The sequence below is a fragment of the Xiphias gladius genome, chromosome 5 (genome assembly GCF_016859285.1).
Source record: "Xiphias gladius isolate SHS-SW01 ecotype Sanya breed wild chromosome 5, ASM1685928v1, whole genome shotgun sequence".
Classification (NCBI taxonomy): Eukaryota; Metazoa; Chordata; class Actinopteri; order Istiophoriformes; family Xiphiidae; genus Xiphias; species Xiphias gladius.
In genome coordinates this window covers 12,499,305-12,618,216 of record NC_053404.1, presented here as the reverse complement: position 1 = coordinate 12,618,216, position 118,912 = coordinate 12,499,305, and the positions used below count along the sequence as shown (strand labels likewise).

Here is a 118,912-nt window from a genome sequence, read left to right as displayed (position 1 = left end):
TACCACACTCTGCTCTCAGGAAAGGCATCCTTTTAAATTACCCTTCCTTTTTTGCTGCTTTATAAGGTCAGTATTCTTCTGTTGTGGACAGACTCACTGGTTTGTAGTCAGGACTACTCCCCAAATTAGTTTACCCATTCAGAGGGGCTTGCAACTGGAAACTTTGCAACCCAGAGAGCAACTGATGCATATGAATAAGGCAAGCAGATAAGGACAGAAGGGTGGTGTAGTAATTGTGTTAAAAAGTGCAAGGGCCTCAAAATAAAGACCCCCAGTATAAGCCCCTTACTGTGCAGAGAATCTCAACAGATTGGGCCCCATGCTTATGCAAAAGTCCTCACCCCCTCTCCTCTAGACCCATCACCCTCAACCATACCATCACCTCCAAAAGCCTGATTGGTAGGCCAGGTCACGCAATGAGTGGACCTCTACACAGGTCCCTCCATGACAAAGGCTGGCTGAAAGTCCCTTTCCTAATAAATCATGAGGACATTAACAAATATGTGCCTTCCTAAGAAAAGAGCACAACAGCTCCTTTCCCAGTAGGGATCTTTAACACTGATAACACATAGCTTTGATTAGCAAGAGCAACCTGAGAATACTTTCCTGCTGAGGGGAGTGTTGGAAAAGATTTGACTGATTATTTTGTTACAATGCTGCTAATTTGTATAACAAGAAACTTTAAATAGTCATTAAACATTGTGCTCGAAAGTTAAAACACAGCAAACTGAAAATACTGCGTAGCATAAGCAAAAAAAATTACACATATTCCTGCGGAAAATTTACTGATTTAATTTAAATTTCTATTATATTAAACATAATATTGGCAGTCAGTTACACACATTTGAAATCTGACTTTAATTCAACACATATAATTAAACTAAATGTAAATGGGTCACTGGTGTGCATGTTAGTGGAGATTTTATTACGTAGAAATCTTATTTTCAGTCACATTATTACTGTAAGCTTTTTTGCAATCAATTTTGCAGTGAACATCAATGGTAGCTCACCATCATACAGTAGTTATCACACAGTAGTCAATAATCACAGGTACTTCTCAAGAACCAAATAACAATTTTAATAACAACTACGTCTCTTCTGTTCTTACAAATACACAATCTTGTATCAGACGCACAGATAGCAAGTGTCAGGGACTTTTAATGTGTCATAATTTGAACTAAAACTGCAATGCATGTAAGGAAATAATCTCAACACTTGCTGTTTAGTATCACATGATGGGTGAGGGTGGGGGACTGGGCTGCTGCTATGAGTTGGTAAAATCAGTGTAGCTGCATACTCAGCATGTCTGTCCTTCCAGAATCTCTGAAGAGACCCTGAGTTTACTGTAAACAGGGGGCTGTTTCAAGCCCACCTCAATTCCCCTAACACATATGGAAATGGGCCATACCTTTAGGGCTTTTTCCAACTCCAAAAACATCCACACAGCCCTCACAATGTTAAAGGAGGGACTGCAAAACATTTCATATGCATGGTACACAATTACCTCCATATGAATGGAATAATTGCTCTTTAAAAGCTTAAGCTACCAGGTGAAGTATGTGCGCATCTTTCAAGCCCTTGGGCTGAGATGATCACCATCAGCCACCACAGCAGAGGCTCTTGCTCTATCATCTGTTAGGGATGGAAGGTTTGAATCCTGTACCAGCATCTGCATAAGTGTGCAACATACAAAGGTCCAAGCATAATTTAGAGTATGTGTGTGTGTGTGTGTGTGTGTGTGTGTGTGTGTGTGTGTGTGTGTGTGTGTGTGTGTGTGTGTGTGTGTGTGTGTGTGTGTGTGTGTGTGTGTGTGTGAATGATTGCTGTACCTTTGCATATAATTGGTCAGCTTGCTTGTCAGCTGAAAATAAATGCTAAACTATAAACTCTTTTGTCTGTTTTTATTTTGAAAAGGAAGCAATGACTTCAGTAAAAGAATTTAATTTCCCTTACTGATTGATAATTAACAAGCCACAAATACTTCCAGGATCCAGATCTTTGAAAAAAGGGACACATCTGTCTACTGAACTAATGCATCTATGTTGTTTGGTTTCTCTTTTTAGAAAGAAAATATGTTTGTGGTACACTGCTGAGTGATTTATTTTTTAAATATAACAGCATCAAATCCTGACAACTTTACTTCACATCAGACACTAAATATAGATTTTTAGGGGCATGTAATGAAAATATGTGTTATTCATTGAAAATCATTAAGTTGTGGTGACAGTCCCTCTTGTCCTCTGAACAAGTTGGGTCCTGCACAGATAAATCTAAAGGGAAGTCCCCTTCCTATTGTTGTCATACCACCCTGACACACCTCAGCTCCCCTGGTCTTCAGAAGCCAGAGGTACTTGAGTGTCTGCTTTCTTAACCCCTGAAGAGGATCCTTCTGCCCAGCTCATCCCACTAATTACCTTCTAGCCATACTGTAGATGGGTTACTCCTGATAATCAGCCTAAGCTAGGAGGAGGGCTGGATAGAGAAACAGACAGAGGGAGACATGGATGGATATTGGATGAAAGGAATAGGGGCATTTCAATGAAACTGATTACCTGTGGCCAAAAGCCTTAGTTTGACAGCTTGTAAAGTTTTGATGACATCATCCCTGATGCATACAGGGACTTAAAATCAATCCCCAACTGGGCAGCTGATTGACTTCTAATCTTCAGTGTGTTTCTGCTTGCAGCGTTGGTAGACTCAGTAGGATCTGGTAGCAGTGCAGCAGCCATGTGTGTTTACATGCCTATCAGTTCTTTCCAAAGAGATGTGGTTTAAACTCCAGAGACTATTCTGCTAATGATATAAAGCAAAAGCAGGTTAGGGAGTTTTAACAGCAGTTGAGAGTATGAGGTCCTGTTATTTGCCAAAAATTTATATGCAACACATTTGTGGGTTTACATGTGAGCTGTGAAATTTAAAAAAAAAAAAAAAAAGCATTTGAAGGGACATGAAGTATGAGTACATATAGGCCTTTCCGTTATTGTGGTGTATGGTTTTGTAGGTGCCATAAGAGAGATTTGGTTTTGATTTCCTGCTTGGTAAAATGATGAAACTTTAATGTTTTAAGAGGATACAGCCATGCATTCTAAATAATATACATCTGATGATATTCTATATTTTTCTCATTGTCAAGAAATTCCATGTAAGACCCATCCCATAGAACTTTATTGTTATCCAAAAACTATTAAAACACATAAATGATCCACTCTGTTGCACTGGGTGACATGTTTTGTTTCATAGGGATGAACATGGGCACCATTGTTTCTTTTGAGTCAATCCCATATACAAAGTTTTGTTGCTGCATCAAATTAGCAGTGGAAAATAAGATGCAAAACAAAATTTACTCCTCTTTGAGTAATGTTTGCTAAAAACTCTGGAGCCCAGCTGTTTTATGAAATTCTTCTTTTTTTTTTAATGAAAGTATATATATATTCATTGCCTGTTTTTAAAGATGTATGTTTTTAGTAGAAATGAATGGGACAGGGGCTGAGTGTCACAGACAAGTGAATTATTACTAGTGGAAAGGGATTTCCTCAAGTAATAATAACAAAAAATAAAGGAAACGCAAAAGCTGCAGGTCTCTCTTCTGGACCCCCCCCCACACACACACACACACACACACACCCTCATCTGAGAAACAGCTGCCAATACACCAATGCCTTCTGCCCCCGATCCACACATCAGTACAAAAACACACGCATACACACAAAATGCAGCAGTGTTTGCGCTGTAATTACTGCAACGCTGTCTTTGTCTTGACTCTGATCCGGGGGAACCATTGTTGGTCATCCATGCTTGCTCCATCATTATTACCAACTCACCCTCCTCCTTGTCCCCCAAACCACCCTGAAACCCCTCTAAAAGACAGTCTCTCTTTCACCCCCCTCTGCGCCACACACAAGAGAAGTGTGCTGCGCCTCAAAGGGACTAAAAAGAGGCACAATTAGCCCTGTGACAGTAAGCTCTGCTGTGGACCAGGAAGCATGCCAAACAAAGGGACAAACTTTATACATCACTTTAATGCAAACATTGGAGTGTGCTTCTTCGTGCCACAGTATTTAGAGCATGGCCACTCTCATCTCTGGCCTTTGTAACTGAAAGACAAGTGGTCATTCATTTCATTTATTAGTTACCCATTAATTGGCCTCAGTGTTGCCACTGAGGCGTTGGGGGAGATGGTGTTACACCAGGTGGATGAAAAAAAGAAATAATCAGTGGGCTGAGTATTTAATTTAATCCCATCTAGTCATTCAGATATTGGTCTGTCAATGATTATATGGAGATCAATTTAGTGAGGGCAACTGCTATCTGAGATGGAATGAGCACCCAGTGAATTTCACTGTAAACTGCTTTGGGGAAACCCTTGAGAGCACATACAGCTCTGCCATTACATCTAATACAGTGAGAAAGACATTTGGTTTGCAAACTCCCATTCCTCTTGCAAAACCTCTTAGACCATCTTACCACACAAAATCACACAGGTTGTTCTGCCCTTGTTTGTGCTGCTAAGATGTCTCAGATCACTTCAACAGGACTCCACTGCTACTCTGTATCTGCACTGCAGGACCCACATTAATGATCGACAGGCTTAAATAAACCCCCTGTGGTTTTTCTCTATTGATCAGGTGATTTGACTATCAGATAAGCTAACAGATCTATGAAGGACTCGTGCTGTAATTGAGTTGCTCCCTGGGGGTGTGTATCTTTGCCAGTGTTCCTGTTTAAGCACATGTTTAGGATTATCAGCACTCCTTATACACATAGTGTTTCTTTTTTTAATATGTGTTTCACATTGATGACCCAAATGGGAGATGTGCTCCCTGTGCTAATTATGAGTTGTAATGCAGGTTGTGATTGCGGTTGTTGGTTTGAGTCCCAGTGGGGTATAGGTATTCAGTCTGTCCAATGCACTGTGTGATTAGAGAGACTGGAGAGGGGAGGAGGGTAAAGTTTAGATTGAGATGTTGAACCAATTAATGCAAAGACCAGGACATCAGCGAGTAGATCCCTACATATGTATGTGGTTCTGTCATTTTATTGTATTTGACTGGAATATACGCATCTTAAAAATCATCTTGTGTTCCTCAGCTGTCAGATTTATTAGTAAGATTTTCATTTTCAAGTTAAAAGTATTTTACTGAGATGCACAAAACAAAGCTTTTTTTGGACAATGCAACAATAAAAGACATAATGGGATATGCTATTCCTTGGAAATGCTTAGGAAACTATACCAAGACGACACAGATCCTTGATTAAATTTGCATGTAATCAGCAAAAAAACTATAACAAGAAAATGGTGTAAAGTTGACTGTCCTAAAAAAGAGTAATGACCTGTTTTTTTTTCTATAAATATACTAAATTAAAAAACTAACCAAATGTTTGAGAGTTAAGGAGATATTTTTACAAAAAATTGGGAGAAGTTAACCATTTGTATGAAAAAGGATGCTGAACATGTAACCTACTTGTTTAAAAATGGAATAACTGAAAATAAAAAAATGTACATATTGCACATGTCTGAGTACTACTGACTATTTTTCTTAAGCCAGATGTTATTTGTATTAAATCTGAAAACCCAATAAGGTCAAGTATCAAAAAAGAAATAAGGAAAAGAAAAGTATTACTGATGAATACGAATCATGAAGAGGGTTCTGGTCACAATCAGAGGGGATACTAAATAAGTTAAACAAGTAGTAATAGTGTCATAAACTGTATTAATGTGTGTGGGGGGGTATTCCCACTTGTTAATGTTTGTATGTTTCCTCTGTAGCCCTTCCATGCTTCCGTGGCCACTGGTGATGCTAATGTTACCTGTCAGGTCCCTCACCACAGAGGCCATACTGGCAACATACAATGACTAACTAACATACTCACTCACTCACAGACACACACACACACACACACACACACACACACACACACACACACACACACACGCACACACACACACACACACACACACACACACACACACACACACACACACACACACACACACACACACACACACACACACATACACCACAACCACCTCTCTGCTCAGAGCGTTGCATCCAGCAGGATACAGGTTACAGGACAATAGCAGTCACAATTAATGGACACTCAATCTGGGAGTTGCCTTCATTAAGTGTATGTTTTTTTCACAGGAGTTGAAGGGACAGTCTAATGGTCAGGTTTAAGGCTAATAGGGCACAGGGGAATAGGGGCACCCGAGTGAGACCCAATGCTTGCATATTATTATACACTCAATAAGATATAGCTTAAACACCTGGACTGCAGCAGGGATGACACACTAAAGAGAATAAAGAGGCGTTGCAGTGAGTGATACAGAAACAGACTTTTACTGTTGATAAGGTAAAGGGGCAGGGGACATAGAAAAAGGAGAGGAAATATAGATTTTTTATTGCACGAGTAAAAATATATTTATCCTACGACTAATTCAAATATTTCAAGTCTGTCTTAAAATAGTACTAACGGGCCCATATGTACATTAAACTTGTTTTTGGTCACTGTAATCATTTCTTCTTTCCATACTGTCTGAGACGTGATCTCTGATTTTGATGTTAATAGTTTGGGGAAAAAAATACACAAACCCCATTCTGTGGAAAAATGCATTCTTAACTTTGGCCAAAGTTAATATGGGGCTTAAGCAAAAATCAAGTCAGTATGTTTCAAAGTCACAGTCTTTCTTAATCTCAAATTAGGGACAATTTGATATTAATACATACCCATTTGATTTGGTTAACTCCGACTGTTGAAGCCTTATATTATCTTTATCTGAACTTAAGAGAGCATTTTTGCACAGAAAAGGGACTGTGATGGACTGTCTCAATTTTGTGAGACAGACTTGAAAAAAACCTGTGAATCTGTCCTTTAAAACACCCTCCAAGGCAGGATGCCTATCACGAGTGACCCTGCAGAGCAGCTCCAGTTTGCATAACTCACACATAGTTACCTTTTTGGCAACAACATGGATCCACATCTCAGCCTCTAAATCAGGGCCTGTAGCCCATTAGAGTTTCCCCAACCTTTCTCCTCCTCTGCTCCAGACAGGACTGATGGGTTTTGTTTGCAGAGGAGCAACATCACTTACAGCAGCTGTTGTAAATCTGGCTGGCCTCGGCCATCCGCCAAGAAAACCAAATGAGCTCATCCTTTTGGCCTCACGTGGCAGCTCAGTTTCAGTGGTGAAATATTGATGATGATGATGATGCCGATTATTGGTGATTTGCTCGGCTTTGCGTGTCATCAAGGGGAGGAGGGGGTTGTTGTTCTTTGTCCCTTGGCTTGCTCAAGGTGGGATGAATTGTCTGTCTTCAGGTCACTGTGTGGATCACCTGGCTGATTGCATTCCAGCTGTTGATTAACTAAGGCTAGATTAATGTGAGAGCTATATATGGCAAAAAAAGAAAGAGTGACGACTCAAATTGTGTTGTTCCTCAGCCACTTTATAAATTGGTGCTTTATAAGTGGAGCACTGAAGTTCTCTATCTATTTCCAAGGCAGACCCTATGGACCCCTGCTCCTCTTCATCTCTCCTCATCTCCATGTTCTCCATGTTCCCTCTTCCTTTAATTACTGTGTTCATGCTTGACAGGCACTGAGGACTTGATTAAGCCTGCTGTGTGCAGTTCCAGTCTCTACCCTGCTGATGAATGAGTCTAAAGCTTATTAACTTACTCATTCTGATCAATAAGGCGCTGGGCCTGAACACTGCAAGGACAGAGGGGAAACTGCTGTGCTGCTGCCCTCCATGTTGGCAGCTGGGGTTGAAATCAACACACAGGATTGGCGTGTGTAACCAATCCCGCTGCTCTGTGGAGAAAGAAGTACAGGTAAATTGATTTTCTGGATTACTTTCAGTTGCAGTGGCTTTCAGAGTTTTTCTTCCCCTGACTTTCAAAATAAATAGTGCTGCTTTGGCAAACTTATTCAATTTCTTTGGTTGGAACTGATCATAAGAAAACATTTTGAAATATTCAAATCAGGATATAAATTTAAAAAAGAACTCAACATGGAGGGAATTTTAAAGGAGGGTCAAAATGAGGACTGCCCTCAACTACATAACTGGCAAACTGTCCAAAAAAAGATGAAGTTTTGGGTATCTGTCAGCACTTTTTATTCTTGGCATCCTTCCTGACAAAATATCAGACAAGAAGTTGAGTTATCTATCAAGAATGTTATTTCTTATTGCAGAAAAAAACAGATTGTGGTCTCCTGATGAAAGCCATAGAGAAGATTTCAGCAAAACCTAAGCTGAAAACAGCAATCTTCATGAAAAGATTGGCATTACTTGCACACAGATGTTATATTTTTATCCCTATGTCTGTTCTTTATAAATAGTAATGAGTTAATGTTATAAAGATATTTAAAAAATACTATCAACTGTTTATTTTGCCAAATGACTTCACACACTACACAAATTGAACCAGCAACTTGCTTTGAAGCTCAAAACCAAAGGTCATTTGGTGGCTCAAACCATTAATCTTTATATCACCTGCAGAGAATAACATTCTTACATTAGTCAGTCCTCCCACAGTCTGTTTATAATCAGGAGGCCTTCTCACAGCATCCAGGAGGCCATGGTTGAAGAAGGGTCACATCTAAACCCTTTTCTCCTGTGGGGGTCTTTCAGGTCCACCAGGGCCTTTAGAAATAAGAGGCCCATAATTGAAGCTAATTTAACCTCCAATGGAAGCAGTCAGCATGCGTGTAGCCTATACAGTTGTGAAGAGATATCTTAATTGATAATCCTTTGAATAGGAGATTATGACTGAGAAAGGTGCCATGTGTCTGCACGCTGCAGCCACATGCTTTCCTCTTTTCACATTCTGATATTGATCTTTTTTTGTACTGCCAATTCAGTCTTTTTTGGTAAGAGGTGGCAATATTGATGTATTGTGGTCAGTGATACCGATAGCAAGCCCAAACAAACACACAAACACACACAAGAGGGCTGAAAGGTGTTTGATTCATTTTTCATGTCAAGAAAACAAATGCTTCCTGTTGCAGAGAAGATGCAGATCATACGATATCCCCCATACACCCTTGTTTCTGAGAACTATCTCTGGTTTTGTCAGGGCCCTTAATGAAAAGGACTTTGTAATGTAACACTTTAACTGTTAGCAGGCCCGGCTAGGCTAAACAAGACTAGGTGCAGGATAGCCTGTATTGACCTCTGTCTCCCCTTTGCTGACTGCTGCTGTGTTTGGAGCATGTGTGAGAGTGTGAGCAGGAAGGTCTTCTGGGAAGAGCCCTTTAAAATGATGTGCACACCATTAATATGACTGCAGCTCGGCTCCCTTTCAGGGACATTGATCTACTTCTGGAGTGTACAGAGCAGTTTGGCAGCAGAGCTGAGTTGGCACAACATGAGAGAAAGACCAGAGGTGGATGTAAAAATTTTGTCTTGAGGGATACAAATTTTGAATGTTTATCTATGTTCAGTGCCTCTGTACTATTGTCAGCTTATTTTAAAGAATAAAACTTGTTTGTTTGAAGTGTATCCTACAAAGTCAAAGGAAATCAACTTTCATCACAACCTTGTGTGTTTTTTCCTTTATTGGAAAGAACAAAATATGTATGTAAGAATATTTTATTGGTAAACTAACTCTATCATTTGCTTATGTCATAATTATCATTATCTGCCATTGACACCTATCCTATCCCAAAGCCTACACCACATAGCAAAATATAAAAATTATTTGGAAATTTACAATTATTTTACTGGAGAAATTCATTGTTTTTCATGTTCTTGTAGTAATGAAAAATGTACTAAAGATTTATTTCATTTTCCACTGGTACTGTTTTATAAAATTAACTATATAATTCTTGTGCAAAATCTATTTGGGTGAGTTATTTAAGTACATTAAACAAGCATTTGCTCTAAAAGCAATAGCATTTTTGTTGCACATATTTGGAAAAATCCCTTTTTGCATGTCAACCTGTATGGCCTGATAAAAGATTTGTTATTTAAAAGATTTACAGTTCTGAGAAACTGTTTGGTTCTTGGGTACAGAATAAACACCAGAAATTAATCAATTAAATTAATTAATTGGCGAAAAGAGCGTGGATGTTCATAAGAATTATGTGTTTATAGAAAAATGCGTTTTTAAAAAAATCAATAAAGAAGCTAGGGAGGAGTTTTATACCCGGAATCTAGACACTCAGCATGCGGCATATCCCCACTAGAAAATAAATCCTGAAGTAAAGAAAATTCTTGCAGAGCTATGCATTTTTCTTCTGATGAATGTACATTATCAGAAATATAGACTGACTCCACTGTATCCTGACTCTGAACAATCTTCTTTGACTTCTATCACCTCAATAAGAGCATTGTCAATAACATAGTCTGGGATGTAAAGTTTGTATGAAGTAAGGAGTTTTGTTTTTTTTAAGAACTGCATATTTTGTTGCAAACAACTGCAAACAAACTGATCTATTTTACCAAACAGTATTTATGGAGTTGCATTATTTCATAATTGAAATGAATAATGCTAATGCTTTGATAAGAATTTACTACAAAACCAGCAATGATTGCAGCCACTAATTAATTTGTCTGGTGTTACCAGATGAATCAATGACCATCACAAGATTGTCTTTGGCTGAGATGAATCTCATGTGTTGGCGATTATTAAAATAGCATAAACAGATCAATGGAGCTCCACTTTATAGGCTTGGATATGGCTTAGATATCCATTCTGCTTGATGCTGGAGTGTGTGTGGGGCCGATGGTCCGTCTGGTAACCAGAGCCGTAATACAAGCCCATTTAGCATATGGCAGTTTTACCACGGAGAGGTAAGCAAAGTGGGGATGCCAGGAGAACAGTAAAACACACTGCTCAGGCCAGATCTCCCTGTGGACACACTCAGGGTGGACACACACAGAGGACACAGTGTCAAGTCCCATTGACCAGCTGAGGTCATTTGGCTCAATACTGGAAGCTTTACTGTTTTCTTTGTGTCTTTAATTTGATTTGGTTTCTTTCCTCTGGCTTTTGTTGAAATGGTATATTATGCACCTGAAATCACTTTCTTCTACACACCTTTTCTCAAGTTCCTTCATCCACAGTCCTTTCCTCCCACTCTACACCCTGTTTGACCTCAATTTGGGGGGGGGGGTGTCACAGTGCATTTAAACCTGGCATAACAACACTAAAGGATGTTGATATCAACTGTCAAACCTTAAACCCTAATGGGGCTTTTTTAAAGTGACAATCTTAACAGATCAATGCATCCCCTATAGGAGTCAGATTACAAAAGACTGTCAATGACCACACGTGAATGAGAGGAGGAACAAGAATGGGAATAAAATGAAACTGGAAGCATATGACAAAGACAGACAGAACTAGCCCCAGAAGACATGGAGCAGAGACACATGCATACCAAAACAACCACATAACTGCAGCTGAGTTAGTGGATATCTTAGGGTACTTGTTCTGCAGCCGTCCTTTGTTGGCTCAGGAAGACTTATCAGGGTGAGGCTTCTCGAACAAACTGCTGAATGGGGGGTCCAAAAGACCAGTGGTGGCAGGGTGTTAAGAAGTTAGATGCCGGGAAGCAGCACTAAGGTGGTGCTAAGCTAGAGAGAAGCCATAAAGGCCTGTTAGGGTACATTAGGTGGAGGAGAGGGTCATAAGGCTTCATGAATGTTTCAGCAGGATGGGGGCATTTGTATTCAAGCTCTACTGTCAAAAAGCCATCACACTCAGAGTTGGGGGTGGAGTGGGTGGCTGCGGCTCCAGGACCAAGACACTCTATTTTCCTGTGTCAGAGTACGCATACACAATCACAGACATGGACAGACAGTGCAACACAGAACATACAGCATGACACACCTTACAGAAGTATTCATACTCTTAGCTGTGGTAGTGCACTCCGGCCTGCTTCATCCTTCACAGTTTTCACCTCCATCACTGTCAAAACACTTGCTGTTGAATCATTGCCTCTTGTCTCTTGGATGAGCAGGTTTAAGAACTTTCAGCTTCACACTCGCTAATGTTTGGCACCATCGCAGAGCATCGGGTGCTTAAAAAGTCATTCAAGCCTTGACGTAGTTGCTAAATATCCACACCCCTGGGCCTGTCAGGCTCTTCTCCCCTTTGACCCTGGAGACCTTTGGGAGCTGCCTGGGGTCACGGTCAATTGTCCCATGTACAATAGAAGTGTAGCTGTGATAGCAACATAGACTATATAACCCGGTTGGTAAACTGATTTTTAAAAGACTGTGGAAGGACAGAATAAACCCTGAGAGTGGAGGATATTGACCCTGACATCAGTGTTATATCCTCAAATGCATCTGGTTTTCCACATGAATCATTAAGTTGCAGGCCTGTTCCTGCTGGATTTAAGTGTATTTGTATTAATGTATATTAATGTGTAGTAATGTGTATTTGTTTAATATTTCACTCGAAAGACAAGGCTAAATTCTGTTTCAACACAGACACCATTGTGACCACTAAGTTGCCTCATCATGGTCCAGTTTAAAGCCACTTCTGCTAACTCTCAAGAAATCCAAAGAAATTTAGATATACACTTCTATGGGACAGTGTGTATGTCATCGTGCTCAGGGGATGCTGCATGAAAGTCACAAACAAACTCAGCAAAGCAAGATATATTTCAACTAACGATGACTTAAATAAAATGAAGATGCGGTGACTGAAAAAACATACAGGATGCTGCAAAGTGCAAAAATGTGTTTGATATTGGAACTAGGGCCTGAAAGCAGGGGTGTAGTGGTGTGTATATGGGGCGATTTACCGTATACTTGTCTGAAAATAGCTACAGATAGCTCTAAGTGCACATCTTTTAAATTGCAGGCAATCATGTTAGTCTTTCATGTACAGTAATCTGTGGTATTTGCTGCCAACAGGAGACTTTTGCTCCCTGACTTTAGTCTTAAGGGCAGTACGTCCCACAGGTAACGTAAGTACCCTGTTAAATCTGCACCAGGCTTAGGGAGAAGAGCTGCCTTAAGAACAAAGTCAGGGAAAAAATGACGTTCCATAACCTGCCAGTTATAACAATATGACCACACATATGTACTTAAAGTATCAAAAGGAAAAGTAGGTGTTTTTATTCAAAATGTTAATCTGTGAAATTAGTCATTAAAGTTGTCAAAAAAAAAACATAGTGCAGTAAAAAGTACTATATTCCCTTCTGAATTGTTGTGAAGCAGAGGTATGAAGTTGGCCAAACTGGAAATACACAAATTAAGTACAAAAACTTTTACTTTATGCTTAAGTACAGTACTTAAGTAAATGTTCATAGTTACATTCCATATTACATTACCCACCTACAGTGGTGTAGTGGTGTCTTGGTAATAGGGTATATTGGAGCTTTGCTGGACCAAACCCCCTACTTCCCACACTCCCTGGCCACCCATAACTACCTAACTTGTTTAATTTGAAGGTAATGTAATGTGTGACTATGTATATTGACTTTACTATCCATATTACTATGTATATTTACTGAAGTATTATAAGACACCACAGGTTATGTAGGAAGCAATATAGGACATAACATACATACATAGTATTTAGAAAAAGGTTGAAGACAACCAAAAAGTAAAACAAGCCATGACTTCAAGTTTGCACATGTTACGGGTTCAAAGCACCACCCAATCTTCATCCATCACTGCCTCACACACATGCATAAAATTCCTTCAACTGTGGTGTTGTTTCCCCAAATCAGACTACATGTTAATAGAGCATCAGTATTGCAATGATTAGACAGGGCGAGGTGGGGCAGAGGAGGTGATGAGACGAGGAGGGAACTAACTAGCTGATAAAGCAGTTGTCCTCCCTTGTCTCTGTGCTGTTAGCTTTGTTAAATGTGACTGACAGCTATTGATGAGTATGTAGCTGACCTGCCACCCTCTGTCCATGACTTCGTGTGTATGTATGTCTATATGGCATGTTGTGTATGTGCATGAACATGCATGGGGAGGATTTTTGTGCATTTGCTCAGTTGTGTGCGTACGATACAATCTGCCCGTGCATGTGAGAGTGTGGGCATGTATATGAGGGCTTGTTTTGTAGGGTTATAGTAACCTACATTGTATGGCTCACTCTTGCACTCTCATGATGGTCCAGAGGGAATCGATCATCAACTGGTACGAGGTAGGTGAGGAAAGGACAAGAGTGCTCATTAGCTAATCCACTTCAAGAGTTTTCAAATCTCCCACTTCCTTCACTTTCTTTTGCTGTTCATAACACACTTAAAAACATACAGTATATGGACTAAGATTTATTTCTGACTAATTTTGTCTTATACTATTAAACTGTTACTGTTAAACACACTCCATATTCCCCTTGCCTCCCCCTCTCTGACATTAACACAGAGAAGGCAAACATCTCTACTTTACAGGATGGTGCAGGGTCGATGAACGCCGAACATGAATGCTGCCCTCTAAGTGTTCATCTAAATGGACAGCTTAGTTAGGATTAGTTGGACTAACAGCAAACATCTTTAGAGGCAGGGAGGTCACCTCTTCTGTGCATGGATGCGCATGTGGCTGGAGTACAGTGTCCATATGTTGTAAATCCTTCCCTCAGGGACAACACACGCAGACTTTTCTTGCCAGTAGAAAGTACAAATTCTTGGGTGCTTTTTAACATTTAAATCCCCCTCTCATCTCTGAAGACCTAAACCATGAAATATCACTTGCACCTACAGCTGCTCGTATATTTCCTGGGGATAATGGCTGAACTTTTACATCAGTGGATTCATGCAGCAAGCACCAGTATGTGTCTTTCCTTTGGTCAATAGTGTCATAGCAGCCTGTGGTCCAAGTGTCCTAAAGTATCAGTTTAGGACATCCCTGGGCCTTTCAACACCACTACCCCACCGAGTGAAACATTTGCCTGAGAATAGACTCAGGCACAACAGGGGCAGTCAAACAACATGAGGCATCTGTCAAATGAGAATTGCATGGTAACAGTCTATCAGAGCCTTACACATGCAGCATTGGTTTGTGTTTTTGTTGTTAAGAGGGAACTAGGCCATGATTTCAGGCAATCTAGGAAGAAACGGACAGACACAAACACAACCAGAAAGGGAGCAAGACATGATGCAGAAACAGAAGTGTGTGTAAGAGAGAAAGGGAGGGGGGGAGGGAAGCCGGGAGCACTGTAACAGTAGCTCTTCTCTTTGCTACCCTGTAGCTAGCTTCATCACCCACAGGAATAACAGTTGGGTGCATACAATGGCCTTGCGCATAAAGACACACAAGTATCACGCAGAGAACTATTGTAAAGCGCGACACACGGGGAGAAGATCCATATAACACTTTCTAACTTTCCGAATGACAATGCCAGATGTCAGCCTACAAGCATTTTTACTCCTTTCAGCATAGTTGAATATGAATCGGCTTAAAAGAAGAGCCCTGCAGTCTCACAGGGACTAAATAGTTCAAACAGGAGCAAGGAAATAGTGTGTTTTAGTTCTGTTATAAACATAGATAGATAGATAGATAGATAGATAGATAGATAGATAGATAGATAGATAGACAGATAGATAGATAGATAGGTTAGTTTTAGGGGTTGATGGGGGTTATGGTGGACTGTGTGTGTTGTGTGTGTGTGTGTGTGTGTGTGTGTGTGTGTGTGTGTGTGTGTGTGTGTGTGTGTGTGTGTGTGTGTGTGTGTGTGCTGAGGGTCGGTAGGCCAAAATATGTTGCCCCATGGGACCACAGTGGAACACCAGCCCCCACAGAAAAGGATAAGGCCATCTGCCCCCCTCATACATCAGTCCAAGCTAGAACACACACACACACACACACACACACACACACACACACACACACACACACACACACACACACACACACACACACACACACACACACACACACACACACACACACACACTGTGCTGGGCAGCAATATGGAGAGGCTTTGCAGGCAGTGTTTGATCTGCCTTTCATCCTGGCAATAGCATGCAGGCCGCCGAGCCTCTCTGTGTGTCTCCTGGTATACTGTCCACTGTCCCAGTGGAAATCACTGGCTGATAGTAATAGATCCAATCTGAGGCATGAATGGCAGGACACAAGCTGATCTGCTTCATCTCTTGACTGATTGAACAGGACAGGGGCACAGTACAGAATTCACACTGATATCATGCTATTTGGACAGATGCAAAGTAAAGCTAAAAATTAGAATAAAGCCAGGTATTAAAAATGTTACAAAGCTGAACCGGATGAAAAATATAGATAACAGTAAAAGTCTGTTTCCAAAACCAACTGCATCTTTTGTCAGAGCAAACATGCTTACTAAAACTGCACATAAAATCTAAAATAAAACCTAAACGAAAAAAGACGGGGCAAATTTATTTGTATAGCACTTTCAAACACAGAGGCAATTGAAAGTATATTAATTAAGGTGAAAAATTAACCATAAAATAGTAGACTAGAAATGCAGTTACAGTGCAGTAATAAGATGATTGAGTACTTTAATAGTGTAGTACAGAAATTAATCAGTCAAAGGCAAAGAAGGAAGGGATAGCAGAGTTTTAAATTCTGATATGGAATTGGTTAACCTTGGGGTACATGTAAGATCACGTGTGGTAAGTATTATAACAAAAGAATGATAGAGAAAACTATGGTATCCCGCTCATTCAAGAATGGTACTTCAAAATTCTTCTTGAAAGGACTGTTCACCATGGTCTTGCATAGGGAGAAAAAGTATCACCGCTACTGGGCCCAGGAAATTCCTTCAAAACCCATGTAAAATGAATAATTTACATCGTACTCAGTGAATAAATTGTATAGTATTCTCTTTAAATTCAAAAGATTGAGAGCTGCTTCTTTGGATGGTTTCCAGTAAAACGAGACACAAACAGTGAGAAGAGAGTGGGTGTTGATCTAATCTCCGGGCATACTGTAAATCAACTAAGATAGAATGCCCCAAAAAGATTATATGTGTTTAAGGGTATAAGCAGACAAATTAAGAGACAGAGAGGGGAAAGACAGTCAAGCCTTATGCAGAGAAAAGGAATATCATTGAATAATACAGTGTCTTTATTTACAAAAGACAAAAAGTAATAAGTTTCAGAATTGTCCTTTATCTTCAGCATAACTGAGCTTTCATGTGGTTTGAGGCAGATGTAGGCAGACATTGACAAAGAGCTGGTGTGGTTAAGGTTTATGAGTCCACTTAGCTGAGAATCTGAGGCCTGTCTTGAACAGGGGGTAGGCTTAACATCAGCCAGACTACAGCGTGCTTGAACACACACACACACACACACACACACACACACACACACACACACACACACACACACACACACACACACACACACACACACACACACACAATCACACACACTACAACTCACTGACAGCTATTAGGCAATCAATAGAAGCTAATACATCAGAGCATTTCACTCACCTCCACTAGTTTAGTAGACTGAGAGGAAGAGAAGAGAAGAGAAGAGAAGAGAAGAGAAGAGAAGAGAAGAGAAGAGAAGAGAAGATCATACTGTAAAAAGAAATGCATTTTAGAAGCATGAAGCTCACAGCTGGCTTCAGGTGTAAGAGTATCCCTGCAACAGCAATCTCTTCTTTATATCAATAAACATTAAAATTAATCACAACATTGAATTCAGTTGTGGCCACATTTATGAGATGGATTTGAGCGTTCATCATACATTGTTTTGGAGAGAGTTATGGCCCCTTGCTTCAACCTCAGAGGGAATTAAGTTCAGCAAACCTAAGCCATAAAACTCCACTGCTCCTATCATTAATATCACATTAATATAGAGATTAATCTGATGGATAGTCCTCCAGAGGCCCTGTTAACTTGCCAGGAGGTTAAGTGTGAGATCAATCTGTATAAACAACCTAGATACACATTCTTCCATCCTAAATCAGCCAATCAGAGAGGTGCTAGTAAAACCAGTCTTTTAGCACTGCTCACTAACAATCTCAGTATTTCAGCTCTGGCAGCTCATTCTCTTTTTCTCCTTCTGTCTTTCTTTTTGTCTTCGTTTCTCGTTCCATCCTTCTCCTCCACCCCTCTGCTCATGGAAGACCACAATGGGGAGTATCCTCTCTTTTCACAGCAGGCTCCCTCATGGAGGCTCGGGGGTTGTATACATGGGAGGGGCAGGTCCAATGAAGGTTGATCTACACTTGTTCAAGCATCCATATTTTGGCTATTTGAAGGGAGAGGGAGGCGGTTAAACATTCATTGAGGAGGTGACCCCTGACCCTGAAGGCTGCTGTCCATCCCTTAAAGAAAATAAACAAAGAGGCTGCGCAGAGTGACTTTACTGCTCTTCTCCCTGTGGAAAGATTAGAAAGAAAAGCATGAAGTCTAAGCTTCAGCCCTTTATCACTATGATCTGTTGGCAAAACAACACAATGTCAGATGTACAGTGTGTCATGCAGCATCTTTCATGCATTATGGATGAAAACTTTCACTTTTTCAATCACTTTTTTTTTGTGCTTTATTTCTCTTCTTCCACAGCTTAAATCTGTGCTGTAGCACTGAACACAGCTGCAGCTTTGTTATGTCTCACTACATATCCTCGTTATGAAGTATGGTGACCAAGAGGTTAAAGGTTTCATAACAGAACACCAAAACAAAGGCTGAACACTGTGTCATCTGTCAGACTCCACACTGCTGCCACTGCCGCAGTACCAATTGGGGCTTTCCTCAAATGAACCCCAACACACTGACACACACACAAACTATCTATCTATCTATCTATCTATCTATCTATCTATCTATCTATCTATCTATCTATCTATCTATCTATCTATCTGATCTCAGAAGAACATGTGGGCCAGTTGGTGAGAGTGTGAGGGCAGATGTCAGTCATGGTGAGCTCCTTTGTGACTGGAGCAATAGACCACCTTACTGCTGCACTCTATTGTCATTCATTTGCTCCAGTGGGCTTTGTTCATTTTTATGGTGAGCATGCAGCCCCCAATTCATCACATGGCTAAAACACGCCAGGCAAGTAGGGGCACATGCACTGATGGGTGCAGAGGTGAAAAATGGACCACAGCCCATGCCAACAAAACACACAAACATGCATACACCACAGTGCAATTGTCCAAATGCACCAAATGTTAACCCAGATACCATCCATGGTGCATAATTTGAATAATTTAACAACTTTATACTCTCATTTTGATGTGACTGCAGGACATTATTATATCCATTGTGGAGAGAAGACATAACCTGCTAAACTGCTGTGGTAAATAAAATCAATGTCCCATTTTATTTCCCTTTTGCATTTAAAATTATGTTATAGTCATATTTCAGTCAAAAATCATTAGGTTTTCTCTCAAACATACAAGTACAAATAGATTTTTATTAAAAATGCACTCATGCTGCCTAAGCACAAGCAAAAGTTTGTGTTGTATTATTTAGATTTAAACCAATGTATTAGTTTTTCAACTGTGATTTGAGAGGTAAAACTTCATAAACCAAGTCCAGCAATCTTGGTTCCATGGTTTGATTTTTTTATTTGTTAATCATGAAAAAGCAAACACTGATAGAGAACAAAGAAAGACATTTTAGAATGCTTTTGCAGCCCTACATTACAGTAAAAAATATTATCATACATTATAAATTAAGAGGGGGTATAACATTTATTTTGTACACAAATAGGCTCAAATCTTCAATGATATAAATAACTTTGCTTTTCAAGCGTTCGTGGATGCAAGAAACCCCAACGTAGCCTATAACAATAATAATAAGTATGATGATGATGATGATGATGATTATTATTAACGTTATTATTATAATTATGTAATCACACTGAGTTCACAAAACCATTGCAGAGTGAAAGCTTCAAACCACAAAACAAAACACAACACATTTTAACATATTATAAATAGATTTAGACACATTTTTGCCAATAATTTAAATTATGATTAGCCTATTTAAATAGGCCTATTATAGAACATTTTTTTCGTGTTCAGCAGCATTTACTTAAAGAAAAACTAGGAGCCCCTACCTTATTGTAGGCCTTATTTATTTATCTTCTTGTGAAATTTATATCGTCTAAAATCCTCTAAAATATTACACACGATTAGAATGGTTTCTCTTTGTCAGGATTCACTGAGTATAGTTTAGCTCAAACAGACTAGTTCCAGGGCCGATATTCCTGATTTAAAACGGTTAACCTAGAGTAAGGAAAGTTTTGTCCGGCTTTTGTCCGTACTGTTGGATTGTCCTTCACCGGAATCACGGAGTCCTCCTGTAATCCACTCCCCGGAGAAAACGGCAGAACTGTATTGCCCAGGATTTGTCTTTCTGCGGAGACAGAAAATGGCACATTAGCTAAATAAACAGTTTTCAAAGCGGAATATTGCGGCCTATAATATTTTTTTTTTTCGAATTGATAGGCGAGAGACAAACAACTGCTTGTAGATTACGTACGAAGAAACCAACACCATAGCCTGTAACCAACTGAATTTTAAAAAGGTATTCATTTATATATACCGTATATCTGCCATTAAATGACACAATTCTCACATTTATGGCAAACATGCATGTGTCATGGATTTCGTTTATTATGGGATTATATTAATCTAAGACTTATTTAGCCTAACGTTTCGTTTAAATTGCTAGAATTGTTTTCTTGCATTATTTTTTGTATTTTTGTGTTTCTTATGTCGCCTTGGATAACCAACTTCGTATTCAATCCACAAAATCAAAAAGCGGTAAAAAGAGACTTGAGGTGAGTCTGCCTTTAGTGCTAAATTCAACAGGAGACACCCCCTGTTAGGCCTCTAACTCCCACTTAAAAATAATTTCTTACTTTTGTGACTTTTCGTGTGGTATTTAAGCTCCTGCTCCTCTTGGAAAGAAGCTCCGCACAGGTCGCAGGGGTATGGCTTGTCTCTGGCGTGGGTCCGCCGGACGTGGCTGTCATGGGCGGCGTGGGAAGCGAAGGCCTTCCCGCAGTGCTTGCACTTGAAGGGCCGCTCCCCGGAGTGCTGGCGGATGTGTGTGCGAAGAATACTGGAGGCAGTGAAGGCCTGGAAGAGAGGAATTTAAAACCCTTGGTGAGTATATTTTTTTCGCTTTTCCTTTTTTTTGTTAAATCCACTGCTTTAGTATCGATAATAATGGCAGGAAGGAGTTTTTTTTTCAGGGACCAGAAAGCAGGTAAGAGGGTTTACCCGCAGTATATAAAATGTGTAAGCTAGCTCCCGGAAGTTTTTTTCATGTAACGATTATTGGTTAAAAAAAAAAAAAAAAAAAAAAGGACATTTTTGAGGAATTTTTGTGACAGCCGCGCAATGCCTCTTAGCTAGCCCTCATAAAGTAACTGTAAACCTCTGGTCTCGTGGCTCAATGCTCTAAAGTGTCCGGATAAGGAGAACGGGGGTTAGGTTAAACAAAACCTTCCTCGGGTGCATAAAAAAGGGGAGGATATCGAGAACAAAGAACAAAAAAAACTTCTTCTCATTCTAGGGCCGTAAATTAAAATTATAATCTCGGCAGAAAAAAGGGTGGGTGTACATCTGGCGATGATTAACATGTAAGTGTCTCTGCGGAGCGTGCCCGTCCAGAGAGACAATAATGAGGGGTTTCGCGCCAAATGCGCCATGAAACGAGGCAGCACGAGATGGATCCGAAATGCTACAGCTTGAAAAAAGTGTGTCGAAGGAGAGAAGCGAGGAGGAGCAGAAGAAGACCTGCAGGTCCTGTACTTACAGAACCAGAGGGGGATAAAACCGGATAAAACCCATTAATACTTCTCGGCCAGAAACAAGGAGACTATTGCTGGAAATCTCTCTTCATTTTGTTTCCTAAATTAATTTGCCATACATTTTTGTTGTAGGTTCGCTATATGGTTAGGTGATTATATAAACAATGTAAAAAAAAAACTCAAATTCACATTTTACTTAATATCTGAAGACATTTTCGTTTAAAATGGAAGCTCAGTCACCAGTTAACTCATAGGCCAGCTTCTGATAATCGTGGTATTAAGGGCTACAGAACTTTTAAACATAGTGCATTCTGTAGGTTCAGTTTATGCTATTAAAAGATCAACTACGTGGAATTAGTATAGCTAGAGGTTAAAGAGCAACCTTGCTTTGAAAAAGGAAAAAAAACGCCTCTTACCTTATTACAGTAGACACATTTGTATGGCCTTTCTCCAGAGTGCACACGCATGTGCTTGTTGAGGCTGGACGACTGGGAGAAACTCTTTCCACACACCGAGCACTGCAGATCAGACGAGTTTGGTACACTATTACCATGAGTGTATGTTATTTATTCATTTAATAATTTGTCATATTTTTTCCTTAAAGAAATGTTCTAGAAGATAAACTAACCCTAAACTCATTTATATTTTAGTGGAGGAGTTTATCCACATTTAAGACCACATTTAATTTTGTTCTTTGGAAAGGTAAAAATAACAGTACTATGTGTAATAACTGGTTTATGGGGGGGAAACAATAATGAATGGGTGATTTTTTTAATAAGTATTTTTTTCTGTATTGTTGCGTTGTGGTTCTTTAGGCTATGTGACTACCATCAAATAGAGGTCTTACAGTAAGACCTCTGTAGGGAGCTGTTCTTTCAGCACCGCGTCAGCTGTAGCGTGCGGCCATCGACCCTACTGCCTGATGCAATGATGTAATGGTCTGCAGTGTGTTTACCCTACAGTGAATCCGACATACACACCTTGTGAGGCCTGTGTTTCTCATGAACGTGTAAGATGTGGATCCTTAATCTGTCTCTCTTCTCAAAAGACCTGTTGCAGAGGTGGCAGGGGAACTTTCTGTCGCCCTGGTCCACGCAGCGTGTGTACTTCAGATGTTTGTCTCTGTAGTATTTGTATGCGAACACCTTCCCACATCTGTCACACTTGAAGCCCTCTCCAGCATCTGGGGAAAATGTGGAAAACATAAAATATATTTTGTATGGTGATAAGACGAACGCCGATTAAAGCGAAAGCTTATAAACAACACAAGGTTAAAGTCTAACCTTCAGTGGGAGGAACCACATTGTTGTCCTCCCCGGGGTCTTTCAGGGTAAGTGGGATGCCGAGGAACTGCATGTAGCAGTCTCCATACCACACCAGCAGCTCCTGGCCGGGCCTGATCTCCTTGCAGGCCTCGTAGAAGATCTGACTGTGGACCTGCACAGCAATCAGGTTCTGCTCCTCTGGGAAACGAGCACACTTCACCAAGGACATCCAGTTCCCGGATCCTCCTCTGCCATCCACAAAATGACTCAACTGGCCATTCTCAAACACCTGGGGGAGGAAAGAGAGTGTTTAACCATAAGATGAGGGTGGAAACAGAATCATTTTTAGATAGGATCATTGCTTTGGGAACGAACTCAACACACACCTCCCACATCAAGGTGTTGTCGTCGTATGTCTTCATCTCGCTGGTGTTGACTAGTTTTCCTTGGAAAGGTCCGAAGCGCGTTCCTTTATAGATGCTGCTCTTGTCTGTGAAAACTCCACAATGGGACATGTTTCCCCAAGCTGCCTGGACAATGGTTAAACCTGGAACACGGTGTCATAACATGTCAAAATTCAGCAGTTCAACATACAATCAAACACACAGTTAAATGGGATCTATGCAGTTTTGCAGGCATACCCTCTGGAAGTTCAAGTGTTTCTTTGTCCATTGGGAGAATGTGAGAGCCAGAAACTAAAGAAAAAAAAACAAAACAATCACAATTGAAGAAAATGGGGAATTAAATTATAGGGGGAACTTAAGAAGTGACTGATAGGTAACTTAATATTATTAATTCCATGAAAGTGATAGTCTAAATTTGACCTATTGTTACCAAGAGGATGTTCATATGTTTTTGGACATTTCTAGAGATTTCCCTTAGAGGATACAAATGAAACCAAAGTGTAACTCAAGTATGCTGTTATATATTTGCATACTAAACTAAATGCAGATCCAGTGACTTCATTACTGTGTATGCAGAAGTCTCACCTGAGTTCTCGGGCAGGGCCACTCCTGATAGAGCATGACCCACGTTGCGCTCCTGGCCGCCAGAGTAACCATAGAGCGCCATGAACAAGTCGTCCTCGCTAAAATGATAAGATGTGCGTGTTTTTTCTGCTGACAGGTCCGCGCCCCGAAACAAACACTCCTTTGGTGGTGAGGTGGCGGAGATAGAGGCAGAGGATGACCTATCACTGGACGGGCTGCTGAAGTCTGAGGACAGCGGACCGGCGGCGTGCTCAGTCACCACAGCAGCCAGCTCCTCTGGTTTGGAGTACAGAGGGTTTCCGGGGAACATCTGGTTCAGATAGGGGATGCTGGAGGCACTCAACATGTGTTGGTGCAGGACCGAGGCGTGGTGCCCGCCCTGGCCGAGGAACGGAGTGGCTCCGCCGTGCAAGCTGAGCGACAGGGATGCCTGGGTGTCCGACACCAGACGACCGAGGGACTTAAGTGGATGGAGGAGGCTGTGCGTCTGCGGGAAGAAGTCCATGAAGTGATGGGGGCCGGGAAGAGGGACATGGTAGAAGCCCCGGGCGGGACTACCCTTCAGCAGGCTGGCTTGGTAGCTCTTGTCCTTCAGTACTATAGGGATGCTGGACACCGACATGACGGAGGTGAAACAGAGGTGCAATGAAGACGGTAGTGTATCCTATAGTGGATGAGAGAGAGATGAGGGGGGTGGGAAAGGAAGTGGGGGTGAGTTATAAAAGTTTAATGTAAGAGAACTAAAAAAGGAAACATGACATCAGAAGAGGGTGACCACACCTGAATCGATTATTTTAATTCCAGCAAGCGTTTACTTTAGTACTTCAACAAGTGTAATTCATCCCTTTTAAACAGAGCTCAGAATATGTAAACTTTAATTGGATCATCATAATTCAAACAGGCTACCACATGAAAACTATGAATCCCAATAGGAAATGGGGATATAAAATGCCACAAACAGAATAATAGGCTGCAAATTGACTGTTGGGTGTCAGACACACATTATTTGACCGGTTATGAAGATTACAGTATTTTTTTTCTTCTTACGAATGTGAAAATCTTCCGTTTTAAAACTAAAACCAAACCTACAAAAATACGAACCGCTGCAGATAAGAATAGTGGGCAAATATTGAACGAAACACAACCATCGCATAATAAGGAAAAGCAATCCACAGTGAAATTGGACTGCCGATTCTGCAATATTTCCAGCTGAGAGGACACACAACAGACACACATCAAATGCTCATCAGCGGCTTTAAACGAGCAGCTGGAACAAGGAGTGTGTTTTTTAGGAACCGTTTACCAATCAGGCAGTAAATAGAGAGACAAATCAGGGTCGTGACACTAATTAGAGAACGGCTGGCTCGAGCAGAGGACAACAATAATTAAGCTTTTAATGGACTTTACAATTACCGAATAACCTTTAAAAAAAAAAGAAGAAGAGAAATTAAAAAGAAATAGACTGTGGTAAACCATGCTTCGTTTGTTATTTCACACATGACAAACTGTACTATCTTAACCATATAGAAATTATAAAAGAATATACAAATATGCCTATTATATAGAAGACTGAGACAGTTAACTAAGTGATTTCCTATATAAATACGCTGCAGCGGGCTGTTGCAGTGATTTTTCAGTTGGAAAATCTGCTTACCTTTTTAAAGAAAGCCGAGATCATTCACAGTGAAATCGTCTCTGTCATGTCCATAGGCTTCAGTTTCAAAATCCTCCCGTGAGTGAGGTCGTAAACAAATCTCCCAGTTCTGCAAGTCTAAACTTCAGAATGCGTATGCGCTGCCGGAGCTTCTCTCTCTCTCTGTCTGTGGTCATCTGAGGGCATCTATAGCCTACTGTATACAGTCAGGTCTGCTGGAACTGCTTCCCAGCACCTTCTTCCTATTGGCCAGGGAATCAGTTCAACCGCATGCATCTCAATGCCCCACAGGAATACATTTTCTCAGGGACAACCCACCCCGTTAACTTCTCCCTACCAGTCGGTTTTTCTCGGCCACAATGAGCGTGATTGAGACGCTCCCCCTGACATTTCCATATGACGACCCGGCCCACACCATTACGAACACTTGATAAGATTTTATCTGTAGGACCCCCAGTGGAGTATAGATATTTGTTCTTATGACTTGGATGTGGTAAATTAAGATGAGTCCAAACAATGGTCGAAATAGACATTTATCGCCTACCTCGTTCTCTCTCTGCTCCAAATTCCATTGAGAAAATGGGTAAAACTATCAGTGCTTCAGTATGGATCAGACCGCAAATGAGGTGCATGTCATTGTGTTTTGTGAAAATGTAATTTTATATCATTGGTTGTCTTTTTTGCGTCTTGTTTTTTCTTATGGACTTTTGTGTTTTGTGTAAATTTTCTTGTAAAGGTTTTAATAGGCTATTTGTAATAAAGGCTCTTCTACGCACGGGTATTGCAAACTAGCTTTGGTTGCACTACATAGCTAAATTCTGGTATGTGCGAATCTGGTAAACATCGAAAAATAAATAGGCCTACACGCCTATTCATGTTCAGAAGGCTTCATTCTTTGTGTAATCGCATTAAATTGCTGTGAATTGTAGCATGTACCCAAAACTAAAGCTCGATGGAAATATTTAAGAAATTTGTAGGAACTGATTTTCCACTAAGATAATCATTTTATGCTATTTCTAATTCATTATTATTATTGTTTAAAAAAAACTATTATCAAAGTAAAATGTTTATCATTTGAATAGGGCTTTTCTCTTGAATTTACAGTTTGTCAATTGGTAAATTCATTTTCTAGTACTCAAAATTGTTTTTTAGTGGTTTCTAGCCATTTTAGCCAATAAAGCGAAACATATTGCTTCTTCGTGCATTTCTATATGTTGGAAAACCCAATGGAAGGTAAATGGCACCCTTGAATGGTTTTCGGAGCTCAAACCTCCCAGTCGCTTCACTTTCAGTCACGTGAAATGAGTCACTTGATTAAATATTGCAATAACAGAATTCTTTATTTACAAGGCAAATAGCATCAGCAAAGCCATATTAGTTCACAACTTGCATAACGGTGGTTTTAATTTCTCTCGATTACCTAATTTTGCATAAAACGCACACACACTAGGGGTGTGGATGCGGTGGATGCGAGTGTACAGTGTGATTCCTGTGAACAATGCAGGAAAAAACAAAACAAAAAACTAACCTTTCTTCAGGAAGTCCATACAGTATATTACATATTGCTTCAATACCCCTATGTATCATCTTTTCCCATACAAACAGTGAGGGGGAAATGAAATAACAGTCTTCAACTGTTCAACACAGAGCAGACAGCAATGATGAGGGCCAGTCCAACTGTGACCTAATCTCCAGTAATTTAGGAGAGTTGAACAATGATGCACCCATTCAATATTGTACACAAGTCATTATACAAATTTATACAGACAGCGGTGTAATGTACAAGAACGAGAATGGACGAAATCTAAGGCATTATGCTGGGGTTTTTAGCATTTCAAGGTTGCATCTTAGCTCTAAGAAATTGGCAGAAAATACAAAAGGGCATTTAATGTTTTTTAAAACCATAAATTAAAGAGAAAAATATATTTCGTTTAGTGGGTCCAAAGCCTGGATATTTGTAATGGGCAAAATAATTTCTTTGCACCTGTCCGCATTATAAATGCTAAAAAAAAAAAAAAAAAAAAAAAAAATGCAGTGCTACCACATGGCTTTACGTCTTCAAAATTCTTGACAATCTTTGGAAATTTGCAAAGGGCTCTGAATCATTCTTTAAAATGGCTCACAAAGGCTTGTTCTGCGCGGCTGTATTTTACAATCAAAACAGCAATTGTGATCTCCTGTAGGCCTACAGCAAAACAACTGCATGACATCTGCAATGATGACAACCAAAACATTAATGCAGACTTCCTTTGTCCTAAATTTGACTTGCTACAGCTTCAAATTTCACATAGAAATTAATTTTTAAAAAAAGAAGCATCAATGGGCAACTTTCTTCGTAAATGCTGAGAAATGCATGGTGTAACTGTACAACACCATGTTGTCGACATGTTGACAAGAAACACCATCAGTCACATCCTTATGCCTTTAATGACAATACATTCAGAATGATTCTGTTCCTGTTTTATGCTGCAACATCTACATTAGACCCTGTTAAGTGACATCATCATAGATTTCTTGTTTTCTGTGGGCCTCAAAGCGTGCTAACCAACAGGTTGTCACGCACTATGAAAATAAAAGCTGGTAGAATTCAGAAATCCAATTGAAAGGTGAGGATTATTTGGCTTTGCTCCAAGTCTGTCCTGGGTTAAATAGTTGATACAAAAGTTTTGTTTCTTTGAGGAAAATGTACTTCTGAGGTTAGAGAAGATGACTTGCTTTAGATCTTGTGAAGGTCAAACCAAACCCCTATTGGGGCACAAGAACTAACTGCCTGAGGTCATAAAATATGGCTAAGTGTCTGTCAGAGCAGGTCTCATGAACCATGCAGTCTTAACTCTGACCTCTGCTATAGAAGAATGGCTGGAGGCAGAGAGGGCATGTGTCAACAGGGGGATCGCAAACTACCTCCCACTCTAGGCCTCAGCCAATGCTGCATATTCTAATAGGAACACTGTGTGTGGATGCAGACTTTCTTGGTACAAACTGCAATTAAAAATGGTGTTTAATACTGCATCCAAACATGGAGCAAAAATGTGTCCTTTTTCTTCAGGAAACTGTACAAAAATTACAAAAACAGAAACACAAAAAAACCCCAAGAGATTCTCAAGTAATAGTTATTGCTTGTTTACATCACACCAGAACAGTTTGCACCTAGCAGCTTGAATGAAGCATTTTTCACTCCAGACAACATAGAAAGCACACCTGTTATTTTTTTTAGTTATTGTATGGCTGTGTTGAATTTGTCCTGTTTTTTTTTTTTGTGTTCTATGCTGAAGGCAGAGAAGCAAGCGATAATCTGTACACTGTATACACAGCACACCCCCTTACAACCCTTCCCTACTTCCCACCCCCACCCCTGTCTGCATCGTACCAGAACATCAGAACACGAAGGCTCCCACTCCACTTCCCAAAAACACAACAAAAAAAGGAAAAAAAAAAAAAAAAAAATGTAAAAATAAAATAGAATAAAAACAAAAAAACCTGCTCTGCTTCAAGAGGCAGTTTTGACCAGACAGGGGGAACCAAACCATAAGGAATAAAATAAATAGGAAAGAAAATGTTTTACTTATTGGTATTTACAATCTCTGTAATTCATCTTTAAACCATATTTGACTTTGACTTCTTCTTCTGAATCTACATGACCAAAGTATAATCCATTATCCAGGTTAATAGAAGAATCTTCTCAGAAGGAATACAACCATACAACCATCACTGTTAAAATTATAAAAAAAAGTGCATCTTTCACACTTTTAGAAATATTTTTTCTTGTTGCTTCTGTGATAAAGAATCATCTACATAATTAAAATGAATCTATACAGAAAAATAAAACTTAATTTAATACACTATAGAAACCTCTTGACTAAATTAGTCTAATCATACAAATCACCATTCCACTCAAACTATTCTTCTGCAGTGTTTTTCAAGATCAGTTTTTTCAACCACATCTTCAATCTACATCTTATTTCTGACAAGAAGAGAAAAAAAAACTAACATAATAATTATAAAATAAACAACAGCAAAAAAGGCAAAACTGGCTAAGTGATGGGTTCCATCCAAAATTCTGAACATAACTTAGAGTCTTTGCTGCCATTTTGGAACTATGTGGAAATGTCACAACTGTGTGAGAAAAGTAGGACATAAAAGAAAGAAAGAAAAAAATCAGTGTACATTGTTTTTGAGATGAGATTGTAAATGGCCGCTGTCCACTGAGAGGAGTACATTCATCAGCACGAGGGATCCCACCCACTGCTGCCCCCTTAAGTCAGTATCCCCCAACAGGAGGCCTACAGTAAGTCACACTACGGTGAATGCAGCTGGACAGGCAGACAGACTGGCTCATCAAGAGGCTCTCCTCCAGGAGGGTTAGGCATGTTGGACAGAGATCCACGATCCTTCCCCAGCCCTCTTCACACTCCTGTGTCTGTTCGTCGCCGGACTCTTCCAGGGCTGAAGAGGCCCAGCCGGGACAGACAGCAAATTTGGGCTAGAGAGACAGGGTCAGGGCATGGCCTGGCTGGTTCAAGGGCCGTCAGTTGGTTTACATGTTTGTACAATTTTTAAAGGGCCGACGTGCTCCTTGCACCAGCTGATCACTGAGGTTCAGGTTAAGAACTCCATTAGGGTCAACAGTACTTCTGCAGAGGGAAAACACATATTAAAGTCACAATTTGTGCAGAATTTAATAAATGCACAGTTCAACAACACAGATGATTGGCTAACTTGAACTTGCAGAACTTGAACTTATCTGGAGTAAATCACCCACTTGTGCAAAAGACTGTAAAGAATTAGAAACAATCCATCAAGCCTAAAACAAGTCAATAAATCACAAAAGCCTGCACTAATGGCCGAATGGTAAATAATTGAAATAATCTAAGTGCCAATATATTTCTATAATCCTGGAAGAGAGATAAATCGAGTGACAGATATACTGGTATGTTACAACTGTCTGAAGTGCAGACATTCAGCAGCACCTTGGTTAAATATTCATGGTCCTTTATTGAGCTTAAAAGCATCATGGACAACAACAGTGCCTTCCACATACTGAGCTAACAATACCAGGGAGACAAAGGAAGAAGTATCTCGGTGGACATTCAATGAATGATAAACACAAGAAATGGAGTGCTGACAAAGCGACAATATTTGTACATTTACCCAAGTTTCAGTAAGTGAGTAATGTCATTTGTCTATGTGCAATTTTAAGTCTGACTTGTCATCTTGCCAAATCAATTTTCTCTCTGCTTGTGTATTTGTGTGTATAGGTATAGGTATAGAGTATAGGTTTGACAGCAATAGGGAGTCAATTTTTCCATGTTAAGCAAATCCAGCTGATGAGTCCACATTCCAGACAGGCCAGTCTTTGAACATCATACAGTAACGTCTATCGGTCTAAACGGTCTGGCTCTAAAGTGCCTGCTGCTAATTACATGATTGTCATCTAAGTTCAAGACAAGTACCAGAAATTTGTCTAGTGGAGTTACGTAAACTACTGAGTAAATTATTCACTAGCATGGCTGTTCAATATGTGTACCCAAACACTTACGATAAGACAAACACATACATAAGCAACCTTGAGTGAGGAAAAAGAAAGATAAACCTTTTAGTTTTTCTTGGTCCCCTGATTACTGTGTAAAACTGTAAGGGGTCCATTTTGTTAACCTCTAAGGCTTAAACTCTGACAGTGTCTGACTTATATTACTAAAAAGACTAATGTAAAGGGCCACCCTCGGGATATCACTGGGCCACTTGAAAATCTCTAATTTGTTCTGGCCATGCTTAACGGTGCCCAGCTGAAAAATACATTTCTCTAAAATTAAGAATTTGTGTGTCAGGATTGGCTTGGTAGGATTTACCTGTTCTTGCCCCATGGAGGGCAAGCTTGGTGAGGGCCCAGAGGCCATGGACGTGACACTCATCTGTCCGGACATCTGGCCCATGCTGCTCATGCTGCTGGTTGCCATGTTGGTGGTCATGGAGACATTGTTGAGGTTCGTACCATTGCCATTGTACATGTTGCTGTTATGCTGCTGGGTGAACTGTGGTGATGCCTGCTGCTGTGAAAACATACTGGGGAGAAGGGAGGGAAAAAAAAAAAAAAAAAAAAAAGATGTGTAAGGTGACAGGAGAGCTCAAACATTTATGTAGTATGGAATATGATTAGTCTGTTAAGGAGCACACAGGAACGTAAAGCAGAAGAAGAAGAAAAGGAATTTTAAGCCATATTTACCTGTTGCCTCCCATGTTGCCCTGTGGCCAGCCGTTCATGTCAGGGGAGCCCTGGAAAGCAGAATTTCCTTGGCCCTGCTGCATCATTGGGGACTGTGTGTGGGCCATGCGGGGAGAAAGCAGGGGGCTCTGTGGTGTGCCAGGACCTCCAAAGCCTCCATCTGCCTGTTGGCTCATACCTGTGGTGGATGCATCAAAAAGACGTCAACCACACTGCACCTGCAGAGACTCAACTATAAATCAGTTTACTGAGTGTTGTTAATGTTAGCATTCCATGTAATTTACAGAAACATGCCACATAAGGACAAATATTTTGACAGACAATTGCAGAGGATGAGCAAGCCTGATGATTAGTGTGAATGGAGAGAGTCCATTCCAGTGTGCATTTGGGATTACTGACAGGCAGTTAATATTTCCTACATGCATGTAAGCAGTGAACAGGCAAGCAACTAGGAAGTAAGAGAATAAGGGGATGTCTTAGGAGAGAAGGGAAAGAGAGAAGTAATGTCTAGCTGAGGTTATCACTTTGTACAAACCCCTGGGCCAAAATCAGATTAAGGATTGAAAGAAAAAAATCAAACGTGTCATTAGACAAATGAGTATTATCCTAGATTACAAGATCAGACTGACAAGTACAAGCCTGGTAATTGCTCTGCCTGGTCATAATTTTAAGAGTCAGGTGTCAGTTTGTCTGCTAGATTAAGCCTTGATTATTGTGTCTTGGTGCCCTCTGGTGGAGACACAGTGTATAGCCAGGGCACCATTTTGGACAGTGCGCAGAGCAATGACTACAAGATAACACTGATAACTACTCATATGCTATAAAATTGAAGAGTAAAATATGCAGCATGATTTGGATTATTCAGTGGCAGCTTATTAATGTAGTCATCAGTGCATAACACTACAAATCAGATGATTGTCCCTATTAAAAAGCATGTGATGCTGTGCAACTATAGTCACATCAACGCAGACACACAATGGCACACACACACACACACACACACACACACACACACACACACACACACACACACACACACACACACACACACACACACACACACACACACACACACACACACACACACACACACACAGGTTGTGGGGCAAAGTGTGTGGTAGGCTGGGGCGTGAGAGCAGTACCTGAGTTGGGAAACTGAAAGGCACTGTGCTGCATTTGGGGGCTGAGTACGGCCCCGTACTGTCCGCCCATCATGTTTGTGTTTCCCATCATCATCTGTGAGGAAGAGGAGGAGGTGGAGGAAGAGGAGGAGGTGCCATGCAGGTGGAGCTGAGGGTTTGGGGGGAGAGAGGGCAGGCTGGGGGAGAGAGGGGAGGAGAAGGGGCTGGTAGGGGGAGGTGGCGAGGCCAGGCCTGTACTGGTACCGTAGCTGGGTGGGTAGGGGAACTGCTGGGGGTTGGCCTGGGGGATCCGGGGGTTACTCATGCCTCCGGCGGCCATGTTGGGAGGAAGATTGAGGCCCGGGCCCCTCATGGCCATGCTCCTTTGCTGCTGGACCTGCTGGGCCTGCTGGACCTGTTGCTGCTGCTGCTGCCTCTGTCTCAGGTGATTACTCAGCAGCTCACGCTGACGCTGTGCCAACATCTGAGCATTGATGGTCCCCTGGAAGTGAAAGGGGAATGATGTCCCAAAATAGAGGAACACAAAAGAAGAAATAATGTCATAGATATACATTAGGTATATCGACTCTATATTTGTATATCTATTATCTGCTTCTGCAACATAAAAAACACTGAAATTCAAAACTTAAATTTACTGCAAACCAATAACAAACTCAACACTACCCAAAGTCACAGCAACACGTCTGTGCAGACAGATTATGTGACGGCAGCGGTGATCTACCTGGTTTGGCGCATTGGCTCTAAGAGGTAGGTTCACATTTGACACACTACTCATCTGAGTCATCATTGGCTGACGGTTCTGCTGGGATATAGAAAAAGAGGTTAAGACCAACAGTCTTCTAAAGAATTGAAATTTTCTTTAAAATCTCTAATTCCTGAATTTTCATTTACTTTTTAAGATATATTGCATATTTACAGCTAATAAATAGTCAAAAAAAAAAAACAACAACAAAAAACTATCAATAAAACACGTATTCTACATGGGATGGGATTTGAATTATATTACAGATTAAATAACAATGATTACATTATTAAATCTAAATCATCTTTTCAGTGGCAGAATTTCACTGCAACGTGATGAATATTATTTGCAGTAAACGCATCGAAAGATCAACAGGAGGCAGGTAGACATAAATGTCCCAACTATTTCTTGTGTGCATAGAAGATCTGCCAAAATGTCAATCTCAAGGATATTTACACAACTCACACAGCTGCTGATCAAACAGTATGGTTACGTCATAAAGTGTCAACAATCAATAGACAGTATCACTTCCAGCAGTGTTGGGAAAGTCTAGAGACAAGTGTACCTGCTGTGACTGTAGTCGGTGCTGAAGCTGCAGCCGTAGTGTGTTGGGTTGGTTGGGGACGACGCCGGTGGGCCTGAGTCCGGGCCGCGCCTGCATCCTCATCATGGGGTAACCCAGCCGTGGACCTATCTGCCCAGACATAGGATGGAAACCTGGCTCTTGCATGGGAGCACCAGGGTAGCCCCTTTGTGCCAAATGGGATGGTGGGGGGCCGAATTGCTGCGTGTACATGGGGGGCTTCTGGTCTAACATCATCGAGGGGTCCTGGGGGAACTGGTCCGGCTCCAGGGAGTGGCTCTGAAACAGGCAGGCACAGAAACAGATCAAAACACAATGTCAAGCCATCAAAGATGATCAAGAAAAGTCACTTTAAACCAACAGAAGTCTGTGTGACAGTGTAGACTGTGAAGGATGGATCTCACCTGTTCTACCAGAGCAGGGATCCCGAGGGCACGATCAATCTCCTCCAAGCCATCAAAATCTTTTAGGGCGGTGTACAGTTGGGACATGAGTGCCCCCTCGTCCACTGCACTGCCATCACCAGAGCTGAGCCCTGTAATGCACAACAAGTCATCCTGGGGCGCTGAGTGCACCGGCCTGGGCAGAGAGGAGACAGAGAAGGTATTTTATTCATTTACTCAATGAGAAAACTTTCTGCAGAGTAAACCAGAGCAAACTCTTAGATCAGAAATCAGAGTACAATGACAATACTCTAAAAGAAGTTTGATAATGTGTAATGATAATTTGCAAGTAAGAAGCTTACCTATTCTGGTTTACAAATGCTGTCTGGTCGATGGGCATCATGCTGTCTGGCCATGGGGCTGTCTGGTTGGGAGGACATTGATGCTGCGAGAAATGGTGGCCAACCATACCAATATCCACGTCAGGTTGGGCTAAACAGGGAGAAAGAAGAAGAAGAAGAAGAAGAAGAAGAAGAAGAAGAAGAAGAAGAAAAAAAAAAAAAAAAAGATTTCAAAATAGTACACAATCAACTCAGTAATTTCAGTTATTATGAGGGAAAAAAACAAACAAACAAACAAAAAAAAAAAAACAGGCAATACGGAAATGGATACATCTTTAAAACCACGGAACAGGCAGGACACTGAGTGCTACATTATGGTAAACCACAAGGTGGCACCCTTTTAAATACAGAGAGGCAGTTATATGTTTGTGAGTCATGGTCTTTCCATCTGTGCTTCACCAGTCCCCCTTGCATCATAGGTTTTAGATGGACCACAGCTGCATTACCTCCGCCAAGGAGTTTATGTTTTCACCCTTATCTGTTTGTTGGCTTGCTCGTTTGTTTGTTTGTCGGCAGGATTATGCAAAAAGTACTGACCCGATTTGCACCAAACCTATCAGAGGGATGGGGCACGGGCCATGGAAGAAGCAATTAAATTTTGGTGTGGATCTGGTTAAAGGGGCAGATCTAGGAATTGTTTTGATCACTTCCCATAACATTGTGAGATAGGGCATTTTTCCACATTTTCATCAATTTCTCAGGAAATAATGTATGGATCTTGATACAAAAAAAGACATTTTATGGTGTTGACATGTATGAGTTTGCAAAATTTGGTGCAGACTCAGATAATAACCTGGATATGTTGGAAGAAAGCACTGAATCTGCATTACACACAGAGTTGTACTTACTATGTTTTATGAAAAATAAATAATTTAAGTTATCAGACTACTTGTGTTTTTCTCCTATTTTTGTATTATGAGAGCTAGACAGATGTGTAGAATTGTTTGGCCTTGGCAGAGGTATGAGCTCTACTGAGTGTAATTCTAGTTAAAGATGAATTCATAAAATCTAAGTGCTTACACCTGGTTTCCATATTAACATGCTTTAGAACCTGTTGTATTCTTAGGGAGACTAGCTCTATTGTGTCTGGTCAACCTAAAATCTACTGTGCATTGTCATACTGCCATCTAGTTTCTGCATTTAAAAAACTGTGTAACTTGTGTTTCTTGGCTAAACCATGCTCTCACCATTGGCCATCATTGGGGACTGGAGCATTTGCCGGGGCCCTGGCTGGCTGTTGGGCCTCATGGGAGCACTGTTTGGCCCCATCCTGCCCTGCATGGCACCTTGCTGCCCAGAGCCTGATGTTCCCAGAGGAGGGGCAGAGGCTGAACCCACCCAGCCCTCCTGCTGCTGCATGCCCGGCCGTGAACCACCTGGAGCCATGAGTCCTAGAGGAGCAAACACACACAGGGAGACAAGAAACAGTGAGAAATGCCTCAGGACAGAGCTCAGTGGAATGCAATAGTGCAATATCAAGGAAAAAGCCATCAATGTAGTGCTGGGGGATGTTTGAGGACTGCTAATATGTGGGAGTGACAGTGAAAGAAACTTTGTGCCAGTGCGGGTGACTGACTAGGAAATGAGTCACTGTATCATTACATCATATATCATAGGCTAAGACTGATATAGATGGGGGAAAGAGGTCTTTCCTCAGAATTTGGAAAGCAGCTAGAAAACTTGTTTTTCCCCAGGTCTTTTCTTAGTGTGTGTGATAACTCATATATAACATGCTTTACACCAAGCTTTGCATGAGGTTACTGTACGTTTTCTAACCTTGGTGTTTACACATTCCTATGTATATTTTGTGTAAGAAGTACACTCATTTTATACAAGCATGACTATGTCCAGGAAAACTGTATGATACGACAACTGTAAAGAAGTTAGTCGCTCCATGGCTTGGTCATTTTCTAGGTAAACAGCTAGATCAGAGCATGCATCACTGTTTGATCAGGAACTGGCTCAAGGTTGTTGTTTTTTTTTTTTGTTTTTTTTTTTAAATCACTCTGAGCAACAATGATAGCGACACACACATAATAACATAATAACAATAACATAATAACAAATAACATTATGAACCTCAATACAAAAGCATGACTGTCACATCTACCTGTGTTGACCATACCGGCCTGGTTAGCCATCATGCTGTGACTTCCCACCATGGTTTGCTGCTGTTGCTGCTGCATAAGAGTGTATGGGCTTGTGGCCCTTATCGGGTACTGTAATGAGGGCTGCTGAGGGGACACATTCATGTCCAGAGACAAGCTCCTCACAGGCAGGCCCCTAGCTGGCTGGCCTGGTCGGACACTCCCAAAGTCTGAAGAAAGGAATACATGGGTTATAATTAAATGCACACCGATGGATAAGTCAATAAATAAAACAGTTAAGTTTCACAGCTAGATATTTAGAACATCATGACCTTATGATCAGAGTATTTTCTAAAAGTTTTAATATAATGTAGTCTACTGTGAGGGGAAAACCATTGTGTGAAGTAAGTATGAGACTCACTAGTTGGGCCCATTCCAGTGCTGATGCCTCGGTGTTGCTGCTGTGCCATCATGGTGGGATTGGTCTCTGACATCTGCAGGATGTCATTGATGATGTTCTGTTTGTCCATGGGACTGGGCAGCGAAACAGGCCGAGGCTCACAGAAGAGCTGTGGCTGAGCATTCTGCAGGTCATTCAGGATGTCATCCAGCTCTGACGACTGGAGAAGACAGAGAGAAAAATAGGTAAAAGTGTGAAAATAAGAAACAGATCAACCACTTAGGCTTTCTATTTAGAAACCAATTTCTGCTTCACCTGCAGACACACACACAGAAATGTACATGTGACAGGCATACACACTTGAGAGCAAAATTGGTGTGCAAACACTACAACACTCGCATGAGGAGTCTTTATCTGGGAGATGAGAACTGCAGGCTTGGCCTTGTTTATAATAACAGCAGTAACCCCAGGATAAAATGGACCACTTTCCATCAAATCTAGGCCACATTTCACTTTAATTTAGCTTATCACACTCACATTCTCCTCCTTGCTTACTGGCTGATGTTGTCAGACAAAAAAAACACTACAGCTGCTCCTCGCTTTATTGTCCACAATTTCTAGGCATGTAATTAACAATACCATACTATTATAAATATCATCTTATACACAGTAAGTTGAGGAAAGAGTAAAAAAAGAAAACATGTGGCTACTGAAGCTACTCTCTATTGAATAACACTGGAGAGCAGTATGAAGCGGCAGAAGTTTGGTTAGTGCCAAAGTCTGAACTGCTCTCTGCCCCCCTACTCTAAACAGCTGGACTGAGCCAGCCCAATACAGCCCAAGGCTGCATTCATATACAGCTGGGCTTTGGACTATCTGGCCACTTTTTGTTTACTTTTTCAAACAACTATCTTAAACAAAGATGAAGCCATGGTGGGATCTGGTTTCACTTGCTGAACTGAAGAATTGCTAGGACTATGAAAGATGAATCTCCTGGAAATGGATTTTGTTTTAGGACTCTCGCAATGTCTCCTTTGTATTTCCCTTCCTTTCTATGACACATATGAGGTGGACAAAATAACAGGAACACCTAAATAATGCAGTCAAATACTACACAATGACAACCTAAGGCCTCAAAAAAAATATCAGTCAATAAACACCAATCTGACACAATTTCATCTAAAGCTAAACATTAAACTCTACAAAAGGCAACACATACTGCAGCATTTTTGTACTGAATTAAATTTTACTGACAGACAAAAAATGTAGCTTACGGTCAAAATAGAACTGAAAGAACAACATAGATAATCATAGTGCTTCCTAGAGGGGCCCGAGGGACGTTAGGTAAATAAGTTGCACTAGCTGCAAATGGCCACCAGGGCGCAGCACACTTGGAATCACTGACAACTCCTGAACGTGACACACTGTACAGCAGGAAAACAGCACACCAGCCACTCTAACAATGTTGTACTTCAATTTTCTAGACAATCACATGTACCCTAGGTATGTAAATGCTAACAAGATAACAAGGCTTCCACAAAATGCCTGACAAAACAGTTATCTGCTGTGGCCAGGGTCTAATCCGTTGGTCATACCTACAAACACCTTTTATTGTTAGCTTTTGCTCCTCCACCTTAGGACATCCTGTTTAAAAATGTCTCCATATACACAGGCGCAAACAAAACGCCACACAATGCTGTTCAAACTACACAGCAGACAAGCATACAGGATATGTGGGAGAGCTAGACAGTAGAAGAGTGAGGGGTGGGGGGTTGGAGTTGGGTGGGGGGTGGCAGTGGTGGGAGAGAGAAAAGCCCTAATGAGGTCAGGGATGATGTAATGCTCCTGTATGCTTTCAGTTTGCTCTCTTCCTCCTCCTCTCCAATCCTCTCTCCTCCCACTTTCTATTCTCTCGACTTCTCTAGTTGCTTCTACCCTTAATGGGTCCTATTTCTATCAATCCCTGTTACTCTCTGCTTTAAATTCATGGCTGTGCATGTAAAGCAATGTCCTTCTTCCCTGAATCTCAGGCCGGTATATTGTATTTGGTTAAAATGGCAAGGATTTGTAAGGCCAACTGACCATTTTTAAATATTTAGTTTCAAGCCATGTCCCATTTACAGATCACAATTTAACATCTTGATGGCAGAACTTTACTCACTCTGGAAGAGCAGCTAAAGACACATACATTACAAGATGCAGTTTGTTTGAGGGTTCACATGCATATTTAAAAATCCTGTAAGTTTTCGCTTCATGCTTGATCCGTTTATTATCTCTACACCCAACACACAAATAAGCATCACTACCTAGTTGAAAAACTGGGAGGGAGAAACTAAAACTTAATTTTAATCAATCCTTATTTCATTGTGGTTACTTAGTAAATCAAAAACCAAATAAAAAAAAAAAAATAAAAAAAAATAAAGACAGAACTCTCAGCGACACTCAGGTAATGGGTACACGCAGATTTCATGTACTTTCGAATGCAGAAATTAAGTATGCAGAGTGAATACTCTGATGATGTGCCTTATATTTCAAGCATGTTTGATGGAGAAGGGACAGTTGCATGCTTAGCAAAAGCAGAGGCCAACTCTCTCATAGCAGGGTGGCGATTAGGCCCTGCCAAATGTGTATTCTTTCAACTTAACTTGGGTCCATCTGGGACTCAACTTAAACTATTCACGTTTGTAAATGAGCAGGTTATAATCTAATCATTTATTTCAAATTTCTCCATTTCATGTACAGTATGTGTGCTAATGTCATTATAGACTTCAGCGCGATAGGACAATTGTGTCTTTCTGACCTAGTCCATGTCGTTTTAAAAAGCAGAAGCAGAAGCGCCACTGTCAAGGGAGGCAAAAGGAAAAGTCGTTTCACCCCAGAATTGTGTTGGCCTTTTGTCAGCGAAAAAAAAGCAAAAAGAAAGCAAAAAACCAAACATAAAGGAATTTAACAAAAAAAACTTTCCAAAAATCCATTCACTGTCTGAAAGAGCTGAAACTGATTTACTGCAATATTTGAAGGTTACCTGCCATGTTGGGAGTGTTAGTAGTGAGTACCTTTTGATCATTTTTTGCTGCTGATATTTATTGTGAGATAAATGCCATTATATAATTTGAAATAATTTGCAATGACCGATTTGTTCTCTTTGTAATATCTTAGGGGTTTAAACTGGGAAAAAAGTGTGACCAAAAAAGCGAAAAAGACACCCACAAAGCATCTGGTAATGTAGGTGAAGTATATCTGCTTTCGAGTGAGCACCCAGAGAAATGACATGTTTTGGCATGTAGTTTGACATTATATTCTTTCTTACACTGAAAGAAGGAAGGAAAACTGAAGTACTGGGGGCAGTAGAAACTACTGGTGGAGCAACTAAAACATAATATCAGACTGAGGTGGGTCTTATGAATTCATTCATTTATTTATTTATTTTTCTTTTCTCGCTCACTCACATCTAGAGTCAGTGAGGGGCTATGGCTATTTTGACATTCATCATATTTGAAAAAACAAAAAACAAAAAAAACAACAACACTGAGCTGAAGTGATTTCACATGCCAAAGCAATGAACAACTCACGCTAACACAGTGCAATTTAGGTTATTTTCTACAATATTTCTGATAATTATTTGCTTAATTTGACATCTTTGATTGATGTGATACTGAAGAACTTATATTTTGGTATCAAAATATGGTGTAGAATAAAGGGAAATTGAATCATTAACTAAATTAATTACATGCAAACATGGATATCGCTGCAGTGGGAGCTTGGAAGACAATATGTTTACATGACACTTTAATAGCCATGGGGGCGCACGCACGCACGCACGCACACAAAGAAAATCTTCTCTCCCATACGCTCATGGGACTAGTCAACCATACCTATAATTCCTGCAGCCGTCAGCTAAGCCACTACTACTGCTCTCTGCTCTGATATTTCATTAAGCTCTGCTCCAGCCATCAATAATTCAGCCCTCAAACAATCATGAGGAGGAAAGAGGCAGAGAAAGAGTCAGCAAGAAAACAATGGGTGAGGTTATTGGAGACAAGGATGAGTTGACTTTTTGACTAGTACAGTCAGCTTTCATACATGACGGAGTGGCAATTCACCAGAAAGGAAGGGAAACCCACTCACACACATAATGGTTGTAATGAAGCCATGGTTTAGTTCATGTATCATATCTATCTCTAATGCTTCTAGTTAGTGGCATCCATTAAACTGGAATGAACCATCACCATCATTGTATAAAGCTATGAGCACTTATCACTGTGTGAATGTGAAACCCAGAATTCACCAGTTATATTTGTACTGTCAACACAAGGCAGAAACTAATCAATTTATGTACACGTGTAGTAAACTGACCACTTATAGAGAATGAAACCCTCAACATCAAGACATACATACTAAACCTCAATTTTTCTCAATTTCTATTTCCTTCTATTATTTTTAGTATGTTGCTTGCTCTACAAACACACCACTCCCTCTCCCCTCTATCTCCATGGTAGCAGAGAGGACATGCAGGAGCATATGGCTCATCATTTTCCCTCTGCCTTCTGAGGCTGAGCTCTCCTGGGGGTATGTACACCTCTCCCATCTCTCCTTCTTTGTTCAGTTCAACAGCAGCTCTTATTATCCATCCAGTCAACTTTTCTTCTTCTTCATATATACCCAAGTGGCCAAGCACATACTGTACATACACAGCCAGCAGGCCTAGCTAGCTGACATTCTGTACCAATGCCCCTCTGAATGGGAAAACAACAGTTTTTCTATAGAATGCGCCACAAAGAAGGAGCGAGATAATAGGAAAGCAACAAACTGATAACCCCCCCCAGCACAACTTACACTCATGCACATTTCGTATGGGTCAATCAATACTCGGTATCCAATGTGTTTCCACCCCCTTCTCCAGACCAGGATCAAGATCTGCTTTGCTGTTTTTTAAAAGGGTTAAACATGCATTTTCTAAAAAACTGTTGTTCAATGTTAGTGACATTTAAACAGCAACTATGCCTAACCTAGATTATCCAACTGGTCTAAGAAGAGGAAGGTAATGAGAGAAATAGAGACGGCAAAGAGTGGAAGGGCATTCATGTAATTTTGCGTAAATCTATGCAATTCTGTGGTTTAACAGTGATGTGTGTGATAGAACTACATTTGCAAACTCGTGGCTTGAATGTGTGTTAAGTAGAGCGCATCATGCACAGGTTTCCTGTATGAAAGCTTATGAGTCTCATCAAATACCGGTTTTCTTTCCTGCATTAGAGAATCAGAAAGGTGAAGCCTCCGCTTCACAGATATGTTGAGTTTTACCAGCATTACTCTCTCTGCTCACTCCCTTTTACTCTTTTCTCCTCTCCGCGCTTTCAGTGCCAGGTCTGACCTGAGCTCAGTGCCAAATCTGAGGATTCTGGCCAAACACAAACAGGATCAAATGGCTGGAGAACCACAGGGGCTCCTTCCAAATGTCACAGTTGTTTGAAGCTGGCAGACAGCTTCCCTCAGCTTGTGTTGCCAACACATAGGCAGTGAAAGGACCAGATGTGCTTATATATGTGAATAAAAAAAACATGCATAATGTCTTAAGTGTACATGACAAGACTGTATATCTGAATGAGATGTAGACAGACCACAAATGCTGTTTGACCTCTACACTGCCAGACCAGTTGTGTGATTAGCAGTAACATCCTGTGTGGACATGGAACTTGCAGGAGCCAACATCTGCTACCTAACCCAGATTAATGCTCAGACAGAGAGGGGAGGTGAGCGGAGCAGTACAGGACAAAAAAATTTGGTTTTTGCAATGGGCTAAAGAGAGGGTGGTTACAAAATCACTTTTAGGGCAGCTCTAGTAAATTTCATCATTTCAAAGATGGAAATGATGCGGTATACAAGCTATTTTTCAATCAGGAAGACAAAATGCGTCTAAATCTTAATAGCTCTCTTTTAACATGCACACAGTGAAGAGTAAGGTATGTTAACATCTGACCTGCTCAGCCCGGTCGTATCCTGAGTCTTGTTTCTCTGCCTTAACATGGGTGTTTTTGCTCCCTTCGACTTTCACCTCCCCAGGCTCCATCTTAGGGACCTTGTCCTTCAATACAGTGTCATCCTTATCCAGTAGGTAGCGTAGCAAGGCATTGTCCTTCTTCTTGGGGCTCAAGGGTTCCTGTTTAAGAGCAATTTCTGCCCCAGAAGCTGTGCTACCAGCACCCTGGGTTTGGTCTTGGCCCAGCTCTTTGCCTGTGGCTTCTGCAGTTAGTTTGGCCAGGTCTACAGGAGATGTACTGTTCTGAAGCAGTTGGTGAAGGATCTTGTGTTTTTCTTTGAGGGATGTGGCATGAGTGTTCCCTCCCGTGTGACCGCCGCGGACCCCTGTCCCAGTCTGGTCCTTGCCCTCACCTCCTGTGCCAGGGGACAGCGGTGTCTCTAGAGGCTCTGGCTTGGTGGTGAGCAATTGTAGTAGCTTGGTGTGGCCCTTGTTGTCATGAAGATGGTTATGAGTGTCGTGGCCCTCAGGGGGGCCTTCCCTCTCCTCCTTGGGCTCAGCTAGGTTGCTCTCTGTCGTGCCCTGGGTGTGCCCCTGACCCACCTCTGTGTGAGGGCCAAATGAGTCTCCTGTACCACCAGCAGCACCACTGCCTCCTCCAATTTTTGACATCAGATGAGAGTTTACCCCTGACCCTGGTGTGACCCCTGCTGTGGAGCCTATTTTCCGGTCTGGAGACCCCAGTGTATGTGCATGAGGGGGCCCATGTCCGTGTCCTACACCATGGCACTCACTTAGGGCCTGCAGAGCTGACAGGGAACTGCTAGTGTAGCTGTTAGCATGGGCATTAGTCGTGCTACTACTGCCTGCTCCTCCAGGTCCTCCACCACACATCCCCACTGGGGATGGTGAGTGCAGGCCTCCTGCTACACGAGGGCTGCCTGCCCCCCCAGGACTACCTCGGTGCCTGGGTGACAGCATGGAGTTCTGTTGAGGTGGATAGGGCCCTCCGGCCGGACTGGGGCTAGCACGAGAGGGGCTGTTCATCCTCCAGTTTGGGCCCTGCTGTGGTGGTTGCATGCCCCCAGTGTGGGTATGTGGTGGGGGACAGCCAAAACGGTAGCCCTGCATATGGCCCATGGCTGCTGGTTCTCTGGGGCCAGCAGGAACTGGAGGGGAAAAAGGCGTGCTGTTGCTGCTGATGGTAGTGTCTTGGCCCTGAGGCCCTGAACCTGGTAAACTGCCTGGGGTTGGAGGAGTCATGGAGGGAGTGGAGGAGTTTATCGGTTTTGGAGCCATGCCTGTGGCCTGATTTCCAGGACCCATATCCTGGCCCATTCCACATACTGTCTGTTCCCTGGAAGTAAGTAAAAAAAAAAACAAAAACAAAAAAAACACAAAAAAACAAAAACAAAAACAAAACACCAAACACACTGATAATACAGCTGAATAATTCAACAAATGTTTTTTATTGAAGCTGGAAAAAAAAGAGATATTAAAAAAAAAGAAAGATTGAGAAAACTGGCCACTGCAAGGTGTTGGGGTTTATCCTGGGTAAGTGCGACAATGTTTTTGGTAAGGGACCTTGCTGCTGATTTTTTTGAATGTAATTTTTCTGTTCTTTGAGCACATCAAAGTAATTCAGGTTGTTTAGAATCTACATTGTATTAGTGGCAGAAGCTTCAGTACCAACTGTGTAAATATAGCCACAAATATCTGTATATACCACAGGGAAAAGGTTGGAAAATATGTTTTATTTTGCTTTTTGGATGAACTCACCATTATGTCTGATTTCATTGTGAAATTATCCCGAGACCCAGACCACTGGCGAGCATGAATTTAGATATTATCCCATTCTCACAGAATACATGAAGCCATCAGGGTGTGCAGGGCATTAAAAGGCTAAAACATGAAAGCAAGTTCATCCCGCAGATTTGTCTCTCTGGTTCTGACACAGGTGTAGAAAGTGAGACATACCTCTGTACAATGTGCAGGGACTTGTAAAGCTGTGGTTCGTTGGTGGCGGGCGAGCGCACCAGTTTGCTCTTGGTGTGGGCTGACACGATGGTTCCATCAGAGAGGGAGAACCGGTAGATGGGACTGAACGCTTGGCCATGGCGGAGCACTGTGGACACACATTTACTTATGTCAGTAGATGCACACACAAAACATTTTTACTTTGATGAGTAATTTGTATACATATAACAAACTGTTTCCATTTTCTTTTCATTACTGCAGTAAAAAGTGATTGGATTGAGGATTTCAAAGCAGAAGCCTACAATTTATTTAGTTTTGGTTAGAAGAGACCCATGGTTTGACCGATGATCAAATCCCTACTATATGCTCGTGCAGTTGTCAGATAAAGCATCTAAAAAACTGAAGGGAGTAACTAACAGGAGCCAAGAATAAAACAGGATAGTCCTTTCAGTTAACAGTATTACCTTCCTGCTGATGTCTCTTAGCAAAAGACATCTCTCCATCATTCTGTAGGTGGAACCTCTGGATGCAGCGCCTCACCAGATCCTCCCAGCCTGGTCTCATGGATGCCCGCAGGAGACTGGTATCCAGGGATGTTATTTTACCTAAACAGAGAGGACCAGATTAGGTAGGCCTTAGTCAGACATGGAACCAGGGATTACTATACACATGGCTAGACCCACACCAAGTGAGCTGATGAGGATTTAATGTCTCTCTCAAACATAAATATGAAGAACGGTTTTGTGACCAGAAGATGCAGCACAACAGCTTTGTGGTTGGATATTGTTTGAAGGAATACTGAGGATATCTTCTTTATACATTTTAATTACAACTTGTCAAAAGCTTTTGCTAGAAATCCCTACTGTGGAAGTAAGAAAATCTTGGCTACAAAATATTAGACAGGCAAACGTAAGTACAAGTACTGTCAGTGCGGATTAAGTAAGAATGCCATTTAGACACTTGATACAACTGGTAGAAAGATTACTACTGACTAAAAGTCAGCAGAGCAGCTTAGGCTCACAGCCTTTAGGACTCAACAAAAACACACAGACATAAACACAAACAGTTATGCATTTAAAGAGCTGACAAATAGACTGCATGAATGACAGCCATAGGGACTGAGTAAAGACTTGTCACACAAACAATCACTACAGGAGCTTTTTATATCTTTACACTATATTCAACAAGCTCAGGCAGAAGAAGATTGCGGAAATAATTGTTTTTTTATGAAAAATGTTTTCCAAATAACCATGAGAGAAACATGATACTTACAATCCCGAATAAAAAAATTACTACTATCTAGAATTGCACTAACAGACAGGCAAATGAACACAGTCATGCACACATGCAGAATTCTGGGCATGGAACTACAGTAAATTACCATATGTTAGCGAGTTACTGTGTGTGTGTGTGTGTGTGTGTGTGTGTGTTTGTGTGTTGCGTCTGTGTGAACGCATGCCACACACAAATAGTAAGATCACATCAAAGACCACGTATAACACAGACTACTGTCTGCATCTCTGCGCCAGTGTTCAGACAGGTACTTTACCTCCCACAGCGTAGACAGAGGTGGGAAGTGGGTTCCTAAGGACCTTTACCAAGGATATAATAATCTTTAAATACCTAAACTGCAGTGTGAGGTGATTTATGGGCTGGTGACATGGGATGAAGTGGTGCGGGAGGCGGTGCCTCACTTGGGGCACTATATTATTTTTGCAAAGCGGGGCAAAGCTTTATTCAAACTGTTGTATCTAGGAAAATGATCTATCAAACTGGTAGTTGGGGAGTCATAATCTTAAATGGTCACTATCATTGGCATAACTTATTGGCTTTCCATGAGAAAAATGGTTTAGCCAGTTGGCTATGTTTTGTTTATATTAGTTTGCAGCTCCTGTCTGTTTGACTACTTTGTGTACCTTGCAGGTCCTGGTGCGTGGTGAAGCTCTCTTGCGTGGGAAGCATTGGTCTTTCCTTCATGGGTACCCTGCGAGCCACACAGATCAGGCATGACTGAAAGTCTAAAAAACGACAGAGAGGAAGAGAGGGAGAAGAGAGGAGCAGACAGAAGGAATGTGCAGAGGAAAGAAAAGAGGATGTAGAGAATGTAACAAAGAGGACAGACACATTAGAATGAAGGGGGTGGGGGAAGAGAGGGGAGGATGGGGGCGTAAATGATAGAGACAGAGGGAGGGAAAAGAAAATGAAATGCATGTTATATCCAGGCAGCATAATTAATACAGTTATTAATGAGCATGGGGATCAGAGCTCCGCTCCTTTCATGAGGAGGAGCAGCTATTGCTGGCAAGGGAAATGATGAAGTGTGACCTTTGAGGGTGCGTGCGTATTTATGTGAGCGCATGCGTGCCTATGTGTGTGTCTCCGGCTGGTCTTACCTACGGTGTCATCTCGCACTGATGACACCTCCCCTGGCCCAACATGAAAGATTGCCACTGCCCAATCATGACAGTTGCCTCTAACACACACACACACACACACACACACACACACACACACACACACACGATCCCAAGTCCAGGACTACTGTAACCCCAAAAAGTCTGCCACACGTTTCAGGCTAAAAAAAAATTTATGCCAGGGCTAACACACACACACACGCATGCCTCATTTTCACTTGTAAACAATGCCTCTTGGGTGGTCCGGCTGATAGATTTGCGAATCTATTCTTTTGCTTTCTCTCTCTCCTTCCTGCCTACCTACGTCTCTGTCAATCGCTGGACAAATTCCTCTAACTGTAACCACTGATCCTGCCTTGCCAGTCTCTCTCTCACACACACACACACACACACACACACACACACACACACACACACACACACACACACACACACACACACACACACACACACACACACACACACACACACACACACACCTCTGGCCTGGGTCCTAGTTAGCCTATTTACCAAAGTATGGCTGGCAAGCAGCTGTTGCACAAAGAAAGCCAGAGAGGGGAAAAGACAGGTTGAGACTAGACCTAGAGTGAAACATTTGCATTCTCACTTATTGTTTTAATTAACCCGAGTTATAGTTTGGCAGTGGGGAATTATGGTCGCTCATCAACGCCAGGGGGCAAACAGGATTTAGGTAGTTAAGATGTAGAATATTGCATTTGTTTTGAGAGCATTATGTATCTACAAAGTGCTAAAAATTTTTGGACCAAGGACAGTAACTTGTGATGGAAATTTACTAAAACTACAAGATTCTCAAGTTCCTGTCTAAACACCACTGGAAAAGCCCACTGACCTCTCAGTGACTGAATACTGAATGGATATTAGAGAAACATACAATTTAAATAATTTCCTAGGAAAGGCAAGCAGATGTTTATACTAGACGCTTCTACAAATGCAGCTTCTTTCCTCCTTCCTTCGATATTCCTCCTTGGTCATATGCTGTTGTATTGGAAACCTATTTGAAGGTTATCAGAAGACTAGTTCTCTGATGCAGTATGCATGATTAAAACACATCTCTCCCTTGGAGTCATAAACTCTGATTAGTGAGGAATGTAAATGAATTATAAATGTATTTTAATGACAGCTGCCCAGCCTCTCGTCTCCCTTGTGTCACTTAAGTTTTCTTGGTTGTAAGCTGAGTGGCACCAGCACTGCTTTTCATCAGTTGCTTATACCCCTTTTCAAATACAATGCCACATATAAGGCTAAATCTTAATGACCTACTCATTATAAATGTAAATGACTGCAACTTGAATTAATATTTAAAACCGTTTTCCATTCTGCAGCAGTCACGCTCAGATGTTACTTTGACCAAACTAAGCCTCTCAACTCTCTTTTGTCCTGACCAAGGTTTAAGAATTCTTTTGTTCCGCTGTACATCGAAGATGGCAACAATCAGTCAGATTTTATATAAGATAGAGACGCTTATGAATTTGTCTTCTGATTTTGTCATTGATCTTGGTCCGCAAGACTACTATGCTTTAAGTTTTTCACATTTTCTATAAGCCTGCTTATTATATACTCCAGTATTCAAAGATAATTTTAGGCTCCCTAAAGCAATCTTTCATTCTTCAGTAATAAAAGTTTGCCTTTTGCCTGCTGACTTTTGCCTCCCACAGTGACTACTGAGTGTTTAAGAAATGATTCCATGAATGACTTAGACTTTTGTATTTCAGGATATATTCATTTGCAAGCTCTGATATCTTAATCAAACTCCAAAGTTTCTAACATTTCTCAATTCACTTTTTACAATTCCATTCTTAAATTTCCTAGCCACAAAGGTATTTAGAACTTTAGGTCTTTAGAACTGCTCTAGATTTAATCGAAACATTAAAATACGAGATAGTTACAGTACCAGTCAAAATCCTGACTGGTATCAGAAATGGAAGCAATTCAAGGAGTTTCAACAGATCCCAAAACTAATCTTGTTCAAGGTTGTTCTGTAGGGTCACTACTTTAGTGTCAAACTATCCTCAATCTCTATCCACTCTCTTGTCCCACACTATCTCCCTCTCTCCTTCCGTACCATCTCCTTCCTCCTTGATGGACTTGGGCTCTGAAACGGCGAAGCACTGCATGGTCTCGTATTTCTGCTGCTGAGGCTCGTCCTGGCTCTCGCTGTGGGGATTGACGAGCATTCGGCAGTTGAATGTGTGACTGTTCCTCCTCGGGCCCTCGCTGGACCATGGGACGCCATTCACTACAGTGGAGCAAAAAGGGGAAAGGGAGATCTTCATTGAAGCCTCCTAGGGAATTTTATTTGACAAATTTCACTGCAGCCAAAACTGAATAACAAAACAGGGAAATCTGGAGCTGCAACGAGTAAGCCAAGAGAGGCAACCACATTGCAAGTGAAAGACATAATGAGAGCAAGACAGAGAGAATGAAGTTGGAAAAACTATAAAAAGGAGAGAGCAGTTGCTGGGTAGAGATCAGTCATAATGAGCAGTTAGAACCCTGAGCCATGTGCCATCTATCCACAGCAATGCCACTCTTCTATATGAATGTCCTCTAAAACACAATTGCCAATCTTTTTTCTTCTTTCCAACACTTAAAAAAGCGCGAGCAAACACGCATGTTCACAAATGTGCAAGCAGACACGCACACACATACACAAACACAAAAAAAGAAAAAGAATAAGAGACATGTACAGTCACACACACACACAACTCATTTCACTCTAGCAAAACTCCCACCACACTCCATCTGGTTCGTGATCTCATTCAGTGCATTGATAATCTCCCAGTATCTGGGACACAGCCCACTGATCGTTTCCAGGGTACTCTGCTCTGTTCCGCTCTCCCATCCTGATGGCTGGGCACTCAGACCTCAATCTGAAGCACCAGGAGAGGAAGCGAAGAAGGGACTTAGAAAGAGCTCCTAAAGGGGTGCACTGATATACATTACAATCACCTCTTGAGCGGAGATGTAGAGGTAGGAGGTTAAATGGATGTAGGCATGAGAGAAGGGAAAGGAGGGAACTTGGTGAGGGTGTGTGGCAGAGAGAGAGAACAACACATGAAGAGGAGGGGGAGGGAAAGGCATGAGATGAGAATATAGGGATTGATGCTGCTGACAGGGGAGAGAAGCCAAAAAAGGAAGTTAATTGCGAGAATATAGTGGGATGAAGAAGAGAAGAGGAAGAGCAAATGTCTGTGCTGAGCGTTGGCAAAGAGAATAAAAAACCTATAGGTTTTTTGCACAGTGCCAACCCTGTATATAAAGCTTACGTAACACGTTTTATTAGGCCAGCTTTCCCCACCTCCTCTCCAAAGCTTTTTTAACCATGAACGTTTTAGTGTTTTAATTAAACTGACACTTCTATCAAACAGCCACCTACAACATACCTGTCTGAATGGGGAGAAGAAGAGAGGTGAGGTTGTTGAGAGACAGAGGAAGCACACTATATATAAAAAAAAAAAAACGAGATGAGGCCAGGGTGTAAATGAGAGCAGAGAGTGATGCAACATAGAGGACATACGTGCGGAGTCAGGAAGAGAGAGAGAGAGCAAAGTGAATGCTGGTTGGGAAAATAAACTTGAGGCTAACCTAGGGATTTGGGCAGCAGGTTCTTGATGAACTCAGCATGATCACCGACGTGCAGCACACTGTAGACACTGGTGTTCATCAGCTCCTCCTGGTTGTAACGTAGGTACTGGGTCACATTCTCAGACACGAACACAATGTTACCTTCCATGTTCACCACGAAGAAGAAGCCGTCCAGGGCCTGGAGGGGAGAAAGAGTTCACAGCAGACAAGTTTGTTTACTGAATTTTTCACATTGATACAGAACAAATCTCTGATAGTGAAATGGAAGCAAAAGTAGGAGAGCAAATATGTTTGAACACCTTTACATCCCACCAGTACTCGCTGCTAATACAAATACTGCAGCTGAGAGGGTTATTAAATGCCTAGTCCTACCATGATGTGCTTTTCCCGACACATAAATTATTGGGGTCATTTTACCTTTTTTCTGTTGATTTTACAGTATTTGAAACTCATATTCAACACCACAATCTAAATTGGGTTCATGAACAGGTTTTCCAGGGCTTTGTACAGAGCCAAAAAGTTATAGATGCAGACGAAACTGTAAGCTCTGCAAAATTTTATTTTATGTGTATGTCAGGAGTAGGAGGAGCACTTAATTGAAAGAATGCAGCCCCAGGTCAGCCATTACACACAAGATGGTGTCAATTAGGCCATCAAATCACCCAGAGCCCTTAAAAAGGAATTCTGGTGGTTGTAAAGCTGTAAAAGCTGGCGTCAAGATAAGACACAAGAGACTCCTGCCAAAGTGTCTGCTCCTCATCTCTGCTTAAATAATCATTAGCTATACACACAGTCCCCTTTTACCTTTGTTATGAATACATTTATTTATTTATATCAAATGATATGCTTTTTTGATAAATAAACTTTCTATGAACATACAGCCTTATATATTATCATGATGTAAGGCATATTGACAATTACAAATTTGGTTGTCTCACCCTTCCCCTGATACAGCACCCTGTGTGCACCTGTAATCAACTGCTTGTTTCTGTAACTACACTGCATACCTTAAATCAACCAGCAGGCTAACTTTTAGGGTGATGCAAACTCATCAATGATCTCAAATTATCTTATGGGGGTAGACATTTTCCCTAGCCTGCATTAACACAGCATGAGCTGAAAATAGACTTAAAGAGATCTCATCTATCACGGCATGAAGTGTAATGGTTCCAAAATGCAACATGGTTGTGTAAGTCCGCTCTGTGTGAAGAAAGGCCATGTACTGGACAAATAGGGCAAACAGACACAGAGAAAACACTCTCTATTGCCAACTCTTGCCTTCTTGCAGACACTCTTGCATAATGCTGTTAGCCAGTAGCTTAATTTACAATACCCCGATTAAATATACACTGTAGAGTTGTCTAAAGCCTTTATAAATGAATACAGCATACTCTAAATAAATATCCTCTGAGCCACCACACTGTGTGTGTACCTGTTCCATTTTGCACCTAGCCTATTGTCTTGATATATGACTGAACTGTTCAACCTCCCAGTGCACGATACAGCAGGTAGTCAATTGTTGTAGTCAAGGGAGTAAGGGTCTCCCTCTCTTTTCTTTGCTTTGTTGTTATTTATGATATGACTCTGGTGCTTTGAAAACAGGATCTTTCTTCACATACATTCTTGCCAAACATGATATATTTTCAGCAGATAAAGCATTACTGTCTTGCTAAAAACAATTCAACTGGTCTCTAGCAGGGCCTGGCATACAAGCTAAAACTTTTTTGGTACTGACCTAAATGTGTGTAAAGCATTGAGTATCAAAAACTGGTGGGTACCAGAATCTGGCACTGAAAATCTGGTTGGACACATATTCTTGACCCACAGTTTTTTCCAATTTTAGGTTGTAGTTTTAGGCAAACTTCATGTGTGGCTGGTCATGTATTGACAATGCTAAGAAGTTTGGCTTCTATTTGTTAAAAAAAAAGAAAAAACAAAAATCATGTTTATACTTTTCAAAGTAAGATGTCGAAAAAGGTATAATTCAGGAATTTGTGCCAAAACTCTGGTATTGTAGCTTTATAAATTCAAAACATAATCAGCCCTCTAATGATGTCATCATACCACACAACAGCAACCATACTGGGCAGTCTAACAAGAATGCAAACTATATGTCACAACAGTCATGTGACAGAACAAGACTTGCTCCAAGAAGGTTAAAACAGCAGCACACTAATGTTTTTTCATGGCCTTCTTCATCTCTCTGTACTTGCATGAGAGTGGGCAGCGAAGAGCCTTGGAGGAGGGTCATGGGGCGCGTGGGTGCATTTCCTGCCAACAGCCAGTCTCCTCAGAGCATCCTGGAATAAGTGCGGGCTGGCGGACAGGGACATGCCTAGAACTGAGTGGGGTGTGAATGGCCCTTGCTGTGTTTTGGGGCTGCTGATAGACGAGAAAGCATGCAGGCTGCGCTGGGCTATATTTAGCCGCGAGTAAGCATGTTGATTCAGTGACGCTGGACCAGGAGAGCTATAAATATTCCATGACAGGACAGATCTAGAGGCGAATGAAGAGGAGATGATGAGGGAGGGAGAGAAAAGAGAACTGAACAAGTAAGACAGAGAATGGGGAGGGAGGAAGTGAGTGAGAGGACAGTCTCAATGGACTGATTCATTCGTCAGGCTGTTGCTTTCTTTCCCATTATACGTAAGCACTTCAGCAGCCCTCCGCGGGACAACAAGGCCATTGCTTCACTCAGTGATTTACAGCCATCCGGGGGCAGATACAAGATGCTGGCAGCTTTTACTCCACACAGCCACACTCACATACAACCACTAATAGCCTATTTGTGATTGTTCTCTATAGATAGCACTCCTCATTATATACCAATCATGATTTAGAGAGGAGTGTATATCCCATGTGAGTGTTAGTATGAATGTTCAGATGGGGTACTTCACAGTTTGAGTGTTCAGTGTGTGGTATTTCTTAACATTTTCTTTCGAGATATGACACTATGAATAAACAAGAGAAGGTCCTCTACCCACCTCCAGCATCATTGGTCCCAAGGCATCTTTGTCAATCACACTTTGGCCTGTTGATGAGACATCGGCCTTCTGTACCTCCTCCTCATTTGCTGCTGCAGCTTTTTCTGTTGATGAGAAAGCCAGTGGCCAAGGTTTAGAGGCAAACAAACAAACAAAACAAATAGATTCAACTGATTCAAGACAACTTGGATCTTGACTTTATGAATTTGATGCCAACGTCGATTGATGTAACTAAAATAAGTAAGATATTCTGTTGTTATGGGAAACAAACTGCATCACAAAACATGGAAGTTAAAGGAGAAAAAAAAATTAGAAATTTTGTTTTTCACATGTAAATGACCCACATACTTTAAAGAGGTCACTTGTTGAGAAGACTTTTAACAAACATCTTTCCCATTACAAAGCAAACACATTTTGTGCCTTTGTCAAAACATGTTGCCATGGCTCAAACCCAAGCACAGAGCAGCAAGCTGAGTGAAAGGTTATTGTAAATGAGTGAGTCAGGGCACGCAGCTGCCACGCTGGTGGCAGCCACTGGATGGATTGCATTGTCATGTGGAAAAAAAAAAAGGCTATTATGGAAACACAGTGACAGTGTGTAAACAACTCTTGTTCCTAAATAGAGTAGCAAGTTGTTACTATGTGGTCAAGCAGCAAGGGCAGACCTTAGAACTTTTTATCCAAAGAAGTGACCATAAACCTCTCTCTCATTTTAATTAAGTTATTATCATTAAAAATAATGATAATTATTATAATAATTAAAATGATAAGAGTCTTCATTTTTAGCTATTTGTACAGAACCACCTTTTTACTTTGGAGGCTACTCCTTTGCCAGGGCTGTCTTTCTTTTCATATGGACTGCCTTTCTCAAATAACTTGCTGCAGTGTTGATTTGTTAGCTCATATGCCTATTGGATTTCCAAGTATGGATACAGAGGGTATGACTTATTTCACATACAGATATTCATGTTCTGTAGTATTACTAAACTGGAAATATGCAGAACAAAAATCAAAGCAATTTGACGGGTACATACTGATATTTAAAAATGAAAAATGTAACACCTTTGAATCCACAGCCTAATAAACTGCCACAGATCTTTAAATGTAAGGGTTATGTGATTGGTTTAATTGGAAGTGAAAATTTTAGAGTATCCTGTAAGCTCCTGTACCTGCCTATGGTGCTTTGCATTTGTTCATGTGAGTGACTGAGTTAGTAACCATGCAGAGAAGCCTTATGTTCAGAGTGCAGGCTGCCCTACTTTTGGAGATGATGATGAGAGGCGGAATATGAGTGGGCTGTTGGGGGGGGACAAATTTAACTGTCACACCACGCCAAGAAGAGGGCTGACCATATGGTGAGAAAAATGTTGTGGTGAAAACCAAACAAAAATCACATCCTTCGTTTTTTTTTTTTTGGATGTAGATGTATAAAAGCCGACACAAATGCAGGTTTCCCCCTGTTCTGTGGGCTCGTGCAACAGCACACAGATTCACATTCATCTCTTTCAGCATTAATGATGTGCGCATCAGCAGGACTTCTCCAGGCCCAGCGGGGCACAGTATACCAGCACAGCTGCCCTGGGTACAGACCCATCACTCAATGTCAGTGCAGCCCTCACTGGCTTTTTGCCCATCTGCAGAACTGTGCCACAGATAGAGGGAGGAATTGATAACTTATAAGGGTTGTATCTGGTAATAAATGTATTAATAACTACGTAATATGTAACTGGCAAGACATTTGCCATTTAGTCCTCTCGCTCGTATTTAAAATTTTAATGATGTAGTTAAAATGTAGTGCATTTTTACATTTTCTATATATGTAGTGAATTAAAATAATGTAATAAACACTGGCTGCAGCTCACCAGATACTGTATATGCCAGCCTCAAGCCAATGAGAGCTGGGCTTTTACTGTTTGGCAAGAGTGAGCAGAAGAATGTAAAGAAGGCCGTAAAACCATTGGCTATGCCATTATTTTATAGGCTCTATAAAGATGTCATTACTCAACATATTGTCTGTTGACATGCGACAAAATGGAAGCAGAAAAAATGCCAAGCATATGCTAAGCACACAACTCCACCGTGATTTAAATTCGGAAAATGTATGCAGACAACAAGAGAGGAACAAACAGGGTTAAATTAACACCTTTTGGTAGGAGGCCACTTTTTTAAAAGGTCATCATCACTGCATTGCACTTCTCTGTAGGGATGTGACACCAATCAGTAAGAGTTATTAAGTCACATGAGTGTAATTTAGTATATTCAGTAATGTCATGATAAACTGATAATATCTTTTGCACAGTAATGATACTGTCAGAGGGAAAATAATCCAAGGGCTATAGAAAAAGAGATGCACTACAGACACTCCTATACAGCCCCGGAATGTAACACTATACATATGACAGATGAGGTGCAATGACAAGAATAAATGGTGGTGATAAAATGTAACATCTACTTTCAGCATAAAGACATGTAAATGAGATTTCACTGCATCCCTAGTTCAACAAGAAGTACATTAAGAAAAATGAAATTGCTGCCCCATTCAACTATGCAAGATGAGGTGCAGTAGCTTTCTATGTTAAGTATAAAAAGGAAGGGCCTGTTTAGCTTTGTCCTCATTGGTAGCTGTACAAACACAACTATGCCTTCAGAGGCAGGCAGAGGATGTCACGCTAGCCTAGTGTAAAAAAAATGAGAATGAGAAGAGGAAGAGTCGGAGGGAGGGAGGGGAGTATGGAATAAGACAGCAGAGTGGGGGAGGGACGGACAGACGGTAGCCAGGGTTTGTGTGTGATTTTCGCATCACATTGCTCATCATTACATAACGCGTGGGTCTGTGAGTCACAAAAAACAAGATGACATCATCAGCTGGTCTGATTCACGTATACCTCAAGTGGGCAACTCTTTGTCTACCAGTCACACAGCTGCTTTTCATGTATGCACAATCCAAGCTTATTCATAATTTAGTATTTGCCTTGATGTTTACCTTTTAGCTATGTTTGGACCTGTAAGAGGAAACAAAAACTTGGATTTCGTTGATCTTGGTCTGGTAAATCCAACATGAAAAAAGTAAAAAGACAGACCTCAAGTAATTGCTAAAGACTACTAAAAAGGAAAAGCTGGCAAGTACAACTAAGCACACTGATCCATTTGCCTGATGTTTTGGCTCAGAATGGAAAGTGGGAAAGACTGGGAGCCAACAAAAAACTGCTCTGGTTCATGCACATAATATGATGAAGTGATGGAGGGAACATTAAATCAATTTTGCTGCCCTTTAATAACAACATCAATTACTGTGTGTTTAGCAAATCTTAAACCATAATGTTTATACCGTCAAATCTGTGGTTTCTGCGATCATACTGCCACCTGTGGCACTGGTGGTTTTATCAGAGCCTTAAAACCATAAGACCATCCAGAGCTTATTCATGATATTGTAGCATCTTATTCACAGCATAAATAGCTACAAACCAAACCACTGTTAAAAACATGTGCAGATATTCACTTAGCTTGGTATAAATTCTAAGGCTGCATGTCATAAAAAAAAGTAAGGGAAAGCCTGCAGATGAATAGATATTGTGAATTATGTTATTCAGAAAAAGCAGCCAGCTGAAAGGGAACTCAGTATTCTTTTCACTTATTACTATGGGACTGATTACCTTTAACGTTTCTTCAACAGACATAGATAAAGTGTCAAAAACATAACAGGTTGCCACTTGTACCTTGCTCCTTTATTTGTCTGATTTGTTTCACAGTTTCCTTCAGGATTGCACATTTGTCAGGCTTGACATTGAAGTTGTCGATGTCGTTGAAGTTGGCAAAGATCAGCTCGGCGAGCTCTTCGATGTACTTGTTCTCATGCTCACGGTTGCGCTTCTCATTGCTCCGCTTTGGACTACAGAGATAAAGACAACACCGGGGTGAGAAAATGCAATGAAGAAGACAGTAACAGAAGGGGGGATACAAAGATGTATGGTAAAAAGGTTTAAGTGTGTGTAAATGTATGTCTGGAAAATTTCAATTCTACCACAATAAGAGAACAGATAGGCAGTCAGACAGCACCCAGAGGAGGGAAGCAACACAAATGAATCTACAAAACGACACCAGGCTTCAGTCATCTCTGGACATGACTGAAGAGCCCTCTCATTTTCATAGGTGCCAAATGACAATGCGCAACATTTATTGCAAACCTTGGCATGGAGGAGAGTCTGCAGAGGAATAAGGCTAGGGTCTATTATGCTCCATATGGCTTGAAATATATCTCTAGGCCTCTTCATTATGCCAACATGGAGGGCTACATCAATAAAGAAAACCTACATTCTTGGCTGCTTGTCTACAGATGAATTATGCAGATTTTTTGTGCAGATTTCAAAAGTGCTCTAGGGTTAGCTGCCACAATAGCACACTGCTATTGTTGGTAACTACTGAGTTGCTATTGTACATACAGTAGCAGGTTGGCGCTTGATTTTACAATCTTGCAATTGGTAAGAAGTGGTGCAGGAGGTTTTCAACCCAACATCTGGGCAAAGCAGTGGCCAAAGTTGCTGACAACTTACTTGTGATCGAGCAGAAATCTGAAGATTACCCTCCTGAAGAAGATTAGTTTTAGGAAATCTGTCCTTCTTTAAGTGGCTATGTGTAAAAATCGTACCTGGGTCCTAGAAGCTCGGCAGGACATTCTTTGCGTTTACGTGACTCTGCCCTGGCAGGGTCAGAGGAGTTTTCACCGACTCCACTCATCTTCAATGCATATCAGCGTCTGAAAAACATGCATAGAGGCAAAGAAAATTTTACATATGAAACAATGCATGCAATGTCTGATGGATCGACTACAAACTTCGATAACAAGATAAGATAACACACACACACACACACACACACACACACACACACACACACACACACACACACACTTCTTTGCTGGGGGCACAGGTTGATCCACTCAACCTGGAGAAATGAGTGAAAATGGAGTGGAGAAAGAGATTCAATCGTTTCTCTCTGATGGTGCAGCTCCCCCAAGAGAGACTGAAATGAGAGCACGGCACTTCGCCCACAGCACCAGACTGCATGCTCAGCCATGTACCAAGAAAAACCCATTCGCTACACGAAACCAAGCAAAGCCAGATCACAGTAAGCAAGAATGGTTTTACAATCACAACATGTGTCTGAGATATTGAGTGCTTCTGAGAATGCTTTACCTGTATCAGCTTGTGACACTCATTCAAAAATTAAATGCAAGAATGATATCTTTGTTGCTCTTTTTGAAGTCAAGTTTCTGACTGTAAGATCTTAGTACGTAAAAATTCATGTTCTGAATGTTTTGTGCTATCCAAAGCGACAAGCTGGCTGAGTGCTGTTTCCCTTACTAACTCCCCAAATACTGCTATCTTTGGTTTCGCTGCAATTTAAGATAAAATGCCATTAGGTTAGGATATGAATTTGTATTGAGTCCTTCATTTAAACAGCTTGGAGTATTTTGTGACAAGTCGAGAGCCTTTAGAGACTAGGGAGAGACTGCCTCTCTGCAGATGTTGAGCGTCCTCCACACCAACATATATTTTATTCTGCTCTTCCTCTAACCCTGCACATCAGCAAAGGCTGAACTTCATACCGCTAAATGAAAGACAATTAATTATTGATCAAAGTACTATCTTATGAATTACCACCATCATCTGCACCAAAATCTGATGGTGGCTAATGGACTTGGATTTCAGGAGGATTTCTGCTGCATAGACAATGTGAACATTTGTCTTCTTCCAAAACAAACGGTGACATTTAAAAATGTATGCATGAAAATCATTTCTTCTTGGTTCATGCAAGATGGGTTATCTGCAGTTCTTTGCTTTGAGAGGGTTATGGAGGCAGGGAAAGAGAGATAATCAGAACTGAAGGAGAGACCCAAAGACCGAAAAAAAATCTCCCCAGCACAGTGCACAAGGTTGGGGCATGCTGTGTTGCGATACACTCTCAGCCACTGAAAACATGGAAACAGCTATGACACACACCACTCACTGCTCAGCCATTACATAAGGCAGAACAGAGTACAGCACCGTACAATGTAGAGCATAGTGGTAGAGCATTGCTTAGCAGAAGCAGGCTAAACTAAAAAGGGAGCTAGTGACCATGCAAACTTGAGTCTGGCTCCCTCCTGGCCTGGCGTGACCTACTTTAAGCTAATGCTAGGGTCTGTGCTCAAATGGATGAAGTCAAAGCAGTGGTGACTGGCCAGAGAGGCAGAGGAGACTCTGAAGGGTAAAACACGTTTCCACCATTCTGTTGACAAGTGACTTGAGCACTGCTGTACACTGCTGCTCCTGTACAATGTATGGACATATAACAATAGACAAATATCATCATCAGGCACATGTCCTTGCATTATGCTTTTCTGAATGCCATCAGGCTGTGTTTATGCTGTGGCACTGCGCTGTCCACTGAAATTATAACAGTCTCTATAGCTGGGGCTATGTGCTTTTATTAATGACAACAGAAACAGCCCATTAAACTCTCACAGCTAAGTGTCACTCTCCATTCCTATTGGTTGCGTCTGAGCTTTCCAGCACAAGTTACCATGGGGATTCCAGACCTGATTGGTTGTGCCTGTCCCGCTGGGCCAGATATGATTGGTTGCTTTCGTCTCCTTGACATGGCAGTAATGGTGGGTCATTGTACGTTGAGACAAGTCAGAGCGACTGGAAGTACCAGGCACGTTTCAATGACACAAACACAGACAGCCAGACAGCACAGCCAGCAGGCTGGCAGGCCGTTTTTGTTGCTGGGGGGTCCGATTCTCACATGGGCAGACTAGCAAGGGATTTCTAATCCTACAAAATGTCCTGAATCCTTGGGCAGCTATAAACAGCTGGGCACTGGTGTTAGCACTTCCTGTATGGAGCTGTGTCACTGAGTAAACTATCAACATTGGCCACTAGGGGAGCGTTCCTGCATGAACAAATTTCAAACCTTTTTGCCAAGACTCTCAGGCCATAGTAAGTCTGGAAGCAAGTGAATGGTAGCATGTTGCTTCAAATTTCTTTTGTGTTTCGGATATAAACTCATCTCCTTTCACACCCATATACTCTATAACACATTTATTTTAACTCTTTCCCCCCTCTAAAAATACCATATTTTGTTGTTCTAAATAGATAATAATGAAAGGAATATGTCCTATAAAACTGCGGTTCTGATGGGAAAGAAGACTATGTCTAACACACACATTTTTTTTTAATGATGAAAAAAATCTGTACAGTACATTATACTATGCAGCTGTCTGACACTTTCAAAGACAACACACACAGACTTGTCAGATGTTGAGGCAGTGATGTTTAGGAAAATGATAATGGAGTTGTCTATGATAAAACAGACAATCACGTTTATGGCTCTGAATGCAGGTTGGGCTCTGAAATTAGTCCCTGATGATGCCTTCCAATCTATGTTAAGTATGACACATGAATATAAATTATTCACTCACACTTTAGTCACTGAACAAGGAAAAAGAAAAGCATAATTTTACTTCTTTAATCTGAGTAATTTAAAAGGGAAAACAGAAGCAACAAAAGGCAATATTCTAACACAACTAAGAAGCTGTGAAGACAACAGGACAACACAGCTCAGAGTTGTTGTGTCCTAAAAATGAATTAAAAGGGCAAACTGTTTTCAAACAAACAGGGAGAATCTAAAGTGATTTTCAATATTAAGATTATTAAACTGTTTGAAAAAAGTATGGTATATATTTAAGAAGGGAAAAAAATTCTTAGTCTAGTGTTTACTTCATTTTATTTACTGCAATCTAGAAAGTATGAAGGAAGGGGTGTTAAGGGGGGAAAAAAAAAAACTTACCAATCAAAAAGCATTTAAAGAGAATAAATTGTATTTTATAACATTAACTCAAGACTAAGCTAGAATTAGCTTTAGCTAACATGTAGATGATGTAATTACCTCAAAGCCACGTTAAAAGCTGTGGTAACATGGCTGAGCATAGATTCATGAATGCATAAGAGAATGCCATCCATTGGTACACCAGTGCTGTGTGCAGCTATCATTGATTCAGAGGAATATAGGGGGGCGGGGTGAAATACCTCTTTACGTATAGGACTAACTGGCATATTCTGGAAGGCATCTACCAAATTTACAGTTCATCAAGCTGTCGGCTCATTTAGTTCATTAGCATTGCAAGTTGAGACATATGATCCATCAGTTACTGCAAGCTACCTTACATTGGTCATGGATGGTGTGAAATCAGTGTAAGGCCAACTGAGGATTGCTAAGATTCCCACAGACAAGTTGAATTAAACCAATGCAGCTTTCATATAGATATTTTACAGAACTTATACTCAGGGGACTGAAGGGTGGTACCTCAGCTAGTCATAGCATATTTCCATTATGGTGGGAAACAGTTAAGGGAAAAAAGTGGCACCTGGTTGTACTTAAACTTCCTCCCATGAACATAGACAATGCTTACCTGTTGTAAAATATCAAAGGAAGAGAAAAGATGACCTTATCCTACTGACAAAGATTAGTCCAATACGCTTTTGTGGAAAAGGTCATCTATAAATGGATGTCACAGAAAAAAAGGAAGCATTTCACACTTAAAGTGAGTTTGGCCACCTGTTTGCTGTTGTTGGGAAAGCATTGGCATGCTGTTGGTGCTAGGAAAGTACAAAGTCAAGATCTGACTGGAAATGGTGCTGGGGTAACAAGGTTTAGAGGAAAACATACCCATCCATGCAGTTCTTTTGCTACTTTGAAGTTGTGATGAACTTAGGGTTCCACTTACACAAGTGTAGTAAATACCTCTACCCGGGCTCTCCCCTCTTCCCATCTCTCTCTCATAAATACACACCTATAAAGACAGCAAACATAATTGTATATTTGTGTGCAGACAGGTCAGCCCTGCCAGACACTTCTCACTTCATGACAGGTTTTCATCTTCATCATAGCCTATCTGTGTGTCTGACTCACAAGGCTAAATGAAAGGTCAGATTACTAAACCACTGTAACAGTCATAACACTGCCTCAGCAAGACAACATTGATCATTTTCCAATAACCAAACCGGTTTATTAAACACCACAAATGAGATTTTAAATTAGTTTTTAATATCAGGACTACATAATATGCTAAGATATTTGAAATACAAAATAATTTTTACTTTTAACTGTAAATAACAACACAGTAATGAAGTAACAAAGAGGTAATTTGACCAAACAATACACACAGATAAAGTCACAAATAAAAGTTTTAAAAATCAATTGACTTTGAAAGCACTACGCACACTTGAGGGAGGTGATCATAGGTGTGTGTCATCGCTTATATCTTAGGTGTCACTAGAGCAGACTCTCTAGGACTGAGCTGGAGCCAAGCAGTCTGGCCAGGGAGGAACGCAGAGACAACAAGGGGCTGCTGCTGCCTATAGTGCTGGGGACGACAACATTTCCTCTCGTTAAAGTCAGCTGGTACAACCTGAACATGACATGGTGTATCACACTAAAATAAACACCTCAAAAGCTCAACAAATTTAACCTTTTTCTGGACCTGTGAGGCTGTCCGAATGAAATGATGGGTTCAGACCCAGAGATAATAAAATAATTGCGTTGACACTGAAAAGCTGTGTAGGCCTACTTCCCATACTGATATTTTGGGCTACGTAGCAATACTTCTTGGGTAACAAATAGATATGAGGCAAAGTGGTGATATTATAGGTCTCTTATTGGTGATAATTAATAATTCAAATCCATGTCTCTGCCTTTCAGGAAATTCATACAATAAAGATTTGATTGTTTAATTATATCATTGTACAAAACTCTGTGGTCCAAATTAATGATTTCAAACAGGCTGTAATCAAAACCTAACTAAATCAGCTGTTAAAAACCAGCTATAGGCCGTTGTTAGTAGTGCTGTTGTACTAGACTGCATTATATTAAAATATATTCTTCCTCCCTGTAGCCATTGCAAACAGGGTGGGCAAAACAATAGAAAACACCTCTCAATATAATGTAGTCTACTTCAACAACACTGCAAACCACAATCTCAATAACAAAAATATTTTTAAATTAATACCTCTCAGACAGTGTCAGTCAAAACTGAATATCATGTTTCTAGAAGTAGAATTTATGGCTGAGCTGTTGTATTGGATTGCATTAGATTTTACAGGTCTAACTAATAAAGTACGGACTGAGTGAATATTGGAGCTTGTAAATATCTTTATTAATATTGTAACAATGACTGTAGCCGCATAACCCAACCCAAGACAACGCAAATGTTTCTTCCACATTAGATGCATCTGTATATCTGTATGCATAACTTTAATGTTCTTCTCAGAAAAACACACAAACAAGGTTGACAACCGCCTTCTAACAATCACATTGAACTACTATTACTGGACAATTTTTTTTTTGAAAACAAAATTCAGCTGCCATACCCACACAAAGCGAGCTGGGCTATAGGCACATCACCGGGGGGGGCTTCAAAAAACACTGAATCACCCATTCCAGTCATAGTATAATGGAGGGAAAACGGATGCAAGAAAAAAAAAAAAAAATCACTGCCTGATTGCCAGGGGGAGAGGGCATGTGCCAGTGTGCCATTCCTGTAATCGTGGGTTAGCAGGGCTTTGATTATAGAGACACACCCAGTGCTTCTGGAGCTCAGAGAGTGCTGGGCATGACTGTGTATTAAACTGCATCAAAAGCTATTGGGAAAGTGTTTGAAGTCTCCTGCGCTGCAATAATGAGAGCCCTTCTGGAAAGTGCAAAACCACTGTGGGGCACTGAACAATGACTTGCTGGTGTGTAATCTGTCCTCACATGGCTTCTTGGCACAAGAGGCCCCAAAAGAGAAAAGGAGAACAAGAGCACACCAATAAAGACTGCTTCTGAAGGGGCAGCAACATGGGCTATTTACTTCCCCCAAACTGAAGAGGAAATAATGACAGGGGAGAGGCCCAGAGGACTCATGCCTTCTCATTTTACGTCTCAATATTTGCAAGGGTGAGAAGAAGTGTTGAGATAGCCAAAACACACAGACACATGTTGGAACCATGTCAGATGGTATTAAAGACAAACATGTATTTAAAAACAATATCGATTTCAACAGACAGAAACTTGGGTGGGGGTCTGAAATGAACTTTGGCCCTGCTGACAGCTGCTGTTACCTTGAACCAGATGTTATGATATTAGGTTTGGGTCAAGGGAGAGGCATAGGGAGATGGAGGGAGAAATGTGATGATAGAATGAAAGAGATTAAGAGCAGTTGAAACCTTGAATCTTGGGTGACTTTAACAACACGAGTGATGGGCATGCCACTCTGAACCTACAGAGGAATCAGATCAATGATTCAGAGGGAGCTTGGGAGAAAATGAGAAATCAGAGTGTAGAGACAGAAAAGGAAGATGAGGAAACAAAGTGAAAAAAAATAGGTCATGGGCCTTTTTCACAGAAAAGGCTCACTGAGTGTATGAGGCATGTTCAGCAGATCCTGGGTGTCACTGTTCAGAGACTCCAATGTGTAACTAGAGATCCATAGAATAAGATCATTTAAGGCATAAAGTTAACTCTCAGTTCTCTCCTCAAGGTCACTCTCTAATACTTGCCCACTTGTGTGTGCTGTCCAGTTTTCAGTCAGTGAAATGACATTAAACCCCCCTAGTTATCTGGGTTACTTGGTAAGAAAAGCAAATCTACTTAATTCAAATGTGTCCAAAAAATCTCACACAAACACAAATAAACAGAACGCTGCTGTTTAGCAGACAGAGAGGTATGCACCTTGCCTGCTACTAAGTCTCACTCAAGAGCTTGTCTACTCTTGAATCACTGCAAGGTATTGGCTCTGCAACCAAGTGCAACCAAGAGCCAGGCCTCCCATTTACTGAAAGCTGATCATGCTCATGAATCTTTAACATAGGCAGTCACTTCAGGATGTTGCAGGATGGGAAGGGGAGGGCTTTCTGTATAACAAACGCAGAAACGGAGTCATGCGGCCAATTTTGCAAATCCGCACCTGCAAAGCTTTGGTATTGGAACCGTCCTGTTACCCACAAGTATCTCTAAGTCAAATCCGAATCTTCCCTACCGTTAATTAAACACACAGGCTACCACAGTCAATTACTTTAAAACTCATCCAGATTTTATTTAAGCAGGGCTTGTATGATGGCTGGTCTGAGATTATCTGCCGTTTTTTGTGATGTACTGTCCCATTCAGATGTGTAAAGCATTCGCTCAGTCAGCTTCCACTTGTTCATGTAATAAGTGACAAAATGACACAATCATAACCAATTTTGCAGTAATCATCTGTCCACATATCTAAAGCAACTCCCCTGTTGCTATCAGTCCGTGTAATGATGATGAGAGGCTGTGTCATAGGCATTCACAATAAAAAAATATAAAATCACGGCAGCTAATCAGGGTGATAAAATTACGTTTGTTAAGATGTTTAAAAAAAAAAAAAAAAAAAATCGAACCTTTATTTTCATTTGTTTTTTTCCCCCATTCAAATGTTTATTTCATCGGCTGACTGCCCTTATTAAGTTCATTTTTACCTGTTTACGTACCTGCGAATCAATATAATTGTATTTTTTTACCTATTACTCATACTTTTTGTGGGTTACCGGTGCAGGACTCTGGTACAGAATGCTGGGCTCTGGCTGTCAGATAAAAAAAACACACTTAGAGGAGAAGGGAGCTGGAATCAAGAGCAGGAAGAGAGATAAAGACTCATAAGATGGCAAAATTGATTAAGCAGTATAAATGAGCACCTCTCCACAACAATTTAGTCAACAGTTCACCTGTGGCCGAGAGCATTTCCAGAGAGGAGATTCAGATGTCACTACGGAAAACAGATTATTGTATAAGGTGAAACATAGGGACATCCTGAGCTGATATCTCAGGGTTATTTGTTTTAATTGATCAGGATTGCGATATATATATATCTGTGATCCTTTGTTTATTGTAACCCATTGTGCAAACACCCCGTTGTGCTCTGTTTAAACACTGGACATTATTCCTAAATTCCTGTACCACTGTGGAGCGGCACAAACAACGAGCTAGCAGTTTCAATTTATGATACTGACTTACTCACAGAGTATAGCTGCTTAAGCAAATACATTTGCATTTTTCAGTTGCACTATAAAGTGCTTCCACTGGCAGAGAAATGCATTTAAGTGTCTGTATTTTGTTCATGACACTCACCTATCAACAGAAAACAAAACACTGCAGGACACTAAAGGAAACTAAATTAGCTTTACCATTTTTACTGCTGGTCAACTTTAAGCAATGTACTCACTGCATCAGCTATACTACATAGGAAATAGTAAAATCTGGATGGAGACTCTGAACACATACTCTTAGATGACTCATTGAGGGCAAGAAAAAAAAAAAAAGTATTTTGCAGTTGACCACAAAAAAGATACACATATTCTGATACAGAAGTAACTAACAGCAACCAAACTCATGTCAGCCAATGCAAACCATTATCATTAGCTCATCTGATGGCAGTGGAAAAATGCCTGGAGGTTTTCATATCAAAACCACCATCAACGGTATTCCCTTATAACTAGAGAAATCATCTAAGAAACAGCTTATAATACAAAGCATGTACTGGCAGCACCTATCTCATTAAATAGCATAGATGGGGACATGCCAATAAAACAAATTGCAGCAGGGGACACGTGAGACTGTTTTTACTGACACTCAAGGCCAAGTGTGATCCAGCTGACAGTTTAGATGTTTGCATCATCTGTCCAATTGGTCATTTTCTGTTTGGACAGAAGTATCCAGTTACCACACTACACAGTAGAGTGGAGTAAGAAGTAAGAAGAGTTGGCTCTGGCTATACTTCTCACCTTGGTTTCAGTCCAGAGAGTCCCTCAGGCCATTGCTGCAAGACGGTAATGCTAGGAAAGCTTTAAGCATCATCCACTTCTCCCAGCTGAAAGAAATAACAGCAAAATTGGTGTGAACAGAACATAGTGTGAATCAGCACAAAGGTAGAACCGCATATAGTGAGGGAGTGCTCTCAAATTGTAGCCGCAATGTACTGTGCTATTTTTGTACTGCAATAGTTGCATTATTTGCAGCTCTAAATAATATATTTAGTGCTGCAACTAACAATTACTTTGATTATTAATTAATCTACTGATTATTTCCTCATTTAATCGATTGATTTTTTGGTCCGGAAAATGTCCAAAAAGTGATAAACGCCTAATATAATTTCTTTAAGTTCAAAGATGGAAAAATGCAGATAATCCTCATAATTGACATGCTAGAACCAGATAAATTTTTTACAATTTTTCGTGAAACATTACGATAAACATGATTTATCACTTATCAAAATACTGGCTGACTAATCCTGGATCCTTGATTAATTGTTTCAACTCTAACTATAAGACAATATTCAAGTTTTTTTTGTATAGCTTTTATTCTCTATTATGGTTTAACAATGCTTTGAAAGATCCACTTTTTGAAAACAATAACACCAAAACCTTGAAAGAACTACTTAGAGAGTGATACAAGGATGTTTAGGTGTGTTGTGGTGTCCTGATGGGGTAAAAAAATTCAAACTCGTGCTGTCCATGTTTTATCATTAATAAAAAGTGAAAACTGCATGATGCAAGATCTACATAGAAAAATTAAAAAAAACAAAGTAATGCTCTACTACAGCATGCATATTACAAATCATACTGAGAGCTCTCAGAGCCAAACCCCACTGAGTAATGTTTACTGACTCATCAGTTTCAATACAAAGTTGAAGGGGGTAATTTGAAAGAAAAACAGGTATTTTAACACAAAATGTTGTACTTTTTTATTATAAGTGTATTATGATTGTTTGTGTAATCAGTCAACAGAAAGCCTGAGTACAAACGCTAAATGTCAAACTAAATTTAGCAACTTTATTCAGTTAACTGTTAAAATGCTTCAAACTCACAAAAGTCATCTTATCTAGTGCTAACTATTTGCATTAAGTTGCCATGGAGCTGCAAGTGAAGTGTCTACACGGTCTTTTCATCTCCTTGGGGACATCAAAGCCAATTACATTGTGGAACAAAGTGTGCCTTTTTAATCATGACACACAATAAATTAGAAAGGAGAAAAGTTTCAATTTTAAATCATATTCCCATTTGGATAATTAGAAAATGCAACTTAACTAAAAAAAAAAAATTAAAAAAAAAAAAAAAAAAAAAAAAAAAGGACTGTTACGATATTTGGTCATGCTGAAAAAAGCTCCCAATGAAATGTTTTCTCTGGAACTGCTTATCTTGTACTACATGTAGCCTGATGCAGGGAGAGCCAGCCAGCCCCTCTTGGCCTGGGTGATTTCTCCCAAATACCTGCCAAGTGAGCCAGCTGGGGAATGCACTCACGTGATGTCATGTGCTGACATAACTGAGTGTAAACCGATTCCCCTTTTGAACCTTGCAAGTCCATAGCTGGAAGCCATATAGAAAGGTGATATTCAGTTTTCTAAACTGCTGCACACCACACACAAACAGCTGAAATCTGATGAGTCAGGGTTTAAACAGGTGACGAAATGTACAGTTTAAACATGAAATCATCTTCTGTATACAAATACACAACAAATATAATAAAACCATAAATAGCCTGATTGTCTTGAATGCTACAGTCAATCTGATCTTTTTAATGTAATTTCATAACTATTTCTCAACTCCACCTTCCTCTTTTCCTTTTCCCTTTCCTGCAGGGCTCTTAGTTCTCATCCTCTGGAGGAATTTCCTCTGGGCTTTAATGCTGTCACATGCTAAGTCTCAGTCCAGGCCTTGATCTGTGGACTGAATGACAGAAAAAGCAGAGTGTGAAAACACTCTATTGAACTAGTTTAACAGTAATCATTTTTAAATGGCCAAACTGGATCAAAAAACTCCCGAGATCTATCACTGAGTGTTAGATTTTTACAGTGAGATGAGTTTGTTCTGTGTTTATAAATTTAAGTCAGTTGCTAAGAAGATCCACTTAAATCTGAAAATCAATCAGCAGATAAAACAGGAAGTAATTAATCAAAGAGAGTAAAAACAGAAAAATATAGTTTAACAAGCAATACTGAACGGAGCATCTGTAGTAACATTACTTTAACTAACTGCTAGCATCCCCGAACCCTGTTGTGGTAGCCTGTGGCATCCATTCACATTTATATACTTTTATATGTGATTTTAATGCCCGATGTGAGCCACTATGGGTAATACAGTATTCACTGTTTAAGACTATACCAAACCACCTCTTATATATTAGATCAGCTGAGCCATGCCACTGCTTCGCTTGATATTAGACAGCATAGAATATCAGACAGGATAGACAGAAGCTGTCTATCCTTGAAGGGCTATACTACTTGGTTGAATGAAACATTGTGTTGAATGACACATGGTGTAACCTAAACAAAAACAAACCACCCTGCCAAACCTGTCACTGAACTTTAGCAGCAACATTCATTGAGTTTCACGTTACCCTTAAATATTTGCATAACACAATCAGGGAAGCTACTTGTAGGTTAAAAATGAGGCCGGTTTCAAAAAATAAAAACTCAATACAAATATGCAAAGTCACAAAGATATATGAAGCCAGAGAAATAAACACCAACCAAAGCTCACACATGATACTGGATAATGGGAGTGTCTCATTTGCCCAATACAGTCCAACCATCTGTTGGCATTTAAAGGGAGGTCAAAGATCATCAGGTTAAAAGTTCACGCTTGCCTTAAACATACTGCAGCCAGTTAAACCGCAACTGCTAATAGACAATTTCATTACAGCGTGCAAAACACATATCCTAAAGTTGGTGACAAAACAAAATTAACCCAGTCAAATCAAGTGAAATATCAATTGAAATGGAAATTGAAATGGAAAAAAAAAAAAAAAAAACACGATAAACAGATTTCACATCCCAGGTCATACAATTTTGAATCTGATACATGCTCATCAAGACAATAAGGCATTTCTCACACAGGCAGAGTGAACATGGGAGATGATCAGAAATGTTGCCTAAAACCAAACCTTGGGAATAGTTGTAATCCCTTCTTTCTCTCAGAGTTGGCAGTGGGCTCCTTCTGAGTGAACGGCTTTGTCACCCAAGCTGAGCTAACAATGCTAATGAGCTGGCTAATCAGGTTCAGATAGGACAATGGGTAGATAGTTCGTGTGCTAGGAATTGACCATAATGGCCAGGTCATGGGAGGGTTAAACACGAATGGAGCCCCTACTGGGTGCCTTTTGAGTGGCCCACTGATGGCCTTCAATTCGATAAGAATCAAGGCCGATGCCTAACCTGATCAACACACCGGGCCTTTTAGCTCTACTCATACCAAGCTTTGGTCAAGATTGCCTTCCTAACCAATAACAAATAACATATTTTTTGGTCACGAGTGGGTGGTAAATAACACAATTAGATTATGCAGCCAAATAGAGATTTCCTCATATGTATAATCTGAAACAAGGTGACAAAATTATACATTTCAGCACTAATGGAGCTTGTGACAGCATAAATGTTAAGGTGTTGTTTTATAATCAAGTAGCAGCAGGTATAAACCCATGGACAGTCCATGGAATTTTCTCTAAAAATCTAAAATGTTGCTTCCTCGGTTATGTTTTGGGATGCCCCAGAACAAGGCACCTGATACTCATTTACTTCAGTGGAGATTTTCATTAGCAAACATTACAAGAATGTGGTTGTATTGAGTTTCTCTAGGGAGATGTTTTACTGTACAGCTTTAAAGGACAACATATCGAGAAAGCACCAGTGGTCAGGAAAACCTCAGTAGATATTAAGAGTTAGACAGGATCTATAGACAGGTTCTGGTCTACAATTTTTGTCTGAAAATATCAGATATTTAAAAAATAAATACAACCACAAGTTTGGCCTATAATGCCTGAATTTTTCCGTGGCCTTGACAATTTCTTGTAACTGAAAAAATTAAAGTACAATTACTGCTTAAGGGACGCACTTTGTTTCACAAACAAAATTAATTCCTGAACTCAATCTACGAGATTTCTGCGTGCAATAAGTTTTACAAATGGATTATTAAAAAGGGGCACGTGAAATATTCACATTTGGTTTAAGGGTATGTGCGATGCATGCCAAACAAATCATACAAAATCAAATAATGACCAACCTTAACACAGTGCTCTTACTTGTGTTACTATAAGCATAAATATAGTCAAAAATATATAGGGTATCCATCTACATAAACAATACCACATTCACGATTCAAGTGGTACATAATCAATACAATTTAAAGAGTGCAACTACAACTCATGCTATTTTCCAGGGAAGCAAACAATGAACTAAAGCAGGCAGTCTCAGTCTATAATATATTGTGTTATAGTCTATATGACTATAAAAAAATTAAAAAAAAAAAAAAAATGAAATTTCAGTTTCAATTTCAGGGTTTCCCCTACCATTATTAGACTTAGGCTCAGTGCCAATTTATTTGATATGGCGCATGGTGTGATCACTCACAAAAACGTGAAGGATTACTTCCGAACACAGTGCTCACTTCATCAGTGAGCATATTTGTTTCGCTTTTCTTCTTGCTAATGTCTGAGTATACTGTGAACAAGAAAAGGTCAAACCGTAGTATACGGCTGGACCGCCATTTATCCGTTTCTCTCCTATTGTCTGTGCTTACATATACAGTATTTAAAGAGAGCCGAATTCCTGATAAAGTTGTTATCATTTTTTCTGTTTCTGTTGACAGACAATGGAAAAAGTTTGAAATGGTGACTGAAGAGTGGCATGTTAACCAGCAGTCACTCCCAAGCTAAGCTGTGATTTTGGCTATATTTATGTGTAAAATGATCAGTCAGAAAGAACGTTAGAAGCTCATTCACATCTACGTTAACTGTTGTGCAGCCAATTGAATGAGATGCATAGAGAGCTGTGCCTGTGGAGGGAAAGCCTGGCCTCTGTTTGCGGGGCAATACTGGCGACTCATCAACAGAAAGTAGCTAAGGTTTGTCCAAAATGTTGATAAATTTGTTGCTAGGTGCTTTTGTGAAAAAAGTCGTTAAAGGGGTGTGAAATGTTGGTAAATCCTGCAAAATAGTTGGTAAATTGGAAACACTGCCTGTAAACACCCCCCAATGACATAATTGAAACTGTTCGTGCCAATAAATTTTGAAAGCGAATAGCCAATGGGGAAACTCCAACACACAGCCAGCTGACCAATGGTGTAACGTCAGCACTCAGTCATGCAGCAATATGCTGACCAATGGTGTAACTTAATCACTCACTAAGCCCTCCAGAAATCTTGGGAAAACCCTGAATTTGAATTTAATGTAAAAAGATGGAGGAAGAAGCAGGCTTTTGATTTTTTTTAAACTATTCTGACTAAACATTCCTGAGTCTTGGTGAGATCTGCGTATACAGAGATCCTCACATAAAACACTATTATTTATGACACTTTGGAACTATGCCAGTACATTTAAAAGGGTTTCTGTGATGCAGACGCAACCCTGTGCCAGGTGCCCTTACATCCGTTGCTCCAATAGCAACAGCCAACTCCTTCAGCTGTGACCTCAGGGATGGTAAAGACACGTGTAAGAAACCAGAATGAGACTGATGTGTTGTAAGAGATGAGTCATAATGACAAGAGAAAGCAAATGAGTGTGTAGCTGAAAAAGCCACGTAAATGCAGAGTTAAAGTGTGAGAAAGGGTGTGCGCAGAACGAACAATTTGTATGTACAGCTGATTGTATCATGCTTTTGAAACAATCTGAAGCTCATTTTATGAATGGTCTGCATGTCAGCTGCATATCTATTGTGCCTGTGTGTGTACGTGTGTGTCCACCATCTTTTATTGCCTGTCACAGTTTGTAAGGAATTAGTTCTCATGGAGGGCTGAGGCTATACAGTGGAAGCAGACTAAGGACAGGGAGGTACCATGTTAGCAACGAGGGGAGAGGAAGAGGAGATCAGCTCCCAGAACTATGTCACTTTATCAGCCAAGGAGTGACACAATGTGACAGGCCAACGCTCAGTCTCACAGCAAACACACACACACAAACGTCTGACAAATCTGCAAGACATTACTAAACAAAAGTAGTTCAATTGAGATTTAAATTAGGTAGAGGAAAGTAGATAGGACAGAGAAAGCGGTTCTTAGTGTTTTTTCTGCTCCACTGAACCAAAGTGTGAGCAGGGTAATAATCTGTGGAGCACGTTTAGGGGGATGACTTTAAACCCCAGCATTATCTGATTAAGAGTGCTGCTGCTCTGACAGTGGAACATGTAATTGGACCAGACAGAGCAAAGAAAAAAGTGAAGCAGCCTTCTCTCCTTCTCTCTCTGTCATTCTCCCCATTTACACAGTCCCCTGCTGAAACACTCGCTGACAGGTCAGGTTGACCCTACGACTAAGGCTATATAGCAAAGCGGGTCACTGACAGAGTCACTAGTAGGAGCTAAACGGATGTTTTTCAGGTTGAGCTTTCTGTGAAATAACTGATTATATCACCACATTTGAATTTAATCTGGTGGGATGTGGCTCTTGTCTAAAATGTGGTATAAAATGAAATATGTGTTTGTCACGCACCTTCCCTTGCCAATCGAAAATATGGACACTAAACAATCTTTTCAGAATTACCAACATGTTATTAATCTGCAAATAACATACGATGTAAATGATGATTTTGCACTAACAACAAATAACCTCCTCCATTTGCACCCAAATCAGGCACTGACCGCTGATGACAACCTGCCAGGTCAAATAGAACTCTGATCTTTATTTCAGGCACAGGTGGACTCCATCTGGCTGGTTTTCCTGCTTGCCATTAATGTAAGTAATAGATAAATACTGAAAACACTGGTGATTCATTATCTAAATATTTTTGTTTTTTAAGGATGACCATGTGATGATGGGGAGATGAAGAACAGGGTGACATCTTCTGAGATGTTTTAATTCTTCATCAACTGCCCTCAAATCTATTTAGGGCCAAAGACCTCCACCCCACAATGTCTTTTCAAATTGATCTATCGTCAGTAAGCTTCTGTACCAAGAGCATCAATGTAACATCATGGCTCTGCCTCTTCCATGTTTTCCTCTCCAATGACTGCCTTTGTTTTGTACTCCACTGCCAGATGAGATGGGATGCGGTTTTGTTTTGACGGCCCACATCTTCAGGTGCCAAAACCACAAATCTCTGGAGTAAATGCACGAAGAGAAGCACTTTCAGATGCAAACAAACACATGCATGCACACTCACATAGTCCATGAGGGACAAATATAGGTTATTTGGCAGTTCTGTGAAGGGGAACATGTAGTTAAATTATGTATCATTTCAGTGCTTGCATAAATAAACTACAAACATAGTTATTAATGTTTTGAGTTTAGTTTATTCATTAGTAGCATAAAAATATAAACACCAAAATGAAAGGATTTCTAAAATCATCTACCTAAAAGCTCAGAAACTTAAGCAGCAGATATGCATTTTTCACTCTGTTATTAGAGAGTGGAATTAGAAAAAAAAAAGTTCAAAGTGCCACATTCTTGCATTTGGGTGACATATTCCCTCATTACAATCAACACAGCAGGTGCAGTTCATTTCTCTCAGTTTTCCAACCAAAAATAGAGCAAAGCACTGAACCTTCATGTTTACATTAGGTGAACGTATTAAACATGAAATCTATAAAAATATAACTGGATTCTGTACAAAAGGATCTGAACTCCTGGCAATCTAACTGTATCTCACACATTGGATGACGGAAAACTCTTGAATGGGTATATTTTCCTTGCATAACTTTCGCTTTACTGTGGTCCTTGTATGTTCAGCGAGTATATACGTATTTGTTTGATAATGTTTTGATGCTTTCTATTGTCACTCCAAAACTGCCTGGTCATCACCAAACAATAACCCATCTAGTGTGAACCCCTAATCACCACTATTCCACACGCAATTTCAGAAAATCTCAGGATTTTAATTTTTATAGAGAGTCATTTATCATATAATATCAGATAATTTGCTGATTATATCTTCTCAAACTAGAAAGACACTCAGAGTGCAGACCTCATCCAAGGCCAATGTCAAACAACATACACCAGACTTCAGAGAAAAAAATTCAAATTCTTATAACAGAAAAATTAAGGTAAAACTGCTGCGTGTCTATCAGGTAACTTAATGAGGAGCTCATTTATATGCACACAATATCCACCTAGTCACACTGCTCGTTTCATTCACCATTTACAGTTCATTTTGGGAGTTAATGGGGTGTGATACAAGCGCATGAATCTGTACAATGTTTTATGTTCTCTGTGATTAATAAAAGTAAAATAAGTACTTCAGCTGATGGGTTTATGCTTAATTTAGTCATAATATTAACCTACTGTATACCTCATTGTACAGTATAGATGGAAAACACAGTTGAGCTAAGGAGATTCCCTACCCGCTAAAAACAGTAAAGATGAAGCAAGCAAAACCATATTATAGGTGACTGAAAGAACACTGCTGAGTCAGCAGAGTGAGAGACAGAGACATAGAGAAAGAGAAACAGAGATAGAAAGGGGAAGAGGAATCACGGTGGGCAGAATTTGACCCTCACAATTACAGAAATGAAATGCCTGAAACTGAATCCCCACATTCCTCTGGCTTTATGACAAGTGAGTGAGAAACGCTGCTGCTCTGCACGTCATTCCATACTACTTTTGCCCAGCCTGTGATCGTGATGAACGGCTGTTTTATACCACCACTTCACCATAAGACTGTAAACTAGATTTTCTCGGGACCAATTCACATCGCATATTTTTGGACCACCCAGCCAACTCCAGCAGGCAGCCTGCTCAATCCAAGTTTTCTCTCCCTCCCTCGGTGCCAAGGATTCCACCCTGGGCAGTAGGAAAGGTGCCAACCACATGCATGCAACCGATGCCACAAACACATTGTGGCAACAGCAATTCACCCACTCACTCAAATTAAGACTTCAAAGCACACTCCCGAAACCTTTATCTACAACTTCATCATGTCATGCATCAATTTTGAAATCACCATCTCATATCGTTATGATCAACCTTTGTTATTCTTGAGGCTTGCCCTTCCATTAAGCTTTATATCCCCTAGCTGTTCATAATAAAATGAGCTACTTACATGTTCAAAATAGTAACAGTTATTAGATATACCATATTGTACAGCTAAGCAATACCAGTCTAACAACACAAGCAAAAACAGCTGCAGAAGCATTGTCACACAGTCATGTGACCTCTCTTGTCTCCTCTATTCAAGCCAAACTGGATAAGGGCACCTTCTTAGCAACGAGCAGTAGACACCACAATATCATTTGCTGTGGCTGACCTACATAAGTAGAGGAGCGTGGACTGTCGAAATTATTGGACTGCCTGTGAGCCTCTAGATCCTTGGAGCCCTGGTGGAGTCTCCATGGGAGTAGAGGGTGTGATGTTACCAATCTCATTTTTAAAAACATTACAGATTCAAATAACTAGTCATATCATTCTAACGTGAACTGACTGCCGTGGCAGTTACCTCACCTGGAAAATGATCACAGACATGTCAAGGAAACTTCGACAGTGCATTTGTTTACCAATTTACAGTAGCTCTTAAATGTTCTTACATTTTGCTTTTGAGAGGTGTATTCTAGAATGGCTATTCATCACAGATTAGTCCTCTTGATGGCCGAACACTGGGCATGCAAATTAAAGGTGAATGTTATCAAAGAGCAAATTTGCACTCAATATTATCAAACAACTGTAATATCATGGAAATCTCTCCCATCAATCGTAAAGCAAACCCTGTAATTTTGCTTATATCTGACAGTACTTCTCTACATTGTTAAATCTTCAACTGTTTCATGTCAGGCACTGGGTAAACTGTGTATAACACATAGAATCAGTTAAACCAAAAACGATCCTGTAGAGGCTGCTGTTAACAAAACAGGATCTACTCTCAGCACAGATAGATGGGATGGCTGATCACAGGTCAAATAAACAAGACAATGACAACGTGCCTTGAAGCAAAGAGGGAGCAAATAGTCCCTGGTCCTCCTATTCCATGTCAAGCCCTCTCAGCTTTCCATCAAACATCTGTGCCTCAATTTAGATGTCTCTTCTCTGCCATTTCCCCCTCCTCTCTCCCTCTGCTGTAAAAACCTGGCCATTACCCCACAGCTCATCCTTCATGCCCACCCAGGATCTGTCACACTGCTGTTTCCATGACAACACAAACGCAGGAACAGCAGGGTGAGATGCCCAGTGAGAGAAGGCAAACAAACACGATGTCAAGAATATGCTGTCGACTTTATACAGCATGTGATAGAAAGATAACGCAATGTTGCCCGATTTGTTACAACTAAACTTGAGTGAAAGCCACATGGTTTCTTTGTGTGTCTTATCGTGCAGCCAAAGTCTACTGTATCCTCCTGTTTGGGCTATTTAATGTAATTATTAAATTTGAAATAAATATTAGATAATCAAAGACAGGGAAATGTTAATAATTCCAAGGCTCAACAAACTGTCTTTAACTGGTCTGGACAGAGTAGACTTTGCCGAAAGCAAAGCAATAACTCCTTGAATGGAATGTGCAGATTTGAGCAAGGGCAGTAATACTTTGCAACATCCTTATGAAAGCCCAGATTCCTACCAGCCTCTCAGCACTAGATGTTGTCATTTGACACCGCTTTTAAAAAAGATCTCGGCAGTACACATTTAGGAGCGTGTGTGAGACTGAGAGGTATGGTGTTGTTCAGGAGGTGGCCATACTACGCGGTGGAGACAGGGATGTCATTTTCCAGCCTGGTTCAAATGAGTCAACTTAATGCTGTTAGCAAGGAAAGGTGTGTGGAAACAAGAGAAGCAATGTAGTTCACTGGTAAAATGTGACATGTTTAAAAAAGGATTTGTGTCATAATTTAAAGAGATGTGTGTCTTACATTGCTTAGGTGTAATAGATCATCTTAAGCTTTAAAAAGATATAGAATTTGGCACTTCTAAAAGTGAAGGTTTGAGCTCTAAGTTAGTATTTGGCTAAAAAAAAAAAAAAAAAGTCCAGTAAGGAGTCTAAGGCATAGAGGTGAGTATGTGAGGTGAATGTGTTCATTCTTCTAAAACTGATTATGATTTGAATGGGGCTTTGGTTACATGAAAATAAGTACTGAAAAAAGTTCAGTTGCTTAAATAAACCTTAATGCCCTGACAAAAATGGGCCACAATTACCTCTGGAACTCATGCGATTGGGAATTCACCTCCAAATTGTGATCCATCTAATGCATTCACTTGGAATAAACTCCAAATTTCACTTTAATTTGTTCTCAAAATGCTATCAAAGTATGAATCCTAAGTATATATTTAAGTGCAGACTTAAAAAAAGAAAGAAGAAAAAGGGAGAAAAAATTAGATGCCAGTTCACAGAATTGAGAACACAGACAATCTCAACACATTAATAATTTCCGGAAGCCCCAGTATATGGCTCAAGCTCTTCAAATATTGTATTGTTACACCAACAGTCAAAAAACCCAAAGATATTCAGTTTACAATTATAGAAGACTAAGGAAACCAGCAAATATTCACATTGGAGAAGCTGGAGCCAAATAAATTTGGCATTTTGACTCAAAATATCTGTGCTGATTTGTGAAGATTTTCTCATACAACTGCTTGCATGAATTACAAAGCATAAAAATGTTATTCAAATTTACATTATAGGGGGGCTGAAATACAAAAAAAGAATTACTGGAGTAACATATTAGTCCAATAGTGACAGGCAAAAACAAAAGAACTGGAATTGTATGCAGCAGGACAAGGGTCAAAAGATTACAGTATCACTCAGGTACTGCAACAAAGAAACCTATCACAGGGCAAAAGTCAGTGATTACAAGACGATAGGTTTGTCTCCAGGTGCACTGGAACGTACTGCTTTGTTTTATGGAATTATAAGCCCACACTGAACACAGAGTAGGGAGCCAAAAAGAGCCAAACAGCAGTATAGAAAGATGGGGTTGTGTGAAGGAAATTACAGGGATTACTGGAGCCCAGAGTGAGAGAAGACAACTACCCAGCAAGAGAGCAAGAGGAGGATGTAGAGATTGTTTCCGAATGATGTGACAAGCTGGGCATTACTCTTTCACACACCTGTTGCTATAGCTGTAGAGGCAGAGAAGTATTTCTAGGTAATACCCATTACATGAACTTTGCCAAGTTGATGTGAGAAAATCTCCAGTCAGTTATCCTCCACATACAGGAACTTTCATACATCCTCGCATGAATTCCTGGACTACCCCGATCCCAACAAGGTCATTCTTTGTACTGTTATTTTAAAATGGCATAATACTAACTTTCAAAGGTAATGCAGAGGTAAAAGCCCTGTTATATGATTCTTAATACAGTCTAGTATGTTTCTACTTTAAAAACAAAAAACAAACAACAAAACCTTGGGCATCCAAAAACACTACATACTGTAGGAACACTCCCTTGCATTTGGACCAAACTGCATTCTTTGTAACTAGGAGAGGGTTATCACAGGCATCAAAAGCCTGCTCCATGTCCTCATCTAGCACAATCTCTAAATTAAAAACAGATCAGTTTAAGAAGAAATTTTACTTCTAATTTTACTTCAGGACTTGTCCTGTCCTCCCGACGTCAAACAGTTTGATCTCTCACAAAAAAAATTCTCGTATTGAGTATGTTTTGTTATACTGCAAATTAAAAAGCCAATAACTTCAGGCACTATGCCTTGGAGTTAAAACACTTTTCAGGCTGGGAGGAGAAGTATTTTTTAAAGTGGTTAACAGACAACACATGCACACATTTCAAAGGAATAAGCACATATCTTTAAACTCATCATATGCTCTGGCCTTTTTCAGTATGCGGTTAATGAAAAATATGAACCACATGCGACAATTTTTTCTTTTAAACTTCTTGAGAGTTTACTTTGCATATGCCTACCGGCAGATCTGACCGAAATCCATCACATCTTCACAGAAGCCCTGAGGTCGCAGCCAAGTCACAGCATGTCATGTTAAATCTCAAATCACTGATGTGACACCAATACTGTGCACCATCAAGTGGGCAGAGTGATGCAACAGAAACTGCTCAACTGGATCCAGGGATGCATTCATATAGCACTACTGAAAGGAGCGTTGACAGTCACTGAAATGGCCCAAGCCGTCTGCCTGTACAGTCCTGAATCAGTCCAGCAGAAGCAATGCCCTAGACTCTCAACACAGGCACAACAATGCAGCACACAAGTCAACCCTCTAAGCTGCATTCCTTCATACTGCATTAGTGCCTTACATTTTCACAGAGAATCTTCTATATTCAGTTAAAGGTGCTGCCTCTATATCTCCACGATGAAGCCTACGTGAGCCTCTCATAACTGTATTGCCAACTAATTATTTTAGAGTCTCATTTATGCAAAGCAATGCCACAGCAAGCTGCAAGCACCCTGCAGACTTTTCCTCCTCCAACCTTGAGCATAGCACCACAGTCTGCGTTTCTTGTGTGGAGCGAGCCCAGGGACAATTTTCTGAATACTTTTTCAAACGTTTGAAACTGCTGGTTTAAGTGTCAAAGTGCTGACATTATGGCTTGGCTGCTAACTAGCCTATTAGTAGAGCAGTTCGACAATGCATAGTAACGCCAGCCAAACACAAGAGAAAAATTAGTTCAGCAAAAAAAAAAAAAAAAAAAGATTGCTCCCCGCATCCTGAACAAATGCAGGAATTTCGTCAACTTACCTAACGTAGCACGTCGTGAGGAGGCATGATTAACACCACAACAACCAAGGTTAACAGCCCGCTCAAACACATGGTGGTGAGAACTGTCCTGACTCACTCATATATTCTGACAACGACGCTCAACCAGCCAGATTAGCCTGCAGCTAAACAGTTAGCATGCTAACTACGTTCCTGCTACACTGACGAACTTCACCCGGTGTTGCATGCACGGTCACTCGCTCACTCAGCAAAAAAACAACACAATGACATATGAAAGTACTGTGCACACTACATTTTACTTTACGTTAGATTTACATGTGACCATACCGCCACCAAATAAAAACCGGGCATAAACATTGCAATAACTCGCTTGCAAGCTCGCTGTCCGATCCGTCCAATTGAGTTTGCTGCAGAAAACACTATTGACACAGACAGCGAGCTTAGCCAAGAAGCTAACGCTTGCTAATAAGCTAACGCAAAAGCGAGAGCCTGTGCCAAACAGACACACAACCGAGATTGAAGACCTTGCATTGGATCATGGATTTCACAACCAAAACACCACGTCCCGTCTTTACAAGGAGCACAGACGCGGGTGGCTACTTACGATTTAATACTTTCGGCTGTGTCTTCGCTGTTATATTCTGTTAATTAGAAGCAGCCCTGACCTTCGCGGTAGTGAAACAACATTTCTGCTGGCTAACTGTGCCGCCATGTTACTCCTGCTCTGCAAACCAATACTGAGTGTTTATCTGGCTGGTGCTATCCTCCCCCACACCAAACCACATCACGGGGCTCCAGCCGTATCAACTCTACCGGCGGTGTTCGTGAGCAACCCTACGGCGATTTGACTGTTAGTATGACACACTACTTGCAGTTTGATTCAACAGCATCAGTTTGTCTACATTTAATTTGACAACTCATAACGGTTACTTAAATACATCACTGTGTCAAGAGTGTCAGTTATGTGTAAATGTGTGTTGTGGTCGTGGTTTAAAATGTGGTCAAACTCTGACACCCCCCACCCATCCCAATTTATACTAAAAAAACTAAACTAAACTTATAAAGTGTGTGCATGTTACACTAATAGATCTAAGATGGTGTCAATACTGTTTACCAAGATGTGTGTAAATTTAAGGTCATAAAGATTTATGTCAGTCTATAAAATAATGGGTGTGCGCGCTGTGCCGCAAATAAAAACGCTGGTAAAAGGAGGTTACAGTTGCCATAACACCTATCACTTGCAGTAACCAATGATGAGAAAAAATTGCAATGGGGGGGCAAGATTTTTTAACAAACAGAATGTAATATTGGTTGCTTTTTTAAGAAGTGAAAAAACTGTGTTAAAACACAAACGGCAAGCAAACATTACAAGCTTTAGAAAAAAGAACTGCGTCCTACTTATGCTACCTTGATTTATGTCTGGTCAACTATCCGTGGATCAAACCAGAGCAGGCGTTTTCTTTCCAACAAAACCCTGTGCAACACCGCCACCATGTGGCGGATAATAAAGTGTCCACACGGTGGTTTCGACATGTCTTCATGTACCAGAGTAGAATGTGGACTGTAGAGAAAAGAACCCCCATGTAGACACATTCAACCACTCACTACCGTTTGTTTACGTTTTTCTCGCAGTTACTGCCGTTCTCTCACATTTTTCCTCACAAAACAGTGACTTGTTTAATATTTTTCATGGGGCTTCTTTGTTTTTTTTTTAGCCACCTGGGGGGAGTTTACAATTTACAATATAATGCACACAATGTGGGTATTTTACAAGCTAATTTGAGTATTTTTAGACTTTTTTTTTAGACTTTTAGACTCGAAGACAACAACATAATAAGTAACTATAATCTTTCAATTTCTCCCCCAGAATTGTATTCCTGGCAACTTGAAATCTTTGAAACACAATTTCGACCCTCATGTTTTGATATAGAATTTACAGAATAATTGATTATTTTTAAAACCTAGTTTGAAAAAAAAAAAAAAAAAAAAGACAGACATTTGACTTTTTTTTCTGTTAAATTTTTTCTTGAGAGCAGCTAGGGAACTAAAGACCTCCGTATTTATAAAAATCCTCCACCTTCTAAGATCCCTATGGCCCTGCGTCTGGTGCATTATAGCAACATTTAATTCTTCTTTTTGCTTTTTGTTTTTTTTAGCAACCTTGTTTTGGAGCAACTGCACTGACAAGTCAAATAATCGCCAGACCTCCTCTTTCATGACTGCTACAAATTAAATTACCATCTTTAGTGTCCTTTATTTGAGCCATGTTTCTCAAGATAGAATAAGAGATGTGTGAAGAACATGCGACTACGAATACAACCAAATAAGAATTATGATAGCTCTTCTTTCAATAACAGATTTTATTCCTTTGCAGGATAACCCCAGGACAAGTTGAGAAAACCACAACCGCTTCTGATGTGCAGCCAGAGGCAACCATTACTCACTGCTGTGTACCTAAAGTTAGTCCATTGGTTTATTCTTTAGAATAAGCCATAACCTAAGTGATTGAATATTACAGTACAGCTGACTGCAATCCATAGCTTTGTAAATTCATTTTATGGCATGTAAGTAAAAAGGCATATATAAACAGTCAATCAGGATCATTTGGCAAATACAGCAGTGGGTTAAGGTTAGAGCCAAACAAAATATGGTTTTCTCATTCCCAGTCCATGCTTAATAACAAATCATTCTTGTGGACATTTTAAGGTAAGTATTAAAATGCAAGGTCAAACAAATACAATAAACCATTTCACTTAAACTACAAATGAAGAGGGACATACAATGTTCAATGAAACTGACTAAAGGGATGCTTTGCCAGATTTTGACCTTTCCATCTTTAATAAAATGATCCTATATCACTCAAAACTAAAACTTTAGGTGTGTTTATTGATTAACAGTATTATAGGCAGAACTGCAATAGATTCAGTATATTTTCATTGCGAGGAACATGTTCTGTGCTGATTACAAAGCTGTTCTGAACGATAATTAAATACTTTGTATTTGTTGTAAGTTTTGCACAATACTGTGAACTGTGAACCTACTTGGAATATTACACGGAGATGTGTCCTGTTTTCCTTTGTTGCTTTTATAAACTCTATCTTATTCTATCCATAAGTGGATATCGAAAACCACTTCCATATTCTACATTGCTTTCCATTTAAGATGTGTTGGTGAGTGACATGGTGAAAATACTGTAACAATGTCTTGCTGTGTGGGTTTGAACAGACTGTGGTGTGAACCCTGTCATATCCTAAAGATGGAGATTATAAAAAGACTGTATGCAACCTCGAGTCATCAAAAACCAACGGATATTACAAAGAAATTCCTAAACTCCATACAATGTCTGCAAAAAGAGGGACAGGAGTTGGCGGAAAAGAAGAGGAGCTAAGCTAGCAGATATAAATACAAGAAAAAAAAGAAATAAAATACAAGCTGCAATACACAATATTTAGGGAAAGCAAGAAATGGCCTGACTTGGGAGAAACATTAAACACTGAATTCATCTTTCCTGAAATTTAAAAAATTACACACCCTGTACAAAACAATCTGTTTCAATAGGCACTTCTTAAATAAGGTCTTTTTTCATAGTTTATTTCTGGATTTGTTTTCTTTTCATTGGAAATGGCACAGCAGAGCAATGATTCTCAAATCAAGGCGTGCTGGATGACAAGCAAAGCTAAATGCATTCTGGCCCTTCAAGTCCAGCTGGGAGGTCAGTCCTGTGTGGGAGCTAAAAATTGATATCAGGGTGGCAAACTGGAGGATCTGTTGGTTGGGCACAGCCATGGATGCTCGGCGAGAGATGCTTGTTTGAGAAGGGGTTGATAGGATGGGCTGAGGGGAATGTATTTATGATGACTTCTCTTTTCTTGCTCTTGGTGAATCAGCTCCATGGGAGTTCACTCCATTTACTCCATTGGCTGAAAACAAAGAACACATCTGAGTTATTCCTATGTAAAGAATAGGTAAGCATGATATTATGCATTTAATATAGTGTTTCATGAGAATAAATTAAAGTATGGATTGAAACATATGCCTCCTTAAGTTTATTATGGCATATTTTCTCCTTTTTTCAGATTTGGTTTTTGTCTGTTTCATTTAAGCAGTGTGTGTTTTGTTCTTCGTTTTATTGCATAGGATAATGTGTGGTACTTCGCAGAAGAATTCTCCATACAAAAGTGAACAAACTCATCAACATCCAATGCCTTTATTCCCTCACCTTTGTCTTTCTTTGATTTGCTCTTAGAAGGAACTTGTTTCTTTTTCAAGGTCTGAGCTTGGGCATGCTCCCTCCACCTGCGCAGCTGAAAGTTGATAAATTTCCACATCATGAAGGCCTGAGTGAGGCAGATAGCGGCCAGGACAGTTATTCTAGAGGAGAGAGGAAACAGTAATTCAAAAGTCCTTTTCAAAGTATGTATGTTACACAATGACAAGTCCGACTCTCAAATATTGGTCAAAAGGGAGAACCACCCTCATATACTCAATATTCAAAGCATTATGGATTGATAAAGTTAAGTAATGTATTTTTTAGTGCATTTTTGTTGATTTCTTACAATCTTACTATGTTTCAACAGTGAAACAGACATGAGGGTTTGTGTGCAGAAATGAGAAAAATAATTCTCTCTCTTGCCTTTGAAGCTGCTTGGCACAAGATGTATTGTGGTTGCATTTCATTCTAATTTATTGAAGCTGGTGTTGGTGAACAACTCTCTTCCTCTTCTACAGCGGATTCTTTAACTTCAGGGCTGCATAGTGAGTCTAGAAAGAAGCTCTTGTTCCTTTATTCTACAGTAAGTGGCTAACCTGATGTTGACAGATACATAATGGCCTTAAATGTACATTTAAGCTCTCTGCATAATAATGCTATAGATATATTTTAGAGTGGATATTTTTTGTGGGATGATGAACTATACATTCAAAAAGGCGGATGCTTACAGATTTTTGGACCAGAATAAGCCCACTTCAATTCTGCAACTGTTTTCAAAAAATGATTTTAGGATAAGTTGGTCCCATTTCTCTTCTCAGACACGCTTACCGGACAAAAAGAACATTAAAGTTTCCTGCAGCCAAATCAAAGCCTTGATTCTCAGCTGTGGCAAGACCAAAGCCCACGGTGAGGACAGACAAGGACAGAGTGAGCAACCGCCCAAGGACAAACACTACGGCCCATATGGTGAAACTGGAAGACAAGAGGATGAGCATGGTGATGCATTGAAGACTTCTCACCATCAGTAATTTTTAAACAGGTAAAAATTTAATGGACTTATTTTTACAAAAGGGAGTACAAATGATTGGCACACACCATACAAAATCTGAAATCTTTAAAAGGAGGAAATGAGAACTCACCCAGTTTGTCTGGTCTCGTTGCTGAAGTAGATGAGGCGGGAAATGTGGAAGAGTAGCTCCACAAAGTAGTGCAACACAAGCAGGACCAGACACAGACGGTTCAGACTGAAAGACATAAAGAAACATGATTCTCCTTTATTACAACTGACAGGAACAACACAGGGGGACACCACTATAGAGCCTTCAGCTTCTGTTCAGATTGCAAACAATGTTCCTTTGCTTCTAACTTTCTCCTGAAGGGCAGCGTACAAACACAAGACAAATGTCATGTTCCATACAGTCACACACATAATTTCAGGCTTTCTGAAATAGTAGCTCTTACTTCAGAATGTAGGAGCCGGCAATGTGGACCAGATACAGGAAGATGTACACAAGTTGGCGTGGAATATCCTCCTGAACAGTAAACACAAAGGATGAGAGGCCAAAAATGGTCAAAATATTTACGCCAGTGTGACTCTGCACATAGAATTAAGCAAAACGAGTATGATTCTTTGAAACAATGAAACATAACCAAGGAAATCAAACAGGAAATAGCCTCAGGGTCCTAACAGAAGCTACGGCACGTCATACTATTCCAAAATGATGGGCCCGCCACACACATGCACACAATTACCTTCTTTGTCTTTTGGAAGTACAATTCTGGGAGAGCGTGTAACCAGTAGCCCAGCTGACAAATATAGTAGAATTTCATCTGGAATCTGAATGAAAACAGGAATTACCAAATTAAAAATAATAAATCACAGCCACACTTGAAGCTCTTGTATAATATTCAACAAAATAACAAGCTCCAAAATGCATATAACCTCCACACAAAATTGCAGTTTACAAAAAAATATGCCTACTTACGGCATTAGTGTATGGGGATATCCCTCCCACAGGGTGACTGGAATGGATAGGAAATTCTCCTAAGAACAAAGAGGCATTTAAATTGCAATCATGGACAGTTTTGGGGTTTATAACATTTGTAAACAAAAACAATGCCAACTTAGCTACTGTACATACAGAGAGCAGGATGCTTGTGCCCCAGCCAAAGGAGAAAAAGTAGAATGCACTGAGTTGGCCTGACTCGTTGAACTTGCTGTGCTTGGTTTTAGAGAAGTGCTTCTTCCTGTTGATTTTCTGCAAAGATGAACCACAATAAACAGTGCAGAACTGTTCATGGAGATTAAAGTCTGTGTATTAAAGTGTGTGCGTGTTTGTCTAGCTTACATCCAGCACATATTCCTGGATAATGGCGTGCATGATGATGGCCACCAGCATGTAGAAAAAGATAGTGGCCAAGTCCTTGATGCCATGGTGAAAGTGGTTCACAGCTGTCTCCTCTGGGCCTTCTGTAGCACACATACAAGTCATGTAAAGTCATCATGATGTCCACGATATTTTGGTAAGGTGTTTCATTTGCATCATGAAGGTGAGTGTACCCAGTTCATTCAGGTTTCTGATCCATAACATGAACTGTTGAGTCATTTTAATTCAGTTAGGTCAAGTGATTCACAAGTTTAATAACCTTAAGTTCTCAGGTGAGGTGTTTGGATTAGTGAGTCTCGACTGTGCAGTATTACACCACAGTGAAAGTGCCAGAGTCACAAACTGTGTCAGCACAGTAAGTGTCACACACAGGGCATCTTCTGACTTTCCAAAGTTACATATTATCTATACAGCCTGGAGAAACACTGAATAATGTGATGAGTAGTAGCACGGAGACAAATGATTACATGAACATAGCAGCAAATAGTTTGAGAAAGCTTGTGGCTCAAGGTTTATGCAAAGAAATCAATCCAATAAATTGTAAGAGTCAGCACAGATAAAGAAAAAACACATCCTTACTGAATTTGTTTCACTGCAGAGAGATTTAGGTGCTGCATGTTATTTGCTTTACTAGATATAGGCTGTAAATAAGTTACTGAGACAGGTAAGTGGTAAGGTCTCTCAGATAAGAACTGAATCACCAGCTTGCAGCTTGCAAACCTCCAGCCTGTACAAGTATAAATAAGCTCTGAGGTTCTGCATTCTTTCAACAGTATCAGAAGTAGGCAAAGAAATTGCTAACCTTAAAGTGAGGAGCACTTGACTTGAGAGGCCTATATTACACCTTAGCCCAAATTCGTCTGACACAACCTTGCCACAAGAGAACTTTATATATCAGGCAGACTAAATTTAGCTCTAAAGGGAAAAAAAGCGCTCTTAAATGGGTTTTTGCACGGCCACGTAAGTACCGCTCTAGAATCCAAATGAGAGGCTTCCAGCGAGAAAACGCTAAGAAAAAAAGCTGCATCATATGTTAAAGCCCAACCTTGCACTATAACTACTCTTAACACATTCACACATCATCTGAAAACATCTATTCTCATTACACGTCTTATTTCATCAATTTCATCATTAACTTACCATTTGTTGATATGGTGACATTGTACTGGACAGTTATGAATAACACTGCAAACTTTGAGGTGACCTGTAGATGTAAAAAAACATTAGTAATAAGAGCATGCACACATGTGACAGTCATTTAAACAAGGACTGCACCAAATTGCAAATATCAAACTGTTTAAACGGTTTACTTTTGTTTACATGCACTGAAACATGGAGCATTGTGTTTATATTTTAAGGATTTACTGCAAGACCCATAAGGGGGTGACTGTAACTATGATTTAATGTAACACATTTGTTTTAAACTTTAATACCAATTAACTGGTTTTTAAAATCACAGAATGTCTTATTTTAGCAATATATTATAGCAATTTTGGGGCTGGTGATACACAAAGATCACCCCAGACTAAGAGACCACATGGGAATTATGCAATATTATTGTAACAACAGCAAAAAAGATGATAAAACAGTGCCAACTCCATTTTTAGGGGTTTTGGGGAAAAGGAAAAGTTATTGGAATTGATATAGGAATACATTATTTGCTTTTCATAGGAAATTATCTTTGTTGATTATAAGTAATCAGTATAATTATACAGGAGTAACATAATTGATGCAATAATTGACATGATCCAGATCCTGATCAAGATAGCCAAGTGAAAGGGTTAAAAATGGAAGTTGCGCAGACCTCCTTCACAACAAATGAGCTACGTGCGCAGCAGATTGATAATAAATTCACATGATTGTACACTGTGCAACTAAATTGCAATTTGAAATGCTGCCATTTTGGTACTCACACACGTTGCAACAGCTCTTAGTAAACAAGAATTTTAATTTGGAAATCGAAAACAGGAAGCACTTTTAACTACGGTCAGCTTGACGCAAATGGCGCTGCTTTTCAGTGAGGATGCAACATACTTAAAACACAAATATAAGCGAAAGTCGACCAGCATAGAGCATAGAGAGGGTTTGTGTATGGAGAGGTCCCGGCTGTCAGCCCGCAGGATCGAGTTATATATAAGACGTTCTTTTGCTCCAAGGGCAACTTTCAGTTTTGGTGCAGTCTTGGTTTCTGTGATAACAGCCCTCTGAGTCGTTGTATGATTGCCACGTAACACATCTACGCATAAACTAACCAAGTCCAGAGTATTGCACAATATAGAGACAAGATCCATACAATGTTTAAAGAAACCTGCAACATATTTAGATAGATCAACTAATATTGTTTCAAAAACTGTAAAGTAACTTTTTTTTTTTTTTATGACCAAACCGCAGGCCTGTGGACGAGTGCTTTAAAATATCGATTTCAACACGGGAAGCAGCCAGATTGAAGGTGGACACTAGTTCCCACATGCTTCAGATTAAAAAAAAACAACAACAAAAAAAACCTGATTGAATATGCCAGGCTAAACGTAAGAGTTGATCATCTCGGGGGGGGGGGCAACGTTCACAGAAAACTTTCGATCATGGGAGGAAGTAGTGTGAAGATTAGATCAGACAGCCATGTCAGTTTGTAGGAGAACAGATGGTGAGTACTCTGCATCCTGTCTACCACAAGTGCCAGCCGAGCACACCCCGCATGATCCGCAATTAAAACCCATTCAACATGTGGACGGGACTTACCTCAAACATCAGCCCGAGGAGGAACACCATAGCAACACAGGAAACAATATCTGCATGATTCTGGATGACAAACTCATGGCTCAGCACCGGCGGATTCTTGTTACTCTTTTTTCTGATCCCCATGTCGACACGGTTCGGCTCAACTTACGCTTCACGCAACGCCGATGTATTCGGTTTCTATCAGATAATATTATTGCCCTTCTGCACGAGAAGGCTCCCTCCTGCTTCCTACAAGCACAGGGCCAGGCAGCAATTGAATGGCGTGTCACTCTCCTTAGTGGGAGGATCCACGGAGAGAGAGCTGCTGCGCCTGACCAGCCAGACTCTTTACGCACGGGAGAGAAACAGCTGGGGCTCTCTATCGCTACCTAGAGGTTTGGAGTATAATATAGTGGTGAATTGTATTTTCTGCCTACTGTGGAGAAGGTTTTCAACATGTAACAAATAATAGTAGATTGAACAAAGCTGCATTACCAACCGTCCCCAGTTGCCACTGTGTTGCAATTAGTTTGTGGTAGTTTGACTGATTGCAGATGGGTAATGGAGTTATGGCAGCAACGCTAAAGCACAATATAAACTGAAATAATAACAGCCTCAAGGTGTTTCCTGCACTATCACTCAAGTTTTGTCTTGTATGGCCCTGTGTCAAAATCTAGTTATACTTTTATTATTTTTTCTGTTGATTATATACTTACATGATGCATGCTCTTAAATAAATTTGATTTTAAAGGAATAGTTTGACAGTTTGGAAAATACAAGTTTCTTGTTGATCTCATTACCTTCAGCTGCATAAAGGGCTGCCTTGACTTATTTAAATACACATTAAGAAATTCAGCATATTCAAACTTAAAAGCGAGACTGTGGAACTTCTGCTGAACTGGGGTCATACAGTAAATGGTAGTCAGAGGCTAATGGTAAGAAAATGGTGGTAGTATACTGACCCAGAAATGTCAGTTACAGCAATAACTATCTAAACTTGGGAACAGTAGTTAAAATTAGGTACTACAAGCTACTGCTTATAGTAGACCACATTAGGCTGTAGCAGGAAATGAGTAATGAAACTAGCAATTATGGGTTTTATTTCTCATGAGTTAGTTTCACTATGAAATTGTTTGCCAATGGTATCATATTCATGTATTTATTTATTAGTTATTCAAGTTTACAATGTTTGTCTTTCGAAAATAATGAAGTGCATTACATGGTTCCTGGTCTTATATGAAGCTGAGTACATCAGTTACAGGAAAACAACTTTGCAAGGTGTTGTGTGACCATTCCCATCCTCTGTGTTAGCAGCAATTAAAAGATACACTTGTCTTCGTGTTTCATTTGTAAAGTGAAGCAACATGTCTGGGGATACCCAGGCATTTCATCATAGTCTAACTGACGTTTAAGCCATCCATTCCCAAGCCCCCAACCCACCCAAAAAAAAAAAAATCTATGACAGGAATTTAAAGTGTGAACTGCCATCCAGTCACACACTGTATGTACACACACACACACCTACTGTATATGCACACATGAACAAGTTCAGTTATGTAATTACATTTTTCCGGCCTGACTATATGAGTTCAGAGAGTCACCAAGGTGGAGCTTGTTATCAAGAACAGAGAAAGAGAACTGCCATATGCAGACGTGTTTGGTCCTGTGTCTGTTGTCTACCGCTGTTTACCATGGCCAAAATATCCTGGTAGGTTCATTAACCGTTTTTGTGTGTGTATTTCACTGTAGCTGTGATCTTTGTAGGATGGCATGCCCTGATTTTGTGTGTAATTCAAGGCTGAATGTTATCAAATTGTGATTTCTAAATTAAAATATTTTCTAATGAAACTTTATGAAAATACAACAAATGAACACAACTATGACGTATGTTATTAAAATGAAGAGAATATGGATGTAATTTTGATAGTGTGATATCTTGAATTTGTCCTCAAGGTTGCCTTTTGTCACTTATCTTTATCACAAATGGCATCTCATGAAAAGTTGAAAATTATATTGACGCTAGAGGAAGTAAAGACAATTTAAATGTAGGTATTCTGTGATTCAGTAAGTTGGTCTAAAAATGTGATTCTGTGAGAAGTGGGTTGAAAAATACAGTATATTTTATGTAAGAGTTCTGAATGAGCAAAGCAAGATTTTGATCATTTTATTATTCTCGCTCATAAGTATGCCATTTACCAGGACTCCATATAATGACGTGTTTATGACAGAGGTCAAAGGGCAAGAGAATATCACGCAGCAGCTGAGTACAGTCACACTGCATTTCAAAACTTCAACTGTTTACGTAAAGATTTGCTTTACATTGTGTTAAATCTGCACAAGATGTTTGTGCATGATACTTGTGGGCTTTGTCACATTGTATTGCTTTTACAGATTGACCAAAATGGCACCTGAACTGCTGGATTCCAACATGAAATTGTCCACAGCAGCTTTTCTCCAGAAACTTCAAAACAAAACAACCACATTTCTACCCTCATCACGGTGTGAAATCTCTGGTTGAACTTTTCAACTGACAACAAAATGCGTCACTCAGACATTCAGTACACTAAGCTGCGATGGTTATTAACCATTGCTGGGCTTGTCTTGTATGTGGTAGATATTTGGACAGACATTGGACTGGCCTTGAAATATTTTCAACAGAAACAGTATGTCTGGACTGGACTGACTCTAGTGTTTGTTCTGGCTGGACTTCTGGTGACCCAGATCTTCAGCTATGCCTGGTATTGGGATGACATGAATGATGTTCTGAGAAACCCAGAGGGAAAAACAACCATATCAGGCATGTCAAAAGGTGGACTTGTTGTCCTGCACCTATTTGGCATGGGTAACTTCACCAGGTATGGAGTAAACATTGATGATGCCATTGATTGACTTTAATAAGAATGCTGCAGCTTAAGAAGGCAGTGGCCCCTGCTATTATATCTGCAAAATAACATGAGCTGCTCTTGTACCCTACAAAAAGGAGTGCCTGCATGTAGTGACTCAGAATGTTCAGCATGCTAACCATGCACAATGGCATGGTATTATGAAATGTGCAAACTGGAATAACCGTACATAACCTGTAATGTATGACGTCAGGAAAATGCCTTGTAAATATATTATCATCTGTGCAGCAGCAAATGATGAATAAGTAACAAATACAACGCATGGTGGCAACAACCTGTTTGACATTGTTTTCATTGTCTGTGACCTCTTGCTAGGTATTATCGCCTGCTGAAAAAGGGGTTTAAAGTGGTTTGGTCAACAACAAATTCCTATACAGTGGAAGAGAGGAGGGATGTGCACCACAATCTGTTTTGCCTGGCTACTGATCTGAGCATGCTCAAATTGTTAGAGGCTTTCCTGGAGAGTGTTCCCCAACTCCTTCTACAACTATACATTGTGCTGGGCCACGATGAGTGCTCAGTTGTGCAGTGTAAGTAAATGCAGAAAGTGAGATAGAATGAAATGTTCTGCATATTTGTTAATTCACAGTATCATTATTTATACCATTTGTCAATTTCTTTCAGATCTATCTATTGCTTTTTCTTTCTTTAATATTGCCTGGGCCCTGGTGGACTATCGTCGCTGCTTGCGCAGATCCCTCCCTCATACCAGGGAGATGCCCTCTGGCCTCCCCACAGTGATCTACCTCCTATACAAGCTCTTTACCATTACTAGCCACATCCTCAGCTACAGCTTACTCCTCATACTGAGCACTTACAGCACAATAGCCCTCACCATCCTCTGGCTGTTGGGGATAACCTGGACACACTCGCTTCAAACCAACTTCTGCTCAACCAAAGGCCTTGAGCTTTTCTACCAGGCAGTCATAGGAGTCATCCTCACATTCACCTTTTTCAATGTCAAAGGACAGGACACAAAAAAAGCCATGATCATCTATTACTTTTTCCACTCTCTTATAAACATTATGGCTCCATTATTGCTGGCTTTGTTGAAGCCAGAGTTGCGGACAGCCACGTTGTTGCTGACAGTCAGTGGTTTAATCCTTGGAGGTTCAGTGCTGGGGCTGCTGAGTCTCGTGCTGTACTACCGCCTCCTGCATCCCAGGGGGAAATGGCATGAGCCAGATGAGGTGGATGGCCTGGAAAAGGAAACAGAGAGAATGAAGAGAATAAGAAACTTTTTACAACCTTCATAAAAGTGCTTTCATTCAGAGAGCAACCAGAATATCATCTCCATATTGTCCTCACTATTCATTATATATTCATATTGCTATCAGTTATCCTCGTCTATTCTGACATTAAGTTTACTTTTTTATCACTGATATAAATAGGTAGCTAAACATTTATGTGCAATATAGTTTATTGTTTTAATTAATATGACAGTTTTATTTATTCTAGCTTTAATAAAAAATGGATGTCAATGAAATATTTATTTTTATCATATCTAATAATTTAATTTATGATGGACAGCTGGAATTGTCTCCTTACAATGCTTGCAGATATTATACAACACTGTGACATAAACATTCAATTGATATTACATTGTAAGTAAATATAAAAATTCGTTACAACTAGCTTCTTTCATTTTTTGTGTTAAATATACACAAGTATGCAAAGACAATAAGATTAACTGTTATTTTGTATTTTTGCATGCTATCTTGTCAGTTTGTCATATTTTCTATCCTTCTTGTCGACAAAGCTTTTCCAACTCAGTCAAGCTTAATTGTAGTCCAGTAATTTCACCCTGTGTGCCTCAGCTGAAAACCATTTTGCGGGTATGGATAGATATTTTCTTTAGCCTGTAACACAGCGTTAGACACAGGGTGGCGTTATTGTCTAGGTTGACTTCGGTGAGGTCCTATATTGCTCCAGGCTCACATTAACAAAATGTAAAGAGTACACTTTCAGTTAGAAAACATGCAATACTATTTCAGGACCAGGACAAGCCTTTCTGAATAACTCATGTGTTCTCCAGTAATTGATATAATCACACAATTATTAAGCACTTTTATTTTTAATCTATAAAGCCTAAACTGTAACTGTATGATTTATGTGATTCCTTAATTAGACTTTTCAGTCCTTTGTTTTGAAGTTGAGAAGCATGTTAATTGTTTTTGACCTCAAGCAACTTATATTCTTGTTACTTTTCTCCCTCATCTCCCCAGGTAGAATTAGCTTAATGATGATGAAAAATTATAACAAAATGCTTACTTGATCCCCACAGATAAATGAAAGTTCAGGATTAGGTACACTTCAACAAGGATTCAAGCTCTAGCTCAGTGACAATCCAGCAGGATGCTCACCAACATAGGCCTGAATATAGTATCTGCTGTTCAAAGTGGATGTCTTACTACCACCATTTGATCCTGAATTAAACTATAAATATCAGCTACTACACTAATCTTACTAATCTCTAGAAACCCCAAGGTTTCAAATAAATGTTTCCCTCTCCTCAGAAATGATGAAGACGGGCGCCACGGATGAGTTAACTAGAAACAACAAACCAGTGCTAATTTTGTTTTGACTACCAGCAAAATATTGTGTGAGTCAAGCCGGAGAGCTGAGGAGGCTATTTTTTCATTTTTTCTTCCTGGCTGGGACATTTAGGGGGTGTAGATGGAGGGTGGTGGTGGCCGTGATCGACTGGCCCTTTGTGAGCTCACCTGGGAGGAATGCTGACAAACTGCAGGGTCCAGAGAGCACAATGCTTGTTGGCTCTCAAATAAGCTGACCCCCCCCCCTTCCTTTAATTCAGCCAAACTCAGAGCTTTTTGGTTTGTTTACTCCAAGGGGCCACTTTAACCTTCATCTGTCAGTTGTGCTCTGTCAGAAGCACTCCATAAAATGACAAATTTAACTGAAGAACTTGTGCTGGATAGGAAATTAATCAATGCCAGGTAGTTACCACACAGAATATAGTTTTACTATGGAGCTGCAGTGGACTTTGACTCTTTGTATTTAGAGTAGGCAAAGGCAGTTGCTCCTTATAAATAGCTATAAATAGACACACAATGTTAATGAAGAGTTTGAGATGGATATTGCACCTGTAGGTGGGACTCATCATCAGGGATAAGATAAAATGACTTCATCCTCCCCTCTCTCTGCTCTACTGTATACTTCATTGGGTTCAGTGGACTAATGCAATGTAAACCTGCCAAAGGGACTTTTATTGGGAGAAGATGCATGTGTCCTGGGCTGGAGTCCTATGCAGTCTCCCCCTCTCTGTCTTCCTTTGCTTTTGTTGAGCTACACATACTTTTGGCTTTGACTCACCACTGATAGAGCTGCCAGGGACCAGTCACAAGCCACTGGGATGCAACATTTTGAGTAAACCATTACTTTGCTCTCTCTAGGTGAAAACAAGCAGAGAGAGAACCCTGGCATTGACAAGCTCTCTGTAATTTCCACTTCTGGCACTGAGAGCTTAATATCCAGTAATCTCTCTTTCTGATCTCAAAGTAATGTACCTTCAGAAGGGCTGGAGAGCATGGTGCAAATCTGAGAAACGAATAGTAAATCAAAGATGATGATATGTGACACTGAAATATGAATCTCCAGAGCACTAGAGGCCAAGGACAGAAAATCTTGTGCTACACATTGACCACTGAGTGCATCTTATCATAAACACAAGAGGACAAATGTGCAAATACAAAGCCATGTAAACTCACACTGCTGTAAGTGTCAGCCACTCAGTTTTGTCTGATTGATTGGCGCTCAGCGTGTACATAAACAACCTTGACCACTGACCTCTCCATAACCAGCACTAGACCACCAAATCTTATCTTTTTGTTTTCCATCACCACATCCAGTAACACCCGGTCAGGAGGGGGGCAGTCCTGGCCTACGCCATCCCCACAATTTGTACAGACACAATAAACCCAGAGAGGCTGGCTGTTTTTCATTAGGGCCTCAAAGTCCATATAAACCATGATTAATGAAGCCCTGAGATGCTGTATGTCTTTAATTATTATGACTTTACTGCTGCACCAGCGCCTCAGATGCATTAGCAATGTTGGCGATCTGTACATGTCTGCCTGGCTCATTCTGACATGGCAGCTTTGCCTCATTCTTGGAGAATTCCCCGAATTTGGAGGAGGGCGGGAGGGGAGTGATAAAAACCCCCTTTTTTGCAATGGCACACAAGTTTCTTTAATCACTGTATATGCACACTTACAAATTAGTTTGGGCAGTGACAGATTGGAGAGCAGGCTGAGGATAATTATGTGTGGGCTGGTTTGTGTGATCAGAGTGTGGCATTGCGTTACCCAGAGGGTTCTTTAAATAAAGTCCTCATACAATGAATGAGGATATTGTAAAGTGCATTACACTGGGTACAATAGCCCTACCATTGTTACTGCATTTCTGCTCCAGGGTAGCTGTCGGAGGCATATGATAAGAAGTGCAACAGGGAAGTCAGTCTAGGCCAAAGAAGAAAATACTGTAGATGAGGTTGGTTGTTACCATAAATCTAAATGAGGCACCAATTACCTACAGTAACTAGTCATATACGATAGAGAATTAGCTTAAAAATAGGCTACATTCTCTGGAGCTTTAAAGGGACGTTATCATAGAAATTTATTTTTTCTTGTATTTAGATCTGTATCATGTCAAAAATCCTTGGTCGTAGTATGCACAAATGAGCCTAAACCACCATCAAATTATATATGAATTTTGAAACGTTGATTTGTAGCAAAAGATAGATAATAACAAGATGAGTCTACAACAACACTAGCAGCTCTTTGAGGCTGAAATAAAGTGGCACTTTCACCTAAATGCTAACGTAAGAAGGTTAACATGCTTACAATGACAATGCTAACATGCTGATAGTTACCAGGTATAATGTTTACCATTTTCACCATCTCAGTTTTCTAACGTGTTAGTATGCTAACATTTACTAATTAGCACCTAACACAAATTACAGCTGAGGCTGATGGGAATGTCATTAGTTTTGCATTTAATTGGTCATAAACCAATTTATTGGACACAATAAAATTGTAACCTGATGGTGTTAAGAATCACCAAAGTTATTACAATTCACCCTGAGGGTGACATCTATGTTTGTGCCACATTTTACTGCAATCCATCCAGTAGTTGAGATATTCCACTCAAAACCACAAATGTCAACTTAATGATGGTGCTAAAGGAAAAGGGAGTTGATCACAAAAGTCCAGTTAAGATTCATCCTTTGGGAACCATGGATATCTGCAGCAAATTTCATGGCTATTCATTCAGTAGTTGTTGAGACATATCAGTCTGGAATAAAGTGGTGGACTGATCGACCAACAGAGAGATTGTCATCCCTAGAGCAATTTAGAGTAGTTTAAAAGTGCTAAATACATACTTTACATACTGTGCTGTTAGTTGAGAACATGTATTGACTGGACCAACCACTGCAGCAAAGATGCTCCATATATACACAGGTTTTTGTGATATGAATTATTATTACCCTTGGACCAAGTTGACCGAGAACCTTAATATAAAGGAGCAGCCTGGAACAACCACACGTCTTATACTGTTGTCCTCAGAGCAGCTCCATTGGGGCAGTCAGTGTTTAGTGCTATTTGGAACTTTAATGATACTTGTTGAGGAAAGAAAGTGTGGTAGTTGATCACCTCCTGCTTCCAGATTTTCCCAGCCAGACCAGGAGGTTAGTCTATTTCTATAAATGCATGCTTGTCTGACACACTGTAAAATTTTAGCAAATTGTAAGCCAGTTTATTACCAAAATACCATCTAAACATATCATTAGCCCTTGTCAAACTCAGATGAGAGTCATCTTAAAAGGACTTGAAAAAATTGTGGGTGTAATGAACCAACGTATTCTCTCTACTTTGTGTCTTGTCCAGGCAGTGGGCCACACAGACAAAGAGCATAGAGGAAGCTCATTTGTATAATCCTCATTTAGTGCAGGCGGTTTATGTTTCACAGTCATGGACAATCAGTGAGCACGAACATAATAGTGCTACCCATCCTAGCCCTCAAACACAGTCTCTTTCACACAGATAGAAAACAGAAGCCATGTTTGTGTTGGGCACGCTCCCACAGCACACAGGATGATGGATTATAGAGTGTTCCTGTTTATTTATGCTGTGCTGGGTAGGGGAATATGGGCAAAGACCTCATGCATACAGCCTACGTATGGCAAATACAATCAGCCGTAAAATAAGATTGCATATTATAAATGAACAGTGGGTTCACACATATACCCACACACACACACACACACACACACACACACACACACACACACACACACACACACACACACACACAAAGTACTCGGCTGCAATCAAGCACACACACATACACACGCTTCTTTTTGCAGGGGAAGCTTGTCTTGATTAACCTGGCCGGGGGAACCCGACATGTTTTTCCTTTTACATCATGGCCTGTTCCCTGAGTGGCTCAGTGGAAGCCATCAATTCTAGTTTGTCTGCAGTTTGTCTGTTTGAATTTTTTGCTAATCTGTATTATTCATTGATGTCCTGTTGGCCTTGTACAGGAAGTGCTGAGTGAAGACTGTTGTGGTATTTTTTTTCCTCAGACATCATCCATCATGCTTTCTTTTTCTTTTACGAAAAATTGCATCACTCAGTTGGACCACCTTCCTCTGCCCTCTGCCTTTAAGAATAAAAGTTTCTGGTATTTTGAAGTTGTAGTTTTATTTGGCCATAGATTCTCTGCTGAACAATCTTTCCATAAGAGCTGGAGAAGGAGAGCATTATCAGCATGATTCACGGTATGGAAAACAGTGAGGAGGCGCACAAAGGATCTGAGACTGTGACTATGTGACAATGAGGGACAAATTTTTTTCTTTCATACTGCTACTCTGTGAGCTGCGTACACTACAGTTGATCACCCCCTTGACAATTTTCTGTTTCTCTCAGTATCAGAAGGCCCATAGATCTTGAGCGGAGGAAAAGATACTATGCCTGATTATAGAAAGAGGTAAGATCTTTGATGTTGGTATGCTGAAATTTGTTATACGTTAAGCTAGTGCTAATGTGATTATGGACATTGATCCATTAAATCTACTGTAAAAATGCAACCCGCACTAGTTTTGAACTCGATACTGAGGAGAAATGTGAGAGGAACTGTGAAACATTAAAGACTCTTTGATGTAATATTTAACCCATCTGCAGCGAACAGGGTGGAGGGAATGTCCATAAAACAAGAGGGACAGGCCGATGTGAGAAATGAGATGTGTGATTTTCTCTCTAGTCTCTTGCAGTGCCGTTGCAGTATGGGCATGAAAAGGGGCAACTGCCTGTCACCATTACCCTAGGAGATGTTTTATTGGGGCAATAAAATCAGGCTCTGTGTGGCTGGAATACACTGTGGAAGTCCCCCGCCTACCAGGATCAGCCTGATCAGCCCTCCTCTTCTGCTATGGACAATAAGGGCAAAGACTTACCTCTCGTTTGGCCTGCAAATGTAAAGAGCAGTGGAGCAATGAAGCTGAGAAGACAGTGTTTAAAGTTTTTAGGCTGATCAGCAAACTGCATAAAAGATTGACAGGGTATAATGCCCTTATTTTATGCCTCTTTAAGCTGATTATTATATCCACAAAACACTGCTGGGGGAAAATGCAGTATCTAAAACAACAGTAAACATTATACAATAAAACAAATGTCGAAAAGTCAGATTCTTGTCTTAACTCAATTTTGAGCTAATATATATTGTGTTTTGCTGCTGCTTTTAGCCTCTAAATGACAGCACAATGAGTGTGCACAAAGGTCATCACTTCATACTGTATGTTGAGTATGGAGAGTGTACCTGAGGACTTCAACTTCCATCTCTTTACCAGACCACCAGGAAATTACTTCATTTAATTGTGGGTCAGCAACAATTTTCTAAGAGATTACCCCACTTTTTTCAAAGTGTGTCTTTCGCATTTTGTAATCATAATTGGTCCAGCTCATTTGGACTGTTAACATATACTTAACATATACATAGACAACCAAAAATGTCCTGTATGAAGCAGACTTTAGCTTTATCTGAATAAATGAGTCTGCCTTGAACAGCCAATGCTGTGTAACTGACTATAATGTTGCACTAACAACGCCATATTGTCTGTGATCAAACATTTAATGATTTTATTGAGACTTAACCTGGTTAACTAAGTCATCGGCTTTTTTTTTTTTCTTATTTACTGGGATAGAAACCGATTATCTTCCACCCTAGAAGACAGGAATACAGACCTGGGCTCAGATGAATGATGATGTCTGTCTATTTTCATTTGGGTGTCAAAAAGCTGTCAGTATTCTGTCTCAATGAGATGTCCACAGTGCATGGCCTTTCAGTCAGGCCCATAATGCAACAAGTAGTAATCTCCTTAAACAGGCTCCTTGGCAAAGCCACAGGTTCACTCCTGGGCCCCAGAGTCTCTACCAGAAGAAACTACACCACCCTCAGATCCCAACTCAGATAAAGCACACTGATGACATCACCTTCTCCCCCATTTTTGAAAAAACATCCGAGTGGTCCCCCCTTATTAGAATGTGCAGTGTAGCGGGCAGCGGGAATAATAATGTGTTCTCCCTCTCACATCGACTGAACTATTCGGGTTGAAACCACAAAGCCCCAGGCAGCAGCCAAGCTAAATAAAAGTCAGAGGGAAGATGGTCAAAGCATTACAATTAGAGGCACTTTATTTTGTATTCTGCCAATGCCAGAGGGACTGCAGACTATAATTTGCGCCAAAGATGTATGAGAATTTTATGTTGTTGGAGAAATCTGTGGAAAGTTTTTGAAGGCTTGAGATAGAGGAGTGCAGTCAGAATCAATGCTGGGTGAATGTTGACCAGTAAAGTGGAAATGATACAAGTGCTGTTTTACAGAAAAAATCTACTAGAGTTGGACAAAATTCAAGTGAGTTTATGTGAAGTTCAGGGAACATATAAGAGAGAAAAGAAGCAGGAATGAATGAAATGCCTTGTTCTTAAAAGGGCAATGGGGAATTTTAACAAAGACTCCCCTGCGCCCCAATATTAACAAATTATTCTGTGATAGGAGTTCTAACTTTGACTTATGATTATTATTGATCATTTTATGAACTGTGTGAAGAAAATGTATAGTTTATACCACCCAAGGGTCCTGTCCAGGCTGGGCTCAACCATATAAACCTAGGGAAGGCTCTGAGTTCAGGCAGGCACATGTGGGATTTCCCCCCACAAACACACACAGTTTCAGCCTTCTTATAAAGATCTGTTTGGGATTTTTGGCCTGTGTACAGTGTGTTGATTGTAAGGCCCTTTGCTGCTTTCTTGATCTACACAGGGTGAAGTTGGGCTTTTGGTGCAGATTACAAATGCAGACGTAAAGGTTTAGTTTCTGATATTACGATCCACCAGACAGTTCCAAATGGACCCCCCAGATTCATTGTGACAAGGTGAAAGATTATCTACCTCTGTAACTGCTGTGTATTTTCCTGTTGGGTCAGAAACAGAATGCAGATTTATTCATCACACTCTTCACTCTTTTGTTTGTCAGAGCAATGCATGAAGATTAATTTAGAGAGGTACTCTATTATATTCATTTGCACTTCATCCTCTTATCGAAAAATACATACGTGCAGGAGGCCAATATTTCATTAGTATGTGAGAATACCCTGTCTTAACGATTTTAATGTTCAAATTTCAAAATTATTCACTGGCTAGACAATGCTAGATGTGTACACTTGTTTAAAGAGTAAGACAAAATAATGGAAACACCTTAAAGTAGAATGCAGCCCAAAAGGAAAACATCTAAAATGTTTAAAAAAAACTCACAGTCTGTCACAAATAGTGATCTGTATACATTACATTAAGTTTTAGAAAAGGGGTATTTTAGTCTTTTCTCCCCATTTACCAAAACAGTAGGAAAAAGTGAAAAAAGCTTTGAGAGTTAGAGGTGCTGGCAACTGCAAGATGAACACCTAGAAAGAAAGAATAAACATGTTTGTGTTAGTGACCACACACTCAGCCCACAAGAAATATATACTATGATCATGGATATTTTATTTTGACAGGAGTAACTTTTTGCTCAGTACTTCATTGGACTCATGTCATCATCACCAAGCCCACCAAGCATCATTATCAGTGTTAATAAAAGATACTTTACCATATAATAATATTTATTGATTAAAACCTCATTGTGTAATTTCGAATCAGTGTCCTCTACATGTATAAATACAGACATTCCGAGCATATTCCGAAGTACAGTATGAGTCATTTTATAAAGTAAGAGACTGCTGTCCACTGTATGTTACTGACCAGTATTTTTCCCAGTAGATGGCGGTATATGTACACGGAAGTGCTCTCCATCCACGATAAGTTCCCCGGCCTTCCAAGGCCCCTGGTCGCTGGCTGCCCCTGTCTGAGAAGAGGCCGACGGATCAGAGAGACACCTGATCCGGCCTCATTACCCTCTTCGCCACTTTAATTAGCCGAGTGGCCAACGCTTCCGTTGGTCTCAAGCAAACTGTCCTTTGCCTAATTAAGTTTTGAATGACTACCTTTTACTGCACGCCCCGCTTTAGGACAATAAACCTCGAACTCATGTTACTTCGATGGACAGCTATTCTTATAATCGCATTTTTGTTTTAAGGTGATGAGAGACAAAAGTTGATAACTGATTATTTAAATATCACACATTGAATATTGATATTATGAATAAAAACTAAAATCGTAATTTGAAAAACTGGATGTAAAATAGAAATAGAAACAGTAAAAAAATCACAACTAAAATAAAAAATGTAGAATGAATATTGTTTCGGCAGGAATGTTATAATCATTACTTGTCCTTGTTAAAGCCGCATATTAAATCAGTATCAGCACGATTAATACGGAACAGAATAACTGTAGTTTCTTGCCAATATAATAACCTGCAAGCCATAAAATGAAATTGAAAAAAGCGTTTTATTTTTGTTAGCATGCGAGTGTATAATACACTGTTTTTGAATAGAGCAATCGACTTTAGTTAATATAATTCTAACAATATGCTCATATTGCTATCAAATTATAAAGTAGATTACAGATCAAGGCAACATATGTAACACGCAGCCTATTATTATTACGATTATGACTATTATTACTATTATTATCATCATCGTTATTATTATGATTATGATTATGATTATGATTATTATTATTAAAACATTACATCGTCGGCATTTCGAAGTGGTTGAATAATTTACATACAATTTTATGTATCGATTGACTGTACAGAAACGAAGTGATCCGTGTGCAGCAATATGGGCTACAGTAAATGTCTCACTCAAAACGGCGAGTGATCAATAATCTTGGCGGTTTGGGACAGTGGGGGCAAGTCACATGACGGCGGATTCCATGGGAGAGGCAGCAGGACAGGGCCAACCTTGACACTAAAAGGACTATTGAGTTTCAAGACAGCGAGAAGTTCAGGTTTCATACCTAAAATGAAGTGCCCACACTTAATGAAACCGGAAAATCACAGTTGGTAGATGTATATTTAATTTGCCTATATAGATTTTAAAACTCTAATTTCTTTTTACAAAATCAGTGGAGAATTTGCCAAATTAAAAGTCTTTGATGTAGCACATTTTACATATTATTTGCGTTAATGATTATCCACTCTTTTTTTCTTGGCAAAAAGGTCAGTGTCTAAAAATTATTATTATAATATATTTAAATTCAAACTGAAAGCTATACACAGCTTAAAACAAATACAAAACTATTTAGGGCTGAAAATGACTTTTCACTTTTGATTCACTTCTGACACCAATCCTGCCCTGCCTTCAATAATGTTCCCACCTGTCCTGGAAAGTGATAAAGCTCTTCATCTCATTCGTGTGCTTTGCCAGGAAGTGACGGCCTAGTGCTCCTACTTAATGATTTCCCCAGGATAGGCTGCGCATGACAGACGCCAGAGAATCAGCCCTCATCACACATGCACACACACACTCACACAAACACACACACACACACACACACACACACACACACACACACACACACGCACACACCAACCAATACTATCTATCAGACGGATACTACACTTGGTCCAGTGCGTCTCAGTCTTGCCTGTGTTTGTATAAGCTTGATTTTCACAACTGGAAAGTAATAGCCATCTGCCCAAGCAGGCAGCAGGGGTATCATATGTTAGCAGGTAACTGATGGCTATTAAAATCACACACACTTGGTCCTGGGCTCCTTTCACTCTCTTCCTCTCTTTCACACACTCAAATACACATGACAAGTTGCTGCAAGAGACTAAAGAGAAGTGGAGAGAGAGGAAGAGAGACAGATGAAATATAGTTCAGGCCCCAGTCTGTGAGAAACTCTAACACTGGCAGGACATACCAGGCAGAGGAACATGGAATTGATGATGATGATGATGATTTGTAGGTGTAATACTTGATAAACCTACAGTACAAGAAGTTTTTTTCTGCTGTTCAGAGGCAGACATGAAGGCGAAAGTGTAGCCAATATAAAAAGTATTCAGGAAAAGTGAAATGTTTCCTTGTATAGAAATGTATAACTTTGTTTAAGCAGTTTCTTTTAGAGACTGTAATAATACAGACAGATCCTCATGTAGATGGGCAGAACCAGCCAGACTGGCCAACATAAATCCAGGACATGCTCATGACCAGAATGACGGGCGAAGGGAGCCAGCCAGGTCCAGGTTAACTGCATTTCCAGGCCTTGTCTCTTCAGGTAGTGTGGGAAGGCAACCCCCCCCCCCCCCTGCTCATAGGGCGTGTGCGACCCCATGATGACATATGACCTCTTCAATGGCCCTCTCGAGCCACATCTGTCATTTCCCACAATCCCAGTCCCATTTTCTTTTCAGGGTAAGCTGGAAATTACAGGAAAGAACAGCTGAAGCTTCCCTTTGTCACCAGACTATAGCACAATCTGAGTCAAGTCAGGTTCAACACCGTGGATCTTTTATAGAAACAGGTATGTCAGACAGTGAATATGCACTTTGTTAATGTTTTGCAGAATATAAAGTAAACAAAAATGTTAAATGACATTGAATTTTTTTTTGTAGGTTATTGTCAGGTTTTACATATAAGGTGTTAAGGATTATTACAAATAAACACATGTTTTGGCTTCATTTTTTAGTCAGCATATTGTGTATTCGTGCAAAATTGTACTATTTTTGACAAGAAAGGGGAACATTCCCTAATGCATTACTAATTGAAAAAAGTAGCTTCACATTTTAACATCTCATTTATTAGGAGGACATAGGGAGTGCTCAATTATTCCATCGGCTATCTGTAATGGTCTAATTACCCACTAAAAGCTTCTCCATTGGCGTCTGTGTAATGAGGCCCCTGTAGACTACAGGTTGACATAAGACTGCCTTCAGCTCACCCCCACTGCACCTTAAGCCCCCCCCCCCCTCGCTCTTGCCCCACCTCCACCATCCAGCCTCAAGGGCCTGTATCAGACAGACCAGCAGCGGTCCATCTGCACAGGACAGGCTTAGCACAGACGGAAACCATTGAGGTGGAACATACAGGAGAGGTCCTGACATGATAAAGATATCAGGAGCAGACAAGGGCAAAGGAACATATTGATGGAGAGGACCTTTCTCAGGGCATGCTGACACCAGATACCTGCTATTTAAAACAGTGGTTTCGCTTGCTCATGGATTTGTCAATGCTGCAGTGCCATAACCTAACTGGGAGGGCCACAAACTTTCTCTTTCTCTGTCTTCCTTTTCTCTATCCTCTCCTCCCTTTTCATATCTTCATACTCTACACCTTAACCCTCTTTTACACAGTGTCAGGCAGACAAACACAGTCACCCTTATAACTGCTAATGCCCCCAACATAAGGCTCCAACTTAGGCCCCTAATGAAATTGGAATATGTTTTATGGAGTTCCAAACTGGATCATATTAAAATGTTCCTCCTCTCTCTCCCTCAGACTCTTCCGCACAGCTTGATTCAGAGTTAACCATTAGTGTTGCTCTAGTCTTTCAGTGCGACTGGGGCCCCAGCTCAGGCTTCTCTGGCTGAGGGCCAATGCCCCTCTGAGGACGGATGCTGCGATCTAGTCTACCCATTGGCCATGCATTTTGTGTGTGGAGCCCAGTGACAGTGAGTCTTGGGCAACAGCTGAAAGACACTGGCAGTATGAGTCTATATGGGGGGAGGGTTCAGTCTGGTTTGAGCTCTGTCTAAATCCCACTAAAGTGGAAACAGTGTAACAGAAAAATGTGGTTGTCTATAGCAGAAGTTGGGTTTTTAGTTTGACTATCCAGGTTACACTTTGGATCTTTGATTTTGGTTCCTCATCAGCAAATACCTGGATTCATTAAGCTTCAAGTTTAACAAATCTTTTGTCAAATCTTTTATCTTCTCCCAGTTTAGAAAGCAGCAGTGCACAAAAATAGCAAATAATTACTCTGCTTGGCAAAATTTGATGTATACACTAGTCCGGAATCACCCAGAAATGTTAATGTTTTTAATAGAAATGTATTATTTTTTTCATCAAGGCACCATTAAATTGAATAAAATATATAGCTAAATACATTACTGATGTCTCAAAATTAATCATTTATGATAAATTATTCCCATAAAACTGCCCTATTTTCAGCAGCCATTACTTTCTGATGATTAACTCTTTTAGCTCATCCGTAATTAGTCTTGTTTTCATGATCAAATCTGAACAGTTTAATTGCTCCAGTGATCATGTCCTATCAAGAACAGAAACATTTCTAAGTGATCCCAAACTCATTTTTAGCAATATTTGTTAAAGCAAAACCTATGTAGATTCAATAAGGAATTCAAAAGGATTTGGATTTGATGAGTTGATTTAATTCTGGAAGGAATTTCATTTTAATCATTCTTCAATTACTTTTTTGTATTACACACACATACACACCTATTTCATTGTTTCATCCACAAACCAGACACCCCTGCCTCTCCCCCAGCCCATCAACCCTCTCCATCCTTCTACAGTACACCGGTCTCTCCGTTCCTTGTCGCCCCCAGTGACTGTGACTGGCCCCTCCCATGTCCCAAAGCCCATTATAGCCCCTCAGCTCCTTTCCCACATCGCCAGCCCTAGTCTCCACTCCTGACCCCTCCTGTCACATACCCCTGCCCCTGCCTTGTCACAGCCCTGCTCTGATGGATGGTCTGGGTCAGTGTTTCAGCTGTGGAGTTCAAGCCTTCGTGCTCCACAGACTCCCCTCCCCACCTCAATCCTTCTGCCTGCCTCCCCCTACCTTTTACTACTCCTACTCTCCCCTCCCTCTCAGATGAAAACGATTTCAGAAACCCAAAGCTGGGCGCTCAGCTGAGACAACTCATAACTCTCCCCTCAGCGCCCACCTTCCCCAACACCCACTGTTAACACTTTCATTCCTCACTGGGCATTCAAATAGACCCGGCTTACTGGGGCCAAATAAATCAGTGGGAGGGTCGGGCTGGGCCTAGACTCAGGCCTCACCTCATGTTGAATGGGTAGAAGCTGGTCACTCACTGTCACTGCATGTTGAGTTATCTCTTTATAATGATGACCTTTGGCTGTCTATGAATGCGTTTGAGCGTTTGTGTGTGTCTGTCTGTGAAAAATGTTAATACTTCCTCAAATTTTTATAAGAACTCCTCAACTTTAACTTGGCGATTGAATCAAATCAGCACAACTGTTTTAGCTACTTTTGGCTGAGAGTTTCATTAGCTCACCATGCTCTTTGTGGTACTGTTTACTGTATGATTGCTTGGTCAAACATCTGTGGAGCTCAGGCTATGTAGTGCCTGATCAACCCTCTTCATTACAGGGCTGTCTGGAGAGTCTCAGATCCTAGACCTGAATCTATACTGACACACACTCTGCTCTTATGCTAATGATAATGTTTAGGAACATTGAACCGACAAAGGGGTCGGAACAGGGCCGGACAGAGTTTGGTGGGAGGCCCGACGGATTCCAGTAGTTTTGAAACGTGGCAATTATCAGTATTAGCCTGCACTCCCGACCCAAACCGCCAAAGTGAGGGGAAATGGCAGCAATCAGGCCCGATTTCCCTCAGAGATGCTGAATGGGCTGGACACACACATCCCAGAGACATGGACCCTCATTCAGGAAGGGAGAGCAGCACCAGGGCCCTTCAAGCCCTTGACAGATGAGAGCTGAGTGGGGCAAGTCCTGGGGCTGACAGCAATGTTGCCAAAATTGCTCTTGGATTGGCTAACAATTAAGATATCAAAAGAGATCACGGCAGCTCACTGACAGCTGCTTCAATTGTTTGCACCTGTCTTCTGGTGTTCTGCACATGTCTGGCATGGATTAGGCCGACTCGTGCTGGCCACATTTCACCTTTCCACAAGTGATTTACTCCAGAATCATCCTCCTGACTCACTAGCTTGTTGAACACACCCTGAAGCTGCTCTCCCATTGGGAAGAGGGTGGGAAGGAGGGAGGGCGGACAGGGTAATGACACCATTATTATTCTCATTGTCATTAGCAGCAGTGTTATGTATCTGTCATCTCTTCTTTTACTTCTGTTTAACTGCTTTAGTAGTGTTTATGCCTATACGTATGTTAACTTCCAGCCTGAACTATACATGATACAAACAAATAAACTTGATGTAAAACCTCTGTTTGCCAGTCTGTTTTCTGTCTGTTGTGTACACATATAGTCTACCTCATATGTAATATAAGTGTGGAATTGGTTTGAGAGTTTTTTTCATCGCATGAGCGGCTTTTCAGCACACTTACAGAAGATCTTGATAAGCTTGTGAAAAAACTCTGGAAGGCCTGTTGTGATAAAGAAAGTCTTTGTGTTTGGCACTCCTGCCTGATGGTACACTATCCTTTTATCTCTCTGTTAGGGAAAGATGAATGGACGGATGACTAGACTGAAGGGTAGATGGAAACAGGTAAATTCATGTAGAACCTGTCCAGCTCACTAGACCTGTTCTTGTTGTCCCTTGCAAGTGAACAGAGCATGGCACACATGTAGCACATATTTGGGTGGAGTTAGCTCAGGTGCTGTTTTGACTGGTGGAGGAGAGATATATGTTATACTGTCTCTTCCCTTGGTGAGCACCCCTGCCTTTTGTCCTCAGACATCTGTTTGCAGAGAGAAGCAGCTGAAGGATAAACAGCGAGGAGCACCTGGGAGGAATGGCCCTGTCCACTGAATTTACACTCACACACAGACAAGGATCCACGTACACGCAGCTGTGTGTTTGTATTTGTGTGTGGATATCTGATAATAATACATGCAGTTCAAACATGGTAACTCTCTCCTATTATCCCTCCATCAGCTTTAGGTACCATTAAAACTGCCCCCTCAGTGTACAATGACAACAGCATTCTCTTATCTGTGTGCTGTCACTGTCCAGCCGCATAAGGCGTGGGTGCCATTTTTTTTTTAACCTGACGGAAAGCTTCCCCTTTATGCGCCTGCATGTGTCTGTGCCAGTGTGTACCAACACTATTGCTTATGGACCTGAAGCCAATTATCAAAGTATGTCCCAAAAAAACAAGAACAGGAAGGAAGGATGTAGAGGTGGCAGCTGGTATACCCCTCCCACCACCACCTTACAGCAATCACATACACACACCCATCCCCCTCCTCCCCTTGTTTTTGAGGGGGAGACAAGGCTAGTTGTACCCAGTGCCAACCCCTCTGGAGCCAGGCCAGTCCCGCTGGACCCTCTGGATCGTATTCTGGTCTGGGCCGTTGTGGCTGGTCGGTCCCACTGTGTAACTCTAGCTTGGTCTCTGACACAGTACAGGTATGTCCCCTGTGGCCCAGATTACCAGGGGACTGTGTAAACAGCCCTGCTAATCTGAGGAAGTATCCTGTTGGCATATTTCTGAAGCCTGCCTCAGCAACAGGTTTGGTATTTCATTTATAAAGTGACTGAGAGCATCATGAGACTGACAATTGAGGAGGGATTCAACAAATACATAATAATTTTTAAATTTCCTGTTATAGTGTCACTTCAGAAATATAAAACCTTACATAAATGTCACATGAGAAAACTTGCTCTTTGTTGGACAAATGTCAGTGTGTCATGTTCTAAAAATTCCCCATTTCTATTCCACATATGAATTATCTCTTTGCATATGAACCTAACTGTACAGTTAAAATTGGTCATAATCACAGGTGAAAACATTATAAAAGATAAAAAAAATAACCTTTCATCAAACTAAAATGTTCATATTTGGACTGAAATCAATAAAACTAATGAAGAAACATCCAAAATGGGTTTGGAATTCAGTTTTTCACATATTATGGTATTGTTTGGGCATGCATTGCAACAAAGTCAGTGCATAAACACCATAGATGGAAAGTATTATCAACAGTGTTTGCATTATATCTGTTATCTGTGGCTTAAAATAGAGACAACCCTTCAAATGAAGTTAACAATATCTCTGTATCACCTGCTTTACCTTTGTCATGGAGAATTCGGGTCCCTGTTTCTATAAATCACTTTAATCTGCTAACAGCTTGGGCTTGGGCCACTCGGTCATTTCTTTGGCCCTCTTTCCATTGTCCTCTACGTCATCTCCAGGCAGACACTGTTTAGATATTAATGGCTGCATGATGAGATGGCCTCCTTACAAGTCTGCCCTTACTGGATAATTGATAACGTAGTGAATGACATGATGTGGTTCAGGTTTAGGTCTAGCTGCTCCACCAAGGACACCATGATCAACTTTTTTCTAATGAATTAATAGTGTCAGATGGACAAATTAATGTCTATAAAAAGTTACACTGATATTGCAAGATTTCATAAAAACTTAGGGGAAATCTTATTCACACCCAATATACAAAACAGAAGACAAGAGAACAGTCTAGCCAAAAATGGAAAAAAAAAAAAAAACAGAACTCACTGGAAAAATCCTGAGACATAAATCACACATTTAAATAATAATTCTTACTGTGTAATAAAAACAAGTTAAAGAATCTCAGTGTGGTTTCTTTGATGACTTTCGTGTTGCAGTAACTAATCCCAGGGCAAAATGAGAGAAGTAATGAGCATTCTTTTCTGACATGAGTGTGTTTATAAGTGCGCAACTATAGCATGTAAAGAAAGATGTATGGAAGAGCTTCTCTTCCTTGGAATAAAGTAATTAGGGATCTCTCTCCCTTTTTTTTCTACTGCTCTCAGCCAAAGAACGTAGCTTTCTGTATGTCAGTCGATCATTACTGCAACTTGACATCCTGACCCAGACATTTCATTTATTGATCCTAATTTTATTCGGATGTAAGGACCCTCAGCTCTTTTAAATTAATCCAGGTTAATTTGGCCAGGCCCCCTATCCCACCCAGCATGAATGGGCCCTCTGTTGGGCAGAGCTGGCGCTAGCCACCCAGTTTTATGGGAATCTGCATGAATTAGAAAATCTGTCAATGTGAGAGGAGCTGCACTGCACGGATATGCCGTGTCACTCCACCTGTAAAAGGACTGCTCTTTGTCCATTATCTCCCAGGCTTACCTGAGGAGAGTTAACCTTGAGGTCAATAACATCTCTATGGTGTTTCATGACTGGCTGGGCCTGGGCCGGGGGGTCTGAGGAGAGCCATTGTTAACCTGGGGGCTGCAGACCCACACTTCCTCCCTCTTTGGCTCTACCATCAAATACCTCTGGGAAACAGATCTGTAAAGAGCAGTGACGGGAGCCATAAAGATGTGATCACTTTCACAGGAAGGAGCAGTCATTGAACTGGTTTGTCTTCATTGTGGTTAATATAAACAGGTCATTTCTTTAAATGAAGTTACAGCATCAGGGTATATTCCCCCAGGATGTAATTTTTTGGAATTCTGCAGAACTTTTACCTGTCAACCATTTAAATTTAACATCATAATTACACATAATATACAACTCCTTCCATGAACCACGCTGTACCCCTGATACCAAGGATGTGGAACTTTTGGCTGCAAGCTCTCTTCCTCTTATTTACCCCTATTCATATGATTTATGCTCTTCTGTAGCATGGTCTTTGTAGTTAAGCATGCTGGTATTGAAATCTAGGCATCCCAGATTGGACTGTAATTCACCTGTGAATTTCTGTTGCTCTCCCCATACTCGTCCACATGGTAGAAACAACTGTAAGATTGTAGGAAAGTTTCAGGTGGTGTGCCTGACAAATAACAGTAGTGTAGCTTTATTTCTCTCACTCCCACCCCTGTTGTGAGTAATACAAAAGATATTTTTGTTTACAGCTGCCAAAAATAGATTTAATATGATCAATAAATAATCTGTCTTATGTTTTAATTAAAAAAATTAGGTTATATTATATTTTTAGACTATCAGAGATTGTTATTTACAACAATTTATTATTTATTATTTCCATTTTTGCGTCTTTGGTGACCCTATAAATATTTTACGCATAATCACAAATCAGTTGAGGATGTCTGTTTTGAAATAGAGAGATAGAAACATTTGAATAGTATTTGACCTGCATGTAAATGGTGGGCTGGGAGAAGTTTACACTGAAAGCAGGCAGGCAGGTGCAGAGCACAGGAAAGTCCAGGTGTGCTGCTGCTGACAATGACACAGATCCTTTCTGTTGCTGTTTATCTTCCAGCTAAAAACCAGAGGAATATATAATTTACTCAACTAAAAAATTACTTGGTTAAATTAAGTCTCATTTACCTTGCTTGTTGCAGTGATATTTTCAATTTTTTAGACCGTTTATCTCTCTTTGAGAACACATAAGGAACAAAGGATTTGTGTAATTTGAGTGGATATTTTCGAGTCAGTCAAGCATTTGTCAACAATGGCCAACAAAGTCAGACAGACAGCTCTGTGCTACGCAAGCTGACAAGCAAATTAAACACTGCTGGACTATTTACTGCTTGCTTTCCAACATGGATTGGTTTTACCAAACAAAAGCAGAGACAAATGTCTTTTATTGAAGTGCTCATGGGAAACATGTCTTTTTCCCATGTTAAACAAAATCATGCATACCACAGTTCTGCAGCTCTTAGGCTATACTAATCAAGTATTGATCTGTCATGTAGAATAGAGTGCTTTTTTTGCCTCTGCTCCTTTTCCTTGAAAACTACAGTATGTTGTCATTGCATTCTCTAACAGCCCCAAGGGGGTGGTGTGGAGGCAAGGGAGCGTGTTGGGCCAAGTACATCACCTGTTCCTCAAACCAAAATAGGACACAACTTGAGATTCAATTTTAGCACCCAGTGAGGCTAACCAACAGCAGCGACAGGGGTGTAACGACTGGTGATGAGTGACGATCACAGGCCTTCACTCACAATCAGCAGTCCCCGGTGGCCTCATTTCACTATACCTGCCACTTACTGTAGCCTGCCATCAACTGTGGGCACTATTAATAACCCTGGACACTGGTTTTTCTATTCATGACTTATTTGAAATTATTTACAGCACAGAGGAGATTATATTGTTATTTGTTTAGAAGAGACAGTTTCTGTTTTATACCCATTGAGTCTTTAAGATTCTAAAGAAGTTTGACCTGTCTAAATCTGAGATTATCTAACTAGTAACAAGGGAAATTAGACCATATCTTAAACAACAGAAAAAGATTAGTCAATCAAACCCTTTGAGGAAGTGAAAAAAAGGCAATACTTCCTATGAAATATGTATCTGAGTAACATAATCAAAAAATTAAAACTCAAAAATCAAAACTGGGCAGTAATCAAAATCACAAATCTTCATCAAAGGAAAATTAAGTCATGCGCGATTCATGATTGTCAGAGAGACTGATCCTTTTCGTTGATTTCAGCAGCCGCATCTTACTTTTTTCTCCATTCAGTTTGCATCTCATCTGGCTGCCATATTAAAACACAATGAACCACAAAACAAATATTTGTTTTTGTTTTCTCCCTGGAAGTAGAGGGCTTCGAAATCCAAATCGGCTGCCTTGTAGCTCAAACTGGTGCTGTGAAATCTAAAGTGACAAAGCATTTTTCTCTCTAACTCCGAGCCCTTCCCCTGACTTTTTTAACCTGCTAAGAAATGCAGCTGTTTCACTTTTTCATCATTTGGAAAATGTATACCTGTCTTTTTTCTGCTATTGTATATTTAATCCTTTGTGAAGGCTTGTGGTTATTTGCGGTTGTAATTAGGCTGTTTCCATTAAGGAATATTACTGCTAAATGGATCCATTACTCTAGACCCTACTTGGTCATAGGAAAATGCCCGACCACCACAGTTATTGGAAAGGAGGCCCAGCCTGGATGTCAAAAAAGAAAAGACTCACACCTGAGAGAGACAGGAACAAAATTAGAGTTCCACATCATAATCCGAATCCATTTTCTGCTGCTTATCTAGGTCCAGATTGAGGTGGCTACAGGGTAAACACGGTAAGTACATGACTTAATATCTTTCCAGGGAGACATTTGAGGGCATCCTGATGAGATGCTTGAACCAACTCAGCTGTCTCCTTTCAATGAAAAGGAGCTGCGGTTAAACATCTAAGCTGCTTCCAGAGATCAGAGTGGAGAGTATCCAGTTTGGTGGCTTGGGAGAGTGTCTATGTTTTTTTCCAATGATGATAGAGTTCTGCTTACTTCACCTTGCCATAACCTCTATGAAAATTTGGAGTGGTTTGCAGCAGAGTGTAGGGCCTCTGGGGATGAGGGTCAACACATCCAAGTCTGAACAAACCTGAACTTGCTAATGAGCGAGAGTAAGATCAATGGGCAGATTGGTGTGGAGTCCACTGATGCAGGCATTGTATCTGACATTCATGGTGACAAGAAAGCTGGGACTGAAGCTCTCAATTTACCGATCAGTCTACCTCCCTACCCTCGTGGCCTTTGGATAGTGACCAAAAGAATTAGGCCACAGATACAATAACAGGCCACTTTATAAAACTAACAAAAATTTTAGATGTGTATTGAAAATGCTGCTTTGTGCAGATTTGGTCTATAATAGTTTAGCCACTCTGACACTGCTCCTCCATAATATGCAAATCATGATCTTCCCAAAGAACAAAGTACTTGGGAGATAGACAAGAGTAATTCAGGTGTTTCAACTATAGATCATTTTAAGGGAAAATCACCCAGGAAAAAAATTTCTATCACCTGGTGGGAGAGGGCAACATTTAGGGTGTACAACAAGTGGGGCTTTATATAAGACACACATTGTCTACCTAAGGTCTGTGTTGAAAACTTTGAAACTCTGCCTCCCTGTCCGATTCCCGCCAGCATAGACAGAGCCCTTCAGCCTGCAGCGTTTTTGTCACTGATATGGCTGTGCTGTCCCATAAATGGGTGACACTGACACTAGGATGTCACCTGGACTTTGTTTCTTAGCGTGCCTCCACCTCTCCACCCTCGCCCCTCAGGGTGATTCCCAGCCTCAACTCCTGTCAATCCTCCCTTTTGTATTGAGAGACTAAACAATGCATCCCAAAGCCGCAGGGCTATTTTTACACCTCCTTGCTTTGTTGTCCTCCCTCTTCTCGTGAAATGTACAAAATGACAGGGCTGATCAATTGCAAAAAAATATTTCAGGAACTTTGGAATAAGTGTATGTGGCCCACAGGGCTGTTCCACAAAAGACTGAAGGCCTTATTGTTGTTGTGTGCCATTATGGTGGTGGCCCATAGCGTGACAGCACTTTGAAACAACTCCTTTCAGTTTTAATGCTGAGTGATGCATTGTTGATAATCATGAACAGATAGATATCCTCCATATTGCATGTATTAGTGATGTGCTACAGTTGGCATACACTATATGGAAAAACGCTGCTAATATGACTATCAATCCTACAGTGTTTGATTTAGTTGATGGGATTCACTCTCCTCAAAAAGAGGTTTTACTGTCCATTTTAACCAGAATGAGCTTGTTTTATAACTATGGTAGGATGATATGTTGAGTTCAAATCTGTTTCCTAAAAAAACATACAACTGTGTCACAGTAAGCCAAGAATCCTCTGTCTGAAAGACCTATGTTTGACTATGGACCTCAAGTCATTAATGTACTTCCTTGAATTCTCCAGTGAATATAATAAATGCTGTAGAAAAACATGCTAGTCCACAGCTTACTGGTTATGTGTCAGTGTATGAATTTGGAGCTGATTCTCTCTAACATTCTGCCCTGCCGGTGAAGCGTGCTCATGGATCTTTTTTTTCATAGTTATTAAGTGCCTCATATCCTTTCCCTAGTCTTAAATGCGATGACAATGCTTTCCAAATCCCAGTCATTTAGAATTCTGTAAACAGACCACTGCTTTCATGTGAGTGCAAGCTACACAGTGACTACCCTCTAATAGCGCATTTCAATTGGTATTAGGACCAGGGGAAAAAAGAGGAGAAAAAAGAAAAAAACAGGGGGGTCCAATTATCTCTGAGTCTCTAACAGGCCAAATAAACAGTACCATGTGAGTTATTTGGCCCAGATGGACAACCGAGTCCAGGGGAGTTAGAGTTGTCCAAATACCATCAGAGTTTAGGAGGAAAGTCAGGGTACCTGCCTTACCTTAGCATCCCTTCATCATTAAGGGCTTAGTGTCCCAAATGGATTTTACATTCACTGCTCTGGGACACACGCTGGCATGGAGGCTAGGAGCTGCTGTAG

General features: G+C 40.4%; 4 protein-coding genes and 1 long non-coding RNA gene across 13 annotated transcripts; 2 read left to right on the top strand and 3 right to left on the bottom strand.

The window, feature by feature from the left end:
* Positions 1–20,094: 20,094 nt before the first annotated feature.
* Positions 20,095–24,545, bottom strand: prdm14 (PR domain containing 14). The gene is made up of 8 exons (XM_040127394.1): positions 23,924–24,545; positions 23,576–23,629; positions 23,321–23,481; positions 22,953–23,223; positions 22,650–22,852; positions 22,086–22,187; positions 20,773–20,992; positions 20,095–20,264 (listed from the first exon to the last, which is right to left on the bottom strand). The coding sequence occupies exons 1-8, from the start codon at positions 24,543–24,545 to the stop codon at positions 20,095–20,097; spliced, it is 1,803 nt and encodes a 600-aa protein (XP_039983328.1).
* Positions 24,546–27,596: 3,051 nt separating this feature from the next.
* ncoa2 (nuclear receptor coactivator 2) lies at positions 27,597–83,572 on the bottom strand. Of its 9 annotated transcripts, none has more exons than XM_040126897.1 (23): positions 82,744–82,941; positions 70,152–70,269; positions 68,326–68,411; positions 59,145–59,252; positions 58,216–58,388; positions 54,500–54,603; positions 51,516–51,693; positions 49,993–50,166; positions 47,412–47,513; positions 45,960–46,100; positions 45,496–45,643; positions 43,519–44,875; positions 37,560–37,758; positions 37,162–37,368; positions 36,239–36,442; positions 35,013–35,142; positions 34,672–34,846; positions 34,250–34,546; positions 33,664–33,744; positions 32,943–33,423; positions 31,801–31,978; positions 31,427–31,640; positions 27,597–30,211 (listed from the first exon to the last, which is right to left on the bottom strand). In XM_040126897.1, the coding sequence occupies exons 4-23, from the start codon at positions 59,231–59,233 to the stop codon at positions 30,200–30,202; spliced, it is 4,644 nt and encodes a 1,547-aa protein (XP_039982831.1). In that variant the 5' UTR covers positions 59,234–59,252; positions 68,326–68,411; positions 70,152–70,269; positions 82,744–82,941; the 3' UTR covers positions 27,597–30,199. The 9 variants fall into 9 exon arrangements, with proteins under 9 accessions (XP_039982831.1, XP_039982832.1, XP_039982835.1 ...); XM_040126898.1 differs by lacking the exon at positions 82,744–82,941 and adding an exon at positions 81,370–81,413; XM_040126901.1 differs by lacking the exons at positions 70,152–70,269; positions 82,744–82,941 and adding an exon at positions 83,547–83,572.
* A 2,229-nt stretch (positions 83,573–85,801) lies between these two features.
* Positions 85,802–91,798, bottom strand: tram1 (translocation associated membrane protein 1). The gene is made up of 11 exons (XM_040127210.1): positions 91,476–91,798; positions 89,877–89,940; positions 88,698–88,819; positions 88,491–88,607; positions 88,335–88,393; positions 88,102–88,186; positions 87,811–87,881; positions 87,489–87,593; positions 87,178–87,321; positions 86,359–86,510; positions 85,802–86,059 (listed from the first exon to the last, which is right to left on the bottom strand). The coding sequence occupies exons 1-11, from the start codon at positions 91,596–91,598 to the stop codon at positions 85,989–85,991; spliced, it is 1,113 nt and encodes a 370-aa protein (XP_039983144.1). The 5' UTR covers positions 91,599–91,798; the 3' UTR covers positions 85,802–85,988.
* LOC120789983 lies at positions 86,443–87,269 on the top strand. The gene is made up of 3 exons (XR_005707486.1): positions 86,443–86,552; positions 86,868–86,932; positions 87,168–87,269. It is a non-coding gene; the product is annotated as an uncharacterized LOC120789983 (long non-coding RNA).
* Positions 91,799–93,032: 1,234 nt separating the features above from the next.
* On the top strand, positions 93,033–95,749 carry xkr9 (XK, Kell blood group complex subunit-related family, member 9). Its single transcript, XM_040127209.1, has 4 exons — positions 93,033–93,162; positions 93,846–94,309; positions 94,673–94,887; positions 94,982–95,749. The coding sequence occupies exons 2-4, from the start codon at positions 93,993–93,995 to the stop codon at positions 95,611–95,613; spliced, it is 1,164 nt and encodes a 387-aa protein (XP_039983143.1). The 5' UTR covers positions 93,033–93,162; positions 93,846–93,992; the 3' UTR covers positions 95,614–95,749.
* Positions 95,750–118,912: the final 23,163 nt, after the last annotated feature.

Coding starts and splice junctions, on each gene's coding strand:
- prdm14 (XM_040127394.1), bottom strand. CDS start 24,545: ATGTCGGTGTCCAGCATCCCTATAGTACTGAAGGACAAGAGCTACCAA. Junction 22,853..22,952: donor TGTGGTTCCTCCCACTGAAG/GTTAGACTTTAA, acceptor CATTTTCCCCAG/ATGCTGGAGAGGGCTTCAAG. Junction 20,265..20,772: donor CCACACGAAAAGTCACAAAA/GTAAGAAATTAT, acceptor CTGTCTCCGCAG/AAAGACAAATCCTGGGCAAT.
- tram1 (XM_040127210.1), bottom strand. CDS start 91,598: ATGGGGATCAGAAAAAAGAGTAACAAGAATCCGCCGGTGCTGAGCCAT. Junction 87,594..87,810: donor GCCGGCTCCTACATTCTGAA/GTAAGAGCTACT, acceptor TATGTCTTTCAG/TCTGAACCGTCTGTGTCTGG. Junction 87,322..87,488: donor AACGAGACCAGACAAACTGG/GTGAGTTCTCAT, acceptor CTTGTCTTCCAG/TTTCACCATATGGGCCGTAG.
- xkr9 (XM_040127209.1), top strand. CDS start 93,993: ATGCGTCACTCAGACATTCAGTACACTAAGCTGCGATGGTTATTAACC. Junction 94,310..94,672: donor GGCATGGGTAACTTCACCAG/GTATGGAGTAAA, acceptor ACCTCTTGCTAG/GTATTATCGCCTGCTGAAAA. Junction 94,888..94,981: donor TGAGTGCTCAGTTGTGCAGT/GTAAGTAAATGC, acceptor AATTTCTTTCAG/ATCTATCTATTGCTTTTTCT.
- ncoa2 (XM_040126901.1), bottom strand. CDS start 59,233: ATGAGTGGAGTCGGTGAAAACTCCTCTGACCCTGCCAGGGCAGAGTCA. Junction 47,514..49,992: donor CATCAAGGAGGAAGGAGATG/GTACGGAAGGAG, acceptor GTCGTTTTTTAG/ACTTTCAGTCATGCCTGATC. Junction 37,369..37,559: donor CACTGGAATGGGCCCAACTA/GTGAGTCTCATA, acceptor TCCTTTCTTCAG/ACTTTGGGAGTGTCCGACCA.